This window comes from Saccopteryx bilineata, chromosome 1 (genome assembly GCF_036850765.1).
Source record: "Saccopteryx bilineata isolate mSacBil1 chromosome 1, mSacBil1_pri_phased_curated, whole genome shotgun sequence".
Lineage (NCBI taxonomy): Eukaryota > Metazoa > Chordata > Mammalia > Chiroptera > Emballonuridae > Saccopteryx > Saccopteryx bilineata.
The window spans coordinates 73,388,408-73,504,253 of record NC_089490.1 but is presented as its reverse complement, the minus strand read 5'-3'; the positions used below and the strand labels follow the sequence as shown (position 1 = coordinate 73,504,253).

Here is a 115,846-nt window from a genome sequence, read left to right as displayed (position 1 = left end):
AATATCTAAATTTGTTTTAAATGATTTTATAAGACATAGGACTCAATAAAATACTTAATATCACCTATTTTAGTTTTCTAAATATAAGAAAACTAAAAACCACAGTGGCTTGCATTATAATTCTGACAGTTAAAGGAAATTGTTAGACCCCTGTCCCATTCTCCCTACCTCATTTCTTGCTCCTCTAAGCAATTTTTAGTGATTTTTCTTCCACATTTCCAAGGAACAAGCTTATAGCATTTATTGAGCCCTTACTGTGTGACAAGTGTTTCCCAAGCTGTTTACATTATGAAGTTATTTCTCAGAACAATCATTTTATTGATTAGGAAACTCAGGAACAAATTTAAGAAACCTGATCACAGGTTAAGAAAGTGAAGAGCTTGGATCAGATTCCAATTCTTAAAACCTGAGCAGCTAGGTGCCAGGGCCCATGCTCTTCCATGCTTTATCAGACTGCCACCTCTGCTTACGTCCAGTTTCTTTTTTTTTTTCAGTTTCTAAAGATTATCTACTAACCTCCAACTATGGAAGGTGAAGATTTCACTTTCTCACCACACCCTATGCTCCCCTCTCCTCCAACCTGCTTCTACACTGGAATGTCTACTTCCTTCATCCTCCCAATTTAATTGTATAATTCTATTAAATTCCTATTCAGTATGTATTAAGTATATATAGATAATGTTGTATTTTGTTGTATATACTATAGTAACATTTCCCTTTAGAATATTTTTGTCTTTCTGGAAGTAGTAATTGCATTGGTTGTAATTTATTCAATTTACTTTGTATCTTTTATTAATAGCAGATTCATTTGTTATTACTCATTTTTTCCCCAGATCATTTGAGTCCTTAACTCTTTTTATGTATCCAAGGTATAGGGCCGTGATGGCGAACCTTTTTATAAAAACCGTCCACTTTTGCAGTGCTGGTCAACATGGTCCCTCCCTCCCACTAGTGGGTGGTCCAGCTTTCATGGTGGGCCAATCGTGGCGCTGTTTGGTTGCTCTGCTACCGCCCACAATGAAGGCTGGAACGCCCACTAGTGGGAGGGAGGGGCCAGGTTGACCAGCACTGCAAAAGTGGGCGGTTTTTATAAAAAGGTTCGCCATCATGGTATAGGGCATCTACTTTTCTTTGCGTATTTATGGCTTTGTTTTAATGGAGTCCATCCTCCAGTGGCTTGAGAAAAGGTACATTGAAGGTTCCATTTTCTTTTTTTCTTTTTTTTGTGACACAGAGAGGGACAGACAGGAAGGGAGAAGCATCAATTCTTCATTGTCGCTCCTTAGTTGTTCATTGATTGCTTACTCATATTTACCTTGACAGGGGCTACGACAGAGCTAGTGACCCCCTTGCTCAAGCCAGCAACCTTGGCCTCAAGCCAGCAACCTTTGGGCGCAAACTAGCGACCATAGGGTCATGTCTGATCCCACGCTCAAGGCAGTGACCCAATGGTCAAGCTGGTGAGCCCACACTCAAGCTGGATGAGCCCGTGCTCAAGCCTGTGACCTTAGGGTTTTGAACATGGGTCCTCTGCATCCCAGTCCAACATTCTATCCACTGGACCACCGCCTGGTCAGGTAGTTCCATTTTCTTTTAAGCAGCACCTTGTTCTTGTTTGACTGCAATATATTATCATCAAGAATATTAAGGTTTTAAGACCCTTTATTCTGTATTGTTTGGTCTACTCTTTCAAGTTTGAGTCTTGTCTTAATTGTCTCAGGACTCTTCATATTTGAGAGGCACAGAGAAAGCTAATTGCAAGGTCTCTGTACAGGTAGGACTTTTTAAGCAGTGGGCTTCATTGTTAGAACAACAAAACTTTTTTATTTGCCACCCCTTCAACCTTCATCATTGCATTCTGAAGCTTTTTAGTATATTTTGAGATGGTTCAATATTTTCCTAGAGAGGAAGCTTCTGGCTTTCTATCTGAGGGAGTGTGAACTGAGGGGGCTGTCAGTTCTTGGAGACTAGTGAAGTCAGGGGGCTAGGTATCATTGTTCAGTGTTCAGTTTCACCTTGTCATCCTGTTTTCAGTAAGGGATTCCTGCCTCTGGATAGTTTAGCTGGAATTTTCACCTGCCTTCTACACCCATTAATGTTAAGTGAATGCAAACAGAAACCCAAAATATCAAATGCCTATAAACAAGTACCATAGTGTACAGATTCACACAGTAATGATAACGTATTAAATATTTGACATGCATTATCAGGTATCCCCATGTGGATACACTTCAACCAGATTCTACCATTATAATACTTTATTAAAATTTCTCTTTTTCCTTTTCCCTTCTTACATTGCTCCTGGACAAACTTGTAGCACTGGAAAGTAGTATTAACAAAATTACAGTTTTCTAATAAACTGCTGCCCTTTTAGACACAAAAGTAATTGTTACTGGATGGTAGAGGAAGCATTCAATTTTCCACTTGTCCTTAATCATACAAATTTCTCACAGATTAGTTGCTGATCCTACCTCTTATTTCTATGGCATATACATGCTAAATAGCAAAAACATACATTTTCACAGAATCCTAGAGACCTGAGATTGTAAGGCAGGTTAGATCCTATAAATAAGTGGTCCCCAACCCCCGGGCTGCGGACTGGTACCGGTCTGCAGAGAAAGAATAAATAACTTATATTATTTCCGTTTTATTTATATTTAAGTCTGAACGATGTTTTATTTTTTTTAAATGACCAGATTCCCTCTGTTACATCCATCTAAGACTCACTCTTGACGCTTGTCTCGGCCACATGATAGATACATTTATCCGTCCCACCCTAAAGGCCGGTCCGTGAAAATATTTTCTGACATTAAACCAGTCTGTGGCCCAAAAAAGGTTGGGGACCACTGCTATAAATGAAGGAAACCTGAGGTGGATTAATGTAGAACTCGGAGGCTGTCCACTATTGACTGTAGATCTTTCCCATCCACATTTCTAACACTTTTGATTTACCTTTTCATTATCAGAGTAAAAGTGATATTCTCCCATGATTAAAATAAAATAGCCACTGTTAAATATGCTATATTATGTTTTGAGGTTTCTGATACCACAGACCTTAGTAATGGTTTGCTCTTGAGTCTTATTTTAAAAGGTATTGCAATTTCAGATGTATAATTTGTTTTTATTGCAGAAGAACTGAAATTTTTTTTAGAAGTTCGATCTAATAAATCATTCTTATTAGTTTATTAACCCTTAGTTTTTCAAAAAGATATAATTATATTTGGGTATAGGATACCAAACAGGATACATTATTTATCATAGTTTTTTCCTTTAAAAAATTACCAAGAATCCATAGGTATTGTAGAATGTGATGTGTCTTTAAGTGGGGATATATCAACCATATTGTTAAAGCCTATGTTATTATCTCCCCAAAGGAAACTATTATGAATTTTGTACTTTTCTCATAATTTGTACTATGTATATACATATGTATATACACATATGTATATATAATAAATGGCATTTTGCGTGTTTTCAAACTTGTACCATGTTTCTGGAATGTGCTTTTTCTCTCAATGCTGTGAGAGTCATCCATATTAATATATGTTGTTTTTTTCATTTTTATTCTCTCAGCTATGTCTAATCAGCTGTTAAACCCATCTACCATCTCTATTGGATTCTTAATTTCAGTTACTGTATTTTTAAATTCTAGAATTTCTATTTGCTATTTTTGTAGTTGCCATTCCTCTTATAAATCTTTCCACTTTATCATCTTAAGTTACTGAATATATAAACTAGTTATTTCAAAGTCTGTCTGCAAACTACAATATGTAGCTCTTTTGTGGTTCTGTTTCTATTATCTGTTTCTTTATTATTTTTTAGTCATGAGGCAACACATGAAACTTGTAAAAATTCAAATCTGAGTGAACATAGTTTTACTGAGCTACAGCCACGCCCCTGTTTATGTATAGTGTATGGCTGCTTTTGTGCTCTAGTGGAGTGGAGTAATTGCAACAGAGACCTTATGGCAACTTAAACTATTTACTATTGCCAACCACTACTGGAGCTAGACAATGGTATCCTTCTCCAGAGAAGTTTACTTCTGATAGTAGGCCTCTTGGGTATGAGGAAGATCACCTTAATCCATTCAGGGATTTATGTAGCTGATTCAAAGCTGGCCTTAACATTTTTAATGACAGTTGGTCAGTTTCTGGTTCATCTCTACTCCTATGCTAGAGCTTTTCAGGAGTCCCAACTGAACTAAAAACCTGGTGTATTTACCCCAAGTTTCAATTCCCTGATGGGTTCAGTACTTCAACAGTGACTCATTCTGTCTCTTCTGTACAGCTTTCCTTCTCCCTTTGTCTGTCTTTAAGCAGATTTTATTTATATATTTATATGAACTATTACTAGGGCAGAAATACTAAGGCAGCAAGGATTTGAAGAGGTTGTTTTAAGGTCAAGCCTGTTTATTAATTTGGTCTAACTCATAGCTTCTTGATGAACAGACGGTATACTAACACAAATAATCAAGCACTAGGATTAGGAAATACAAGTAACCTAGTCCTTTGGAATACTACTGAACTATACTAACCTATTTAAAAATTAACTCTTGGAACCCCAACCCTCTTATTTCCATGGCAAGCCACTTACAGTATCTCAATCCTCAGTAGCATTTTCAAGTAGTCAGGGGAAAGTGGTATTCTCTATTTACAGTTGAGAAAAAAAGTCAACAAATAATTGACTTAAACAAAATCCCCTTCCCATTAGCCAGTGTGTCAGGGCTAGATCTTTATTCTTTTGCTCATTCCACTGTGCTAGGCTGCTCGTACACAAGGAGAGAGCCAGCTTGTATTCCAGAATTCAGTCTCCTTGTTTCTTTGAGTATTTGTAGGTTGCCCATTCCTTCCATCCTCCAGGATAATGTTGAGCACTGAAAATACATCAAATAGTGCTATAAACATTTTCTCCTTTATAACAAGATTTATAGGAACTTTAGAAATCAGAACTTAGAGATTTAGAGATGCAGTGCTACTCACAATATTATTTAGACTTAAAGCCTCTTTAAAAGACTGTGGACCTTGACTGGGTTGCTCAGTGGATAAAAAACATCGTCCTGGCACACCAAGGTCACAGGTTTAATCCCCAATCAGGGCATATAAGAAGCAGTGAATGCACAACAAGACGGAACACTAAGTGGAACAAGTTCTACCCCCCCCCCACTCTCTCTATCAGTGGAGAAAAAATATTTTAAAATAAAATTTTAAAAGATTGTGTTACTTTTGAGTAGTATGAAAAGATAGAGGCTCTTACTCTTGCTATACTGCCAGTAGTAACAGTAACTTTAAGAAATTCTTCAGGCCTGACCAGCTGGTGGCGCAGTGTACAGAGCATTGACCTGGGCCGCTGAGGGCCCAGGTTCAAAACTCAGGTCGCCAGCTTGAGCACATGCTCATCCAGTTTGAGTGGAGGGTCACTGCTTGAACATGGGATCATAAACATGATTCCATGGTCATTGGCTTGAGCCCAAAGATCACTGGCTTGAAGACCAAGGTCACTTGGCTTTGAGCAAGGGGTCACTGGCTCAGCTGGAGCCCTCTGGTCAAGGCACATATGAGATTCTCATCTCTCTCCCTTCCTGTCTGTCCCTGTCACTAAAAAAAGAAAAAAAAAAAGTCAGTAAAACAATATCATGTAATTCACATGAAACATTGCAGTATACATTCCTGAATCCATTTTTACCATTCATCTATGTACCTGTTAAACCCCAGAGATATTGCTGTGTCCAGAGCCTTCTTGCTTCTCACTCCAGCTAAACAAGAAAATACTAGCTTGTCAGATTTGGATGGCTTTACTTCATTATACTTCTCTTTGAAGTTTTCTGGGTTCATCTGTAAAGCTTCAACTACTTCATCCACTGAAAGAAAATGTTAAGAACCTCAGTTAAGTTTTATCTACAATAAATTGGCTGAATATATATTTTTTGTAATGAATCATTTTAAGATACCTGTCACTTACATGGTATATTGACAGACCCGGGGATTTTTCCATGTTCAAGAATCTCCCATGTCTCTCTAACATCAATTAACATAATTTTTTTGGATTTCAAGAGGCTCTTTAGTTCCTTATAAGTGACATCTTTAAAAACAGCAGTACAAAAATTGTGGCAGTTTCCTTTTATTGAGTTCAAACCTGGAAAGAAATAATGTATCATTATTAATATCTACAAAGAGAAGGTTGAAGGAATTTCCCCCCTGGTTCCAGTCAGCTAACTATACTTGGATCTTTTGACTTTACTAAAGTGTATTCCATGTGTATATTTTGCATGCAGCCTGATGTAGCACTCCAGCCCGCTGGGAACTACCAGTGTCGCATAGAAGAAACCTACTCAAGACACAAACTTATGTCAAGAGGGAGAGGGGGAGGCCTGACAAGGAAGGCAAAGAAGACCTCCTGAATTTTCTTCTCCCTTAGCTTTTACTGATCAGAAGCAGAACAGAGGTAACAGGATTATAAGGGAGGGAGATCAGGTGATAAGGAAAGAATGACAATTGCCCATCTTGCTGACATGGAGAATTGGCTAATTTGGGTCAGTACATTCTTTTGCTAATTAACAAGCACAAGGAAGGGGCAATCTAGAACCTCTAGGCTAATTTCCTAAAGCCTGTTCACAAGCATTTTTTTGTGTCTGCACAAAGGTCATCACACAGTTTCTTGGTGTTTGCATCCAGGGCTTTTAACTAAAGTTCCCCAATCCAAGTCTTGGAGGGTTCAAGGTTAGATGAGTGATTCCCTATAGCCTGACAGAGAAGGAGGATGTAGCCTTGTCTTCCTGCCCTGCTTGCTTAATGGCTGGCCTTGTGCTAGTTCTATATTCTACTCTCTCCAAGCTGCTTAATTGGGGTGAATTTATAAATACACATGAAGCATTTGGCGACTGAACTGTGTGCAAGTAATATGTAAATCTTACCCTGATCTAAGTTACAATATTAAGAAAATTTCATGTCCCCTTACAAGTGAAGATAATAAGTCATATGTTAGATGTGTGGGCCTTACATCTGAAAGCACTTACAGTATTTAATGGTACTGTTTCTAGCTCTGTTAAATAATTGGTAACATAATATGTTAATGGGTAAATAATCCATAAAACAAAATAAGTCCACAGGCCCATACTGATATAAGAACATAATTGAAAAAATAAATAAGGAGAAGGGATTGTTTCAATTGATAACTATAGAAAGAATGAAAGAAACAAAATCATCACACCAGTAATAATTGTTACAGAAGAACCACTGACAGATGCTAGAGTTAGTGGATGAAAGTATGATGAGAAACGAGGTAGTATCTCTCCAGGAGATACTAATTACAAAGGGAGAAAGCTGAAAGATACCACTAACCAATCATTCAAAGATCACTTAGTAAGAAGACAATTTGACAACATGTACCCTGATGTGATGCACTGAGAGCACATGACTTCCTTATTATTGCCAAAAATGCATACCCTGAATCTAATCAGAAGAAAATCTCAAAACAATCTACAAAGTAATTAGTACTCTTAAAAGTGTCACAGTCATGAAAGACAAGGACTGTGGAATTGTCACAGAGTGAAGCAGATAAAGGAGCCATAACAACTTAATACAACATAGGATCCTGGATGGGATCTGGGTCTATTAAAGACATCAGTGAGAAAACTTGTGGAATTTAAATTAGGTCTGTGGATTAACCAGTTAATAGTAATATCTATGAATGTCCTGTTTTCAATAATTGTACCAGGTAAGATATTTACATTAGGGGAAGTTGATTAAGATTAAAGGGAACTCCATTTTACTTTTACAACTTTTCTGTAAGTCCAAAATTATATTTTAAAAAGTAAAAGCACAGCAGCCCTGGCCAGTTGGCTCAGTGGTAGAGCATCGGCCCAGCATGTGGATGTCCTTCTTGGGTTTGACTCCCAGTCAGGGCACACAGGAGAAGCACCCATTTGCTTCTCCACCCCTCCTCCTCTCCTTTCTCTCTCTCTTCCTCTCCTGCTGCCAAGGCGCTGTTGGAGCAAAGTTGGCCTGGGCGCTGAGGATGGTTCTATGGCCTCCTAGAATGGCTCCGGTTACAAAGGAACAAGGACCCCAGATGGGCAGAGCATCGTCTCCTAGTGGGCTTGCCGGGTGGATCCCGGTCGGATGCATGTGGGAATCTGTCTCTCTGCCTCTCCACTTCTCACTTCAGAAAAATACAAAAAAAAAAAAAGAAAAAAAAAGTGAAAGCACAAAAAGTTTTGATTAAAAGCACAAAAAAAGTTTAATATTCTTATATTTCACAAGAAAATGACCACTATAAAAAAGGTAAATAATGCTTCAAATGTTGTTTAAAGTATTAACTATAATGTAAAATTGTTTTAGTAGTGTAAACCTGACATAGGAAGTTTCAACGGTCTAAGTCCAGAAACAGACCCACCATATACCATCTATGCTAATTCAGTATCCAGTAGGAGTGATATTTCAGATTTATGGGGAAATTACACTGTGTCACTTAACGATGGGATATGCTCTAAGAAATGCATTATTAGGTGATTTTGTCCTTGTGTGAACATGATATACTGCACTTACACAAACTCTGATGGTAGAGCCTACCACACACCCAGGCTATACACTATATAGCCATTGCTCCTAGGTTACAAACCTATACAGCAGGTCATTGTACTGAATGCTGTTAGCAACTGTAACACAATGGTGAGTCTTTTGTGCATCTAAACATAGCCCTGGTGGGTAGCTCAGTTGGTTAGGGATTGGCCTAACACACACACAGAACAAACCAATAAGTGCATAAATCAGTGAAACAACAAATTGATGTTTCTCCTTTCCTCTTTCTCTAAAATTAATAAATAGAAAAGGTACAGTAAAAGTATGGTATAAAAGATAAAAAATGGTGCACCAGTAGGGCATTTACTGTGAATGGAGCTTTCAGGACTGGAAGTTGCTCCGAGTTAGTAAGGAGTAAGTGAATGTGAAGGCCTAGGACATAATTGTGCACTACTGTAGACCAAGTCTGTACACTTAGGACACACTGAACTTACTTAAAGTTTTTTCTGCCTGACCTGTGGTGGCACAGTGGATCAAGCATCGACCTGGAATGCTGAGGTTGCTGGTTCAAAACCCTGGGCTTGCCCGGTCAAGGCACATCAGGAGAGTTAATGCTCTTGCTCCTCCCTGCATCTTTCCCCTTTCTCTCTAACACATGGATAAGTAAAATGTTTAAAAAAATTTTTTTTTCTTCCTTAGTCAGATAGCTCAGTTGATTAAAGCGCCATTCCAGTGCGTAAAAATTACAGGTTTGGTCCCCAGTCAGGGCACATACAGGAACAGACCAGTGTTTCATTCTCCCTCCCCCTTCCTCTCTCTCTCCCTCTCTTTCTAAGATCAATCAATACATTTAAAATAAAAATAAAGCTATAAAACTTTTCTTTCTCCAATAATTAATTAACCTTAGCTTGTTTTAACCTTTTTACTTTATACACTTTTTAATTTTTTGAAACTTTTTGACTTTTGTAACAGTATTTACCTTAAAACAAACACACTGTACAGCTAGCTGTACAAAAATATTTTGTCTTTATTGTATAAGCTTAAGCTTTTATCTTTAAAAAAATTTTTAACTTTCTTTACTTTTTAAACTTTTTTTTGTTTAAAAATAAGATACACACACACATTAGCCTAGGCCTACACAGGGTCAGGGTCACTAATATCACTGTTGTCCACGTCCACATCTTGTCCCGCTAGGAGGGTCTTCAGGGGCAGTAACGCACATGGAGCTGTCATCCTGTGCTAACAACGCCTTCTTCTGGAACACCTGAAGGACCTGCCTGAGGCTCATTTTGAGGAGGTGTCACTCTTTTCAGAAATGTGTCCATGGTGGTTTGCTTGGTTTATTTTTTTCATCACACATATGCTTGTAAAGTAGATAATGCATTGGTGTTAGGCGTCCATGTTTTCAAACTTTTTAAGGAGCTTGCTGAGGTCAGCAAAAGCTGCTGCTAAATTCTTCACTTGTGGATTTTCTTATTTTTCTCCTGCGTTTCCTTTTCTCTTGCATCTTCTTCAGCTATATGCTCATGTTCCAGGTCCAACAACTCATCAGTCAATTTCTCAGGAACCACCTCCAGGGGCTTCTCAACGTCATCCTCACTGACACCCAGGTTAAAGCTGTTTGCCATCTCTAACACAGCCTTGTTGATTTTGCAACCTCCTTATCCTTGGCAAATCCTTTGAAGTCAGGGGCTAAACAACCCTAGGTAGTAGGAATTTTCCAACTTCATTCTGATCTTATGGACCATTGCATATACATATCTGCAGTTCATTGTTGACCAAAACAGAATTAGGTACCAAGGCATGTATCCAAAAGAACTGAAAACGGACTCAAATACATACTTATACACCAATGCTCATAGCAGCATTATTCACAACAGCCCAAAACAACCCAAGTGTTCATCAATAGAAACAATGGAATATTATTCAGCCATAAAACGAATGAAGTTTGGCCCTCCCTGGGTAGCTCAGCTGGTCAGAGCATGGTCCCGATATGCCAAGGTTGCAGTTAAATCCCTGGTCAGGGCACATACAAGAATCAACCAATGAATGTGTAAGTAAGTGGAACAACAGATCGATATTTCTCTCCCTCCCTTTCTAAAATCAATCAATAAATTCTTTTTAAAAAAGAAATGAAGTTCTGACACACTACAACATTGAAAACATGCTGAGTGAAATAAGCCAGACATAAAAGGGAAAATATTTTCTGATTCTACTTATATGACAAATCTAGAACAGGGAAATTCATAAAAACAGAAAATAGAAGTTACAAGGGTTGGAGGGAAGAGGGAAGGGGAGATACTGTTTAATGGGGACAAAGTTTCTGTTTGGGATGATGAAAATTTTTGAAAATAGACAGTGGTGAGGGTTGCACAACATTGTGAATATAAATAATGCCACTGACTTGTACTGTCACGAATGGTCAAAATGGTAAATTTTATATTATATTATATATTATATATATTTTACCACAATACATACATTTTATAATAAAAATTCAGGTTTCCCCATACTCTTAGGATTTTAAAAAGTTGGTTTGTTTTTGTCAAGATTAGATCTTAAAACATTGGAAATAAAACTGTTTCTTTCAACTAGCTATTTTGTGGATTCTTAGAATATAAAGAGCCAACAGGCTCAATTCATGCTTGTTAACTATTTCTTATCATTAGGAACTGGAAAAGTATGATAATTTAAAAAATTATGTTATACTCAAGATTGTGACTTAGCCATTGGGAAACAATCACAGCATGTAACCTGTGTAACTAAAGAAAAGATACAAATACTTACCGACTTACGACCTATGCAGCTTATGACCATTTGATTTTACGACCACAATCGCTAGCCACGACTGCTCCGCGTCTGGCAGTGCAGGCGTTGCCCAGCTGGGCGTACAACAGTGCAGACCAGCTTCCGGCAGCACTACCATCTCCGCGTGCACCATTTCAACTGTTATCCCAGACTCGGTACAGCAATTTGTGTTTTGTGTCTTGGATATTTTTCATCAAACCCCTCCCAAGATGTCTACCAAGAGGAAATTGTCTTTGCAAATATTAAACCAGTTGTACTGGTAATGCAGTGTTTTACTTAAACCTGACGAATATAAAAATAAAGAAACAAAATGGTGTAGAGATGATACAAATGGCATAAAATGAACAAAGAAAATTATGATATATAACAATAATGAAAGAAAATTATGATAAAATCTGACTTAAAGATTTTTATGACATCATTTCACAGTACTGTACATATAGCCTACTCAACTTACAACCAAATCGTGTTATGACAGGTCTGTCAGAACCAATCGTGGTCGTAAGTCGAGCACTAGCTGTAGTTATATTTTTCTTGTTCAACTGACATTTCACTTTCTCCAGCCTTACTGTTTGGGCGGGGATACTGAAAAGAACAGGACGTTGCAATCAGCCAAGACCTGATTTCCTTGCCTTTCCATGCTGAGCAAAAGCCTGAAGAGCAAGCATGCTCTCTTAGTGAGTCTCAGCTCCTCCAGGCCTCTCGGAATGAGCCACTACTCCAAATTAATTCTTTATTTAAAGCTATCGTGTGTGTGTGTGTGTGTGTGTGTGTGTACATACATAACATGGCAACATGGCCTCTACTTGTAAATCAACTTTATCTGGTGCTCAACCAAAAAAATTGAAGAAAAACTGAATGTTTGGGATTTACTCAGATATCATGTATGGTTCTCTTGAGGGATTTCAAGAGTAATATAACTATGCCTGATTTTTGCCTTTTTTGAGCCTAAGCTTTGCATAAACTCCAATTTTGCCGTTTCCACACTGGTAAATCTAACCTTGCCTGGGTACTCCCTGCAGCCTACATTACAGGACAGGCTACAATACGTTACAGTCCAAACTCCTTAGTACAGAATACAGTCCAAGTCTTGAACCCACTTTGCCGGCATAATTTATCAAACTTTATCTCCTCCTATTCCTCCTATGCCCCAATGACCCTCCCCTCTAGCTACATCAAACTGTCCTGATTTGGGTGACGGCCGCCCAGGGCACACCTCCAGATTACCTGTCTGGTGGTTTACACTTTCAGTCTTATGGGGCAGTATACTGCTGCATACTTTTAAAGGCTGATGCCTGAGGTTCTGGCATCCAGTCAGCGAGAGATCCACCCCCTTGAGACACTTACAGGTCTTGGCATGTCTTCAACATGGGGACCTATTGAAGACATCATAAGCTGCTTGGACAAGCAGAAAGATTGAGCGACAACCAAGAGCTAAAGCAGGACTGAATGACAAGGCTGAATGACAAGACCACTCCTTCAAGCTGAGAGGGGATTGTTTCATCTACTATATCCAGCAATTCCACTTCTGGGTATTTATCCAAAGAAAACAAAGACACTAATTTAAAGATATAGTCACCTGCATGCTCACTGCAGCATTACTTACAGTAGCCAAGATATGGGAACAGCCTAAGTGTCCATCAGTAGATAAATGGATAAAGACATTGTGGTATAGGGGGTTCTCGGGTTATGACACAGTTCCATTCCTACAATAGTGCTATAACCGAATTTTGGTGTAAGTTGAAACACACCTTAGCCTAAGTCACTTACCTATCCTAACATAGTTGTAAAATCATAATCTAGAACATAAAAACACAACTAAGCCACAGAAAAAGGAAAAGGACATATACTGAACTGTACACTGTACTGTAGTAACAGAAAAAAAATGATACAAAATGAGTGTTAAAAAAATTCCTTCCCTTTATTCCTGTGGTTGGCTTGCACACTGGAAGGGGAAGGGTGACCTATTGGGAGGAGGAAGCTGGAGAGGCAGGAGAACCTGCAGAAGGTGCTGGAGATACTGGGTCAGGTGAATCAGCATTGCCTAAGGAACATGCAGGAGATGCTGGAGAAGATTCTACCTGTACTACAGGTGTTTCATGTCGGGAAGCAGCTGATGTAGAGCATACAGGATCTGTTTCAGGCCTCTCTACCTTCTTAAAGAAGTGTTCCAGGCTAGTCTGGAAGGTTGATGACTTCTAACCAAACTAGTTCACCCATGTAGTCCATAAGTACAACACTAATGGTGTAAGCCAAAACACTCATGTCTCAATTTTTTAAAGTTTTTATGGGAGTGAGCGTTGTAAATTTGAAACGTCGTATATCGAGACAGGCATAACCCAAGGACCCTGTGCATGCGTGCATGTGTGTGCGTGTGTGTAGACAATAGAATATTACCCAGCCATTAAAAAGAATGAAATCTTGCCATTTAAGACATGATGGACATTGAGGGCATTATAAGTGAAATAAGGAAGAGAAATTCAAATACTATTATAATGTCTCATATGTGGAATCTTAATTTTTTTTTGTGACAGAGACAGTCAGAGAGAGGGACAGATAGGGACAAGCAGACAGGAAGGGAGAGAGATGAGAAGCATCAATTCTTTGTTGTGGCACCTTAGTTGTTCATTGATTGCTTTCTCATATGTGCCTTGACCTGGGGGCTACAGCAGAGTGAGTGACCCCTTGCTGGAGCCAGCGACCTTGGGCTCAAGCTGGTGAGCCTTGCTCAAACCCAATGAGCCCGTGCTCAAGGGGGTGACCTTGGGGTCTCAAACCTGGTCCTCCACATCCCAGTCCAACGCTCTATCCACTGCACCACCACCTGGTCAGGCTCTTAAAAAAATTTTATAAAAAAATAAATTCATACAGAGAACAGATTGTATCAGTGGTTGTCAGACATGGGTGGGGTGGGGGGGTGAAAGGGAGGAGAAATAAGTGTTTTTTTGTGTGTATGTGTGTTTTTAGTTTAAATAAATTGAATTAAATTTTTTAAAAATAAGGGAATTGTCATCATTAAAAAAGAGCAGAAAATAAAATCCTACCTCTGAGGCTTCAGTCCTAACATATGGTGTCTTCACTCTGCTGTGCACTATGAAATAGCCCCAGGTCAGTGAGTCAGGGATGAGGTGAGTGCATTGATCTAATGACCTGGTCCTCATAGGAGAGACCTCAATCATCCCCAGTGCTTTCCTAGCTCATTGTCCTTGTTCTTCCAATTTTGGTCATCTCTGAATTCAGGTGGATATGAGGGGTAGGATGTTACCTAAACTTTCTACATGTGCTTTAGCTAATTCTGGTCCTGTAGGCAATACGTCCAGACTTACTGGCTACGGAGTGAAATCAGTACCTCATGGAATAACTTTGAAAGCTCATATGCCAAGAAACCCGAGCTTTAAAAACTGAGAGAAAAACTCAGTACTTTCTCCTCATTCATTTCTGTAAAGAAGAGAGAAACATAGAAGCCTGTGAAGCAGTGTTTGAGCAAAGAGGGGCACTAGTGTGCACATGGTTTCAAGCCACCTGCCTAGCTATCTGAGCTGACAATTCTCAATCTTTTTTAAAACTCTAACATGTTTGTTTTGTTTTGTTTTAGCAAGCAAAACAGATGGACAGGCAGCAGGGACGGACAGACAGGGAGAGAGATAAGAAGCATCATCAGTGTGGCACCTTACTTGTTCATTGATTGCTTTCTCATATGTGCCTTGGGGGGGGGGCAGTTCAGGAGATGGGACTCCAGCCAAGCTAGTGGCCCCTTGCTCAAGCCAGTGACCTTGGGCTTCAAGCCAGTAACTATGGAGTCATGTCTGACCCCATGCTCAAGCTGGTGACCTCAGAGTTTCGAACCTGGGTCCTCAGCATCCCAGGCCAATGCTCCATCTGCTGCGCCACCGCCTGGTCAGGCTCTACTAATAATTTAATATTTTACTTTTAGTGTAAAAAAATATCATAAAACATACAGAAAAGTAGAGAGAATAGCATCATGAACACATATACCAATCATTTTATTTGACTGAAATTTTGACATGTCCCAAACTTTTTTTTTTTTTTTTTTGTCCCAAACTTTTAAGTTTTGTTTTTCTGGATCCTAAATTCCTGATCTATAAAATAAATGAGCTATATGGTTTCCAAGATGCTTCCCAAGTATAATTTCTATATATCTATGATCTTAAAATATTCTTTTGGCCCCCCAAAAATGTGATTACTAGAAAAACACCATTACATCAAAGCTTGTTATTACCCAGATATTAATATTTATCAAATATAATTAACTCCCTTGAAATATAACAACATACTAAACAAACATGTATTATAGCACAGGAAAAAAATTGTATATATATGCCCTACCTACATTTTTGTAGCAGTAAAAGCAGGGATTTTAGAGTCAGATAAACCAGCTTTAAATCCTGGCTCACACTTACAACCAGCTCTGTAACCCTGGACAGATTACTTAAACTCTCTGAGACTTAGTTTATTATTTGTAAAATGGGAATACTACTACTACTACTTATCCTTTTAGAGTTGTTGTGAGGTTTAACTAATCTACACAGTACAATCAGTAAATGTCTATTTTTACTTTTCCTTAGGCACGGTTTCTTGTGCAGGGAATATCTTTCTTCCTCATCTCTACTTGTACACTCTTATACTTCCTTAAGACCAAGTTAAATGCCACTTGTTACCACCATTTTGATCCACACATTCCACTTCCAGGTATCTAGTCTAGTAAAATACTTGTACGTATACATGAAAAGGCAGGTGCAGTAATAACTATTGAAGATCTTTTTATAATAGCAAAAAATTGGAAACCAAAATGTTCATCAATAGAGGACTGAATAAGTAAACTGTGTTAATCCACACTATGGAATATATGCCATGGTTAAAAGAGTTGTGATGTCAAGGAAGGTTCTGAATACCTAAGTGAGAAAAGATTACAGAAAAATATATACCGTAAATCACATTATAAAACAAGTTCCATGTATAAATGTGATCTATAACAGCTTTCTATTACATATATAGTATTTTATATGTACATTTATTTATGTATCCTCATAGAAAGGTGTTTACAAGGACTGGAAGCACACCACATCTGGGGAGGAGAGGGGAGCCGGGAGGTTGTCCAAAGGTGAGTCACACTGTGCTTTGTTTTACACTTGAACTCAGCCAAAAGGCTGAGGTGCATGCGATATTGTTTGTTTTAATATAATCACATATTGCTAGTAGAATTTGTTAAATGAAAGGTACCTTTCCTCTAACTTGCTCCAACTCAGGTATACTCAGTTGTTCTTGCCATTGCAGGCTCAGGGGACTGGGCTGTGTGTAGTGACTGTTTACTTGTGTCTATCTGCCCCCAAACTGGTAAAGAGAACTGCAAAGGCTGTACTCCCAGCAGGACTGGCTTTATTAGGTACCTGCCCAGTAAATGACTGAAAAAAGGTAAAAGCAAACAATAAAGAATTTGCATATAAAAAAAATCACGTTTTAAACTACAGAGGATGTACAGGCAGTTAAAATGGGAGTATCTGAGGGTGGGGAGTGGGATGGTGTGGGGTGGGGATGAGAGTGTTAAGCCGGGCCCCTGTACTCGCATCCACAAATAACAGTTGCTGCTAAAGGAGGAGCAGCACGTAATGCAAAGCAAAGGGACCGCAGGCTTGCTGAGTTCCACGTCTAACGCCCCCACTAACTACCTTTGCTCTATCTTCTCTTCCGCCATCTGTAAAATTAGGGGTGGTACGTGTATATCTCTAACATGCTGTTTTATCAAGCTATGAGCCCTGCTCTATAGTCACAGTGGAACTCGCAAGGCTGGACTCGTCAGTACTTCTCTCCCAGGCCCGCGTCCCTCGGTCGCGAATCGACCTTCATTGCTAAGCCGGGCACCAATACCTTTATAAATGCCTTCCCACGTGAGCTGCCGGGAGCAGCGTTTACTCCTCTCCCTGCCTTCCCCAGGGCAAGCCCCAGACCCCAGGACGCGGGATCTGCAGGAGCAAGACCTGTAGGGCGCTCGCTACCTTCCCAGGTGCCGAGAGTAATGGGTTTGAGTTTTAACGATAAATCTCAAGAAGCGAGCGCCCGCTTCCCTGGGGCCTGAGGTTAAGCGCTCTTCCTCTCCCCAGGGACTGCCGAGCTCACCCCACAGCACAGTCTCCGCCGACCCGAGGACCGCGCGGCGCGCATTCTCGAGGAGGAACCTCGACCCCTGCATCCCCGGCTCAAGCCCGCCGGACTGCTGACCACTTCCTCCTCCTGCTCCTCCTCCTCCACCGCCGCGTCGGGCTCTTGAGCGCCCTCCAGCCAGGCGCCGGCCGAACCGGGTAGTGCCACAAGGCGTAATTGCTAACTAAAGGGTAAAATAGTCCCCCGCTTTAATATTTAAAGTCGTTTGGAAAAAAACTAAAGGTTGGCTTGTCCCCCCCTTTTTTGATTAAGGAAAGACAAAGTTTAAAAGTATACAGTAGGGCCTGACCTGTGGTGGCGCAGTGGATAAAGCGTCGACCTGGAAATGCTAACGTCGCCGGTTTGAAACCCTGGGCTTGCCTGGTCAAGGCACATATGGGAGTTGATGCTTCTAGCTCCTCCCCCCTTCTCTCTGTCTCTCCTCTCTCTGTCTCTCCCTCTCCTCTCCAAAATAAAAAAAAATAAAAAAATAAAAAAGTATACAGTAGGAAATATACCAACGATAATATTTAAAGAGTTCATTCAAGTAAATACACCTCTCCAATTTGCTTTATAACAGGATTCTAATATATTGGATTAAAGCAAACCATATGGACATTTTTTCTCAGAATTGCTCTTAACTTTAATAGCTAGTTCAACTATGCCAACATTAGGATAATATCTCATGCTGTCATCTTTTCCCCACAACTTGATATTTGATTACATTTGATGATAAGTTTTTCAGAATTAGGTCCAACTATTTTTTTGAAACGTGTTAGTTTTTCCAGTTACTACTGTAATACATTTCCACAAGTTTACTGGCTTAAAACAATACAAATTTATTATGTACAGTACTGTAGGTCAAAAATCTCACTTGGTTAAAATTAAGATGCCATCAAGCCTCTGTTCTTTCTGAAGGCTTGTCTAGGGGAGAATTTCTTGACTTACGTTTCCCTAGAGGCTGACTGCATTCCTTGGCCAGTGGTCTCCTTACCCATCTCAAAGCCAGCAGTTTAGCATCTTCAAATCTCTAAGTTTCACCCGCTTCTGTTGTTCTCTTCTTTTCCTCTGATCCTCATACCTCCTTTTTATAAAGACCCTTTGTGATTACAATGGGACCACTGGGACAATCTGGGATAATCTCCCATCTCAAGATTCTTAATTTAGTCATATCTGCAAACTCCTTTTGCCATGCAAAGTAACATATTTACAGGTTTTGGGAATTAGGACACCAGAGGAGGGGGGCATTATTTAGCCTACCGCATAAAGTTTCTTGTTACCTTATTTTTAATTTACTCTCAGTTTGGTTTCCAAACACAATGAAAGCTATATTTAACTGTAAATTCATTCACAGTGAGAAATTTAAAAAAATTTTTATTGATTGATTTTCAGATAAAGAAGGGGGGGGGAAGAAGCAGGAAACATCAATTCATTGTAGTTGCTTCTCTTATGTCCCTTGACCAGGCAAGCCAGGGTTTCGAATGGGTGAATTCAGCATTCCAGGTCAATGTTTTATCCACTGCACCACCTCAGGTCAGGTCCACAGTGAGAAATTTAAAAATTAATTTCTAAATGGCATTATTAAAATATGTACCCAAGGGATAGTTTCATTAAGCATGTACTTTTAAATTGTTAAGTTTTCAATAATTTAATAGTTAATAAAATCTCTTCAGACTTCTATACCAATGACATTACTTAAAATTGTTTTTCCAAATCATTTGGAGTTTAACCATAATCTCTGTGTAATCTACAGTGTGTCCGTAAAGTCATGGTGCACTTTTGACCAGTCACAGGAAAGAAACAAAAGACGATAAAAATGTGAAATCTGCACCAAATAAAAGGAAAACCCTCCCAGTTTCTGTAGGATGATGTGGCAGCATATGCGCATGTGCCGATGATGATGTAACGCTGTGTATACAGCGGAGCAGCCCATGACCATGCCAGTTGAGATGTGGACGGTACAGAGGAAAGTTCATTGTGTTCTGTGGATTGCTAAATTCGAATCCGTGACCAAAGTGCAACGTGAATATCGTGAATATCGGCGCGTTTGTAACGAAGCGCCACCACATAGGAATAACATTGCTCGGTGGGATAAGCAGTTGAAGAAAACTGGCAGTTTGGTGGAGAAACCCCGTTCTGGTAGGCCACCGGTCAGTGACAAGTCTGTAGAGGCTATATGGGATAGCTACCTAAGGAGCCCTAAAAAATCTGTGCGTGAGCCCACATCGAACTGCACTGAATAGGTACGAAACTGGGAGAATTTTCCTTTTATTTGGTGCAGATTTCACATTTCTATCATCTTTTGTTGCTTTCCTGTGACTGGTCAAAAGTGTACCATGACTTTATGAACACACTGTATTTTGTAGATTAATTGTGAGTCAAGATGTCATTATAGGCCCTGGCCGGTTGGCTCAGCGGTAGAGCGTCGGCCTGGTGTGCGGGAGACCCGGGTTGGATTCCCGGCCAGGGCACACAGGAGAAGCGCCCATTTGCTTCTCCACCCCCCACCCCCTCCTTCCTCTCTGTCTCTCTCTTCCCCTCCCGCAGCCAAGGCTCCGTTGGAGCAAAGATGGCCCGGGCGCTGGGGTGGCTCCTTGGCCTCTGCCCCAGGCGCTAGAGTGGCTCTGGTCGCTGCAGAGCGACGCCCCGGAGGGGCAGAGCATCGCCCCCTGGTGGGCAGAGCGTCGCCCCTGGTGGGCGTGCCGGGTGGATCCCAGTCGGGCGCATGCGGGAGTCTGTCTGACTGTCTCTCCCCGTTTCCAGCTTCAGGAGAAAAAAAAAAAAAAAAAAAAAAAAAGATGTCATTATATATTTCAGGTTCATATACTCTCCATGGCATCCCCAAGCAGTTCTGAATATGCATCATAAGCCACAAGTTGCATGGATACAGATATTGAAACAATGTACATGGCCTAAATGAATTATATTTAATGATTTATGCTTTGGCAAGAACATGCAATTATTTGAGAAATATGTTTCTGTTAGTTGTTTTTTTGTTTTTTTTTTCCTGAAAAGTTCCTCTCACACCTAACATGGTGCCATACTTGGTTTATTTAAGAGTCATTAGAGCAAAAAGCTCTTGTCAAAAGAGATTGTGTCCCTGGCTGGGTAGCTCAGTCGGTTGGAGCATCATCCTGATATACCAAGGTTGGGAGTTTGACACCCAGTCAGGGCACATACAAAACTGAACCAATGAATGAATTAGTGGGTAGAACAACAAATTGATGTCTCTCTCTCTCAAATCAATCAATAAAAAATTTTTTAAAAGAGGTTGCAAGGCTTAAAGTGGGATGAAAAGGAAAGAAATTGTTTAACTTTCTAGGAGAGGTCTACCAATCTAAGTCGCTATAAACATTACATAATTTTCAAACTATTTTTTGTCAGAATTCAAGTAAAAGATACTTGGGAGGAAGGGGATTTTTTTAAAGTTAAGATTTTTTTTTCATTTTTTGGTCTACTTTAAGCCCCTAGATCAGTGGTTCTCAGTGTGTTCCAGGGTGCACTGGTGTGCCCTAGAAGATTTCCAGGTGCACCCTATGATATTCCAGAGAAATATGTGCCTGTTGGGGACCAAAAAACCAACAAGGATTTTGGAATTTAGATTTTTGGGGTATAGAGGTGTGGTGAATTGGCTGTAAGCCGACAGTCTGCCCAACACCCCACCTCACTTGCCTGATTAGGTTACAAAAAGCTGTTAATTTGTGGTGCTGGATTGTTTACATTACCCCCCATGTTCCCTGGAAAGACTGGAGGCAAGTTTCTTCTATCCTTTGTTTGGTGTAAAGTTAAGATGATATGTATGGTGGGGGTTTTCTGCACTCAACACAGTTAAGAGTAAAAAGAGAGGAATTCTTCAATGTATTGACAAGAAAATGACAGTTTGCTTTTCAACTATTGATATATGCCCAAACATTGAGGAAATCGCTAGGACACATCAGACTCATATTTCTCATAAACACAAGAATGAAAAAACAACACATTCGCACACTGGGACCTGCTGTATTTATTTACTAAATCTTACTAAGAATGTATCTATATATAAAAAGATAACTTTTTTGTTGTTTTCTTTGTTTTTAACCCCTCTTTCTTATGAGTTCTAAAAAGCATAACTCAAAAAATGTAACATAAAAATGTTTTTTAATATCAGAATAAATTTAATTTTGTCATATTTATGTTGTTTCATTACCATAAAAGCACACTTGGACTTTGTATTTTTACTTTAATATTTGACTTAATTGTTATAATATAGTTCTCAGAAATTTGCATATAGTGTGCCTACAATTATTTGTAGGATTTTAAATGCTCCCTGATTTCAAAAAGTTTGAGAACCACCATCCTAGATATTAGAAAACTCAAGTGAAGAATTAGGAAACATATTGCCTTTTATACAACTTTTTTCAGAAGAGTTTCTATCAAAAGTTAAAATGAACATCTGTTGACTCAGCATTTCTACTGCTAATAATCTATCTACTGAAAACATTTCCACAAGTAGGCAAAGATAAATGTACATTAATAGGGGACTCATTGGAGAAAAAGAAAGATATACTTATTTGCTGGAGTCCTGATAAAAGAATGAGGTTAATATGAAAATATGTCCAAGATATACAGTCAGGTAAAAAAAATAATCAAGTGTAGAATAGAACAGTGGTCCCCAACCTTTTTTGGGCCATGGACAATCTGGGATAACCTCCCATCTCAAGATTCTTAATTTAGTCACATCTGCAAACTCCTTTTGCCATGCAAAGTAACATATTTACAGGTTTTGGGAATTAGGACACCAGAGGAGGGGGGCATTATTTAGCCTACCACATAAAGTTTCTTGTTACCTTATTTTTAATTTACTTTCAGTTTGGTTTCCCCACCAAGTAATGTTATTCCTATGTGGAAAATATTGTCAGAAAATATTTTCACGAACCAGCCTTTAGGGTGGGACGGACAAATGTATCATGTGACCAAGACAAGCGTCAAGAGTGAGTCTTAGACGGATGTAACAGAGGGAATCTGGTCATTTTTTTAAAAATAAAACATCTTTCAGACTTAAATATAAATAAAACAGAAATAATGTAAGTTACTTATTCTTTCTTTGCGGACTGGGACCAAATGGCCCACGGACTGGTACTGGTCTGCAGCCCAGGGGTTGGGGACCACTGGAATAGAACATAGACTTTAATGTAATCTGTGTTCTCTTTTAATGAATGGTAATCATATAAAAATATGGTACAATGCATAGACAATTCCTGAAACTATACAGAAGAAACAGTGAACAGAGTAGAGGAAATGTTACTGCTGAGTAAAAAAAATGGAAGTATGGGCAGGAGAAAAAGATGAACTTTATACTAAACCATTATGTTAGTTTTATGCTAAAGAGTGTATCTTGAAAAATATACAATAAATATTTAAAAGCTATATATAGACAACCTATAGCTTAGCAAAGTATTTCACATATTTTCAGGCAGAACAATAATGGTAAAGTTAAAATATTTAACATTATTTGAAATACATACACAGCTAATCTTAAGCAAATTTATATTTGTTTTGTCATAATGTCTTTGCAATAACACTGAAAATATATTTACTGTGTATTATTTAAAAATTATTTTCTTTCTTTAAAAATTTTTTTTAAATTTTATTTATTTATTTTGTGACAGAGAGTCAGAGAGAGGGACAGACAGGAAGGGAGAGAGATGAGAAGCATCAATTCTTTGTTGCGGCATCTTAGTTGTCCATTGATTGCTTTTTCATATGTGCCTTGATGGGGGTGGGGGGGATAGGGGGGAGGCTACAGCAGACTGAGTGACCCTTTGCTCGAGCCAGCAACCTTGGGCTCAAGCTAATGAGCCTTGCTCAAACCAGATGAGCCTGCCCTTAAGCTGGTGACCTCGGGGTCTCGAACCTGGGTCCTCTGCATCCCCATCCCAGTCCAACGCTTTATCCACTGCGCTACCGCCCGGTCAGGCTAAAAATTATTTTCATTTTCTGAGAAACCCATCAAATAGTAAGTTTTACTTTCAGTTAAGTGAAAAGATAAATAACTTGAAGAACATCGGAAATAAAAAGTGTTAGAAAATTTTTCCTAACTCATTTCAAGTTTTGAAATGGAGATTGTAATCTCTGGAGACTTTGGTTATGCAAAGGGTACATCTTTTGGAAGCCAAGATAGCTTTGGAATTTTGTCATTTCCAAGAAAAATTTAAATATTTTATGATGGTTTGCATAATTCCTAAATTTCTTTTTATAAAGCCGAGAAGCTAAATTTCCATATTCTAATTCAGCCCTCCCCCTTAAGTGTAAATTGTATATCAATATATGATACTTTTTAAAAACTTTCTTTTACTGAAATGCAATTTAGTATACAAATTATTTAGATATGCTCAAGTTTGCATGTCCTTTTCTCCCTCCATATTCTGTTTCAAATCTGAATTAAAATAAATAAAAAATTTAAATATATGAAATAGTCTATTAGATCTCAAAATTACACCACAACGCAACCTATATTTATTTGGGGAATATTTTCTTTTCCCTAGTGAAAAAAATCCGCCTACTGCAAAACATGATTGTGTATCCTTGAACGGAGAACAATGACTGGCATATGTATTAGGTTATATTTGTGGAATGAGTGGTTTCTGTATACACAGTGTAAACATTTAGTAATCTCTTTAGCCAAATTCTCAATTAACATATAATCGCTCTTGGGATAAACCTCGTTAGCTATGATACTGCCATTGCGCAAAGCTCCTTAGCCAGCCAGGTTCTTAACATGGAAATAATTTTAACTATTTCATAAGACATCAATTAGAGTTTTTAAGGAAAAGTCAAACTTTTTGGTTTATCTCTGATATCTTTTTACCCGTAATCCAAGGATATATCCACAAGGCCAATTGTTCACCACTGCTGAACAATTTTGAAAGATTACAGTATTTGTAGAGCAATCCGTAACTAGCATTGATGTTTGCAATATCATTCTGATGACGGAGGGGGTCACAGGAAGGCCTAAACTCAGTGACAGTGTCCAGGTTCTTGTTACCTCACAGGAAAAAATTCAAGATCGAGACAGATTCAACAAAGCCGCAGATTTAAGGTGACAGTACACGCTGAAGAAGGAGGGGAGTGCGGACGAATTCAGAAAGTGATTCGCACCGGAGGTGTCTGGGTAAGGTTTTTATCAGAAGTGGACAAGGGGAGGGAACGGGGGTGGCTCGTGGTCTCCAGAGCTTGGGGCAGGGGGCGAGGTCGCCGCGCAACTCATCTCAGGTCCGACTCTCTGGGCGGTGGCTGTCTGGAGGACAGAGAGGCCTCCAATTGCGATCTAGGTCAACGTGGCTGCTAACTCTGGCTGAGACTGGTTTTCGTTTGTCTCAACTATTTCTCAACCCAAGAAAACTGAGTGGGGAGGGATTGTAAGGGGACAGGTGCCTAGCCACAAGTGACATCCCCAGACTCCTAACCTAGAAGGGGAGAGGAGAGGTAGAGCTCGAGGTCTCTGTTTCCTAAACTAACTTTCCTGCCTCAATTCTATCAAAATATTTTCAAACTGACTACTTTTACTAAGTATATGCAATTTGCAGACTCCTTTAACGAATAATTGAGGTCCCAAGGGGGATAGGTGTAGAGAGCAAGACATTTCCTGTCCAGTAAGAAAGTGAGAAAGATAAGACAATAATAATGAAAAAAACAAACAAACAAACCAAGGTGATGTATGGTGGGTGTCTGACGTGACTTTATTGTACAGAAGAGTGTGACGGAGGAAAGCAGGAGGCTGTCCCAGCAGGTGCCCAGCCACAAGTGAGACTTCCTCCCGACGCCAAGAAGACCCGAGCGCTCCAGGCTGCTATTCGGATCCCACCGCTATTATTTTAAGACTGGCGGGCGCCTACCAGGCTCTGCCCAAGTAGAAAACGAAGGCGAGAGCAGAGCCGACCAGCCTTGCCCACGCTCCACTCCGGGTGCTCGGCCCCGGGAGCCGCAGACCGCGGGTTCAGACTCGGGCGCGGCCCCGCGAGGCCCCGCCCCCGCCGCCCGCGGACAGCCGCGCAGGCGCAGTCTCTTCTCGTGGAGACGCGGAGGCTCGGCCCGCGGGGTGAGTTGGGTGCGGTCAGGGGGTCGCAGTGTCCAGATCTAGGATTCCGCGACCGCGGGCACGAGTGGCGTGGTGCGCCTGGGAGAGCGGGCCGCTTTGCCCTCCCGTCTTCCTGATCCTTGTCTAGGGCCGCGGTCAGGCGGCAGCCGGAGAGGCAGCCGGCCGAGTCCGGGCGGGGGAGCGGCCGCCGGGAGGGCCGAGTCCCCGCCTCGCCGTGACCGGGGCGCGCGGCTTCCCGGCACCCCCCGGCACCCCCGGCGTCTCCGGCGCGCTCGCCGAACAGCGCCCTCCCCTCGGGAAACGCGGTGTCTCTGTGGTGACGGGAGGAAGCGTGTGGAGCCGCGGGTTTCTGGCAGCCTCGTGGAGAAGGCCCGCCCGGGTCCGTCGCTCCTGGCTGGGGGCCCCGGCACTCCGCTTCCCTTCTCTGCGTCTCCGTCTCCTCCAGTGTGAAATGGGGAAAATAAGTCACCTGTCTCGTAGGATAGTTGTGAGGGTTAAGTGGGCTTAGTTTAGTTATCTTTGAAGTGCTTAGAACCGAGTGCGATGCTCAGTAAAACTATGTTAAGTGCTTTTCATCTTGTCGAGCCTGGTATCGAACCTCTGCCCTCCCGCCGCTGAAAATAATTGCCCGAGAGTAGGAAAAAATGATTCTTTTTTTTTTTTTTTAGACTATAGGCCTTTGTTTGCATAACCTGCTTAAAAACTATTAAACATTTCTAAGCAACTTAGTTGTACATCCTACATTAAAGAAAAGACAGATTTTAGAATAATGCTGAAGTTGAAAACTGAAAACTTTGGTTGGGAAACCATGTGAGAAAAATGACCAGGAAGTGCCCTGGCCAGAATGTTCCGTTGGTTAGATCCTCCTCCTGAATTGCAGAGGTTGCTGGTTCGATTACAAGTAGGGACACATACAGGAACAGATCTGTGTTCCTGTTTCTCTCTTTCTCTCTCTCTAAAATCAGTAAATTAAAAAAGAATGGCTAGAAGGTATTTGTGCTGAAAAAAGCATAGTGGGCCTGAGATAGTTATCTTTAGAAAAACCTTCTTGCAAGGTTAGCGCTTGTGTGACATCTGCGAACAGTATGGTTTATGCTGTACAACATGGTTTGTACTGAAGTTACTAGCTCCCACAAAGATCCTGGGCCTGTGATTGTAATGGGCTTCCCTGGGCAAAAGCCTTGCACAGGTGTACTGCTGGATTTGACATCTGGGAGGGAGAGGACATAAGGAAGCCTGCACAAGGATTCCTCTATGTAGCTTGTGTCTTTTTCCATTATGATCAGCCTGTACGTTCATACTGTATACCTTGCCATGATAAATGGTAGCTATGAGTACAACTAACTATATGCTGAGTTTTGTGAGTCCTAGTGAATCTCCAAATGTGAGGGTGGTCTTGGAACTCCCCAGACACAGTATTGATGATAGAAAGTATTTGAAGCTCTAATAATTGGACTCATCTCTTTTTAATTTAAAGGGATATTGTAAAAGAAACCTATACATATAAGTGATAGCTAAACAATGGGTTACTATCCACAGTGTTTCTATATATGAAAATATATTGTATTTGTCAGAAAAAAACCCACTGGAAATTGATTTGATATTGCCAAGTTAAGTTTGAGCCAGGGTTTTTGTAAAAGACCCAGATCTTTACAGATTGTAGGTCAAATACCTTTCTTTTCTTTTCTTTCTTTCTTTTCCCTTCCTTCCTTCCTCCCTCCCTGCCTCCCTCCCTTCCTTCTTTTCCTCCCTTCCCTTCCCTTCTGTTCCCTTCCTTTTCTTTTTCTCTTCTCTTTCCTTCCCTCCCTTCCTTCCTTCCTCTTTTTTATTCTGACAGCGTTATTTATGTGTTAATGCTCTTCTTCATGAAGAGTTTATCTGTACAATTGGAAAAAAAAATATGACCAGTTTCTTATGGGCCATTTTCCCTGGATACTTTTAGTTATGTCTATTTTCAGGACATTAAGTTGAAATAGTTGGAGGAGCCTGACCTGGGGTGGCGCAGTGGATAAAGCGTTGACCTGGAACGCTGAGGTCACCGGTTTGAAACCCTGCACTTGTCTGGTCAAGGCACATATGGGAGTTGATGCTTCCTGCTCCTCCCCCCTTCTCTCTCTCTGTCTCTCTCTCTCTCACTCTCTCTTCTATCTAAAATGAATAAATTAAATAAAAAAAAAACCAAAAAAATTCTGTGTTTAAAAAAAAAATAGTTGGAGGTGGCCCTGGTCAGTTGTCTCAGTGGATAGAGCATTGGCCTGGCATGCAGACGTCTTGGTTCAATCCCCAGTCAGGGCACACATGAGAAGTGACCATCTTCCCTCCCCACCCCTTCTTTCTCTCTCTTCCCCTCTCACGGCCAGTGGCTCAGTTGGTCCCACCCAGCGTTGACCCCAGACGGGTTGTGAGTTGAATCCTGGTTGTGGAGCATGCAGCAGACTATCTCCCCTTCTCTCACTTAAAAAAAAAAAAAGCTGGGGCCGTGGTGGAATAACTTGGTTGGTTATAGCACTGTCTTAATGCACAGAGATTGCTGGTTTGTTCCCCAGTCAGGACACATATAGGAACAGGTCAGTGTTTCTCTCTCTCCTCTCCCTCTTCCTCTCTTTCTCTCTCCCCCTCTCTCCCTCTCTTTCTCTCTCTCCCTTCCTCTTCCTCTCTCTAAAATCAATAAGTTTTTTTAAAAAGACAAAAAAGTGATTCCTGGCAGGAGGGCTCGGTTGGTTAGAGCATTGTCCCAAAGCACAGAGGTTGCTAGTTTGACCCCCAGTCAGAGCACCTATAGGAACAGATTGATGTTCCTCTCTCTCCATCCACCTCTCTCTCTCTCTCTCTCTCTCTCTCTCTTATCCTCTCTTTTAAATTAATAAAATAAACATTTGAAAAAAGACAGAAAAGGGAGAAAACATGCAATAGTTTCAAAAGATAGAAATTTATTTCTCTGTAGTCTAGCACTAGGTCATACAGCAAAGGTGGCATGGCCTAATGGTGCTTGGCACATGGCTTCCATCTCTGGTCCATTGTGGCTTTACCAACTCCTACTATTTCCTTGCTGGTGGGACAGCAGAAAGATCAAGGGGAGCACACGATGCAGAAGCAGTGACTTGTTCCATTGATCAAAACTTCTGCTTTTTCATTCACCTAGATAGCATATATCTAGGGAGTAGTTGGTAACAGTTAAATGTAAAGTGCCATTTGTGTATTGGCTTCATAAAGATACTTTTTGGTTCCAGCTGACTTCCCTTTTCTTCCTCTGCTGATTAAGTGGACTAGTTAAAATTGAAGTAATTTCAGTTTTAATATGCACTAAGTAAAATACATAAAATTTTAATTTTGAGGATTAAAATGTATTCTCCCCCCCCCCCCAACCTTTTCAGTAAATAACAGATGCGAGTGAAAGAGCCATCCAAAGTTTTCCCTGAGAAAACCAAAAGAAGCAAGAGGCCTGCCATACCTCATGATGAAGACTCTTCAGATGACATTGCTGGTAAATCGTGATACTCTGGCATCCTAAATATTGTGTTGCAGAAAAGAAATAACAATATATCTTAGTTTAAAATTTTACTTTTCAATTACAATTTACATTCAGTATTATTTTGTATCAGTTTTAGGTGTATAGCATTGTGGTTAAACATGCTTTTAATGAATAAATTCTTTCCTCTTTATTTTTATCGTGTTCTGGGTGAACTTTAAAATCAACTTGTCTAGTTCCAAAAGAATGCTGTTGGTATTGTTATTGAGATTTTGTTTAGTTTATAAAGTAATTAGGATTCGCTTATTTTTGTGGTCGTCCTGTTTCTCACGGGCTGTTAAAACCAAGTGGTCAAGCCTGACCTGTGGTGGCGCAGTGGATAAAGCGTCGACCTGGAATGAGGTCGCCGGTTCAAAACCCTGGGCTCGCCTGGTCAAGGCACATATGGGAGTTGATGCTTCCTGTTCTCTCTCTATCTCTCCCTCTCTCTCTCTCCTCTCTCTCTCTAATAAAAATGAATAAATAAATAAAAAAAAAATCTAAAAAAAAACCAAAAAAAAAAAAAAAACCAAGTGGTCAAGTCAGAAGGTTGGCAGACGCCACTGGTGAGCCGCTGGCTTCAGGCCTTGAGTTTTGGCCTTGGAGGATTTTCGTTACTTTCTTAACCAGTTTGCTCAGCTCTTTACGTAAAAAGATGATTTTAATATATTATTTCCACTTTTACATGTTTTTAATTTGGACAGTGTTTCAGGATAACTAAAGTACTGTATTGAAGGAAGTCTGAATTTTACCTTTAAATATTCTCTTCTGTGAATAGTTTTCTTCAGGGATTGATTATTCTCATTAACTCTCCTTTGCCTGTCTTCCATAATTAGTATTAGTATTTTTTCCTCAAACCCTTTAAAACTCCTGTCCCTTTTCATTTTGCTTCTGTCTTTGTTTTTATCAATATTTTTTACTGTGTTTCAGGGTCTGTGTCACCTATAGGCATTAGTTTTGCCTTCCTTTTTGTAATTTTATTTTGGTTTTCTTCCACTTCTTGCTGAACTCTGCCAGCCACTTCCTATTGTTTTGCCACCTCATGCTAGAGTGTTCGCTTCTGTTCTGTGATTTAGTTCATGGCAGAGATTGCGCAGCCATGGTTTTTCCATTGCCTTTCTTCCCTCATATTATCTGAGCATAGATTCTGCGTCTTTGATTATTCTTTGATTACTCATTCTTTGATGTAGGGTTGCTTTCCTTGGGCCAGTAAGGCTTAGGATGTTTCTGCTGGAAGGAGGGCCAAAACACCGTTGAGACCTAAGTGGAATTTTGAGTTTGAGTCATTTGGCCTTTACTTCTTTCCAACCAATGGGATTGCGCAGCACTGGATTTTTTCAGAATCCATAGTTTCTCTTCTTCCCAACTGCCACAGTGACAGGATTGTTCAGGGCAAATATGACCCCCCAGCGAATGAGAAATTTCCTTTTTGCTTCTTCTCAAAACAAAATTGGACATAGGGGAACCACCATTGTTGCAGCACAGAGATTTGGGTTTTGTTCTGTGTGTGAAGCATATGCCGTACGTCACTCTGTAATCCACAGCTGCAGTATTCTCTCTGCCTCTGTGTGCATTCCTGTTTCATCTCTGCTGCTTCGAGGGCAGGCCTTTCCACGGAATTTGTGACTTGGGTATTCAGCTCTATCCTGGTTTCTCTAAAAGTGATATTTGTTACTTGTTCTTTGTGCCCTTGGACAATTTCTGGGAGGGAAAAGGGGAGTGTCGATTTTTATGCCGTTATTTGCAAGCTGAAAGACCTTACAAAATGTTTTATTAATATTTAAAGTAGAAAACATGGAGATTTGGATTATTGTTTTTGATATGTTAATATGAAACAACGATAGACTTTAACACATTTTTATATTTTTTATTCAGGACTGTCTAGAGTATCTACTTGTCACATGAAATTTAGATAGTTATATGATTAAAAATATTTTAGAAAACTGAGGAACTTTGCTTATTAACACAGGGAATTTTTAAATATAGTTTTAAGTATATAGTTTTAAATATTATATATTTTAAGTATGTAAACACCAGTTAGCTCTTGTAGGAAAACTTAAAACTTTTAAATTTACTTATACTTATAAAAAGTATATAGGGTGAGACGTTTAAAAACTAATATTGTAGATTTCAATTGAAGGCCTGGAACCTATAAAAAATTGAGTAAATATTAAAGAACTTACTGGCTTTATTCAATAAGTCATGAGTTGGGTAGCGTCCCATCTAGCAGACAGAAAGGAGTTCCAAGGAGCCATACAAAATGAAAGCTTTTTATAGGCAGAAGGGAGCAGGACAAGCAAGTTATACTAGTAAAAAGCAGATTTGTTGTGGCAAGATCACCTTCCTTTAAGGCAGGGGTCCCCAAACTTTTTACACAGGGGGCCAGTTCACTGTCCCTCAGACCATTGGAGGGCCGGACTAAAAAAAAACAAACTATGAACAAATCACTATGCACACTGCACATATCTTATTTTAAAGTAAAAAAACAAAATGGGAACGAATACAATATTTAAAATAAAGAACAAGTAAATTTAAATCAACAAACTGACCAGTATTTCAATGGGAACTATGCTCCTCTCACTGACCACCAATGAAAGAGGTGCCCTTTCCGGAAGTGCGTGGGGGCCGGATAAATGGCCTCAGGGTGCCGCATGTGGCCCGCGGGCCATAGTTTGGGGACCCCTGCTTTAAGGATTGGCGAGGGTCCTAGCAGATTTCTTCACTAGTGCTGACCAGATAATTCTAGGTTGACTGGTTTAAGATTCCATTCCTGGTTTGAAATTCCTTCCCGGTATCCTTGGCCAGGTAGCTCAGTTGGTTAGAGTCATCCCTATACACTAAGGTGATGGGTTCAATCCCTGGTCAGAGTACATATAAGAATCAACCAATGAAAGCATAAATAAGTGGAACAATAAATTAATATTTCTCTCTCTCTCTCCCCTCCTCTCTTGCTCTAAAATTAATAAATAAAAATCAGAAAAAATTCTGAGGAGAAGCTGAAACTGTAATCAACTTAGATATTAAGTCTCAGTTTGGTGACATGGTGCTCTGCATAACTGACCCATTTTGGTTCTGTTGTCTTTTTTTAAATAAGTCTTTTAATCTTAATTAAGTTCATTAACAATTTAAGTTTTATAAATCTACGTTTAGAATTAGAGAATGGGTAAGTCGTGCTCTGGCCAAATCCCACCCCAAAGATGATATAGAAGGTATGTGAAATGATTTTTCCCTTAGAACAGCGGTTCTCAACCGGTGGGTCGCGACTCACCGGTTGAGAACTGCTGCTTTAGAATGTTAAAAAATATAAAACCTCAAGCAAAGCAATGAGATGTGGTCCATTTCTGGGTGTTAAACTTGTGAGGTCATTTATCACTCTTCCCCTGACCATTTCTTTCTTTAAATGTTTTCAAACATAGGACATCAGAATTACTTTTTTGTGTGTCTATTCTTATAACTTGCTCTTGGTGTAAAATTAGAAGTTTTTATCAGATTTATGCATTATTTTTGTTAAAATTTTATTATAAGTAACTTGTCAGGAATCACATTCTTAGTCTTCAAGATGAAATGAAAGTACTGTTTAGCTGGTCTCGAGTTACCATAGGTGAAAGGAATCTTTTGCATTTAGAAAGGGAAGTGGAGAAAGTTGAAATGTACATACTCCTTCTGTTTTCCTCTTCAGGTTACTAAGTCTCTTGTTATTTGATTTTGGCAGTTGTAGGTTTGGTGTTTGGGATATTTGATTTGAGATGAAGCAATTGAAGTGCTCAGGTATTCGGGAGAAATGGAAGTATCGTTATGCCCTTAGGTGGAGAATATGGTTATTTGAAGAATTAAAAACTTCTTTGCTCATTTTGGTAATTTGTCTTCACACAATGCACACAGTGGGAAACTGTTATAAAGGATATTTAAGGACTATTAAAAATCTTTTGTTATTTGGGAATATTCATTAGGAGAATTCTGGGGATTCTTATTCCTATAAATTGTATCTTTATTCCTCTCTCTCCTTTCTCCCAACAATGATGAAAATAATGTCATAGCAAAGCTAGTCTATGTGAAAAGATTTTATGTGTGTATCTTAATGGAAATAAAATATATTCAAAATGCTAGACACATTTTAGCTGCTCAATAAATTATCTCCTTTAATTATTTATTAAACTATTTTTGAAATATTTTAGATTCATAGGAAGGTACAGTGAAATATACAAGGAGATCCCACTCACCCTTTACCTAATGTCTCCTGGTTTAACATATTGTATTTCTATAGTATAATATCAAAACAAAGAACCTGACCTCAATGCATTTCATAGAGCTTATTTGTATTTCAATAGATATACAAGTATTCATGTATGTGTGTAGGCTCATGTGTTCATAGCTTTATGCAGTTTATTACATGTATAGCTTTCTATAACCACCACAATCAGGATACTTGGCTGTTAAATCACCACCTGAAGTATATACTCATCTATAACCACAACTCCTTCCCATCCACAGTCTTGGCAACCACTAATCTGTTCCCTAACTCTATAATTATATTATTTCACAGATGTTTTGTAAATGGAATCATTCCCTAAGTATGCCTTTTGAATTATTATTTTTTAAATCTCAATGCTTTTTAGTTATAGCTTTTTAATGTTAGTGACTTTACTTACTGATTGGGTTTAGCAACGAAAATGCTCACCTTTGTTTTATCTTATTCAGCAGGTTTCACTTGCCGACATGTAAGTCATGCTGTCAGTGTGAATCATGTGAAAACAGCGATAGCTGAGAATCTGTGGTCGGTTTGCTCAGAGTGTTTAAAAGAAAGAAGATTCTGTGATGGACAGCGAGGACTTCCTTCTGACATTTGGTTGTGCCTCAAATGTGGTTTTCAGGTGAGAAAAGTGTTTTTATTTTTTGTCTTAAATATTTTCCTTAATTTTTATTTTGAATTTGACTATTAGTAATGCTTGGAACTAAACATAAATTTAGCCCATGCTTTCATAGAAGTTTACAATGCTGAGCTTAGAAATATTTAAGATAAAGTAAAAGATATGTTTTGTTCAGAAAGTAATCATGTGTGGTTTATAAGAATTGAAAGGGAATCTAGCCTACTTGTAATAGTTCTCATCTTTAGACCTGCCTTTACCTATTTGTAGTTTATAAAATTTTTTGAGTTTGAGTATGATTTAAATTTTGGTTAATTTGAAACAAATGTATGTATCAATCATACAAATAGCATTCTGTTCATCTTTAGGGATGTGGTAAAAACTCAGAAAACCAGCATTCATTAAAGCACTTCAAGAGTTGGAGAACAGAGCTCCATTGTATTATAATTAGTCTGAGCACATGGACTATATGGTAAGTTAGATTTTATTAGTACTTGCATCCATGACAAAAATTCTCTCTTTTCTCAGCATTACAGGTAAAGTAAGTAAAGATGTTATACCAGCTTATGCTTTTTAGCTAGAATAACAACCTATGGAATAATTTAAGAACATTAATATTACTCATGAATACAAAATTTAAATAAGAAAATAGTCATCCCTCTACCTTTCTTTAACATTTTCTTTGTACAATAAAGGAAAATCCCTTCGAATTGAGTTTTCATAATGCACTTGCTGATAGAGAGTCCCATAGTTCCAGAGGAGGAAGGTACTTGAGGCCGTCAGGTGGTTTGGTGATTCTCTACAGGGAAAAGGGAACTTCTCAGGTGGTTCTACTATGTAACCTTGGTTGGGAATCAAGTCCAGTTCCCTTACTTTGTGTATAAGGACACTGGAAATCATTTCTTTTTGTGGTTACAAAACAAAAATTCAGGCACTAAAATAAGTCTTTTGATTGCCTGATCTCTACTCAGCATGCCACACTGCCTCTGTGGTATAAGTGGACGCTATTGAAAAGCTTTTTTTTGTATTTTACTTTTTAAAAAAAATTAAGTGAGAGGCGGGGAGGCAGAGAGACAGACTCCCACATGCGCTCCGACCAAGATCCACCTGGCAGGCCCCAACCTGGAGATGCTCTGCCCATCTGGGGCCACTGCTCCATTGCACAGCAACCAAGTTATTTTAGTGCTTGAGGCGAAGTCAGGGAACTATCCTCAGTGCCCTGGGCCAACTTCGCTTGAACCATTTGAGCCATAGCTGCAGGAAGGGAAGAGAGGGTGAGAAGGGGAAGAGGGAGGGTGGAAAAGCAGATGGTTGCTTCTCCTGTGTGCTCTGACTGGGAATCGAACCTGGGACTTCCACACGCTGGGCCAACTCTCTATCACTGAGCCAACCAGCCAGGGCCACAATAAAATTTTTCTAACTGGAATTTATAGACTCCTAGTGTTCCTTGAATGACTTTTCAGGAGTTTTCAAGTTTTCTTTCTTTCTTTCTTTCTTTCTTTCTTTCTTTCTTTCTTTCTTTCTTTCTTTCTTTCATTTATTTATTTTACAGAGACAGAGAGAGAGTCAGAGAGAGGGATAGACAGGGACAGACAGACAGGAATGGAAAGATGAGAAGCATCAATCATTAGTTTTTCATTGCGCGTTGCAACACCTTAGTTGTTCATTGATTGCTTTCTCATATGGGCCTTGACCGCGGGCCTTCAGCAGACCAAGTAACCCCTTGCTCGAGCCAGCGACCTTGGGCTCAAGCTGGCGAGCTTTTGCTCAAACCAGATGAGCCCGCGCTCAAGCTGGCGACCTCGTGGTCTCGAACCTGGGTCTTCCGCATCCCAGTCTGACGCTCTATCCACTGCGCCACCGTCTGGTCAGGCTCAAGTTTTCTTAAGCCAAAATATTTTAACTTTGTGTTTTTTTGGGGGGGGTTCTAACATTGATACTAGCATATATTTTCCTGTAAGGAGAGATCATCATCTTACAATTTAATTCAGCCACAGGGTGGGGTGATTGCTACATTTATGGGTTTTTTAAAATTGATTTTGAGAGATAGAAAGACGCAGGAAAGAGAGTGAGAAGCGTTAATTTGTAGTTGCTTCACTTTAGTTGTTCATTGATTGCTTCTCATATGTGCCTTGACTGGGGGGCTGAAGCTGAGCCAGTGACCCCTTGCTCAAGCCAGTGACCTTGGGATCATATTGATGATCCCATGCTCAAGCCAGCGACCCCTTGCTGAAGCTGGTGACCTTGGGGTTTCGAACCTGGGACCTCAGGGTTCCAGGTTGACATTCTATTCACTCTGCCACCACTGGTCAAGCAACTGCATTTGTGTTTTGTTGTTGTTGGCCCCAAGTAATAGTATTGGGAAAATAGAATGAGGAAAGGATAGAGGAAACTTAATACGTAGAGGATGTATTGGAGCCAGAGGAGTGGGGAATGATGCCTAGCATGGCAACTCAATAAACATTTCTCTCCAGTCTTAAAGGAAGCAATGGTCTCAAACTATGGGGTGCCTTAGAATTGCTGGGAGGGCTTGTTAAAATAGATTGCTGGGTCCCAGGTCTACACATTCTGATTTAGTAGTTTTGGATAGGGCCTGAGAATTTGCCTATCAAGTCCCCAGGTGTTGCCAATGCCCTGGTCTGGGCACCACAGTTTGAGGACTGCTGAAATAGAAAAAGCCGGTTGGAGAATTGAGTGGCACTTGGTAGAATAGTCTCATTTCAAGTCAGTCTGTGTTAGAACTTCTGTTGTAGCTCTTAGGATCATAATTATGGTCTGATAACTTCATGATTTAATTTTAGCAAAAAAAAATACCTAACATAATAAATTAGCATTGCTAGTTATAACTTACTTGATTTTGTAATTTTAAAAAATATTTAATTATATAACCTTGCTTTATTATAAGGGTAATGAATTTATTGTTTTGTGAGTGGATGCTCTAGATTTATAATTAAGATAATTTAAATCACATTTAGGATTATTGAAAGGGAATTATTTTCCTTTTAAAGGAAGAAATTCAAGTTTGTCACATGCATTTATAAGTATTTAAGGACTACTATTTTATTTTCCCATTTAATTCTTAAATGTTAAAAACTTCAATAATTTCAGTAGAAAACTGCACTAATTTGGATTAAAGAGAAGACCAGCCTGAACTAGGGAAAAACCATAAAAATCTAAAAAAGAAAGGAATATTGTAGATTTGATAATTTAATTATAGCCAACAAAGTGTTGCTAGATAATGGATTTAATACTACTTTAAAAGGTAATTATTAGCATGGTGGTTTCTTACCTCTGACTCCACATCAGATCACATAAGTGGAACTTGAAAAACCCATAGGTGCCTGTGGCCCCTATCAGGGCTTCTGTGTGTTTAAGTTTCATAGGTGCTTCTTATGTCAAACCAAGGGTAAGAGGCATTGATTTAACACAATGTATGAAGGACTGTTTTTAAATTTTTACAGTTTCTCATCTGTAAAAATAAAGTATTATACACTGTAAAGTTATTTATTTTTAAAATGATAATACTTGTCTGACCTGTGGTGGCGCAGTGGATAAAGCGTTGACCTGGAATGCTGAGGTCACCGGTTCAAAACCCTGGGCTTGCCTGGTCAAGGCATATATGGGAGTTGATGCTTCCTGCTCCTCCCCTCTTTCTCTCTCTCTCTCTCTCTCTCTCTCTTTCTAACTCTCCTCTCTAAAATGAATAAATAAATAAATAAAATTAAAATGATAATACTTTTTTGATGGTTGTGAGGAATTAAACCTGAAAATACATGTAAAGCACTTAGAACAGTGTCTGGATCATGGTACATGATTGATTAATATTTTTGTTGTTATTTCTAATGGAAACAAGTAGAATTAAGTTATTTTGAGTTGTCCTCTTTTCTCCAAATCCACTGCCATTACACCGTTTTTAATTTACTTTTTTTTTTTTTCATTTTTCTGAAGCTGGAAACGGGGAGAGACAGTCAGACAGACTCCCGCATGCGCCCGACCGGGATCCACCCGGCACGCCCACCAGGGGCGATGCTCTGCCCACCAGGGGGTTGATGCTCTGCCCCTCCTGGGCGTCGCCATGTTGCGACTAGAGCCACTCTAGCGCCTGAGGTAGAGGCCACAGAGCCATCCCCAGCGCCCGGGCCATCTTTGCTCCAATGGAGCCTTGGCTGCGGGAGGGGAAGAGAGAGACAGAGAGGAAAGCGCGGCGGAGGGGTGGAGAAGCAGATGGACGCTTCTCCTGTGTGCCCTGGCCAGGAATCGAACCCTGGTCCTCCGCACGCTAGGCCGACGCTCTACCGCTGAGCCAACCGGCCAGGGCCTACATTTTTTTTGTGCTCTTAAAGTTACAATATATTTTATAACAAGAGAACATTAAATTGCAATGTCAGTAAAATTTCTTGACATTTCAATATTTTGAAAATGAGCAATTATATCTTTACTCTTTTTGGCAATAGTTACATCCATAAATATTGAGCATCTATTATAATGTAAGCCTAGTAACTATAATTAAATTGTTTAAATTCCATCAAATCTATGGAAAAGGCCCTGGCCGGTTGGCTCAGTGGTAGAGTGTCAGCCTGGTGTGCAGAGGTCCTGGGTTCGGCCAGGGCACACAGGAGAAGCGCCCATCTGCTTCTCCACCCCTCCCCCTCTCCTTCCTCTCTGTCTTTCTCTTCCCCTCCCACAGCCAAGGCTCCATTGGAGCAAAGATGGCCTGGGCGCTGGGGATGGCTCCTTGGCCTTTGCCCCAGACGCTAGAGTGGCTCTGGTCGTGGCAGAGCGACACCCTGGAGGGGCAGAGCATCGCCCCCTGGTGGGCGTGCTGGGTGGATTCTGGTCAGGCGCATGCAGGAGTCTGTCTGACTGTCTCTCCCCGTTTCCAGCTTCAGAAAAAATACAAAAAAAAAAAAAAATCTATGGAAAAGATGTTTGGGACTCTTTTCTGTGACTCATTTCCTTTGTGGATTTATCTGTGCATCTTTTTCTGTGTGTAAGTAATAAAGTGGTCACGCAGTAAATATTTGACTGAATTTTAGTACTATTTAGAAAAAGAACCTAAACCTAATTTACAGCCCTTGATCATAGGACCACTAATAGTTATAAGTAAAAAGACTGTGGATATGTAAGTTAGTATTGGTATAACATATTACATTCATAAAATTTTCATTGCTTTCAAACCCATGTTTTTATTTGACTATTATGTCTCATGAAGATAAAGGAAGCAGGTAATGACAATATATAGAAGAAACTTTATTAATACTGTATGCATTAATGAGTAAACTTAGTGGAGGGTGGTTTTCTGACAAGGCACGTGTTATGAAAATCAGTCCCTACCTCTCTCTTCTCAAATAAGCCCTGTAATGCCGGTGGCAGGTGGCCGAGGCTAGGAAGGTCACATTGGATTCGGCCAGATGGTAAATAGAGAAAATGTGGAGCCAGAAAGGGTTGGGCCATTTCATTTAATCAAGTCTCACAATAGTAGACAAGCACACAGGCAGGGGAAAACCTCTTCTCCGGCACACAAACAGCAAGAATGACCCCTCACAGTGGCGGGCAGGCAACCTGCCATCCACAATCTCCCTCTCTCTTGAGCACAATCAGCCATAGCCTTATACAGGCCATACACACGTGGCACAGCCACGCACTCATGTACCAGTCAGGCAAAGTGCTTGCAGTGGGTAACCCCACGAGCAAGCCTAACACAGCTGCCCCACAAGCCCCAAACAAAATAAAACACCAGTCTCATCCAGTCTTCCCATCTCTGTAAGTGGAACTGCCATCATTTAACGTATACAAGCCAGAAGCATGGCAGTTATTTTCTTCCTCTTTTTATATTTATTTTTTAACCATTTAACAATAGTATACAAATATTATAATAATTTCCTCTGTACCCATCATCCAGCTTTAAACATTACTCACAGTGAGTCTTGTTTCATTTAAACTAGGACTTCTCAATCTCTAGGACTATGGTGGTTTGGGCTGATAATTCGTTTGTGGTAAGGGCACTGCCCTGTACATTTTAGGATGTTTAAAAGCATTCCTGGTCTCTCTACCCACTGGATGTGAGTAGCAGCTTCACAGTGTGACAACCAGAATGGTCTTAAAACATTGCCAAATTCCCTGGGGGGCTGGGGGCACAGTTTCTTGTGTTTGAGAGTCACCGACATACCCTCATCCACTTCTCCCTTCTCATGTCAGTTACTTTGACACTGCACTCTCCCTTATCTTTTAAATCTAATTCATTCATGTTTATACCTGAAAATATATAAAATAAATCTGTTCATTTTCCTCTAGAGCCACTGTTTCTACCCTGTCTTGCTTCTATTCCTGATGCCCTCCAATTTAACATTAGTCCGAGGAATATTTTTAAGCTTAAATTATATCCTATCACTGTCCTGCTTGAAAACACTTAGGATAAACTACCAAAACTTTAATGTGAATAATTACTAAGTCTCTATGTGAACTGTCCATTGCTTATTTCTCTAGACTTCCCTGGTGCCTCACCCTGTGTACTTCCTTTCCTTCCACAATTTAAAGACAAAAGTAGATAAATGCCAACTTTATTACCTGATGTGCAGAATTACTGAAAATACTTTCATAATGTTGGCTTACATTTTATGTTTTCAGGTGTTATGAATGTGATGAAAAGTTACCAAGCCACTGTAATAAGAAGGTTTTGGCTCAGACAGTTGATTTTCTCCAGAAACATGTTTCTAAAACGCAAACAAGTAAGTTAAGCAATTGCTAAAAAAATTTGTATTAAACTACATTATTTTATAATTCGTATGAAGAATTCATAAATTCACAAAGAGTACCTTAGTTTTTATGGTCACCTCCTAGCACCAGTGTCATGCATTCCTTGGTAGCTATCTTGTATTGTATTTATATAACCAGTAATGAGAAGCTGGTGAGGGTAGTGACCAGATCGTGGGCTTTTGAGTCAGGCAGTGCTGAGTCTGAATTTAGACATCACCTAAATTACTGTCTGTGTTGCTTTTACTCTTTAGTTTCCTTATTTAAATATTAGGATAATAATTCTATTGTGTGTAGTTGTTGTGAAGCTTTGAGATCTTTTCTAAAGATTTAGAAATAATATATGAAAAATACTGTGTATTGCCTGACACATATTTATGAAATGATATGTTATTTGTTATGTAATTATAGTGCATTTCTGACACTGACCACCTAGTGTTAGGCTCACCTTGCAGATGAAGGGCTCAGTGCCCTCACAAGATGCCCTCACCTCACAGCCATCCTCACGTTCAGAGAGTCTCAGGCCACCCACACTTCTGACGAACTGGCTACAAATTCAGGTGTTCCTACTGTCCTCATAGGTTCCATAATTTGCTACAATGACTCAGAGAACTCAGAAAAGTGCTAATCTTGCAATTATAGTTTTATTATAGGGGGAAAAAATACAAATTAGGACTAACCAAAGAAAGAGACATTTAGCCTGACCTGTGGTGGCGCAGTGGATAAAGTGTTGACCTGGCATGCTGTGGTCGCTGATTCGAAACCCTGGGCTTGCCTGTTTAAGGCACATGTGGGAGTTAATGCTTCCTGCTCCTCTCACCTCTCTCTCTTCTCTAAAATGAATAAAATCTTTTTTTTTTTAAAAGAAAGACATTTAGAGTGAATATGGGAAGGTCCCAAACATGCCGCTTCTGGGTTTTCTTCCTGTGGAGTCAGGTGGCATCACCTTCCTGGCTCACTGATGTGTAACAATGTAAGAATATTGTTAACCAGAGCTCACTGGAGCTTCATGTCCAGAGTTTATATCGAGGTTTCATTGCATAAGGATTGCCACATGATTTAAATCAGTCTCCAGTACCCAGCCCTCTAATCACACATTGGTCTTTCTGGCAGGACTGGCCCCCATTCTGAGGTGTTTCATTGGCGTAAACTGTCCAGGCACCTACATGAATAAAAAAGGCACTTGTTAACATGAACTATCAAGTATGGTTGGAGGGGCCCCATATGAATAAATAGGACACCTCAGTTACACTTGTGCATCCAAGGTTTTAGTGGATACTTCTCAGGAAACAGACAAAAGGACGCCAAGTCCTTTATTACACAGTAGTAATGTATTATACATCATATACTTTGTTATCTACCATGTAAGTAATATGTAACACATGTTAATATAAATTAAGAGTAATAGGGAAGCAGTTTCTTCATTCAAAAATATTAAGTGCTGTAATGCTGGTGGCCGAGGCCAGGCAGGTAGGTTCTCACTGGATTTGTGCAGACAGTAGAACTGCGGAGCAGGAAGCGTCGGGCTATACTGGTTTATTGGAGGCTCGCAAAGATGGGTGAGCAAATATGCAACAAAAGAAAAGAGCTAATAAAGGAAAATCTGCTTTTCACAGTAAGGGCAAGGGAGCAGGAAAAACCACACCTCACCTCACGGTGGCGGGAGAGTGGCTGGGGAATTGCTGCCCAGGGAAAGCGCCCACAACCTTACACAGACCACACACACGTGGCTTCCATGTGCTCCTGCACTCATCAGGCCAAGTGCTTGCAGCCGGAAAACACAGCTGTATTCCCCACTAGTGCCTACCACATGCTAGGTTTTATACTTTATTTGATATGCAGTGGCAAAACAAAAGCAGATTTATCTTGCCCTTTTGTGGTTTAGAGTATAGTGAGGAAGACAGAAAAATAAATGAGCACATGTATAATAACTTTTGATAAGTGCTACAAAGAAAGAAACAGATTGCAGTGATAAGTGGTCACAGTGATCAAGAAAGGCCAATCTGGTTGGAGTGTGTTTTGCTGGGAGAGAATAGAATGAGATGAAGTTAAGAGAGGGTGGGCAGGTCTTGAAGGATACTGTAAGGAATTCCCTGGTAAGAGGGGGTGGGCAGGTCTTGAAGGATATTGTAAGGAATTCCCTGGTAAGAGGGGGTGGGCAGGTCTTGAAGGATACTGTAAGGAATTCCCTGGTAAGAGGGGGTGGGCAGGTCTTGAAGGATACTGTAAGGAATTCCCTGGTAAAGAGTTTTTATTTTATTAGAAGTGTAATGGAAGATATTAAAGTATTTTAAGCAGGAGAATACCAGTTATTTCATCTTTTTATAACAAGTTTACTCTGATTGCTATATGGGGAATAGACTGTTGGAGGTTGAGAGTGAAAGTGAGAGGGTCATTGAGACCGTAAAGGAGGTTATGGTGGTAGGCGGGGGAACAGAGGCACTGGTGGAAGGTGGGTGCAGTAAGATGCGATGAGTGAGGGGGAGTGGGAGGGAACAAGTACAAGCCTCAGGAGTTTGATTAACTAGGTGAAGAGGAGTGAATGGAAATAGTAATTTTGAAATGCCTTTGGAACAGAACTGAACTGCTTAGTAATTGATGTCAGAAACTGAAAAATTATGTAGAAATATAGTTGTCAGCTGTATATTCTGCAGCTCAGTATATGTTATATTTGTTAGCTATTGCTCTGAGACAGTGATGGTTAAAAAATTGAAGGAGGAACTAGAGGAAGTAAACTCAGGTTCCTGGACAGTAGAAGAAATTATTAATTTTAACACCCAGTTATTTATTCAACAGACATTTATTGAAATCTTACTCTGTCCCAGGCATACTACCCATAGCTCCAATTACGTTCAAATCAAAAATCAGGATTAATATGGTGATGATAGACATTTAATACTCCACGAATAGAGATTTTGGTCTCCTGAAAACTGCACATTAAATTTGTTTTGTTGGCCAAAATAAGAGATATGATGCTAAAGCTTGCAAAAGTATCGTAGAAATTATTTTCTCTGTACTTTTCACCTCAGAGGCTCCTTGATATTAAGAACAAAGCCAGTCTGATTCCATTTAATTTGACAGATTTCCTGATTGTTTACTGTCACAAAGAATGTATGGTTGAGACTGTAGGATAATATGGTAGAAAGAACGTGGGATTTGATAAGGGAGTCCAGCATTCATATTGGATTCGTTGTCACTAGCTGTGTGACCTGGGGCGTGTTCAGTTTGTCTGAGCCTCATTTTCCTCAGCACTGCTTCCCTCTTTCCCATGGGACTTCAGGAAATAGAGATTGATAAAATTGTTCCTGCCCTAAAGAAGTTTAACATAAGTTGTGAGATAAAAGTAATGATAATATAAGCAAAATAGAATTTGTATTTTGAAAGATGTTTAAACAAAGTTCTTTAGATAGTCAAAGACAGATGTAATGTTCAATTCAAAGGAATTCACAAGGAATCTAGGATGAGTTGGCTTCCAAGCTGACCCTTGAAGGATGAACTTTGGATAGGTTGAGATGAGAGATGAAATCATTTCAGGTGGTGGGACCCATGTAAGCTTTAATGGTCTTGAGGGAAGGAACCATGGGTATCACCTGGAATAGTGGGAAACAGGTTCTTGAGGGAATTTGAGAGTGTAGAGCATTCAAAGCTAGAGAGAGACGTAGTTCTGAATTCAAGCTTTCCAGAGTTCTGGGGCAAAATGTGGCTATCTTTGTTTTCCAAACTACAGGATGTCTTAGGCAAGTTTGATTTAAAATAAGATCTGTTGGCATTCTAGAAGTAAGATTTTGGAATAGTAATTTGCCATATTCTTTCAAGTTTTCCAGAAGTTCTGGGGCAAAATGTGGCTATCTTTGTTTTCCAAACTATAGGATGTCTTAGGCAAGTTTGATTTAAAATAAGATCTCTCGGCATTCTAGAAGTAAGATTTTGGGATAGTAATTTGCCATATTCTTTCTTGCCTGAGACTTTAGTGTATTTTTATAAAATACATTAAAAACCAAATATGAAAGTTGCTTTTGAGGTCTGTAAGAATTCTGGATACAACTATGCAGCTATTTTATATTATAATTGTGAAGACCAAAAGTATAAAAAATGTCTGTATATGGTAATTAAAAAAATGAAACTGTATATATTGTATTTAGGTGGAAAAATAAGAATGAAAGATTCTTTTTATATTTTGCACTAAGTGAAAATAAGTACTGAGAGGAAAGCCTGTGCCTGTACCTTAGACATGTCTTTAAGCTGTGCAGTGCCTGTGCTAATGGCTAAGCTGTCTAGATCAGTTTCTCTACACAGCGAATCGAGGCTGGTGCCCCAGCCATCACTTAAAAACAACTAGCTCAGTGAACTGCAGCTTTTGGGTTAGTAGCCCATTAGATTGTCAAAAATTATTGAGGACTTCAAAGAGCTTTGGCTAGGTAGGTTATATAGCAATACTTATCATAATATAAATTAAAACTAAGAAAACTAAAATATCAACTCACTGAAAAATAGCAATCATTTCATGACATTTTAACACAAATAACATTTTTAAGAACTATTTTTTCAAAATAACTCAAACTTAGTATGTAGCATTGTTTTACATTTTTACAAATCTCTTTAATGTCTGGCTTAATAGAAAATGGTTGGATTCTCATGGCTACTTCTGCATTCAGTCTGCTGTGATATCACATGGCGTGCAGCCTCTGGAATACTGCTTTGTATAACGGGAATGAATGAGTGTGAAAGCAAATAACATCTTGGACATATAAAGTACTTTTGACCTTAAGGACCCTGAAAGAAGGATGGTGTCTTCAGGAGGGTGTTTTCAGATCCACTTCTGAACTGCTGACCTAGCACGTTTCTATTTTCTGCCTTCAAGCCTTACTTGCCTTAAGGCTCAGCTCAAATCCTGCTCCAAAGCCCCTGCCCAGTCCTTTTCTTATCTCCTTTCCTCTATGCAGCACACCATAGCATGTAATAACGCAGGGTTTGGTGGTAACTTTCTTATGTTTGTGTCTTATTTATAAAACTCTGTGTTCCTTGAGGATTGTACCCTGGTGTATATTCTTTTTGATTTCTATGGAGCTAAGCAGTAAACACTTGCTGAATTGAACCAAACTAGCATGTAACCAGTTTTTACTGGGGAAGTAGATAAGCTTTGCATTATCCCCCCAAAATTCGCCTGAATATAAATATCAAATTATTTATTCATTCAGTCTTTTAATACATTTACATTTCTAGCCAGATGTTGTGCTAGGTATTGGAGATAGTGAACGAGACAGATCTGTTTCTTATTTCATGCCATTATTGATCTTTTGGTCCAGTAGGGGATGTTGATAAATCACAATTACAGTTGCTTTGTTTAAATAGTGCTGTGATGGAGTAAGTACAGGGGACTGTGAGAACACTTTAGGCAATCTCTAACCTAGACGGGAGGAACCAGGAACATTAGCTTATAGGAAGACTTTTCTAAGGCAACAGCTGAAAGATATCCAGAAATCAGCTAAGCAAAGAGGCAAGAGGTTATGTGTTCCAGGCAGAGGATTAGCTTATTGATAGGGAGCTTGATGCATTTAGGGAATGTTCAGGGAATTTTATAGAGCTGCAAGGTTTTGTGATAGGGAATGGTGAGAGGTGAGCCTCAAGACGTAAGTAGGAACAGATATTAAAGGGTCTTGTTAAGTTTAGAGTTTATTTTGCAGGCACTGAGAAATCACTACTTTTTTTTTTTTTTAAAGAGAGATACATTAAGGGAGAAAGATGAGAAGTATCAACTTGTAGTTGCATCACTTTAGTTGTTCGTGGATTGCTTCTAATGGAGGTTGGGGCTCAAGCCAGTGACCTTGGGCTTCAAGCCAGTGACCATGGGATCATGTCTATGACCCTGTGCTCAAGCTGGTGAGCCTACGCTCGAGCCAGCTACCTTGGAGTTTCAAACTTGAGTCCTCAGCATCCCAGGTCAACTCTATCCACTGCGCCACTACTGGCTAGGCAGAGAAACCACTAATTTTAAGTGGAGATGGATGATTAGCTTTAGAAAGATCTCTTGACTATAGTGTGGAGATAACAATGCCATTCTATGTGTATACCTGCCCATTCATGTGGCAATATCAGTTTATTATATGATCAAATAAAGATTTCTAACGCTAATAGTTAACTAGGGGTTAATGAAAGTTTGAGAATAAACAGGTGAGGTAATTATTATTTAGTTCCAAGGTAGATGAGTTGTGGGGCAGCAAGTTTTTCCTTTGTAAAGATTTAACTTCTTTTCAGCTGTAGAAATGGGCAAATTACATTAATACTACATGACTGGTTTAGGTAATTGCATTAAGCAGTTGAGGGAGCCCAGTGCAGGTTCCCAGAAGGCTGCTTACAGCTGTGTAGATTTCACATCTGATGCTAGGATTTGCTTCAAAATAAAAAACAAAACTCCTTCACACCCTCCCCTTCAAACACATACCAGAAAACTAAAAACAACCAATAAATCCTCATATATAACATAAAATAAAAAAGAGCAAGAAAACTTTCTTGTGACACCCACTCAGAAATATACATTATTGAAAAGTGGGTTAATATTCTCTGAACAGTTCATTTGTCACTTTGATAGTCTTGTAAATGTCATGTAATCTACAATATTTATAGAATACAGGAATTCCTATTGAAGTAATATTGTTAAATATTGTTTTGCTGTTTGTGAACTAACAATTCCACATTTTTTTTCTAAAACAATAAATTTGGCCCATAATTTTTATACTGGTGGGATGCCATTTTTAAAGTGCTTAAAGAGAGAATAAAATATCCTGTTAAATTCATTAAGCTTATGTTATGCTTTTGGTGTAAAAAGACATGATTTATGTTGGTTCTTTTGGTTGTATTAGGGATAAATTTGCTGTATTTTTTTTCTGTATTTTTCTGAAGCCGGAAATGGGGAGAGACAGTCAGACAGACTCCCGCATGAGCCCGACCGGGATCCACCCGGCACACCCACCAGGGGCTACGCTCTGCCCCTCTGGGGCAGTCGCTCTGTTGCGACCAGAGCCACTCTAGCACCTGAGGCAGAGGCCAAGGAGCCATCCCCAGCTCCCGGGCCATCTTTGCTCCAATGGAGCCTCGCTGCAGGAGGGGAAGAGAGAGAGGAAGGAGAGGGGGAGGGGTGGAGAAGCAGATGGGCGCTTCTCCTGTGTGCCCTGGCCGGGAACCGAACCCGGGACTTCTGCACGCCAAGCTGACGCTCTACCACTGAGCCATCCGGCCAGGGCCTGTATTTTTTTTTTTAAAGAAGTAAATGGTATGTTTGGGATCTGAAACAGTGCATCTGAAGATAAATAATATTGTGCCCCTTTTCAGTAACAATTTGAGTGTAATATATACTTAGCCTTTCTTTGAAAAAGTGATACATTTTTGTTCTGCTTAAAAGTGACAGTCATACACCTAAGAAATATACATTTTCCAAAATAAGCACTAAAAATAGTTGTTTCCCTGTATAAAAGAGGTTAGGCATAAAAAGATGTTGGACATTTAAAAAACAATGTATTGTTACCTGTAGAGATTTAAATTGGGGTTCCTCATTCAAACCACAGAACACAGAAGATGATTTGAGTGACTGTTTTCTCAGTGCCACCAAAGATGAAACCTAACTAGTACCCCTCTGGATCCATAAGAAGTTAATTGTGTATATAGGTGCCTGGGGCATTAGGGCTTATTAATTCTTTTGAGGAATCTTTGAGAAGAGTTGTGTAAATTTTAATGAAGCTGTAAATTCACACACCAAAGCCATCTAGTATGTCCTGCTTTGATTAAGGTTAGTGGCTTTTCCTTTCATATCATCACTAGCATTTTCAGTACTGTCTTACATTATCACACTTATTAACCTTATCAACTAGTATTATACAGACAGTAGACCCAAATGTTTTAATGTGCTGCTGGGGTTTGAAGCTATTCTCAATTACTGATTTTGTCATCTCTCTGCAATGGGGACAATTGTCAGAGGAGATAATATTCTCAAATGTTCTCTTTAAATAAGCACAGTGCCGAGTTAAGTTTACTTTTCTAGGCCCATGGGAAACTGAGGGGCACCCGCATTCCCCTTTTGGTTTAACCAAAGTAACTGACAAATATTTACACCTTTAAAAAAGGACATTTCCTATTACTTGGCAACAGATCCACTATTAGTTGTTTTAAATTTTCTCCCATGATAAGAAAAGCTGCATGTCTGTGTACTTACTTTTTAATTTCTGTAGGTTAAATTTTTGGAGGATTTTGGGCCAATTTATAAACATGTCTTAAACTTTTATTACTGTTGTTAACCTACCCTCCAGAAAAATTATACTTTTTAAAAATATTTATTTCTCATTTGATAAAAAGAACATTTTTCATTAATGTACTTTTAAAAATCCTCTGGCTGTAAATTGTTTTTAAAATAGCCATAGTGGCTTGACCTGTGGTGGCGCAGTGGATAAAGCATCGATCTGGAGTGCTGAGGTCACCATTTCGAGACCCTGGGCTTGTCCAGTCAAGGCACATACAAGAAGCAACTATGAGTTGATGCTTCCCAATCCTCCCCCCTCCCTTTCTCTCTCTCTCTCCTCTCCCTAAAATCAATAAATAAAATCTTAAAAAAACACACGCCATAATGTACCTTTGCAAACCTCAGCATATACCAGATTTTTGTTTAATTATATGATTAGAATTCATTATGGGCATGCAGACCACTTCAGCTGCTTAAGAGCTTTTTATTAAATAGAAAAATATAAACTTAAAGATGTGGAGTGATGCAAAATCCTCCACACTTAATAAAAACGATTAGTATTTACTATTTTATATATATATTAATATTTATTATAAGTTATTAGTTGACAAGAATACCCATTTTTTCCATTTTAACTGTTTATAGTTTTTACAGGTTTGGGGGTAATAATGAAGCTCTTAATGTGACTGTTGCTAGGTCCATCAGTGGTGTATGCGCGCTTGGCTGGTGCTTCAACTAGTTTTCTGTCTTGCAAGATGATGAGTATGTACAAAACTATCAGGTTCCTCAATTAACCAGCAGCTCTCTGAGTACTCAGATTATAGGCTTAAAGGTAAACTACAGAGATATAAAGGAGCTTTAGAAATTGTATCCAGAATGCCTGAAGTTTTCACTCAATGTTCTTTACATTCTGGTGTCTGTGTTACTTGATTACATAAGTGTAATATCTGATGACTACTGTGTTGGTAATATAAAGGAGATAAGTAAGGTAAGATAGAGTAAGTCCCTTTTAATAAAATCTCCTAACCCTGAAATTCTTCCTAATTATAGCCATCTCATGGGTTCAGGTAAAACTTTAGAACAAAATAAATGATAATTAGAATTTTGTATCATTTTGTCTTTTTTGTTATTGCTGTTGCAGCTTTGTCCTTTTAATTATATTATATTTCAAAACATTTTGAAGTTGCCTGACTAGGCAATAGTGCAGTGGATAGAGTGTTGGCCTGGGATGCTAAGGACTCAGGTTCGAAACCCCAAGGTCACTGGCTTGAGTGCAGGTTCATCTAGCTTGAGTGCGGGGTTGCTGGCTTGAGCGTGGGATCAGAGACATGACCCCAGGGTTGCTGTCTTGAAGCCCAAGGTTGCTGGCTTGAGTAAGGGGTCACTCACTCTGCTGTAGCCCCCCCACCCCCCATCAAGGCACATATGAGAAAGCAATCAAAGAACAACTAAGGTGCCGCAATGAAGTATTGATGCTTCTTATCTCTCTCCTTTCCTATTTGTTTGTCCCTATCTGTCCCTGTCTCTGTCTCTCTCACTAAAAAACACACAAAAACAAAAAACAAAAAAAAAACCATTCTGAAGTTTAGTGTGCATTTAGTTCTTGTTTATTAAGAAAGAGTTCTTAAATGGAGTAAGATCTAAAAATTACTACCAGATAGAGAAAGCTTTGTTGTTTCTAAAAATAAAAGGGTCAGTAATCATTCTTTAATACAAGTAATAAATTGCATATTATTAAAACACATACCTGTTTGTATGTCAAATAATTGAGAGACTGATTTTCAGAAATCCTTGTTTTAATCTAGAATCTTAAACTTTCAGTTGACAGTTTCTTAATGAGCAAATGTACATTTATGCTTGGTTTCTAAAGTGTTACAAAGGTATTATGAACTTAAGGTTTAATATCTCTGTACTGTTCCCTTTGTATCAATTCCTTATATTGTAGTTATAAATCATAAGGAGTTGAGTATATATAGTTAGTGGTTCAGTGAACATTTGAGAAATCAATTGAATTTGAATTGTGATGTTTTATAAATGTGTTATTTGATAAAATGTAAAGCTTGCATTTTAAGTAAGAAATTTAAATAGCTCTTAGAAAATGTCATTTTATTTTCTTATTAAATTATCTGATCTATTTACTATTTAAGTTCAATAGCATAATTAATTTTGAATATGTTCTCACAGATTTACATGTAATAGTCAACAAATAGATTCTAGCCACTTGTGTGAAGTGGTTATTTAACCATGAAATAAGCTACATTTATTGCCATTGCCCTGTGGATATGTTCTTTCTGGCTCTATTGTCCATATTTGGTGGCTCTGCATGGAGAGCCAGGTGGTGCTAAAAAGCATCGCACAGTGAAGCGTGGATATATCTAGGTTCAACATTTGTCATCCCTTACTGCTGAAGGGAAGGGTAAAATCTGTTTTTCCATATGTTTATGCTTTTTTTTTTTTTTTGCCTACAGTTTGTCCAGATGGTCTTATGAACATTGTTTACTTTAGAATGCTATCCCAGATGTTTTGAAAATTGATGGGTAAATGTGCTACACAGATACATAAATCATTTGCATGTTATGGTTTAAAAATACTATTTGTTCTTATAACATTAAAATATAACTTATTTCTGGAAGTAATTTCCCAAGTGAATAGTAAATGTATATTATATATGTAAGGTATTTATATAGAGTTAATGTAATCTGTATAGTTTAGTTTCCCCAATCACTCTGTCTTATGTTAATAAGCTAAAAATTGTTATGGCAACACATATTAAGAATGTTAACTAAAGGAAATACTCTTGAAGAGTCATATTTGTTCAGGATTGCATATACTCAAATCTAAGAATCTTGCCCTACAATCTTTTTTTTTTTAAAGATTTTATTCATTTTAGAGAGGAGAGAGAGAGAGAGATAGAGAGAGAAGGGAAAGAGGGGGGAGGAGCAGGAAGCATCAACTCCCATATGTGCCTTGACCAGGCAAGCCCAGGGTTTTGAACCAGTGACCTCACTCAGCGTTTTAGGTTGATGCTTTATCCACTGCGCCACCACAGGTCAGGCTTGCCCTAATATCTTTTATGATTCTTCTCATTGTATACAAATCACAGAAGAGAAATTAGGTGGTAAAATAACAATGGATTAATTGAAAGATTACCATTATGACTGGGCAAATCCCTTAATTTGTTGTAAACTCAGTTTTGTAAGTGTAAAATAAGAGTAACAGCCTGTGCCAACGGATAGAGTAATGCATGAGTTTAATTACTCTTTCATCTTGAATATCTTACAAATCACCACAGAACCATCTAGTTGCAACAGCTATAGTGAGAGCCTGAAACCTTTCAGATAATAATGAAGAGATGGATTGCTCTCATTTGCAAACCCAGCCAGGATCACTATGGGGCTTCTACTTGTTTGTGTAGTGCTTTTTAAGCACTGACTGGCTTGTTTCATTTGCTGTTACATTCACTTGCAAGTTTGAATACTGGCCTTTTCTTGCTTCCTCTTTTCTCCATGCCTGGCCTCTGCACTTCAGTGACCTTCTCTATTAATTTGACTAGCCTTTGCCTCTAAGTTCTACTATAGGGTTTAATTGTTATCATTTATTGTAGGATTTGGAGGATAGTAAAGGAGATCTTGTTCTTCACTGTGTTAACTTGGAATTCTAGGGTTCAGAGTTAAAAACAACTCTTCAATATGTGACGTCCAATCACCACCAATAATGTTTAAAGAATAAGCAAAGAGAGCCCTGGCCAGGTGACTCAGGATAGAGCATTGTCCCAGCATGCTGAGGTCGTGGGTCCGATCCCTGGTCAGGGTACATATGAAAGGGAACCAATGAGTGCACAACTAAATGAAACTGATACTGGAAATACCAGCGTGTATGCTGCCTGTCACCAGTCAGCCAAATTAAGCAGAGACAGGGATTAAATTGTTATGGATGCTTTTTCAGAAGGTTTGGATCTGAGAAGATGGGCGTTATGTACCCAATGTAAAGCCAGAAGGCACGGGCAGGGCCACTATCACAGCAGCCGCCTGGCCCATGCAGGTTCGCATTGGATTCGGACAGTCGGTAAAGAAACCATGGAGCCAAAAACTGGTGGGCCATAGCCTTTAATCCTACCTTGCACCCGGCGGGCAAGTAAAAATACACACTGGGCTTCAAAACCCAGTCACACTCAGTGCTCACAAAGCCACTGACTTATCCGAGTTTCCTAGAATCAAAGGTTTCTAGCTCACCAGCCTTATTCTCCTCAGTTCCCCATCTCCTTCCTTATCCCAGATACAAACTCTACACAAACTGGCATCTCACCCAGCACTCCGCCATCTCGGCCGCTTCTCCTGGCCTCCTCCACGTGCCCCCCCCCCCCCCTCTGCTCTCTCTTCTAATGATAATCTCCCAGGAACCAAGAGCCCAAACTCCCGCTCTGCCCCCACTTCACACTGTAGCTTCACAACCTCCAATCCAATACACAAAGTAGGGAAGCCTCCAATACAAAGTCACCCCTCTGAGGCACGATTGGACTGCACCACCCCACATCAAAAAGGGTAGGAAAGGCTCAATCCCAAAACCAAGCCCCAGGCTACAAGGATCCTGCCTGCCCAGAGACACACATCAATATCACCTGGGCAACGCCATCCCTAACAAAGTGAGCACAATACATTCTATCTGCCCAACATACCCAAAGCTGTTTTTAACATCTTATCTCAAGCCAACTTTTTTATAAACGGAAGAAAAGGGGTAGATAAGGGGTTTTGGAATTCAAGGGAAAGTTAAACCAATGACAGTCTGTGGGTGTTCAGTCCCTGGAGTACAAAGGCTTTGCTTGCAGACCCCTGAGGCACAAAGGTGGATTGCTTGCAGGTCTGAAGTCTGGTAAGTCATTCAGGTATCCTAGTTCCTGGAACAAAGCTTTTACTTGCATTTATAATTAAGCCTATTGATTATAACTAAAGCTACTGTTATTCCAGCTAAAATTTTAACTCTTGAGTTCCCTTTATCAGAACAACTATGTGGAATGAGTTGATGCTTCTCTCTCTCTTTTTCTCCGTTCTTCCTCTTCCCTTTCCCCTCACTCCCCTATTTACCTTATCCCCCCTTACCCCATCTCTGAAATCAATGGAAAAAATAAATGAAAAAAAAACTAAGCAAACAGGAATAAAGGGAAGATCAGGTAATAGCTTTTATGAAAAAAGATTGCATCATAGGATAAAAGAAAAGACTTGAAAGAAAAGTATTTTCCATGCAATTAATTTACTTAATCATAGAAACATCTTAGAAACCACCAATTTATTTTTCTCAAGGAGATATTCCACATGTTGAAAAGAAAAGCCAAGAAATTATGAAAACCACAAATCCAATGTAAAAGGCAAAACTTATTAGCAGTTCAGAAAATTCAATTAGAAGTAGAGACAAACTTGAGGAATAAAACTGTAAAGCCAGCAGCCAAGGCCAGGACCACTATCACAGCAGCCTGGCCCATGCAGGTTCGCATTGGATTCGGACAGTCGGTAAAGAAACAGCGGAGCCAAGAACTGGTGGGCCATAGCCTTTAATCCTACCTTGCACCCGGCGGGCAAGTAAAAATACACACTGGGCTCCAAAACCCAGTCACATTCAGTGCTCACAAAGCCACTGACTTATCCGAGTTTCCTAGAATCAAAGGTTTCTAGCTCACCAGACTTATTCACCTCTGTTCCCCATCTCCTTCCTTATCCCAGATACAAACTCTGTACAAACTGGCATCTCACTCAGCACTCCACCATCTTGGCTGCTTCTCCTGGCCTCCTCCACGTGGCCTTTCTCTGCTCTCCTCTGCTCTCTCTTCTAATGATAATCTCAGGAACCAAGCACCAAGTCCTGTTCTGCCTCCATTTTATAGTGTAGAAATCCAAACCCTTAATCCAATATACATAATAGGGAAGTCTCTAATACAAAGTCACTTCTCTGAGGCATGATAGGATTGTACCACCCTACATCAAAAAGGGTGGGAAAGGCTTAATCCCAAAACCAAGCCCCAGGCTACAAGGATCCCCAACACACATTAATATCACCTGGGCGAGGGCCTCCTTGTGTCATCTTTAACAAAGTGAGCATAATACATTTTATCTGCCCAACAAAAACCTTAAAGTACAGGAAATGATTAAAGAGAAGAAAAAAACTAAGAGCAGATAAGCAAGGGACCTGAGGGATCGCTCATGAAGATGCAGATTTTGGCACAAATAATTTTTGATGGGCTCCTTGGGACTGTTTTTCACACATGTAGTGTTTACCATGCCAGGTACTTTACAAAATAGCTCATTTAATCCTTATGAAAAGTCTGTGAGAAAATGTGTTAATTATCTCACTTGATTGATGAGTCCCATCTTTAAATGCCTTTTTTTGGAGGGTTGGCCAAAAGTCAAATGTGCCAGCTCAAACTTTGTTTGAACCAGTAGGATGTGCATGACGTCAGTGTGCTAGTATCTAAAACTAAAGTTTCTCCTTATGGTGATTGTTTCTTGCTCCTGTCCTGAAAGTGTGGCCACATCCACCCCTGTTCATCTCCCTTAATGCTTTTTGTACAAAGAGGAAGGATGTCTTAGCTTATTTTCTGTTAAGAGCTCATCATGGAGGGCTATAAGTCTACTGTATTTACTGTTTAATCTTATAGGTTTTCATTTATATTAAATTTTTATTATGTACTTCCCAAGGTGATACCTGTGTGGTAGTAAGAGTAGCCATAAGATACATTTGCTGATCTCCATTAATCTGATTGGAGGGCCAAACAGCTAAACGTTCAAGTTAATTAGCACTGCAAGGCAACATTTCAGTATTAGATGAATAAAATATATGTGTAAAGAACTATAAAATCTGAGTGTTGAAAGGAAGTAAAAGAACATTTAGTTAAAACCAAAAGATTTGAGCCTGACTGGTGGTAGTACTGATCATTGACTTGGGACACTGAGGTCCCAGATTTGCAACCCCAAGGTCACCAGCTTGAGTGTGGGCTGATCTGGCTCACCAGTTTGAGCACAGGGTCACTGGCTGGAGCATGGGATCACTGGTTTGAGCTCAAAGGTCACTGTCTTGAGGCCAAGGTTGCTGGCTTGAGCAAGGGGTCACTGGCTTGGCTGGAGCCCCCCACCCCCGTCAGGGTACATATGAGAAGCAATCAAAGAACAACTAAAGTGCTGCATCTATGAGTTGGTGCTTCTCTTCTTTCTCTTTCTCTCACTCAAAAACAAAACAAAACAACCAAAAGACTTGAGAACTTGGGAATTTCCTGTCAAACTTTAAATAATAATGACTCAGAAAGTAATCTGTTAATAGATATAATTAATCATGTTCATAAATGTTAGGAATTATTCTTTATTTTTATATTGTTATTAAACATGATACTATAATTTGTAGACTTGCATTAATTATACAGTTTAGTAAGCCCAAAATATGCAGTATGTACTATATACTTAGATTTTTTTTTTTTTTTTCATTTTTCTGAAGCTGGAAACAGGGAGAGACAGTCAGACAGACTCCCGCATGCACCCGACTGGGATCCACCCGGCACGCCCACCAGGGGCAACGCTCTGCCCACCAGGGGGCGATGCTCTGCCCATCCTGGGCGTTGCCATGTTGCGACCAGAGCCACTCTAGCACCTGGGGCAGAGGCCACAGAGCCATCCCCAGCGCCTGGGCCATCTTTGCTCCAATGGAGCCTTGGCTGCGGGAGGGGAAGAGAGAGACAGAGAGGAAAGCGCGGTGGAGGGGTGGAGAAGCAAATGGGCGCTTCTCCTGTGTGCCCTGGCTGGGAATCGAACCCGGGTCCTCCGCACGCTAGGCCGACGCTCTACTGCTGAGCCAACTGGCCAGGGCTAGATATTTTACCTTTTATAATTCTGTTAATTTTTAAAAACTTTTTATTTGACAATTTCAAATGTAGAAAAGTTGCAAGAATAACACAAAAAATTGCCACTCTGTGATGATATTCTAATTTCATTTTTTGCTACTCAGGGTTCTCTTATAAAGAAGTTTTCTCTCTTTTATCCTCATTTGAAAATTTATTATCAATTCAGAATCACTTTCATTTTGTTCAGTGAATAATAATAATCTATTAGTTCCCTTCTTTATTTTTATGTTCAAATTTTCCCACATAGAAGTAGGAACCTATTAAAACTTGCACTTGTGTATTTTGACATATTCATCACCTTTTTTTTTTAGCACCTTCCTTATTTTCAGGCACAGCAATAATGTTAGTGACCATTTTGCTTCTGTGCTGTTCCAGATTAAGAATCGGCCTTTTCTTTAAGGAGTCTACATTCTTTTTAGTAGGGAATGGTATTTAGAAACCATGATATGGCCTGACCTGTGGTGGCGCAGTGGATAAAGCGTCGACCTGGAATGCTGAGGTTGCCGGTTCAAAACCCTGGCCTTGCCCGGTCAAGGCATGTATGGGAGTTGAAGCTTCCTGCTCCTCCCCCCTTCTCTCTCTCTCTCTCTCTCTCTCTCTCCTCTAAAATGAATGAATAAATAAAAATAATTTTTAAAAAAAGAAACCATGATATGGATAGTTTGCACTTGTTTTTTTACTTCTTTTTATTTAATTTTTTATATCATCTGGAATTTATTCTGCAATGTGGTATGAGGCACAGATATATATATTAAAATGAATTAAAATTAATTGCTTTAGCACTAAGATGACAAAATTCAAGACATTTATTTGTGTTTGTGTTTCTGCCGTTCAGGAATACTGATTTAGGGGAAACATTTAATTTCAAATAATGTATTTGAATTATGTCAAATGATATATATTTAATTGTACATTTCATATCAGTTATATTTTCTCAAACTTAGGTTCATTTTCTAGAATCATAAAACTTTGTGAAGAAAAATGTGAAACAGGTGAAAAAAAGAAGGGAAGAAAAGGCAGCAGTGTAACATCTGTTAAAGGAATTACCAATTTAGGAAATACTTGCTTTTTTAATGCAGTTATGCAGGTAAGAGCCATCAGAAAGCTTTGTGAAACAAAAGATAATTTTAATTTATATTTGTTTGCAAACCTGTAGAAAGACTAAATGTTTATCTAGAAATTTGTTGGGTTTTTGTTTTGTTTTAGGCCTTATTTAGCTATTTCGTGCACATACTTAAACTTTCTTTTTCCATAATGCTTCTTAAGTGTTTTCTCTGTGTTTTACAATGACTCTGTGAATAATAGTGACATTTATTGTTACTCTGTCAGTAATAGTGACATTTATTAAATGTAAAATGTATTCAATTAAATCTTTTACTTAAAAATTTTTTGCTTTCCTAGATGAAACTTTGAGAGAGTAATTTATTCCATAAAATCAGAGGCACAGTATACCTGAGTCAGAAGACTTTACTTTTGTTTTCTTTTAGAACTTGGCACAGTCTTACATTCTGATGGAAATAATGAATGAGATCAAAGAAAGTGGTATAAAACTTAAGATTTTTCCTCCATCAGACTCTCAGCTGGTAAGAACTGTAATTATCTGGATAATCACTATTTTGAGATGAGCCACTGATGTTGCTGAAACCTATCTTTCCTGTTTCTCAGAACTATCAACTGAGATGGAGGTCAGAGAATTTGAAAAATAATTCAGAAGTATTTGTGAAAATCAGTTTTAAAACTTCTAAAATCGTAACTAAGATATATTTCAAACACATAGGTCAAACAAAACAAAAATACTGCGATAACTGTCAAACATACCAGAATTAATAAAAGGAGTTTGCCTTTTGTTGAACAAAATGTCTAGGACTGTTTTGTGGTTATTGGTGTCATTTGCTTAAATATAGCATTTTTGTTATATAAAGACATATTTAGCCTGACCAGGCAGTGGTGCAGTGCATAGAGCGTCGGACTGGGATGCGCAGGACCCAGGTTCGAAACCCTAAGGTTGCCGGCTTGAGCACAGGCTCACCAGCTTGAGTGCCAGGTTGCTGGCTGAGCATGGGGTCATAAACATGACCCCATGGTCATTGGCTTGAACCCAAAGGTCGCTGGCTTGAGCATGGGGTCACTGGCTCAGCTGGAGCTCCCCAGTGAAGGCACATATGAGAAAGCAATCAATGAACAACTACGGTGCCGCAACAAAGAGTTTATGCTTCTCATCTCTCTCTGTCTGTCTGTCCCTATATGTCCCTTTCTCTTACTCTTTCTCTGTCTTTGACAAGAAAAAAAAGATGATTTTCCCCCCCAAATCAAGAAGCAGGAGGCAGCAGGCAGACAGACTCTCCCATGCGCCTGACTGGGATCCACCCGGCATGCCCACCAGGGAGCAATGCTCTGCCCATCTGGGCTGTTGCTCTGCTGCATCCAGAGCCATTCTAGCGCCTGAGGTGGAAGCTATGGAGCCATCCTCAGCGCCTGGGCCAACTTTGCTCCGATGGAGCCTTGGCTGTGGGAAGGGAAGAGAGAGAGAGAGAGAGAAAGGAGAGGAGGAAGGGTGGAGAAGCAGATGAGCTCTTCTCCTGTGTGCCCTGGCTGGGAATCGAACTCGGGACTTCCACACCCTGGGCCCATGCTCTACTGCTGAGCCAACCGGCCAGGGCAAGACATTTAATTTTACTAGCATCTAACAGTATTTTTGAAGCCTAATGTGATGGTAGATTTTTAAGCTAATGGCGAGGAAAATAAGATTCAGAAGTTGGCCTGGTACCCACAGTTAGGCCATGGTATTCAAACAATCTCATGGAATACCAACCCAGACTGCTTTGACTCTCCACTGAATTATGCAACTAGAGCCAAAAATCCAATATAGGTTCTTTCAAATACCCTCTTGTTGAGACAGCCCACGTTTCCCCTTGGTTTGTGCTCTCCTGCAGTGCAACAAGTAATTAGCCCGTCTTGTTCAACTGCAGGGGTATTCCTGGTGGTCTTTGGCTAGAGGGAATTGGCACTACTAATAATGATTTTAGTTAGAAATTGATGTGTGTGTGTTTTAGAGGAAGGAAGAATATAAGTATAGTTCATGTTCTGGCTTTCAAAAACACTTAAGAAAGAATAATTCTATAAACTTTTAGCACAATGTAATAATCTTAGATTTTTATTCCAAGAAGGCCATTTTGAAAGAAGGCTTTTTGTTGAAAAGTCAGACTCCAAAGTCATTACCTGTTCAGCCCCTTAAAATATTTTGAGTAGATCCCAATGCCCTCTTCTAAAGTGAGGACTAACTACTTCACTAGGTGGAAGTTAAAGCGTAGTCATTTGAAAAGATTTTCTCTGAAATGTGAATGTTAAGTTTGACTACTTCACCTGTGGAGTTGTGTCTCAACATTACTATATGGCAGTTATATTAGAATTTATCTCTTTAGGTTTCTGTCATTCTCAAAGGGAAATTTTCAGTCTTAGGTCTTGCATTTAAGACATAGTGTTGACCTGAGTTGTGAGACTATCTGTGTAGATCACTACTCTTTCAAACATCAATTTTACTTTGCCTGACCAGGCGGTGGCGCAGTGGATAGAGCGTCGCTCATCTGGTTTGAGCAAAAAGCTCACCAGCTTGGACCCAAGGTTGCTGGCTCCAGCAAGGGGTTACTTGGTCTGCTGAAGGCCTGCGATCAAGGCACATATGAGAAAGCAATCAATGAACAACTAAGGTGTTGCAATGTGCAATGAAAAACTAATGATGGATGCTTCTCATCTCTCTCTCTTCCTGTCTGACTGTCCCTGTCTATCTCTCTCTCTGAAAAAAACAAAAAACAAAAAACACATCAATTTTACTTTGTCCTTTTTAATCTGTATGCCTTTTTTTTCTTTTTTTAACCTCATTGTGCTGGCTTAAACCACAAGTAATAATTTGAAAAGAATTGATAAGAGTAGACACCATTGCCTTAATCCCTAAATTAGAGCAGAAACATTTAGTTTTTCAGTATTGTTAAGAATGAAGTTAAGTTAACTGTAGGTTTTTCATAGGTGTTCTTTGTAAGGTTGAGAACATTACCTTGTATTCCTGGTTTTCTGAGAGTTTTATCATCAATGGATGTTGAGTTTTGTCAAATGCTTTTCCTGTATCTGTTGAGGTTATATAGTTTTTCTTCTCTATTCTCTGTGAATGTGGCAAATTACATTGATTTTCAAATCTATCTGGTATTCAAACCCCACTTAATTATGATGTACTATCATACTTACAGGTTGATGGATTCAATTTGTTAATATTTATGTGCATCTCAGCACTGTGCTTACTTTTAAAAACTACTAGTAAATAATTTGATCAAACTAAAGTATTCATACAGACTAGTGTACATCATAATTGTACAGATGATAGATTTTCACAAAGTGAACACACTGAACTGAAACTAACCAACATTTTGCCTAAGAAACAGGACCTGCCCTGTCCAGAGAGCTTGGTTGATTAGAGCATCATCCAAAGCACAGAGATTGCTGTTCAGTCCTCGGTCAGGGCACATACTGGAACAGATTGATGTTCCTGTGTGCTTTTAAAAACAAAGTTTATTTTTTTTATTTTTAACAAGAGAGACAGACAGAGGGAGGGACAGACAAGCAAGAAGGGGGATGAGAAACAATTCTTTGTTGCAGCACCTTAGTTGTTCATTGACTGCTTTCTCATATGTGCCTTGATGGGAGGGGGGGTTCCAGCAGAGCGAGTGACACCTTGCTCAAGCCAGTGACCCTGCGCTCAAGCTGTCAAGCCCATGCTCAACCCAGATGAACCCGTGCTCAAGCTGGCCACCTTGGAGTTTTGAACCTGAGTCTTTTGCATCCCAGTCCAACACTCTATCCACTGTGCCACCACCTGGTCAGGTTAAAAATGAAGGTTATTAACTCACTTAATTCTGAAGATGTTTTTATTTTGTCTAAAAATGCTTCATTTAGGGATGGAAGATACTACACCTTAGTGTTTGGGCTTTGAAATTGCCTTATATTTTACTTTTGAGTAATCGATTTCAATTACTTAACATGGCAGAAAGCATTTTTGATACTCAGAAGCTATGGGGAATTATAACCTGTCCTTTCTGTGGTTTCAGCCAGATGATGGATTTTTAAGGAGAGTTGGTATGAAACACATATGTAACATGCATATCATGAATACATGAATGAGACAAGATAAGATACTGTAATGTTTGAGGATTACATTTGGGATCTGCTTTTTATTCATTCTGCATAAGGAGAGGGGATTACTGGTGAAAATAATGTTTTAGAAAACAAAACTGGGTGGGGAAAGAAGATGTGGCACATATACACCATGGTATACTACTCAGCCATAAGAAATGATGACATCGGATCATTTACAACAAAATGGTGGGATCTTGGTAACATCATACGGAGTGAAATAAGTAAATCAGAAAAAAACAAGAACTGCAGGATTCCATACATTGGTGGAACACAAAAACGAGACTAAGAGACATGGACAAGAGTGTGGTGGTTACGGGGTGTGGGGGGAGGGGAGGGGGGAGGGGGGAGGGGGAGGGGCACAAAGGAAACTAGATAGAAGGTGACGGAGGACAATCTGACTTTGGGTGATGGATATGCAACATAATTGAATCACAAGATAACCTGGACATGTTTTCTTCGAAAATATGTACCCTGATTTATTGATGTCACCCCATTAAAATTAATAAAAATTTATTTATTAAAAAAATGTGTAAAGCAACATTAAAAAAAAAAGCTTGGTGGGAAAAAAAATCTAGATAAAGTATGTTGATCCCTCACACAATTTAAGCTCTTTTGTCAAGCTTTTTATCTCTCCCTTTAAAGGAGAGAGATGGCATACCAATCTGGTAACATAATTTCCCATTCCTTATTTAATGGTAAAATATTTGAGGAAAAGAAAGGTATGGAGTTTTGTTAATAAATGTAATTTATGACTATTTTTGAAGATGTAAAAATATCAAGTAGATTAATAATTTTACTTTTAAGAGCATATTAAGGGACAGGTACTACCAACTAAAGATTAGTGATTTCATTTTTTTTTAAAATTTTTTATTAATTTTAATTTACTGTGTTAACATGAATTCAAGTGTCCCACTCAATATAACTCTCATCTCCACCCCTTTGTCCCTCATTACTCCCCCTTTGTCCCCCTTCCCCTCACTCCCTCCCCCCTTCCTTTTGGGATTTGCTGTCCTGTTATCTGTATCTATGTGTTATGTGATATAAATTCACTAATCCCTTCACCTTCTCTGATCTCATCCCCTCATCCCCCTTCCCTCTGACAGCTGTCCCTCTGCTCCCTGTGACCCCGCCTCTGCCTCTATTCCGTACCTCAGTTCACCTTGTTCATTAGATTCCACATATAAGTGAGATCATATGGATTTCATTCTTAAGCTAGTGGTTTTATTAAGTAAAGGACAGATGATATGAGAATACCTATGTTCTTTAAAATAAGGCATTTAATTCCATTTTTATATATTTTATATATGAGGGAATATTTCTTAATACATTTGAGTTAATTTACTGTCCTCATTTAAACAAAATATAACTTTTATTTTAAAATAATATGGCCTGACCAGGTGGTGCAGTGGATAGAGCATCAGACTGAAACACTGAGGACCATGGTTCAAAACCCCAAGGTTGCCAGCTTGAGTGTTGGCTCATTTGACTTGAGCGAGGGCTCACCAACTTGAGCCGTGGGGTCTCCAGCTTGAGCATGGGATCATAGACATGACCCGAAGGTCACTGGCTTGAACAGGGAGGGGGTCACTGGCTCGGCTGGAGCCAGTGGTCAAGGCACGTATGAGAAATCAATTAATGAACAGCTAAAGTGCTGCAACTAAGAGTTGATGCTTCTTATCTCTCTCTCTCCCTCTCTCTCTCTCTCTCTCTCTCTTTCTCTCTCTCTCTCGTGTGCACGCTAAAAATGAATAAATAAAATAAATAAAGAAATAAAATAATATGTATTTCTGACATAGAGTTGATCATGTTTTTAAAGGACCCATTAATGGTGGAACTTTCAAGCCCTGGACCATTGACCTCAGCCTTGATCCTGTTTCTTCACAGCATGAAGGAAACTGATAAAGGATCACTTTCTCCTAAAGCTCTTTTCAATCAACTTTGTCAAAAGTGAGTGCACCTACATTCTTAATATAAATAATTATGAGTTACAAAATACTGTTGTTTGTACTTAATATGAGTAGTTTCACTCTCACTGTAACATTATTATTATTGCCTAGGCTACCAAGAGAAAGAATTAACATTGTTTAATTGCAGCTCTATGGTTTATGGCAATTATATCTCATAACACTACTTTGAAGAAGTGATTATCCTCATTTTATATATAAGGAAACTAGACTCATAGAAGTTGAGTGATTTACCTTGTTAAATATAATAGTAACAAAGCCAGGATTCAAATAGAGGTCTGTCCTTACTCAGAAGCCCATAATGTAATATGACAAAGTGTGACTATTATAAAATTATAAAATCTAAAAGGTGCTATAATTATCTAAACTAGTTTCTTTATTATAAAAGATAAGCTTTGAGGCAAATAGAGTTTAAGTGAATTTCTCAAGATATTACAGAATCTTTAAACACAGAATCTTTGAGTACCTGGAAATAAACACGTACCATAAAGGTCCTGACTTAACTTTAATGTATTTATTTATTTCTTCATCTAGAAAATTGAGAGCTTACTTTGTTGTCAGCACTTGCTGACAGATACACAATGGATAATATATTAAAAATCGACTTGCCTGACCTGTGGTGGCGCAGTGGATAATGCGTTGACCTGGAAATGCTGAGGTCGCCGGTTCGAAACCCTGGGCTTGCCTGGTCAAGGCACATATGGGAGTTGATGCTTCCAGCTCCTCCCCCCTTCTCTCTCTCTGTCTCTCTCTCTCTCCCTCTCTCTCTCCTCTCTAAAAATGAATAAAGAAAAAGAAAAAAAGAAAAAAAAAGAAAAGCTTAGTTAAAAAAAAAATGGACTTGTCATGGAGTTGATAAACTAGTCCAGTCCAGTTAATTAAAATATATGAAAACAAAATTCTTATAATAAAAATAAATGCAAGTTTATATTTAATCTAAATCTTTAAATTTTAATTTTAAATCAAGCTCGTTATTTGTGCCATGGTACTGTACTGTGTTTTGTTATATTTTATTTCTTAGTATTGTACCGATGTTAGTTTCTTAAAAAAATTATTGTGGAAGGAATACAATGTGAGCTCTATCCTCTTAAAAAAATTTGAAGTGTATAATATTGTTGACTATAGGCACAATGTTATACAGTGGATCTGTAGAGCGTATTCATCTTGCTTGACTGAAACTTTTGCCCATTGGTCAGCAACTCCTCATTTTCGCCTCACTCCAGCCCCTCACAACCACCATTTCACTTTTCAACTCTATGAATTTGACTAGGTTAGATTCCTCATATAAATGGAATCATGAGGTTTTTGTCTTTCTGTGACTCATTTATTTTACTTCTCATAATGTGCCATTGCATTAAATGTAATCCAAAATACACAAAAAGGGGGGGGGACACAAATAGGGGTTGACAGACAGGAAGGGAGAGAGATGAGAAGCATCAACTTGTAGTTGCAGCACCTTAGTTGTTCATTTATTGTTTTCTCATATGTGCCTTGACCGGGGGACTCAGCTAAAGCCAGCAACCTTGGGCTTCAAGCCAGCGACCTTTGGGCTCAAGCCAGAGACTGTGTGGTCATATCTATGATCCCATGCTAAAGCCGGTAACCCCATGTTCAAGCTGGTGAGCCCATGTTTAAGCCAGTGACCTCGGGGTTTTCCAGGCCAGTGTTCTATCCACTGCACCACCACCTGGTCAGGCAAGATTCATAATTTTTAAAAAATTATTAAAGTAATAGGTGTTCATAGATAAAAGTTCAAAGTTGTATTTTGGTTTTTATTTTTTTATTTTTTATTTATTTTTTTATTTTTTATAGAAATCAATCTTTTTTTTTTTAATTTTTATTTATTTATTCATTTTAGAGAGGAGGGGGGAGATAGATAGAGAGAGAGATTGAGAGAGAGAGAGAGAAGGGGGAGGAGCAGGAAGCATCAACTCCCATATGTGCCTTGACCAGGCAAGCCCAGGGTTTTGAACCGGCAACCTCAGTGTTTCCAGGTTGACGCTTTATCCACTGCGCCACCACAGGTCAGGCTGTTTTTATTTTTTTTAAGTGATTAAGCATCTATAAACATAAAAATTATCTGCAATTTGCTTGTTTTGCTTAATATAGTTTGTAGATTTTTCCATATAATACATGTGGATATAACATTTGTTCTTTTTTTTTTTTTTTCATTTTTCTGAAGCTGGAAACAGAGAGAGACAGTCAGACAGACTCCCGCATGCGCCCGACCGGGATCTACCCAGCACGCCCACCAGGGGTGACGCTCTGCCCACCGGGGGGCGATGCTCTGCCCATCCTGGGTGTCGCCATGTTGCGACCAGAGCCACTCTAGCGCCTGAGGCAGAGGCCAAGGAGCCCTCCCCAGTGCCCGGGCGATCTTTGCTCCAATGGAGCCTTGGCTGCGGGAGGGGAAGAGAGAGACAGAGAGGAAAGCGTGGCGGAGGGGTGGAGAAGCAAATGGGCGCTTCTCCCGTGTGCCCTGGCTGGGAATCGAACCCGGGTCCTCCGCACGCTAGGCCGTGGATATAACATTTGATTTTACACAAGTATATATAGGGTGAAGCAAAAGTAGGTTTATGGTTGTGTGTGAAATAGTTTATTTTTGTATTATGATTTATTAATTATTGTGGTATTTTCCATAGAATAATGGTAATCCTACTTTGTCCCACCCTGTATGTGTGAGTCTGTGTATGCATCTTACTGTACTTGTGAGGGTTCATCTGTAGGACAAACATTATTTGTAAACATTTTAAAATTGCATTTTCTTTTGTTTTATTCTGTTTACTTTAAAAAGAATCATATGTTAAAAAGTGATTTTTAGGCCCTGCCCGTTGGCTCAGTGGTAGAGCGTCAGCCTGGTGTGTGTATATAAATACACCCAAATAAAATGGATTTCTCAAAAAGAAGCATGATATTGAAGGATCCAATCCTGGAATTAAGCAGAAGTTAAGTGTAAATAAAATAGGACTTGAAGGTTGATGGCAGAATTTAATTTTCCATCTTAACACTGAACAATACGATTGAATTAGAAACCCATTCATGGAAGCTTCAAGTGATTTTGGTTTAACATTAACAGAAGAAGAAGAACAGGCAGCTGTATCCACTGATCGTGGATTGATGATTAAACATAAGGAATTGTCTCTTGAAGTCTTTTGGATTTCTATAAAAGAAGAATATATGGCAATATCTAAAAAAGCTCTGGACATTTTACTATAATTTTCAACATCCTATTTATGTGAATTAGTATTTTCTACCCTCAACACCATTAAGAGTAAAAAGAGAATTCTTCAATGTATTGACGAGGAAATGAGAGTTTGTCTTTCAAATATATGCCCAAACATTGAAGAAATTGCTAGGACACATCAGGCTCATGTTTCTCATAAACACAAGAATGAAAAAACTTAACACATCCGTGCTGGGACCTGCCAAATTTACTAAATCTTACTAAGAACGTATCTATCTATCTATCTATCTATCTATCTATCTATCTATCTATCTATCTATATATATATATATATCTATATATAGAGAGAGAGAGAGATAACTTTTTTGTTTTTTTTTATTTTTAACCCTCTTTTTTACAAGTTCTGAAAAGCATAACTAAAAAAATGTAACATAATAATGTTTTTCAGTTTTTTTTGTTTTGTTTTTTTTTGGCAGAGACAGAGAGAGTCAGAGAGAGGGACAGATAGGGACAGACAGGAAGGGAGAGAGATGAGAAATATCAATTCTTTGTTGCAGTTCCTTAGTTCATTGATTGATTTCTCATATGTGCCTTGACCCAGGGGCTATAGCAGACCGAGTGACCCCTTGCTCGAGCCAGCGACCCTGGGTTCAAGCCAGTGACCTTTGGCTTCAAGCCATCAACCTTTGGGCTCAAGCCAGCATCTATGGGGTCATGTCTAAAATTCACACTCAGCCGGCAATTCGGTGCTCAAGCTGGTGAGCCTGTGCTCAAGCCGGCAACCTCAGAGTTTCAAACCTGGGTCCTCCCTGCCCCAGGTCAATACTTTATCCACTGTGCCACCGCCTGGTCAGGCAAAAATTTGTTTTCTTGACAATTTATTCCTATTTTATGAGTTTATATACATTTTTTCTCTTACAATTTGAGGTTTTTACAAGTTCCCTCTTCTTTTCTACAGAAACACTTTTACTAAAGTACATTTCCTATGACTGTATAGTGTTTCCCTTATTTTGAACAGGGTGAATCTTTTCATACGTTTTATATATTTTCTTATTTTGTCCTTTAAGCTTGGAGGTCTCTTTTGGCATTGGTCACGCAGATAGGCTTCATTAAAGATTCTGTAAGTCATCATATGATTTGTTCCCCCATCTTAGGGAAAGAAAGAATGAAACAAATACCCAGGCTTATTAAATTTTCTTCAGTGGTTGGAAGGCAGTCAGTGCTTTGTGCCTGGATGAGACGGAGCTACAGGCAGAGACCTGGTGGAGACAACTTCTCCTTTGTTCAGGACCGGTTTCCTGCCTGTGTGTCTGCTTTGAAAGATGTAACTCTCTTCTGCCTGTCAGCAGGCTGCTGAGGCTCTCCAGAGAATTCCTCTGCTTCCTCCTACAGCCTTCTTCCACCTCACTGATCTTTCTTGACACAGCACAAGTGTAGTGTTGTGCAGTTTACGTCTTTCCTGGATTGTAGCTGTGGAGGCCTAGATATGGTTGGAACCTGTGTTTGCCTTGGTTTCTGTCCTTATTTCTGCTCTATGAGGTGGACACTCTCCACTACATGCAGAAGGCGAAGCCCATCGGGTAGTAAATGAAAGTGTTCTCAGCATCATGCTGCTGTTAGCAAGACTGAGCAGTAGTAACTGAAACGGTTTCTGTAACAGGCTAGATTCACTACTAGTGCAGATCCCTTTTTAGCACCAGAGCCTCGCATTAGTGCGTTGCTAGGACGCACATTCATCATGAAATAATGAGGAATAGTGCTTAAAGTACTGAACTCAAGAATCAGAAGACCCGGATTTATGTTAGTGGCACCCAGCTTGTTCTTCAGTTTTCTCAAATGTAAAATGAAGTTCATGTTAATTATGAATTCCTTAACATCACTGTTGTGTATATCAAATGAGGCATGCTGTGCACTACACCATAATGAGACCATTGTGAACTTGTCTTGTAGTACATAAGATATTCTTAGTATTTTGTGTTATTTTGACCAAAATTTATCTTTAGCTTAGATCAGAGCACTTTCTAAATTTAGAAGTTGTTTGCGTTTTAGGCAAAAGTTCATTTAGTATTGGAGTTTATTGCTGAGAATATTACTTTTTAAAGTTACTGAAATCAGCTAAACATTTGTTGTGTTTGATGTCCCTATGAATAGCTCCTGACTTTAAATTAATACATAGAAATCTAACTGTCAAATCTTCAAAGTAAATACATTCATGAAGACATCAGTTTATAGTTCTTTATTTTAATGTAAATTATTATTTGCTTTTCTTTTGGTTACTTGAGGTAGGACAATAATGGATAACACTGGCTTGGATTTGAATACTGTTTTTTGCTTGGTGTGTGCCTTTGCAAATTATTTAAATAATCCCTCTGAGCGCTCATCTTTAAACTAGAGAAAATATACATTCCAAGCTTGTGGATTGTGTGACTTTTACATATGTAAAGCTTAACATACGTGGTTGGCATGTAGTAATCGCTTGATAAGTGATAGCCATATTGTTCTCAGCACAGTGAAGATTGATCTCATCCTAATGAAACAGTAATCACATTTTGTGTTTTGACTTAATAAAAAAAGAAGTAAATTGAATCTTTGACTGTATGTCATTTAAAGTGCTTTTAAACTTTTAAACTTTTAAAGTGTCATTAAAATTAGTAATATATTGTTGATGAAATGTTCATTATTTTTTTCTTTCCTGTTTTGTTTTTAAATTGCAGGGCCCCTCGATTTAAAAGTTTCCAACAACAGGACAGCCAGGAGCTTTTGCATTATCTGCTGGATGCAGTGAGGACAGAAGAAACAAAGGTCAAGTTCTCTATGTTTACCACATACCCTTTTTAAGAAGGGGGCACAAAACGGAAAGAATTATTTCTACTGTAATTTTAATGTGCCATTGAGAAGTAACTTGATATTTTTCTAACCTATTTATTCTCTCTCTTTATTTTAGTGAAAGGGAGGTAGAGACAGACCCCCATGCGCCCCGACCAGGATCCACCAGGGGGCAGTGTTCTCTGCCCATTTGGGCCCTTGCTCCATTTGCAGTCAGAGCCATTTTTTAGCCCCTGAGGCAGAGGACATGGAGCCATCCTCAGTATCTAGGGCCAACTTGCTCTAACCGAGCCTTGGCTGCAGGAGTGGAGGAGGGAGTGAGAGAGACAGAGAGAAGTGAGAAGGGGAGGGGTGGAGAGGCAGATAGGCACTTCTCCTATGTGCCCTGACCAGGTATTGAGCTCAGGACATTTACATGCCAGGCCAATGCTCTACCTCTGAGCCAGGCTCACAACTGAGTTATTTTTAGTGTCTGAGGCAGAGGTCTGATTTTTTATCATCTGATGGCTCTGTAGAGCCATGGCTGCAGGAGGGGAAGAGAGAAAGAAGTAAGAGGGGAGGGGTGGAGAATCAGATGAGTTCCTCTCCTATGTGCTCTGACTGGGGATTGAACTCAGGACATCCATACACCAGGCTGGTGCTCTACCTCTGAGCCAGCCGGCCAGGGCTCTCTCCTTTTTTTTGACTCTTCTATAAGATTATTTTCTTTTACTCTCACAACTCCTATTATTCTTTATTAGTTAATACCCTTTGGCTATAAATAACAGAAATCAATTGGCTCTGGCTGGTTGGCTCAGTGGTAGAGCGTCAGCTCAGTGTGTGGATGTGCGGGGTTCGATTCCTGGTCAGGTACACAGGAGAAGTGACCGCAACCATCTGTTTCTCCACCCTTCCCCCTCTCCCCCCTCACTTTTTTTTTTTCTCTCTCTCTCTCTCTTCCTCACCTGCTGCCATGGCTCAATTGGTTTGAGCACATTGCCCTGGGTGCTGAGGATGGCTCCATAGAGCCTCCACCTCAGATGCTAAAAATAGCTCAGTTGCGAGCATGGCCCCAGATGGGTAGAGCATTGCCCCCAAATGGGGTTTGCTGGTGGATCCTGGTCAGTACACATGCAGGAGTCTATCTCTCTATCTCTCCTCCTCTTACTTGGAAAAGAAGAAGAAAAACCCCAGAAATCAACTCAGACTAGCATAAATAAAGAAAAGGGATTTAAGAATCCAGGTGAAGGGGGATGTCACTGGGATTGCAGGGACAGGAAGGTTCTCAGGAATCTAGAAAGTATTCTTACTTTCCTCGTTTTTCTGGCTCTGTGGGTTTTCTTTATTTGTCTCTGTGCAGACTGAGTAGTTTCTCTGCTTCTCTTTCTGAATGGTAGCACATGACCACCAGAGTTTGCATGTTGCAGTTCTATATACAGTTCTGTTTCTACAGCAGTGACGTAACCCAAATTTGGTGTAAGTCGAAACACACCCTAGCCAGCTCACTTACCTATCCTAACACAGTTGTAAAATTATAATCTAGAATATAAAAACACAGCTAAGCCACAGAAGAAAGTACTGCGTATTCTTCCCCCTTGCACAACAAAACTATTTCGCCCATGTAGTCCGTAAATACAACTCTAATGCATAAGCCAGAACACTCCCATCTCAATTGAACTCTATGGAAGTAAGTATTGTAACCTTGAAACGTCGTATGTTGAGACTATTGTAACCCAAGGACCCCTGTATATAAAAATGAAACCGGCTGTTTGTGATGCCAATTCTAAATTCCTGAGAGAGAGAAACTTCATTATCCCATGTTGGATTGGGGTACGTTTAGGGATTAGGCACTTGGGACTACAGGACTGGGGTCCCACATCCTGAGTCAGGGATGGTTTCTCAGGAAAGAAGGAATGGTTCATGGACTGGATAGATTCCCTAAACAGTGTTGATTGTAATCCTATTCCTTAATCCAGGGGTCCCCATACTTTTTTACACAGAAGGTCAGTTCACTGTCCCTCAGACCATTGGAGGGCCGCCACATACAGTGCTCCTCTCACTGACCACCACTGAAAGAGGTGCCCCTTCCAGAAGTGCGCCTGGAGCCGATAAATGGCCTCAGGGGGCCGCATGCGGCCTGGGGATTCCTGCCTTAATTGATTGCGTGTTTGTTGACTTTAATATTAAATTAGTTAAATTCAACTTTTTGGTTGGGGTCCTATACAAATAGGAGACAAATTTTTTTTTTAGAGACAATTCAAGATAGAGATACTAGCCTGACCAGACAGTGGTGCAGTGGAGAAGAGTGTCAGCCTGGGATGTTGAGGACCCAGGTTTGAAACCCTGAGGTCACCGTCTGGAGCGTGGGCTCATCCGGCTTGAGTGCAGGTTCACTAACTAGACCACTGGGTTGTTGGCTGAACATAGTATCATAGACATGACCCCATAGTCGCTGGCTTGAGTCCAAGGTCGCTGGCTTTAGTAAGAGGTCACTTGGTCTGCTGAAGCTCCCCAGTCAAGGCACATATGAGAAAGCAATCAATGAACAACTAAGATGCTGCAATGAAGAATTGATGGTTCTCATCACTCTGATGGTTCCAGTCTGTCTGTCCCTCTGTCCTTCTCTCTCTCTTTGTCTCTCTCTCTCTCTCTCACACACACACACACACACACAAAAGTTAAATACACAGCACATATCCTCCATCCCTCCCTTCTTACTCATAGCAGACATTGCTAATTATTCATAACTTTTCTACTGAGTGTGGACTTAATTTGCATCATTCTCAACATAGTACTGTGGGCAGCTCCCGTCCATCGTAATTGTCGTAATAGGTGAAATCCTATTTTTCCCTCAAGAAGAATACACTTTTTAATCTGTGTATTAGTATGTAGCAGACTAACCACGTGAGAATAAGTGCTCATGTGCTTGTGGTAGGTGGTACTATGTTACTAGGCAGGATGGACTCTCCTCTATTTTTTAATCCTACTTTGACAGAATTGTAACATTATAGTGTTTTTTTTTTAGCTCTACTGACTGACCAGTTTTCAGTGAAGAGAGGGTTATTAGCATTCTAATATTTTTTTTCAAAATTATCTTAAAAAATTAGTCACTCCCACCTGACCTGTGGTGGCGCAGTAGTTAAAGCCTCAACCTGGAATGCTGAGGTCGCTGGTTCCAAACCCCAGGCTTGCCTGGTCAAAGCACATGCAAGAAACAATTACAAGCTGATGCTTCCAGCTCCTCCCTCCTTTCTTTCTTTCCTCATTCTAAAATTAATAAATAAAATCTTAAAAAATAATTAGTCACTCCCTCATGTTACCAAACAGTGTGCAGTCATCTCTTGGCATCTGCAGGGAACTGGTTTCAGAACCTGTCGCAGCGACAATGAACTACGGTACTTGGAGACCAGATGACCTGCACTGAGGAGCTGAGGGGTGGGCAGCAGCCCAGGTCAGCAGACTGAAGGACTGGAGCTCGTCCCCAGCCTCACTCAGATATTCATTAGCCAGTACAATAACTCAAGGAAGCAGACTGCAGAAGTTTACAGGGGTGAAGTAAAGGAAAAGGAACATACTGACTCCTAATCTCTGTTCTGAGAGCCTAAACATTTCTTGTTGCTGAATCTTATCCTGCGGTTCTGCTGTTTCCAGCACGCACTGTTTCCAGTACAGGGTCAGAGAGGCCCCTGGACTCTCATCCGTCAGGGCTTATCACCCTAGGGTGCCTCACTGTCTCTAATTGTAATCCTAACTCTGCATATTTTCATAGCATATTCCTACATATCCCCCTTGTTTGTTTTTAGTAAAAATTAACAGAGGGTAAGATGGTTAGGTGGTTGCAGTGGAAGGTGAAGGACAAGCATAGAGAGAAACAGGTTTTCAGGGGTTATAGGGGTGCCTGTATTTTACAAAACTCTTCAGCACGCCTGGCTAGATGTTTTGAAGTGTCCCAGGTGATGTCAGGTGCTCCCTGAGCACGTGGGAGAGAGTTAGGTCCCCCTTCTTTTCAGGTTCACTTCTGAGGGTAGATTCACCATCAGCTTCTGGATCTCTGGAACCAGGTTGCTTCCTAGGGGCTGATGCCAATTCATGATGAGGCTTCACATTTCTCGCTGGTATCCAAAGAGGACCTGTTGATGAGAAAATTGCAACATACTCTTTCCCCCAGGTTAGCAATTTGACTGGGCTCTGTCACTTAGGGCCAGCTAATCCATCCCGGTGCAGTATGAGAGGCTGAGGCTGTTGCTCAGCTGGTATAAAATGCCTCTCAGCTGTAGTAGGTCCAGAGGAAGAAATGTTAAAAAAATTAAGAGTATAATTGTTCTTGTGGGGTGAGTCTCTCCTGACTTCCCCTTTTTTGTTTGTGTAATTGGGACTTAAGGCCATTGGCTCTTTCTATAATACCTGCAAGTTTGAGTGAATTCCTCAAGCTCCTGAGGCCCCCTAAGAATTTTCCTTTTAGGACAATCCTTTTTCTAAAGTCCTTCCTCTCCTTTTCTCACCTTTGTCTACTTTCTCAGTTCCTTCTCTCAGAGTGCTCAGTGGTGAGAACAGTTTTTACAAGCCCTTTCCAATCCCAAGGGGCCATTTCATATCCTGTTTCAATTGCTTCAACCATCCCCTGGTAAAAGTGTTTTTCCAATCTGCTAAGTTTGAACTTCCCTCCTTTGGATACCAAGGGCATTGTCAGACCATGAGCAAGAGGGCAGTTAAATTCCAGTCCAACAGCCTGCAGCTAGGAGGAGTCCCTGTAGCTATAACCTGTGACTGCTGCTCAGGGAAAGGGAATTCCTCCTGATGAAGGAGAGATGAAGGGAAAGGGAAATCCCCTGGCCTGATCCCTGAAAATGACCTCACTGCAAGCATTCAAGGGCTTTTCCCCTGCTGCTGTGTCCCTTACCAAACGGGATGAGTGGATGTCCTTTTCCTTTGCCAGGCTTTGGGAGGTCATTTCATCTGGTTCTTCAGCTGGGAACCACTTGTTGTGGCGACAGTAACAGTGGTTAAAGTGTTGACCTGGAACGCTGAGGTCCCGTTGAAACCTGCGCTTTGCCAGTCAAGGCACATACAAGAAGCAACTACTACATGTTGATGCTTCCCACTCCTCCCTCCTACCCTTTCTCTCTCTCTCTCTAAAATCAATAAAACCTTTTTTAAAAAGAAAAAGTATTAAATCTAATAACTCTGGTGTATTGGTACCTTTGTGAAGGTGTCCGTAGAAGGTAGCAAGGTCGAGAGAAATGCTTTGTCTTTGTATTATGAATAGTAAATGTATTTTGCTGCTTCTGAGCCTGCAGATGATACAGGAGTTACTTTAAGATTAATTTGGATCATCAACTGCTAGAATAATTTTTCCCCCTATGATTTCCAGAAGTATTTTTACTATATGGTAGTCATGTTATTATAAATAGAATTTAAAATTACCTTTTTACACTGTTTTTCTCTGTTATTAAAAATAAAATAAAATCTATCCCTATAATTTTTTTTCACTTCTATTACCTGATTGCATTCTTTATTCCAAATTAAATTCTTGTTTTTAATCATGGTGCATTGGGAATCACAGTATCTTAAAAAGTCAGGCAGTATAGGAAACATTGGTTTTGAAAGCTCTTATCTTTCTTCCACTTTGAGGGTATTAGATGGTGTGGCAAAATTAAAATGTCATGACAGTGGATCCATTCAGTCTCGTAAGCAAGGACAGTCAGGCGGGTCAGTTACAGTGCGAACCCAGGCAGGAGCTGCATTGTTTGGCCTGGGAGCCCCGCAGCTGTTAATTGTGCTGCTGTTGGAGTTTGTCACTGCCCTGTGTTTTTTGATTAAAGAAAGGCTGCAGCACTATGTCTGCCACCAGACTCTTTTAGCAATGATTAAAAACTACCGACCTCCTTTTGTATTGTTTCGTTAAAGTCTTTTTCTTATTACTAACATGCTTTTACTATATAGAGCACTCAAGGGATTATTTGTACAAAAAAGTATAAACTTTTTGTGTGCATATAAAACCAAATTGACTATAAGAACTTCCTTTATAAGCAGTCTTTTCAACTTACAAATATATGTGCTTCACTTTTTTTCCTTTTAATTTGAGCTACCACCAATTAATGGTGTTATGTTTTATTATCTTCTCAAAGACATATCACTTTAATACATTATTAGATAGGATTATTTTAAAGGCACAATATCTTAGCTAACTTAAACTATGAGTTTTTTTGCATTTATATTTTTGCAAGTAATGTAAGATGGAGACTTGAGATAGTTGAACTTTGATAGTTCTTGATTAATGTGCTGCAGTTGTTAGCAGTTCCCTGACCAGTCTGTCTTTTTCTTTTTAACCTAAAGGGTTCAAAGCACAACTCTTAACAATGAAAGGTTGGATGGACCTAAACCCATTTATTTTATTCAACTTGATGAATTACCTATTAACTCTTTAACAGTATGGAGCAGAGAATATAAATTTTTGGCTAGGATACAATTAAAAAAACACAACAAAGGTCTAATAGTTTAAAATTTAATAATTAAATCAGATTTATTTTTACTTTTTTTGTTTTCACTCTTTAAGAGTGCAGTATCATAGCTTACATTTTAAAATATAGTAAAGATTCATTAAATCCTACTGAAAGCCATGTCTAATTTAATAAAATGTTCAAAATCGTTTATACTGTATATACTCCTTTCTGCACTTTGTCTTTTTTCACTTGAGATATTGTAACAGTCTTTTCATCTCAGAAGACAGGAAGCTTCCTTTTTTTTTAGTTTAACATATATAATCAATTCCTTATTGATTTTATATCCCTTATATAGATATCTTAAATATTGTTTCCAGTGTTTTTGCTTTTATGGACAATGGTATGAAAATAGTGTATATAATGTTGCATGTGTGTAAGTATATCTGTATAAGTACAAAAATGAGATTGCTGGATCAAATGATATATATATGTTATATTTGTAATTTAATAGATATTACCAAATTGTCTTCATAGGTATACAGTTTTCATTTCTGCCAGCAACATATATAAGGAATCTGTTTCCCCATAGCCTCACCAACAGACTGTTTTGTCAAATTTTTAAGTTTTTGCTAATCTTCTAGGTAGAAAATGGTATCTCAAGGTAATTTTAGTGTACATTTTTCTCTTAAATGAGGCTCAGCATCTTTTCATCTGTTTTTATCTTTTTGCCCATTTTCTACTGGGTTTTATGTCTTTGCTGATTTCTAAAGCTTTTTGTGTACCAGGAGAGAATATGTTTCCAGGTTTGTCATTTGTATTTTGATTTTATTTATTATGTAGAAGCAGTTTTTAAATAAAGTTTGAAAATTTTTTGTTTTTGAATTTGTTTTTATGGCTTCTAAATACTGAGTCATAGTAGTCAAAAAGGCATTTCCACTCCAAGGTTATAAAAGAATTTCCCATATTTTTTCTAGTACTTGTATTATTAATTTTTACATTTAACTCTTGATCAGTTGAAGTAGATCGCATTTTCTTTTTTTTGTACCTTACCATGATCTGAATTGTGTAGTATGCTTTTCACCCTGAATTATATCACTTATACTAATTTTCATATGTATTTGGGTTTATTTCTCAACTTTCTATTCATTCTATTTACCTATCTGATTGCTAGGTAAATTTGGTGGGATGGGGATTGAAATGTATATAATGTTTGGAGCTATCCAAGAACATAGTGTATCTTTCTATTTGATCAAGTTTTCTTTTGTGTTTTTCAGTAGTGTTTTAAAGTTTTCTTCATTTAGATCTTACGCGTTTAAGTTTTTTGGGTTTTTTTGTTACAGAGACAGAAAGAGGGACAGATAGGGACAGACAGGCAGGAAAGGAGAGAGACGAGAAGCATCAATTCTTTGTTGTGGCTCCTTAGTTGTTCATTGATTGTTTTCTCATATGTGCCTTGATCCAGGGGCTACAGCAGACTAAGTGACCCCTTTCTCAAGCCAGTGACCTTGCGCTCAAGCTGGTGAGCCTTGCTCAAACCAGACAAACCTGAGCTCAAGCTGGTGACCTCAGGGTTTTAAACCTGGGTCCTCTGCATCCCAGTTCAACACTCTATCCACTGTGCCACTGCCTAGTTAGGCTTACACATTTAAGTTTATTCCTGGGTATTTTATCAAAAGTTGCTATTTATTTATTTATTTTTTGAGAGCGAGGACAGACAGACAGTAAGGAAGGGAAATGAGAAGTATCAGCTTTTCATTGCGGCACCTTAGTTGTTCATTGATTGCTTTCTCATATGTGCTTTGACCGGGATTGGGGGTGGCAGGCTCTAGCCAAGCCAATGACCTTGGGTTTCAAGCCAGTGACCTTTAGGCTCAAGCCAGCGACCGTGGGGTCATATCTATGACCCTATGCTCTAGCTGACGATTCTGCGCTCAAGCTGGTGAGCCTGTGCTCAAACCAGATGAGCATGCGCTCAAGCTGGCAATCTTGGGGTTTCAAACCTTGGTCCTCAGAGTCCCAGGCCGACACTCTATCTACTGTGCCACCACCTGGTCAGGCAAAAAGCTGCTATTGTCAATGGAATATTTTCTTCTTTATCTTCTAGCTGGTTTTTGTTTATATGTGATGGCTAATGACTATATTATATTTTATCTTATAGTTTTTATTCCTCATTTATTTTCCTATCAATTGCAATGACTGGAAATTTAATATATTTATAACTAGTAGCAGGGAATAGGGAATATCAAGGTTTTGAATTTTTCTCCTACACTTATTAATATGAAGGCTTATATTACTGTAGTGATATGCATTACTAGAATAAAAGCCTCTTGGTCAAGCTGTACTGTAGGTTTAGTGGCATTCTTTCTATGAAATTGTTAGGACCTGGTGCTTTTTGTAAGGAGTGCTATTTAACAACGCTCGCTCTCTCCACACCCTCCCCAATGAAAGAATTTCTGTCTCTTCTGGGATTGATTTCCTGGAAAATTATTATTTTATCTGTATTTTCAAATATAATTACAGGAGAGTTGAGCAAAGTGGACTCTCATGATTACTTCAGATGTCTCTTAATTCTATTGGTAGTTTCCCTTTCTTAGGTGGGATGTTATGCTTTTCATTCTTACTTTGATTAAGATTAGCTAGTGGGTTTATTTGTCCCCCAATCATAGAATCAGCTTTCTTCTTATTCTCTTCTTCTACTTTTTGTTCAGTGTTGATATCCTTATTCTGAACTTATAAGTAAGCAGCTTATTTGTCTTTTTTCCAATTGTTTTAAATATTTAAGACTGAATTTTCTTCTGAACAGTGGAAACTATGACAGATTCTGATATACAGTGTTTTTATTAGTCCCTGGGAAGTTAGAAATTGGATTTAGTTTCTCTTTGACATAATAATTTTTGTAAAAAATTATGTATCGTTTTTACATCAGGAAGTCCAGATCAAACAGTGGTTTCACATATGAAAATCTATAATTAAGACTTTAAAAAATATTGTGAATTAGAGGAGATTAAATTAATCCACATAATTAGTGTGAAAGATGATTTATTAGATAAGTTTTTATTTTTGGAATTTATAATTTTAATTTATTTTAAAACTTCTTTTCTTTCCTAAAACTTACACAAGAAATGTGAAAACAGACCTTGTCTTTTACTAAGACCTGCTAAAGACTTTAATAATGATTATTATTGACAACTAAATTCAAATAAAACAATAAGAAAAATTGGGGATATTTTGCTGTGACATTAATTGATATTCTGGACTTTAGTCATATATTTATATAAATTCTTTATGTGGAAGTCATAGTGACCAGTTTACAAGCTCCTTTTATATTAAGGTTTTTTCTTTCTAGACAAGAAATGTCTATGGTCTATTTGTGACTTTTTGTCCTGATTAAGGAATACATCATTTTAGAGACAGAGGGGAAAGAGCGAGAGCAGAACAAATCAAGAGAGAAGGGGAGAGAAGGAGAAGTTACTCTAAATCTGTAGGAACAGTGAGACTAGGCTGCTTGCTTTTTGTAGTCTGAGAAACATCTTTAAACCCAAGAAAGAACCTAAACAGAGGAAATTTGGCTCTAATTCCAAATTCTCCCCCAAATAAGGAAATGGTTCATTAATGGAATTTTAGGACTGAAAGAAAGGATGTGTTTAATTTTTAATAAATTTAGTCATTTTATTTTACAGACTAGGGAACTAAGGTCCAGTGTACCTTACTGTTTGAATATCCTTTTGTTATTAGAGGGTGGGGCTGGAGTTCCCTATTAAACCAGATTTTATTTTAAAGGAACACAAAATACTGCTTTGAAAGAATAGATTCTTAATAAATTTTTTAACTTTCTTTTATAGAGAATACAAGCTAGCATTCTAAAAGCATTTAACAACCCAACAACTAAAACTGCTGATGATGAAACCAGAAAAAAAGTCAAAGGTATGTTGACCCTCCTCACTGTTAAAATTTCTTATAGAAGAAAGTATTAAGTTTCTTTTCAGGGGAAAAAGAACTGAGCATGATGTGAATGAATGAATGTTCTAAAATAGTTGCCTTAAAATGAAGGTGTACATATTCCAGTGGCTGCAAGACAGACTAGTGGGTCATAGAAAGAAAATGTTAGAACTTACCTAAGTGAATTTTTAAAAAATTAAACTAGTATCAGGTATACAGATTGACACGGTTGCTTTTGTATAAGGTATCCTAAGGCGACTTGAAAGGTTGTTGAAAGAAGCATCCTTACTTGTAAATTCACTTTTACCATATTGTATCATTTTGCAGTTGAGGTGTGCTTGGGTGAGTGGATTTATGGATATTACCTAGTTGTAACTAGACAAAATGCTTAAGTATTCAAAAGATTCCTGCAAGGAAACCATTTATTAAAAAAGAGTACTAATAGGTTAAGCATACATATCTACTTTCCCCCTAGTGTTAATTCTTTCTTCAGGTAAAAGTGAGGCAAAAACAATTATCTAATCAAAGATGATCACTTATAAGTATTTAAGTGTGTGTTTATATTCTATGTTATTAGTGATTTACCATGTCCTAAATGTATATTCCACCTTGAGATATTAACTAAAGTTACCATTTTTTAGAAGACACTTAAAAATATTTGTATATTATTTATTCTTTTTTAACTTCTGTTTTGTAGTATTATATGTACATACTACATGTCCATAACTTATAAACAAATATATGTCGTGATTATATATGCCAAAACTTTATATGCAGTTAAATGTTCAAGACTTTTAAATAGATTTTTAAGCATGTTCTTTTGTTTTGGGATAGCGCCATCTACTGCATGTTTAGAATAACTGCTCAGTTTTTCTTTCATCTCCAGTTTTGTTATCTTTTCTATTGTTAATTCCTTGTACAGTTTTTCTTAATGATAAATCTTAGTTTACCACAATATATTAATATTTATAGTTAATAAATATTTATTAGTATATTCATATATATCTGCTCTGTCATTCAGTGCTTTAAATACCGTTTTTAAAAGGTAGAAAATACAGTGTTTTAGAAGATAGAAACCCAAAACAGATAGAAGTTTGAAACAGGAGTGAATAGCTAAGGTAATATATTTCTCCCCAGTGTTTACTCTGGGGAGTATCAAGCTTCTATTAAAGTGGCTATGAAGCCTGACCTGTGGTGGCGCAGTGGATAAAGTGTCGACCTGGAAATGCTGAGGTCGCCGGTTCGAAACCCTGGGCTTGCCTGGTCAAGGCACATATGGGAGTTGATGCTTCCAGCTCCTCCCCCCTTCTCTCTCTCCTCTCTCTCCCTCTCTGTCTCTCTCTCTCTTTCTCCTCTCTAAAAATGAATAAATAAATAAAAAATAAAAATAAAGTAGCTATGAAGCCCCATGTACCCATGACCCTACTTACTACATTCAGTTTATGAGGTATTATGTTTCATCTATTTTCTCTCAACTTCAGGTTATTTTGAAGAAAATCATAGGCATAACTTCCCCTGATATATACGTATTTTTCCAACAGCATGGTTTTGATATTTTTAATGTAACTGAGCAGTTATGTATATAACTGAGCTATTAATTCCTATGTTAATTCTTTACATGTACCGTGTTTATTTGTCTTTTACTATTCTGTCACATCCATAGTTATGATTCTGGCATCTATAGTCCTGGAAGCATCATCTCCTTTCCCGTCCCTCTACCTCTAGGTGAGGTATAGCGGCTTTAACAGATTGAATGGGAACAGTTGAGATGTAATTTGAATCATGGCTATTGCTCTACTTATTTTGCCTCATAAGAGCAGTTTGTTATTTCTTAGAGATTACTGTAGTTGATAGTCACATTTTCTCTGCAGACTTGTAAAGGAAAAAGACATTATAGTGCCATAAAGTAAAATGCATTTTAAATGTGGTACTGGACATCTACCTTAGATTTCTTTTGAATCAACAGAAAAAAACTATGTTTCATTTTTAGGTTAATGGTTGATATGTTTTTGCATTAAAAAATATTGTTTTTACAGCATATGGAAGAGAAGGTGTGAAAATGAACTTCATAGATCAGATCTTTATTGGTGAATTAACTAGCACAGTCATGTGTGAAGAATGTGCAAATGTAGGTACTTTGTAATTCACTTCAACATGGAATAGATTAAATTATATTGTTTTGATTATTTCGTTTTATATATAATCACCAGCAATCACTTATTTTTATTTGTGACAGATGACTACATAACAGTTTTTGAAAATCTTAAAATATATCCTTCACTCCTAGAAAGTAAACATAATTTATAATTTTTAAAAATAAATGTGTTGGCCTGACCTGTGGTGGCGCAGTGGATAAAGCGTCGACCTGGAACGCTGAGGTTGCCGGTTTAAAACCCTGGGCTTGCCCGGTCAAGGCACATATGGGAGTTGATGCTTCCTGCTCCTCCCCCCTTCTCTCTTTCTCTCTCTCTCTCTCTCTCTCTCCTCTAAAATAAATAAATTTTAAAAAAATTTAAAAAAATTGTGGTATTTTATTTTTTCTGCCAAGAAACCTTAGCTTATTTTAGTATGCTTGAATGTGTTAGCTACTTGTTTGGATTGAAATAAAAAAAAGTTCTGTGAAAAGAATAACTGTTATATAACTACAGGGTGATGAAAAAGTAGGTTTATAGTTGTTCATACAGAAAATAATACAATTAATAAGTAATAATAAAAGAATAAACTTGTATATTCTCAACTATAAACCTACTTTTGCTTCTCCCTGTATGCATTGCCCTAAAATGTACTTCTTATATAAATAACTTATTGTAGTAACATAACCTAGGGTGATCAAACACATTTGATTTAAAGTTTACTTTTATATGACTTGTGAGAGGAAGGGAGATAGAGACAGACCCATATTTACCCTGATCGGAATCCACCCGGCAACCCCCGTCTGGGGCCAGTGCTTGAATCAACCGAGCTATCCTCAGCGCCTGAGGCCAACACTCTGACCAACTGAGCTATCCTCAGCACCCAGAACCGATGCTCTAAACAATTGAGCCACTGGCTACAGGAGGAGAAGAGGGAGAGGAAGAGAAGCAGATGGTCACTCTCATATGTGCCCTAACCAAGGATCAAACATGGGATATCCACTTGTGGGGCTGATGTTTTATCCACTAAGCCAGCTGGCCAGGGCTTTTTTTTTTTAAGTAGACTGAACTCACTTTGGAATATAGTGTTGTTTTATCTCATGAAATGACATCTGTCCTTTAACAAGAATTTAAAGACATACATTTTATAGGCTTTCAATTGCTTGATAAGGAATAGTTCTGAAAGTGTATGTCTTAGAGTGTGATGGGTTTACGCTTTTGTCAGATTTTATTGTAAAAGAGCCTTTATATGCATTACCCTGTCCCACACTATAGAGTACCTTTCTATCCTCTCTAGTCTGATACAATCAGAATTACATGTTCTATGTCTTTCTAACCTGTCATATTGAAGCGCAGACTGTGTCAATGAGATATTACTTAATTTTCTAGTATATTCAACATAGAAGTTGATTTCTCTCTCACAATCTATAGAGTATCTTTTAAAACAGAATATTCTAAAGAATCTACAAAACGTACTCAAACTCTGGCTATTTTCACGGCCTTTCCACATTTTATTTATATTTTAGCACTAATTTCTCCAAAACTATTAATGTCTTTAGTTAATCATTATTATTACACATTGTTTACTTCTAAGTTACTTTAAATATTACTGATCTTGTGATATTGACTACATTATAAAATTTAACAGGGTTACATTTATTAAAGTTTTGGAATATCTAGTTTTGATTAACAGTATGTGCCATTGCACCCAATTAAATTGCTGTTTGTTCCAGAAACATCTTTGTAACTTAAAATTTTAAGTTGCCTGGAAAGTCTGATTTCTTTAAGCCTGTGTAAAACTACATTGTCTATATTAGAATTCTACCTGAAATTCTCAATATGTTTTCTTTTTAAGATCTCCACAGTGAAAGATCCTTTTATTGATATTTCACTTCCTATAATAGAAGAAAGGGTAAGTAGAAAAAAACTTAAGTCTTTTGTAAAGAGCTTTTATTTACTCAGGTATTTAGACATTTCTTGAATATATTATAAGATATCTGAGAGTCATTTTTTCATATTCAATAGTTGAGTATTTACAGTTTAATATATGAGTTGGTGTATACATGCATAAAGTATGATACAGTTCTTATTCTCAAGAAATTTAAATCCTTATGTTTTATATTTTGAGAATTAAGGTTAAGGAAATTATATTTCAAATGAGTTGGAAAATTTAAAAAGTAGATTATATGCAGAATTTATTTCCTAAAGAAGTTTTGTGTTCTGTACATGGTTTCTATGTTAGTTTCAAAGCCTGTACTTCTGGGAAGAATTAGTAAATATAGAAGTTATAGGAGACAGATAATTGTCAGTACAGTGGCATCTAAAGATAAAGTAAGATTATGTGTATTTGTAGGACATCTGCTTTTTAAAACTTATCTTGAAAATTTTCAAAAATATACAGAAGTAGAGCAAATAGTATAATAAACTTTCATGTACCTATTTCTCAGTGTTGTATTTACTAGCCCATGGCCAATCTTGTTTTATCTGTATTTCACATTCTCCCCGCCCCACCCCAGATGGTTTTGGAATAAATCCCAAATATATCATATACTTCAGTGTATATCTCTAAAAGATAAGTATTCTTTTAAAGTACATAGCCACAATACTTAAAAATATCATATGTAAAAATATTAATAACTTTGTAACAGCATCAGTATTCACTCTATTTAAATTTCTGCCATTGTCTCATAAATATTTGTTTTTTGTTTTTGCTTTTTAAAGTGTATTTGAATTCAGGATCTGAGAAAGCGCTATAGAATGCAGTTGATTGTTAGGTGTATAGATTCCCCCCTTTTTTCCTTTGCAGTTTATTCGTTGAAGAAATCAGTTTTTTAAAAAGCAGTTTCTCACATTTCCACTTCAATACTAATCATTTGCCTCTATCTCTTCTAGTTTCTCTCCAAGGCAATCAGATATAGAGGCCTACTTGAGTTTAGGTTTGATTATTTAATTTTTGGCAAGAAAACTTGTAAGTGGTGGCGCATACTTCCATTAAGGAAGTGCCCATGATGTTTGATGTCTCTTTCTGTAATGTCCCAGTCATTAATGACTTGTCTATCCCATTATTTCACTGGGGATATACCAGGTTGTTGAATTATCCCATATGAATTTAAAGAAATAAATCTGAATTTTCACTTTATTAATATTTTTACCTGCTGTTATTTGTACTTACTTGGAAAATTGACATATTACCAGATTTAACTTACCCTGTAGAAGGCTTTTTAAGTGGCAAGACTATAGAGATTATACAAAGGTTTACACTTGAAAAGCCTCCCTCGCAGCACTGTTCCAAAATGTCCTGTCCTCTTCTCTGAAAATAGGTAACAACTGTCATTGGTTTCTTATGTAAAGATTTATTTTTAAATTAGAACTATTTGTTAGTATATCTTCTACTGGTTGTAGTTTATGTAGATTTAGGAAATATATTTTAGAGGCAATAGGAATAGTATTTATTTAATAATTATGGGATGTTTAAATAAGACTTACTAGCATTTGTTTTCAGTAAAGTCACAAGATTCTTTTCTCTTAAAAACACTGTCAACTTACAGAATCAACTAATTCATGGCAGAAAGCGTACAAGGAAATTGTCATCTGGAGAACAGAAAGCGGATGTCATACACCAGAAAAATAGGAACATTAAAGTGAATGGGGATTCTCCAGTGTTTGCAAGCTGCGTGAATACTGAATCAACTCTGACTGATGGCAGTGAGAAAGAAGCCAGCCATTCTGAAAATAGTGTTGATGCTGACAGTGAGGCTTCAGAATCTGAAAGTGCTTCTAAGCAAACTGTGTTGCTGAGATCCAATAGTGGATGCTGTGTGCACACAAATGGACATCATCCACCAGCAAGTGAACCACTCGCCAAGGAGACTGACAGTGGTGATGAGGGGGTGGCTGCAGCTATTTCTGAACTGCACTTAAGCAGCACTGTAACTGGAGATAGAGATGTTGATGGAGAAAATCAGCCACTAAATCTTCTAAATTTTTATTTTTCAGAGGAGAAGCATACATCTCACAGTCCCCAAAATGCTTTTCAGACCCTTTCTCAGAGCTATATAACTACTTCTAAAGAATGTTCAATTCAGTCCTGTCTCTACCAGTTTACATCAGTGGAGTTATTAATGGGGAATAACAAACTTCTATGTGAGAATTGTACTGAAAAGATACAGAAGTACCAAAGGGAAACCAGTTCTGCAGGTAAATATTTAGCTTTTTTTTGTATTCATGGATTATCTTATAGTTCGTGAATAGTAGGCATTAGGTCCCAAAAACAGGAACCCAAGAACCTTCTTTCTATACTTGAGCTGCTTGGAGGTGGGGTTTGTCTTTTTCACGTTTGTACATTTGGACCTCAGCACCAGAGACAGTGACCAGGCAGAATAAATGTTTGATTGAGTTTTGTTGAAGTAAACCAAAGAACAGGAAGTATCCATCTCTGCCCTGAAGATTCAGATCCACATAATCTTATTTCAGGGGACTAACTCTCTGAAACATTTTCAGAAGAAATTTCCCTAAAACTTAAAATTTTATCACTAGTGAGATTAATGATGAGATTAATGTGCTTAATAAATTGCATTAATCTGCTATAAAATGATAAGATATAAATTTGAAGGTTTTGAATAATTGTATATTAGAAATGTAGCAATATAATAACTGTATTTGCTTGACTAGAAAAAAATGGAAAAAAGGGGACTTGTCAAGTGAGAAATTTTCAGTTCACCTCTAGCCTTGATTAAATGGAGAGAATACTCAGATTCCTAGTGACTAGTTTTTTCAACATGTAGATTTTATTATTACTCAGGGATGGTGATGTCAGCAGATCAGGTACGGTTGCCACTGGAGATAGTTTGTTACAGTTCCTAGCAGAGGAGCACCTGGGGAAGCACCAGGTTGATCAGGAGGCAGAGGCAGCCAGGGGCAAACCAGGGCGAGAGACTGCATTGTAGTTTCCAAGGGAAGGAAGGGGCAAGGCGGTACACAGGTCTAGACTGACTAGTTCTGAGTAATTTCAGTGGGCTCTGGGATATCCCGGCTGTCTCTAATTGTCTGGTACCTGGTTGTGATGGGATTGGGGCAAATGGATAATGGCCTAGAGCGTATAAGACCCCAGTAAGGAGGTAATTGGGGTATGGGTTTTGGATCTGTTGGCTTGCATATGAAAGGTATACTTAAATTGTTCACTGGCTCTGGGAGAGGCCCTCCTTCTAGACAAGGCCCCAGTTATCAAAGTATCAGAACAAAGACATACTTAGTACACTGGTAATTAAGGAAATGTCTAGGTGGGTAAAGGAAGAAAAATACTAATTTATATTAATCCAAGTTAAATATGCAATTGGTTATATTTAAATCCTGTCACAGGTTCTTTCTAACACCCTCTTATTGAAATGCCCCATTGTTCTCATGATACGAACTCTCCTTCACTGCAATTAATATTGAGCCACTTTTATTAACCACAGGTGTGTTTCTGGTGGTCGTTGCCTGGGCATTGTCCTAAGTCACCACTAGTCCATCTTCTTTCCAGGTTCCAAAGTTGTGTTGCAAGTGTCACCTCACCTATTCTTTGTTCATATAAGTATGTGCCTTAAAAAAAAATCACTTTAGTAGTTTTGAAAAGAGTAGAGACACCCTGTAACCAGAAGTCTAATTTCTTTTTTATTTCCTTTTTAAAAAAATCTGGTTTACTAAATTTGCACATAATGGAATTTGCATATAGTATATAATTTGCAGACAATAAATTCATCCTTTTTAAGTGTATAGCTTAATGAATTTTGATAACATATATAAGATATAAAACATTTCCATTGCCCCAAAATGTTTACTTGTGCCCCTTTCCAGTTGATCCCCTCCCTCATTCCCTAGTCCCTGCAATGACTAATCTGATTTTTTTCTGTATAGTTTGCCTTTTCCAGGATATCATATAAATGAAATCAGATGATATATAGCCTTTTGTCTCTGATGACTTCTTTGTCACTTAGCATTATACTTTGAGAGTCATCTATACTGTTACATATATCAATAGGTCATTCTAATTTCTTTTTTAATATTTTAAAAAATGTGATATAGTGCTTCTATATAAATGTTTACTATATCATATGGTAGATGATGTATAAAATGGAATCTTACTAATAAATTTATTATATTTTATGCAGAAAAGAAAGCCGAAGGAATTTATACTAATGCCAGGAAACAGTTGCTCATTTCTGCCGTTCCAGTTATTCTAATACTCCATCTTAAAAGATTCCATCAGGTAAAAGTCCCTTTAGTAGCACTATACAAATTTTCATCAGATGGATGTTTTGTAGAGCCCTAAGTTTTGTCAAATGCTGTCAAAGATTAGGCACTAATTTACAATTCATATAAAATTTACTGCTTTTTTCACTAATAGTTTATAAAACTTTTCTAGTTAAAATTCACAATATATGAATATTTAGGTGGTAGGAAACCAAGTGTAATGTATGTGTTTGTGTCAGTGGAAAATAAAAACTCTTAAGAAACCTTCAAAAAAGGAGAACCCTTAGAAGAAGGGAAACAGCAAAGTGCACATCGCTTTCTGGTCTCCTGATCCCAGAGAGAGGGCTGTGAGGGCTGGGCCTGCTTGGCTGAGCCTGAGTGCAGAAGGGATTGAGGCAGGCTCCATGTAGGACTCCACAGTGGAAGGGAACTTAAATATTTTTAATGTATCAGGTTTTTCTCCAGTATTTCACATTTTTAATTCAATGCCTTATCTCACTTTTTTTTTTGCATTTGATAAAATAATTTTAACATTTCTCTGGAAGAGTGTATAAGTGAAAATACAAATCATGGCCCTGGCTGGTAGGCTCAGTGGTAGAGTGTCGGCCTGGCGTGTGGAAGTGCCAGGTTCTATTCCCGGCCAGGACACACAGGAGAAGCACCCATCTGCTTATTCACCCTTTGCTCTCTTTTTTCTCTCCGTCTCTCTCTTCCCCTCCCACAGCCAAGGCTCCATTGGAGCAAAGTTGGCCCAGGTGCTGAGGATGGCTCCATGGCCTCCACCTCAGGCTCTAGAATGGCTCTGGTTGCAAGGGAGCAATGCCCCAGATGGGCAGAGCATTGGCCCCTAGTGGACTTGCCAGGTGGATCCCAGTCAGGCGCATGTGGAAGTCTGTCCCTTTGTCTTCCCACTTCTTACTTCAGAAAAAAAATCATTTTTTTGCAAAAGTTAGAATGAATTTTTAAAAATACCTGTTTTAAGCCTGACCAGGTAGTGGCTCAGTGGATAGAGCATTGGCCTGGGATGCTGAGGACCAGATTTGAAACCCAAGGTCACCAGCTTGAGCACAGGCTCATCAGTTTGAGCACAGGGTTGCCAGCTTAAGCATGTGATCATACACATGACCCCATGGTCACTGGCTTGAGCCCTAGGTTGCTTGTTTTAGCAAGGGCTCATGGGCTCAGCTTGAGCCCCCTGGTCAAGGCACATATGAAAGCAATTAATGAACAACTAAGGTGTCGCAATGAAGAATTGATGCTTCTTATCTCTCTCCCTTCCTGTCTGTCTCTCTCTCTCCCTCTCACTAAAAAAAAAATAATAAAATACTTGTTTAAAAATAAAGCTGTAATAAATAAAACAGTGTGGTCAGAATTGTCAGATAAAACATGAGTTTAATATAAAGCTCCTTTGTTATGATAATGAAATAATATGAAATCAGTTCAGAAGAGGGCTATATCATTCATTAAATAATTCAGTAAAGGATTTAGGAAAGAAAATTAGCTTTTGGAGGAAATAAAAGCTTATAGCTAAACCCTACCATATATCAATACTATTTATAGATAAATTGCTTTAATTGTATGAAACAAATTATCAAAAGACTAGAAGAAAACTTAAATGAATATCAACCTGATCTCTGCATGGAAGATTTTCTAAGTATAAAACCCATAAAAGAAATCTTTTTTTTTTTTTTTTTTTTCCTGAAGCTGGAAATGGGAAGAGACAGTCAGACAGACTCCCGCATGTGCCCGACTGGGATCCACCGGGCACGCCCACCAGGGGGCGACGCTTTGCCCACCAGGGGGCGATGCTCTGCCCCTCCGGGGCATCGCTCTGTTGCGACCAGAGCCACTCTAGCGCCTGGGGCAGAGGCCAAGGAGCCATCTCCAGCGCCCGGGACATCTTTGCTCCAATGGAGCCTCGCTGCGGGAGGGGAAGAGAGAGACAGAGAGGAAGGAGAGGAGGAGGGGTGGAGAAGCAGATGGGCGCTTCTCCTGTGTGCCCTGGCCAGGAATTGAACCCGGGACTTCTGCACGCCAGGCCGACGCTCTACCACTGAGCCAACCGGCCAGGGCTCATAAAAGAAATCTTGAGGGAAAAGATTGGAAGCTTTGATTATATATATCTGCAGCATTTTAGGTGGGCCACAGATGGGCAGGATGAGATTTTTCTCTACACTTTTCATCCCTATCCAAAGAAGGATTAGGTTAATTCTTGACTTTCTATAGCCAAGATTATAGAAACTTAATGGAAGTGAAATGGCTGCTGAGAGCAGATGTATCGTGTCTCGCTACATCAGAATGCCTGTGGAAGGTGTATGTCTGCAGTAACTGTGTGAACAAGATAGGGTCATGCCACGCCTGACCTGTGATGGTGCAGTGGATAAAGCATCAACCTGGAATGCTGAGGTTGCTGGTTCAAAACCCCAGACTTGCCTGATCAAGGCACATATGGGGAGCAACTACTGGGAGTTGTTGACTCCCACTTCTCTCCCCACTTTCTCCCTCTCTCTTTCACCTCTCTCTAAGAATCGATAAATAAAACATTAAAAAAAACAGGGTCATGCCAGACCTGAGGAGCTAATTGCATGTTGTACAAGTTGTTTTATATTTGGTCATTGTATTTCTATTTAGGAAAAATGTACAGAAAGAATTCATGCCTTTACTGGGAAATATTTACAAACATCTCGGTCCCTTTCTGTTCTCAAGCTAAATGTAATGTGAGCAGGCTATATTCTCATTCCTAGGGACTGAGAATTATCGGGAGCAGACTCTAAGCAAAGTCTCTGCTTCTAGTATTTTATTGTTTTGAAAGCCAATGTCTCTGTAGTAACATTAGACCTGTATATGAAATATTCATGACACTGAAAGGCAAATCTCAAACAGGATATTACCATCATAAATATGTAAATAATTCTTAAAGATCTATAAGGAAAATATTGTCTGACCTGTGGTGGCACAGTAGATAAAGTGTTGACCTGGAACGCTGAGGTCACCAGTTCAAAATCCTGGACCTGCCTGGTCAAGGCACTTATGGGAGTTGATGCTTCCTGCTCCTTCCCTCCTTCTCTCTCTCTCTCTCTCTGTCTAAAATGAATAAATTTTTAAAAATCTAAAAAAAAATAAATATGAAGACCCTAATAGAAAAATGGTTAAGAACATGTCTTGACAGTTCAGAGAAGTAAAAATTCCAGGAAAGTGTGAAGAAATAGGTCCATCTTTCCAGCAAACAAATGCAAAATAAAATGACAGTGAGATTCTTTTTTTAACCTTTGCAAATTGGCAGAGATCTGATTGTGTTGATGAGGAAGTGAGGTACAGGCTCTCTCATGCCAGCAGCGGGCCTGTAAGTGGTAACACCTAGAAAGTAATTTAATAATATATTTCAAGAACATTAAGTAATGTTTTGAATCAAACATAATTTTTGAACAAAAGTATTGCTTTTGACTAAGTAATTCCACTTCTAAGACCTGTTACAAGGTAATAGAAATAGACAGAAAAGTGTGTATCTCAGTCATTATATAGCTCATGCCAGCTGTGAGGCCTGCTGCAGGCATCATATTTACATTTTAATGACATGGAGAAAATACTTCTGATGTTCAGTTAAAAGAAAAAATTTTTAAAAGGCAGGAGACTGCATATGCCCAAATGTAAGGCAAGATATTTTCCAAAAATTATCCCTTTGAAAAAGAGAGTCAAGATAGTTACTAGAGTTATTGGGGTGATTGATTTATAAGATATATAAATATTGAATCACTATGTTGTATACCTCAAACTAATACAATATTGTAAATCCAATATAAGTAAAAAAAAAAAGTTTACAAAAGAAAGAGATTCGTCTTATACTAAAGCCCTTTACAGAGTCTCTCCTGTTATTGGGGTAGTTTCTCCACAGAAAGTCCTGTCCTGGGAGGATACATTAGCCTGAAGGGGGCTCGGGCAGTGCTGGTATTGAATGCTTATTGAGGTCATCTGATGAGAAAAACAAGGCAAATTGAATACAGATTAAATACTTACTGCTGGTGTGTGACCTCACGTCAGATAACATGTTAAACCTTTTAAACATCACTTGAAGAAACAAATCAATAAGTGGGTATATTTTGGTAAAAAACATAAATAAATAAGCTTTCTTACCTTTAAAGGAGAGTAAGAAGGCCCTGGCTGGTTTGCTCAGTGAACAGAGCGTTGGCCCTGCTTGAGGAAGTTCTTGGTTCAATCCTGAATCAAGACACACAGGAGAAGCGACCATCTGCTTCTCTTCTCTCTCTCCCCCTTCTCACTCTATCCCTCTCTCACAGCCAATGGTCCAATTGGTCAGAGGATAGCTTATTGATTCCAGCATCAATCCCAGACTGGGGTTGTTGGGTGGGTCCCGGTCAGGGCACAAGCGGGAGTCTGTCTCTCTATCTCCCCTCCTCTTACAAAAAAGAAAGAAAGAAAGAAAAAGGAAAGTAAAAAATAAACAACAGATTCACAGTAAAATTATGTCCTTGAAGTAAGTCATGAAAGCCTTGCATGAAAGGTTGCATCTGTTAGTCTTTGTCTACCTGAATAATTCAGATCTTCTGATTACAATAAAGTTTCTGTTTGTGACTTTCCTATCCAGTACCATTGGCATTCAGTCTGTCAGCTAGTTTTTAACTATCATTAAATAATGCAAAGTGTAAATTTTTCAAGTTCTGCCTTTGGAAATTAAAAATTGAAAAAGACATATAGAGCTTATTTAAGAACATGAGGTTTGTTTTGATTTATACAGTATATAACATTTACTCTTATTGATTGAGTATTCAAATTTAGGCTTTTTGTTTTAATGAATGAATATCACTGAATTTTATTTTTTTTGTGACAGAGAGAGACAGGGGTAGATAGGGACAGACAGACAGAACGGGAAAGAGATAAGAAGCATCAATTTTTTGTTGTGGCACCTTAGTTGATCATTGATTGCTTTCTCATATGTGCCTTGACCAAGGGCAGTGATGGGCAATCTTTTGAGCTTGGTGTGTCAAAATTCACCAAAAAACCAAGCATAACTCGGGTGGTGTGTCACTTCGAGAAAAAAATCATAATTTTGTGATATTTATAGTTTAACAAAAATGTATAATTGTAATATATAACTGTATTTAATAAACCAAAAACTAATTATTTAACTTACCTGCTTAGTGACTTCTTTGTTCATCTGTCAGTCAGTTTCTTTTGTTGGTCTTGATATTATTTAACTTGTGTGGGGTGCTGTGAACTAAGATAAGTGAGGGGGAGAGGAAATTCTTTAACCTGCATATTAGTGACTTTTTTGTTGCTGAATTTCATTGGCTAAATCTTCAATTGAAGGTTGGTATTTTGTACACTTCAAGCCCAAGCAAGCGCTACTAACTTCATCTGTTAATCTCTTTCTTTTGTTGGTTTTGATATTAGTTAACGCTGAGAATAAGGTCTCACAAAAGTAAGTAGAGGGAAAAATTGTGAGTAAAGCCATTGCTATATTTTTCAGGGTGCTAAAAGTGTCTGGTAATCAGTTCTAGGCACTCCAAATTTCCTGTTTCGCAGTGGCACTCCTCTTGATTCTCCAAGCGGCACCTTTCCAGATTCTCAAGCTTTGACCTCAAGTTGACAAATACCTGAGCCCAGATGTTGTCTTGAAATTCTGCAAGTTGTATCTTATGTAAATTAAGATGGCTGCCACTATTTCTGATGGCGGGAAATGGCACCCATAGCACAGGCCCTCACCTCTCCCAGCCTCCCCCTCACTTATCTCAGTAATGAGGGTCAATTAGAAATCCACGACACCCCAGAACAGTAGATTGGATGATGGTTGCTGGTAATGGCGATCACAGGGCCCCCAGAGATGCGTCCCCCACAACATTCTGCTGCTCCCTGCTCCGCCGGCCAGAAATGAGGTCAAAGATCCCCTAACTGCCTAACCAGAAGTCCCAGAACTAGACACTCTGTGCCAGAGTTCTGTTGTTTTGGCCTACGCCTACAGACCTCTGGCACAGAGTATGCACACTACAGCAAATGTTTTATCCTCGGCTATTGGACCTGGCCGTGCAGGAGCCAAGGATGAAACGTGTTTCTCAGCATGCGGCCCCATGCGTATCATCCTGGTATGCGGCCACATGTGGCTGCGTGTCATCAAGAATGGCTACGCATGTCAGTGCTGACACACGTGTCATAGGTTCGCCATCACGGACCAAGGGGCTACAGCAGACTGAGTTACCCCTTGCTCAAGCCAGCGACCTTGGGCTCAAGCTGGTGAGCCTTGCTCAAACCAGATGAGCCCGTGCTCAAGCCGGCAACCTCGGGGTTTTGAACCTGGGTCCTCCACATCCCAGTCCGACACTCTATCCACTGAGCCACTACCTGGTCAGGCTGAATTATCACTGATTTTTAGAACTGAAAAGGATCTAATCAACCCATTTCTACCCATTTTCTGCCTTGATCTAAGTGAGGTTGCCTAGAATCAAGTTAGGTGTTAACCAGTCATTGAATCAGACCTAGGACACCAGACTCCTAGTAAATTTTTATGATAGCATATGTCTCAGTAGCTTAGCTTTTATCACATCGAATTTATTTTTCTCTAAGTATTGAAAAGCCACAGTGAAAATAATTATTTCCATATTATTTGTGGTAAAAATGCACATAAATGATCTTTGCAGTGACAGTTTATGAAACCTAATTGAAAACTTAGTCATATATCAATTTTGGACTATTCATTAATGATATTTATATATCTATGAAAAAACTAACATCCAGGATTCCACTTTTAGTTTTAATTAATAAACATAATGACTTAGATTGAGTTTGCTGCATTACAAATTTTTTTTTTTTGTCTTTCTAGACTGGATTGAGTCTTCGCAAAGTAAACAGACATGTAGATTTTCCACTTATGCTTGATTTAGCACCATTCTGTTCTGCTACTTGTAAGGTATATTATGTTATTAAAATACTTATTTGATTTGCAAATAATATGCTTAAGTATCCTATGATTGTTATACCATGCTTTATTTTCTTTTTTTATTTATTTATGATTCAATATATTTCTCTAGTGTGTGTATATTGTTGGCCACTAAAAGCCACTTCAAGTTGGCTTGGGATCTCTTTTTTTTAAATTCATGATCACTTTAAAAAAATTTTATTTAGACAATTTTAATTGTACCGGGGTGACATTGATCGATTAGAGTACATAGATTCAGAGAAAACATCTCCAGATCATTTTGACATCTGATTATGTTGCATACCCATCACCCAAAGTCAAATTGTCCTTTGTCACCTTTTATTTGGTTTTCTTTATGCCTCTCTCCTCTCTTCCTCTCCTTCTCCTCCCTTCCCCTCCCATTGGTAACCACTGCACTCTTGTCCATGTCCATGAGTCTCAATTTTGTGTCCCACCTATGTATGGAATCATACAGTTCTTAGGTTATTCTAATTTACTTATTTTACTCAGTATGTTATCAAGGGCCATCCATGTTGTTGTAAATGATCTGATGTCATCATTTCTTATGGCTGAGTAATATTCCATAGTATATATGTACTACATCTTCTTTATCCAATCATCTATTAAAGGGCTTTTTGGCTGTTTCCTTTCCATGTCTTGGCCACTGTGAACAATGCTACAGTGACCATGGGGCTGCATGTGTCTTTATGTACCAGTGTTTTTCAGTTTTGGGGGCATATGGTAGTTCTACTCTTAATTTTTTGAGGAACCATCATACTTTTTTCTATAATGGTTGTACTACTTTACATTCCCACCAACAGTGAATGAGGGTTCCTTTTTCTCCACAGCCTCTCCAACACTTGTTGTTACCTGTCTTGTTGAAAATAGCTAATATAACAAGTATGAGGTGGTATCTCATTCTAGATTTGATTTGCATTTCTCTAATAGCTAATGAAGATGAGCATCTCTTCATATATCTGTTGGCCATTTGTATTTCTTCCTGGGAGAAGTGTCTGTTTATGTTCTCTTCCCTTTTTTTATTGGATTGTTTGCTTGTTTGTTGTTGAGTTTTGTGAGTTCTTTGTATATTTTAGATATTAGGCCCTTATCTGTGCTGTTATTTGAAAATATCGCCCGTTTAGTTGGCTCTCTGTTTGTTTTGTTGTCAGTTTCTTTTGCTGTGCAGAAGCTTCTTAGTCTGATGTAGTCCCATTCATTTATCTTTGCCTTCACTTCTTTTGCCTTTAGAGTCAAATTCATAAAATGTTCTTTATGGCTAAGGTCCATGAGTTTAGTACCTATGTTTTCTTCTATGTAATTTATTGTTTCAGGTCTTATATTTATGTCTTTGATCTATTTTGAATTAATTTTGGTACAAGGGGACAAACTGTAGTCAAGTTTCATTCTTTCACATGCGGCTCTCCAGTTTTCCCAGCACCATTTATTGAAGAGGCTTTCTTTTCTCCATTGTGTGTTTTTGGTTCCTATATCAAAGATGATTTGACCATTTATATGTGGTTTTATTTCTGGGCTCACTATTCTGTTCCATTGGTCTGAGTGTCTATTTTTCTGTTAATACCATGCTGTTTTGATTATCGTGGCTCTATAATATAATTTGAAGTCAGGTATTGTAATGCCCCCAGCTTCGTTATTTTTCCGTAAGATTACTTTGGCTATTCGGGGTTTTTTGTAGTTCCATATAAACCTGATGATTTTTTCTTCCATTTCTTTAAAAAATGACATTGGAATTTCAATGGGAATTGCATTAAATTTGTATATTGCTTTGGGTAATATGGTCATTTTGACTATATTTATTTCTATCCAAGAACAAGGAATATTTTTTCATTTCATTGTATCTTTTTCAATTTCCCTTAACAATGCTTTGTAGTTTTCATTATATAGGTCCTTTACATTCTTTATTATATTTATTCCTGGATATTTTTGTTGTTGTTGCAACCGTAAAAGGGATTATTTTTATGAGTTTGTTTTCTGATGTTGTATTGTTGGCATATAGGAAGGCAATAGACTTCTGTATATTAATTTTGTATCCTGTGATTTTATTGTATTTATTTATTGTTACTAATAGTCTTTTTGTGGAATCTTTGGGGTTTTCGATGTACAGGATTATATCATCTACAAAAAGTGAAACCTTTACTTCTTCTTTCCAAATACGAATGCCTTTTATTTCTTTCTCTTGTCTGATTGCTCTGGCTAGAACTTCCAGCACTACGTTGAATAAGAGTGGAGAGAGTGGGCAGCCTTGTCTTGTTCCTGATTTTAGAGGAAAAGTCTTCAATTTTTTGCCATTTAATATCTACGATGTTAGCTGATGGTTTGTCATAAATGGCCTTTATTATATTGAGATTTTTTTTCTATCCCCATTTTATTGAGTGTTTTAAACATAAAATGATTTTATTTATTTATTTATTATTATTTTTTTTTTGTATTTTTCTGAAGCTGGAAACGGGGAGAGACAGTCAGACAGACTCCCGCATGCGCCTGACCGGGATCCACCCGGCACACCCACCAGGGGCAATGCTCTGCCCACCATGGGGCGATGCTCTGCCCCTCCGGGGCATTGCTCTGCCGCAACCAGAGCCACTCTAGTGCCTAGGGCAGAGGCCAAGGAGCCATCCCCAGCGCCCGGGCCATCTTTGCTCCAATGGAGCCTCGGCTGCGGGAGGGGAAGAGAGAGAGAAAGGAAGGAGAGGGGTAGGGGTGGAGAAGCAGATGGGCGCTTCTCCTGTGTGCCCTGGCCGGGAATCAAACCCAGGACTCCCTCACGCCAGGCCAACGCTCTACCACTGAGCCAACCAGCCAGGGCCGTAAAATGATTTTATGAATGCCTTTTCTACATCTATTGATAGGATCATATGGTTTTTGTTCTTTGTTTTGTTGATATGGTGTATTACTGTTAACCGTTTTACGTATGTTGTATCATCCTTGTCATTCTGTAATGAATCCCAGTTGATCATGATGAATTATTTTTTTAATTTGTTATTGTATTTAATTTGCTAGTATTTTGTTTAGGATTTTAGCATTTGCATTCATTAGAGATATTGGTCGGTAGTTTTCTTTTTTTGTGTTGTCCTTGCCAGATTTTGGTATGAGGGTTATGTTGGCCTCATAACGTGTTTGGCAGTATTGCTTCTTCAATTTTGGGGGAGACTGAGTAGAATAGGAACTAAGTCTTCTTTGAATGTTTGATAGAATTCACTAGTATAGCTGTCTGGCTCTGGACTTTTATATTTTGGAAGGTTTTTGATAGTTGTTTCTATTTTGTCCCTACGTATGGGTCTGTTTAGGCTATCTACTTCTTCATGACTCAGTCTAGGAAGATTGTATTGTTCTAGGAATTTATCCATTTCTTCTAGATTGTTAAATTTGATGGCATATAGTTCTTCATAGTTTTCTATGATAATTCTTTATATTTTTATGTCTGTGGTGATTTCTCCTCTCTCATTTTGGATTTTGTTTATGTGAGTTCTTTCTCTTTTTTCCTTAGTGAGTCTTGCCAGGGGTTTGTCAATTTTGTTGATCTTTTCAAAGAACCAGCTCCTTGTTTTATTGATTTTTTTTTCTATAGTTTCTCTGTTCTCTATTTCATTTATTTCTGCTCTGATTCTTATTATTTCCATTCTTCTGCTGGTTTTGAGTTGCCTTTGTTCTTTCTTTTTCTAGTTTCTTAAGATGTGATGTTAAGTTGTTTTCTTGTGCTCGTTTGTTCATATAAGCTTGTAGTGATATGGACTTCCCTCTTATTACTGCTTTTGCTGCATCCCAGAGATTCTGATATGTTGTATTGTCATTTTCATTTGTCTGTATTTATCTTTTGATCTCTGCATTTACTTCTTCTTTGACCCACTCATTTTTTAGAATTATGTTAATTTCCACATTTTTGTAGGTTTGTTTACTTTTTTTTTGCAGTTGAATTTTAGTTTCAAAGCTTTATGATCAGAGAATATGCTTGGTATAATTTCAATCTTTCTGAATGTTTTGATGTTAGTTTTGTGGCCCTACATATGGTCAATTCTTGAGAATATTCCATGTACACTGGAGAAAAATGTATACTCTGGTGTTTTGAGATGACATGTCCTGTACATGTCTATCATATCCAATTGTTTTAGTGTTTCATTTAACGCCCAAATTTTTTACTGATTTTCTGTTTGGATGAATGATCTAGAGCCGTCAGCATTGTATTGAGGTCTCCAAGTATGATTGTATTTTTAGACCAGTTAGTAGATGTCTTATATACTTTGGTGCTCCTTGGTTTGGTGCATATATACATATATATATACACACACACACACACACACACACACACACACACATATATGTATATTAAGAAGTGTTATGTCTTCGTGATTCAATGTTTCCTTTATCATTATGAAATGACCTTTTTTTTTTTTTTCTACAGAAACAGAGTCAGAGAGAGGGATAGATAGGGACAGACAGACAAATGGAGAGAGATGAGAAGAATCAATCATTAGTTTTTAGTTGTGCATTGTAATACCTTAGTTCACTGATTGCTTTCTTATATGTGCCTTAACCTTGGGCCTTCAGCAGATCGAGCAACCCCTTGCTCGAGCCAGCGACCTTGGTTCCAAGCTGGTGAGCTCTGCTTGAACCAGATGAGCCCGCGCTCAAGCTGGCAACCTCGGGGTCTTGAACCTGGGTCCTCGGCATCCCAATCCGATGCTCTATCCACTGCACCATTGCCTGGTCAGGCTGAAATGACCATCTTTGTCTCTGCTTACCTTTGCTGTCTTGTAGTCAGCATTGAAGATATGAGTATGGCTACACCTGCTTTTCTTTGGATGTTATTTGCTTGGAAAATCGTTTTCCAACCTTTCACTTTGAATTTGTTTTTATCCTTGTAGCTTAGATGTGTTTCTTGAAGGGGTGTACAGTTGGATTTTCTTTTTTGATCCATTCTGCTACTCTGTGTCTTTTTATTGGTGAGTTCAATCCAATCCATTTACATTTAATGTAATTATTGACACGAGGATTTTTTACAGGGACAGAGAGAGAGTCAGAGAGAGGGATAGATAGGGACAGACAGACAGAAACAGAGAGAGATGAGAAGCATCAATTATCAGTTTTTTTTTGTTGCGACACCTTAGCTGTTCATTGATTGCTTTCTCATATGTGCCTTGACCGCGGACCTCCAGCAGACTGAGCAACCCCTTGCTTGAGCCAGCGACCTTGGGTCCAAGCTGGTGAGCTTTTTGCTCAAGCCAGATGAGCCCACGCTCAAGCTGGTGACCTTGGGGTCTCGAACCGGGGTCTTTCCACATCCCAGTCCGATGCTCTATCCACTGCGCCACCACCCGGTCAGGCATATATTGCTTTCTTATAGCTCTATATCTTGTTTGCTGCTTCTCTTTTGTTTTTCTATCATTTATTTTTGTTTGGTTGTATTCCATACTTCTTTTCTCTGTTAATTCTTTTCTTAAGCCATGTGTTTCTATAGTGGTTTTTTCAGTGGTGGTTACCATTAGGTAATAAAAAGGATATATATCATACTCATTGTAGTCCATTAACTCATGAGTGTTTCTGCACTCCATCCTTCTTTGCTACTGCTAATCATTGTCCTCTCCCCTTTTTTGTTTTTGTTTTCACAGATTAATCTTGTTTTTATTGTGATTTTGTTGGAGCTTTTACTTGTAATTTTGTTTTGTTCTTTCTATCTGGTCAGATAACCCCCTTTAGTATTTCCAAAGTGGGGGTTTTCTGGTGTTAAATTCCCTCATCTTTTCTATATCTGTGAATGTTTTTATTTCCCCTTTGTATTTGAAGGATAGCTTTGATGAATATAGTATTCTTGGCTGGAATTTTCTCTCTTTCAGTACTTTAAATATTGGGTTCCACTCTCTTCTGGCTTGTAGTTTCTGCTGAGAAATCTGATGATAGCCTAATGGGCCTTCTTTTATATTATGTATTCTTTTTTTCCCCTGGCTGCCTTGAGGATTTCTTCTTTGTCATTGGTTTGTGATAATTTCATTACGGTGTGTCTTGGAGTAAGTCTGTTTGAATTAAGGTAACTCGGTGTTCTGTTTGCTTCTTGGATTCAAGGCCCTAATTCTTTCCACAAGCTTGGGAAGTTCTCATCTATTATTTGTTTGAATATGTTCTCCATTCCATTTTCTCTCTCTTCTCCTTCTGACATACCCATTATTCTTATGATGCTCTTTCTGATGGAGTCAGACAATTCCTGTAGAGCTTTCTCATTTTTTTTTTAAATTTATGAGTCTCTCTTCTCTTCTCTCTGTAGTGTCTCTAGTTGCCTGTCTTCCATGTCACTAATTTTCTTCTCTATCTGGCCTGTTCTATTAGTTAAGCTTGTTACTTTGTTTTTCAGTTCATGTATTGAGTTTTTCATTTCTGTTTGATTCCTTTTTATAGTTTCAGTTTCCTTGGTGAAGTATTCTTTTTGTTCATTGAATTGTTTTTTGAGCTCTCTAAATTGCCTTTCAGTGCTTTCTTGTAATTCTCTGAGTATTTTTAGGACTTCAATTTTAAATTCTCTGTCATTTAACTCCAAGGTTTTCAAGCAATTGAAAATTTTTTCTAGAGATTTTTCATCATCTATCTGAGCTACATCTCTGTCTTTTGTATCCATGATATTTGATTTCTTTTTCTTTACTGGCATTTGAGGGTGGTATTATTAATAACACTAATAAGAGATAATTAAAAAAAAGTTGAAAAGATACAGTGAAAAAATGAAAATTATATTATGATAAGTGGAAGAAAAACTAAAGAGAATAGGGAGCCAGAACTAAGGGAAAATGACAAAGAGATAAAAAGGAAGTCAAAAATATGTATAGTGTCACAAAGATAAATATGAATTCAAAATAAAATAATTTGTTGATAAATGATTGAGAGAAAAAAGAAAAAAAGATGAAAATAAAAAGAGTTAAGGTTTTTGAAATGTAATCCTCATAAAAATAAAGAAGAATAAGAAATGTAACAGATATGGATAATGAAAGTCAAAAGGAAAAAAGAATGAATAAATTGGAAAGATGATGAAATGACCAAAGTGGGGAAAAAAAAGAAGTTATAAAAAATGTAATTTTTTCCTGGTTTTGAGAGGTAGCTTGCTTTTTTTTTTTTTTTTTTTAATTGGCAGCTGGCGCTGTACTACAGGGTTTGCTTTATCAGAGATTTGCTCTTGTGTTGCTATGGCAGTGACATGGGCCAGGCCTCAGTCCCGTTGGTAGGTGGGTCCTGTTAGTTCTTTGAGGCTCCGACAATGGGAGACTCAGTTAGCTTTCCAGGTGCCTCTCCCACGTCTCTCCCTCCTGTGCTAGCAGCCTGGGGACTTAGCTGTGAGGTTGCCTCAGGCACTGCTTGCAGAGTAAGAGGCTCTAAGAGCAGCCAGGTCCTTCCTCCAGCACCGCTCAATGCATAGTTCTGTGCCAAGCAGAGCCACCAGTGGGAGAAGTCAGGTCTGGGAGCCGATTGTAGATCAGGTGCCTTTCTAAGGGCCCCGGGGCATGTCTAGTATGCCTCAGCGCTCCAGGAGTCTAATCTCCCCACAGGCCTTTGTGCCCTGTTTGGTAGCCCACAGCAAGCCATGTGCCTGCTCAGCCCCCATGACCTCTGCAGTGCACACAGAGGTCTGCTCCTGCCCACTTAGGCGTACAACGTCTGTTATCTCAGTCAGAGCCAGGAATGCAGGAATGTACTTTGAAACCTGTATCAGCTCGTGGAGGCACCTTGCCTGGACAGGTCCAGGCCTAGGGATCCCGGCCCTTGCGTAATTCCCATGCTGTTGGTTAGGGAACTGGGACCACACAGAAACGCTGGTACAGCCCATGCAGAATTCCACTGCTGACAATCTCAGGCCTAGCCCTTCTGCCCAGAAGCACGTGTGCCCATGCCAGAGGCTCCAGGTGGAGCCACTTGCACACCGCCCGCCACGGCAGACCCTGAAGCACACAAAGCCGCTCTAGTGCCAGCTTCTGCGGGCAACCTGCATAGGCAACCTCCATCGGAGCCTGCCACTTATGCTGGCCCCATGTCCGTGATCTCAGGCTGAGGCGGCGCGCTGTCTCCTCTGCTTGATCATCCACCCTATCCCAGCTTCTTCCTTCTGCCCCAGATCCTCCGTTTCTCTGGGTTCCAGACGAAAGCGGCCCTTCCTCAGATCAGTGAGGAAAGGGGAATACTCCATTCTCCGTCTTATTTCCTTCAGAGTGGATTATATCATATATTCAGCCACCTTTTTGCCCAATCATACCTTTGTCTGGTGTGTGTATATTTCAGATGCTCCTGAGATTTTTTTCTCTGTTTTTGTTGGTGAAATTTCAAGGGACATATCGGGAGCACCCTTCACAGCACCATTTCTCTACCGTCACTCCAGCTTTGGAGTTTTGATGTGACCCTAGTGTTTCCTTTTTGAATCACTGTACTACCAACTGGATATATTCTTCACTTTAATTTGGATTTTAGAGACTGTTTTCTAAATTTAAATTTTTCAAATTTTGTTAAATGATTACTAAATATTTACACAGTTCCAAAGTCAAATATATCAAATGTACAAAGCAAAGTAAATTCAAACAAGTGTAGCTTTTCTCCATGTATGTCCATCATTATTGTTCCCTCCCTTTATAGATAACCATTGTTAAAAAGTTATGGTATTCTTCTACTATAAGCTGATAGGTATGTATATATGCTCTCTCCTCTTAAATAATCATAGCTTACAATATATATCCTTTTTATCTACCTTATCCTTACCATTATATTATATTATATCCTGGAGTTTATTTCAAAGCAGCATTTAGAGATACTCTGCATTCCATTTTTCAAGCATATAATACTCGTATGGATGCATCATAGTTCATTCAACCGGTTCCTAATTTATGTACATTTGGGCCTATTCTGATTTTTGATAATACAAATATTTGTGCAACTAGTAGTTTGGTGCATGTCTTTTTACATTTTGTTTATGTACCAGTATAATAGAATCCTAGAAATAGGATTGATAAATCCAAGTGTAACACATGTGTAATTTAGCTTGATACCATTAATTATTCCATCAGAGGAGTTGTACCCCTTTGCATTCCCACATGTAGTAGTGTGTGTGAATACTTTTCCCCACAGCCCATCCACCAGGGGATGTTGTCAATCATTTGCATTTTGCCAGTCTAGTATGTGTGGAAAAGTTTCTCAGTGTATTTTTATATGCTATGTTTTCATGTGCTTATGTTAAGTAGGACATACATTTGACTTAATTTTCCTTAGAGTAATATTTCACTAAATATTACTTTTTAAATTTTTGTCTAAAGAATGTAAGTGTGGGAAAGAAGGTTCTCTATGATCTGTATGGCATAGTGGAACATAGTGGCTCAATGAGAGGAGGTCACTACACCGCATATGTAAAAGTGAGAACACCCTCCAGGAAATTATTGGAACATATCACTGGAAAGAGAAGTGTGCCTGGTATGTTATACTAAGTTTATTTTATTCTTAAAAACAAATGAATTCTTTGTTTTTTTGGAAGAGCTAAGTTATTTCATGGATAACTCAAGTGGATTCAGTTTGTTAATGTTAAGTGAGAAATAAATATGAGTACTAGATAATCTTTAAAAATCTTAAATATCATAAGACAGTATGTACCCTTCTAGACGATATGAAGTGACACAAAGTGTTGAGTCATCATATTGCAGTGGAGTGGCATTTTATTTAACAATACCAAAAGTTTTTGAAGACATACCCGGTCCTCAGAATAGAATTGGAGTTGAGAGTTTGCTAACTTTATGGGTCAGCAAACTAACTTTGTTTTTTCTTTTTCCTCTTTTAGAGAAAATGATTTTCCTCAAATAATAAATATTTTAAAGGCTACCTAATATTTCACTAGATTTTTAAAGTAAAATAATAGTAATATTAATGCTTTAAAAGAGTTAGTTCATTTTGCAAGAAACAGATTTATGCAATAAGATCTAGTATTAGATAAACATAGTTTGTGATGAAAATGTTGTTGCATATAATGTAGAGTAAGGATATACTTATTTTAAAATTATACTTCTTGTTTTGTTAGGTTTGAATGAACCTGATAGTGAATCGGCAGGCCAGTGGGTCCATGTTAGTGACACTTACGTGCAGGTGGTTCCGGAATCAAGAGTACTCAGTGCACAAGCATACCTTCTTTTTTATGAAAGAATATTTTAATTATTTGTTCATTATTAAGGGTAATGGTTATATAGATCACTTTTATTTAAATGCTGCAATGATAACCATAATATGCAATGTGCCTTTGTAGTCTATTCTGTAGGAATAGCATGCCCCTCAAATGCTCCTGAACATTTTTACCATTTTGGTAAATCCTTTTAAAGTAAATTAAATTTAGTCAATGATTTCAAATTTATATTTTTAAAATTAATGTAAACATGTTTTAAAGAAATGTTTGTGCTGGAACAAAACTACAATTTACAGTAGGAGAGGAAACTCCTTTATGATGTGGCTTATTATTACAAGCATTCAGAAATGATGCCGGCTAAATCAGATCCATCCTTAAAACAGCGTTACCCAAATCTAAGTCACATACCCCCTTTCTGATATAAATGGATCACCTGTGCCATTATTTACTTATAATTTTAAACTTCATTTTTTAGGCTTACTTTTTTTAACCATATCTGTTTTGAGCATATTCCACATTTTATGTGCTAGTTGTATTTTTTCTAATAAACCCCCAAATAAATATATAATCATTAAAGAAAAATTGTTCATTCATATAGCACTTTAGTTACAATCATCTCAGGACTATCCAGGGGTATATGTATGCTGCTCTGTGGGAAATGTTGCTATCATATATATCAATACTTAAACAACTGGCTTAGTGATCTTGTCATATTTTGTATGATTCAGCCATATAAAAAGGTATCACTGTAATGTCAGTAATATGATTTACAAATAATATATTATCTTATTTCTTTGAGTTCTTGAGAACTAGAAAAATATTAAAATATTTCATCACCATATTATTTGTAACCTACTCATGTTGGAGTTAAGAATGAGCTGCAAGTGATTAGCCATGGCCATACTATACGATATAATTATAGATAATTGTAACATGAAGAATTGATAAATAGAAGTTCACCCATATCAGATCATAGGATAACTTTGAAATATAAATTGCCAAGTTAAATTTGTAAATGATAGGAAATTAAATTTTTACTATATTTAACAAGAAAATATTTTTTTTAGTTTTATAGATCAGTAAATATTAATCATAGTATTAGAGTTTTGCAGTCACTTTATAGTCAACAAGCATCATTAAGTTCAAGTGAGTTTGACTTTTTTTTAATGGGTCATGAAGTTGGAATTTCTTTCTTTTTAAATAAATAGCAAATATATGATAGTTTTTCTCCTAGAATTTAAATTATTAAGTTGTTCAAACTTGTCATGAAAATATTGCTATTACTTGAGCTTAAATTTAAAAAAAATAACTGCTATTTTGGTATCACTGTATTGAATCAAAACACATAATTGCATAGTTCAATCATGCTAATCATGCTAATCATTAGTGACAGTGGATAAAACTACAGGCATGTACTGGATAAGTGCCTAGTCTCAGTTCATTCTCCCATTGGGAAGGAAGGATAAAAATAGTGGCTGCAGATAACTGTGGAACTATTTAATCAAGACTGGTTCTATTTATTTATTTATTTATTTATTTATTTTACTTACTTACTTACTTACTTACTTGAGATGCAGGGAGGCACACAGGCTCCTGCATGTACCTCTACCTGGATTCACCTGGCAAGGGCCCTACTGGGTAATGTTCTGCCCATTTGGGCCTGCTGTTCCACTGCTAGGCTACCAAGCTATTTTAGTGCCTGAGGTGAGGCCATGGAACCATCCTCAGTGCTTGGGACCAACTTGCTCAAACCATTTGAGCCACTGCTGCAGGAGGAGAAAAGAGATAAGGGGAGAGGGAGGGTGGAGAAGCAGATGGCCACTTCTCCTGTGTGCCCTGACAAGCAATCGAACCTGAGACTTCCACACGCGGGGCCAATTGCTCTACTGCTAAGCTGACTGGCCAGGGCCAGGATTGATTCTTTTTAACATGTAAGTATATATATAGCATAATCAATGTTACCAGTGCTGCCTTTTGATATGGATGAATGGAATTGTGATTATTGTTAAAGATGGTAATAATATACAAAATGCAGGAGCTAAAATGTCATGGCACAAATTCTATTTTTAAGCTGATGCAATTTCAATAGTAGTATTTTTCTTGATTTTTAACAGTGAAATTGTGAAGAAATATATCTCTATAGTATATGTTAATTTGCAAACTCAGGTTTTTGGTCCTATGAAAGTAGTTTAAACAGTGTTTAGATTAATATTTCTGTTTGTTGTCCATTAATATGGAAGATTTCAAAACCAGATCAGTGAATTTTTTTGAAAAATTCTAGTTAAATCTGTTTATTCAAGTCAGCCATCTTGGTAATGACGATTACCCTCCACTCCAAATGTAAATATTGTCACCTCATTTTTCTCCTAGAAAAGATACTACATATTAAGAGGCATGAACTTTTCATTGGATGGTTACCTGCTTCTTATATCATTGATAGAAGAAAGAGAGAGAGAGAGAAGGAGGGAGAGAGGGAGGAAGAGAGAAAGAAAGAAGGAAGGGAAACAAGAACACTTTTTTCTGTTGCCTTTTGGCTTACTTACCCCTTATGCAGCTGCAGCCAGGGAGGGTGAGTAATTGGTAACGGTCAGAATCAAGGAACGTGCCCAGTTCCTCTTTTTGTTAATAGGATGCCAGAAAAGGCATCAGGGCTGTACTTAGCAAATAGGAAATATTTTAAGCTTTATTTTGAGTACCAGTGAAAACTGATTTCTCATTGACACTGTAGCTTCAGAACATTACCTTGTTCCCAAAGCACTGCAGTTTTTATGCTTAACTTCGCATTTATTCATTATGTGTATATTTACTGATCACCTACTATGAGTCAGGCACTATACTGACACTATTTTAACATGTTTTAAAATGGAGAGGCCTAGGCTCTGGTGGGATCACTCAGAGCATTGTCCCAATACACCAAGGTTGTAGGTTTGATCCCTGGTCGGGGCACCTACAAGAATCAACCAGTGAAGGCATAAGTAAGTGGAACAACAAATTGATGTTTCTGTCTCTCTCTTCCTTTCTCTAAAATCAATCAATAAATAAAAATTAAAATGAAGAGGCCTATAAAAGTTTTAGACATTATCCCATAAGTACCGTACAGATACAATATTTTTCTTTACATTTCCATTATGTTAAATGAGCTGCCCTGGCCGGTTGGCTCAGCGGTGGAGCGTCGGCCTGGCGTGCGGGAGACCTGGGTTCGATTCCCGGCCAGGGCACATAGGAGAAGCGCCCATTTGCTTCTCCATCCCCCCCTCCTCTCTGTCTCTCTCTTCCCCTCCCGCAGCCAAGGCTCCATTGGAGCCAAGATGTCCCGGGCGCTGGGGATGGCTCCTTGGCCTCTGCCCCAGGCGCTAGAGTGGCTCTGGTCACGGCAGAGTGACGCCCCCTGGTGGGCAGAGCATCGCCCCTGGTGGGCGTGCCGGGTGGATCCCAGTGGGGCGCATGCGGGAGTCTGTCTCTCCCCGTTTCCAGCTTAAGAAAAATACAAAAATAAATAAATAAATAAGCTAATGCTAAAATCTCTAATTTTTTTGTGGCCTAGAATTTATTAATGTTTTTGCAGGTTGGTAATGGAATAAGGTTTATTTTAAAATTGAAGCATTTTCTAATGATAGCTTTTATAAATAAAGTATATTAAGTTATACATAGGTCTGCATTTATATTTTTGTTTTTATTTTGAATATTTCTTTTTTTTATAAATAAATTTTTATTAATTTTAATGGGGTGACATCAATAAATCAGGGTACATATATTTAAAGAAAACATGTCCAGGTTATCTTGTCATTCAATTATGTTGCATACCCATCACCCAAAGTCAGATTGTCCTCTGTCACCTTCTATCTAGTTTTCTTTGTGCTCCTCCCCCCCTCCCCCTCTCCCTCTTTCCCTCCCCCCCCCCCCAACCACCACACTCTTATCCATGTCTCTTAGTCTCGTTTTTATGTCCCACCAATGTATGGAATCATGCAGTTCTTGTTTTTTTCTGATTTACTTATTTCACTCCATATAATGTTACCAAGATCCCACCATTTTGTTGTAAATGATCCGATGTCATCATTTCTTATGGCTGAGTAGTATTCCACAGTGTATATGTGCCACATCTTCTTTATCCAGTCATCTATTGAAGGGCTTTTTGGTTGTTTCCATGTCTTGGCCACTGTGAACAATGCTGCAATGAACATGGAGCTACATATTCTTTGAATATTTCTTAAGCATATTTGCAGGGGCACAAAATTATGAAGCTACTATAATAACAGTTGTTTCCAGATGACCTCAAGAAACAGTACAAATAAGTAAGAATGTTTACAGATCCTCAAAACACTGACCATAGTGTTTGGCCAAATGAATTTAAAAAGTAAAATGGGAAGTTTTACTAGCTTTATTTAGAAACTGGTTTAGAAGGTATGTCTAATCCTATTTTCCCCTAGTTTTTCCCTTGTTGAAAATGATAAAATTTAATTATGTGCCAATTATATGAATATTTTTTACATAATCAATTATATGTCTATATTTACAATTTTATCTAAATTTGTTTTTAAAGCTGATGAGAAGACTACCTTTTTTGGTGGGCACGGAGTATGGAAGTTGGTGTCAGTTCTAAGAATAGTTAGTTCATACCAGCTTCTTATTTTAAATGTGCCAACAGTGCTGTTTTGCAATATAATATTAAACAACTCTTAGCTCACATGTAATTTTATTCAATGATTTTATACAGTAGCTCAATAAAATTTCCTGAAGATTAAGCTGTGAAATGTATCATTCATCTAATTTTTGTAGTATAAAATAACATTCTGCCTACTTTTGTTAAATTCATATTCATAATTTATCTGCAATGTTACCTGATAAACCTAAACCAAATATGTTATGTGCAATAAAATTGGGCATTTATATATTATATATAGTGCATAAAGACTATTTTTAGATATTTAAGATGTTTTGGTTGATATAAAACTCAATTCAAATCTGTTTAAAAAATAGATAACTATATTTTTAATTTTGAGTGACACTGGGTAATATATCATTCCTATTGTTTTTTTACTTTTTCTGTAGTTTTTTTTAGAAAATAGATGTGTAACTTATTGAGCATTTTTATGTTCCTGTATGAACATGCATAATAAATATTAAATTCTTATTTACGTGATGTTTTGAGATTGTTCCTGGAGTTTTTTACAGTGCACGTTACTAACAAAATATTTTATCTAGCAACATTGTACTTACTTAGCTATATTCAAAATAGTCTTCATATTTTAGAAATTCATTGTTTCAGAATAAAGTATGGGCCACTTTTTACTCAGATTGCAGTATCTATCAAGGGTGAATCTTTATCTTATCAGATGTTTCTCCAAACATCTGATGTTTGAGTTATTTAGGAAGGATAAGTCATGCTTGACCAGGTGGTGGTGTAGCGGATAGAGGGCGGACCTGGGACGCAGGAGGACCCAGGTTCGAAACTCCAAGGTTGCTGTCTTGAGCCCAAGGTCACTGCCTTAAGCAAGGGGTTACTGGCTCAGCTGGAGCCTCCTCCCACCCCTGGTCAAGGCATGTATGAAAAAAGCATTCAATGAACAACTAAAGTGCCACAACTAAGAGTTGATACTTCTCATCTTGCTCTCTCTTTCTCCTCCCTCCCTGCTTCTCTCACTGGCTCTTGCACACTTAAAAGAAAAAAAAGAGGAAGAAGGATAATTCATTATGTAATAGGTAATATTTTGTCTGTTTGTGTTTAACCTTTTTTGAGTCAAGTAGCCCAGTGATTTCCAATCTTTTTACATTTGTGGACTGTTGACCTAGCCAGCCAGAAACAGAAACATGCAGTGAATAAAGTTTTATTTTACCATGCATAACAGTACAACATGGTACAAGCTGGTGCTTGATTTCCAAACTCCACATATATAATGCATTGAATGCTACATAAGTTTTTCAAATGCTTTTTGTTTATTGTGTTTGTTTGTAAATGCTCTGTACAGTGAAAACAATTGTTCAAATGAGCCTACAAGTTCAAAAGACGTCTAAAACAACCTCAACAGTATTTTCATCAATGATACAGGCTGATAAGTGGCAATCACCCTAAGCATAAGTGAATTTCACTAAGATCATTAGGTCTATAATCTTTATACAACATCAAGGTAGTTAACTTTTATGGACAGGCACTTGAAAAACACTGATGTAGCTCTTTGAGATTATGGTGAAAGTTATAGCCTATCTTTCAATTGTTTAATAATTTAATAAGTATTTATTGAATACCTGCTGTGTGGTATGCACTTTGAATACAGCACTCATCACAGAAAATAGAAATCTCTCCAAGATGTAAGGAGATAGACATTTTAAGAAATGAAAAGTAAGGAAAAGATAAATCAAATGGCAAGTGACATGGAGAAAAATCAAGCAACATTACCCACAGAGCCACAGAAGAATTAAGGTCCTGCTAGTCCCCAAGGGAAGTAATGGGTGTTGCAGGAAGAGGAAGGTTTTAATTTAGGGCCCTCTCCTGCTAATGGCAGTATAGAAGATGGGAAGGAAAATTCTCAGAAAAATATATGTACCAGATATTTATAATTTCAGAGGTTCATGAATCCCCTCAAGACCATTTTCATACATTTTTTCTTTTTTAGTGAGAGGGAGGGAGACAGGAAACAGCAACTCATAGTTGTGACACTTTAATTGTTCATTGATTGCTTTCTTTTACGTACCTTGACCTGGGGGGCTTCAGCTGAGCCAGTGTCCCCTTGCTCAAGCCAGCAACCTTGGGATTATGCCAATGTGTTTAGTTTGCACTCAAGCTGGCGACTTCAGGAATTTGAACCTGGGTCCTCAGTGTCCCAGGTCCACACTGTATTCATTGTGACACCACCTAGTCAGGCCATTTTCATACATTTTTAAAATTGCACTCAAGCAGAATGTATTCCCATTTGTATATAGATAGGCTTGTTATGACACACTAGCAAATAAACATGCCCCAGTGGCTTAACACAACAAAAATTTCTTTCTCACCCAGAGTGAACCAAGAGTCTTGGTTATCTGTAAAGGCAACTATTTCCCAACTGGTAACTCAGTAATCCAGGCTGATTGTCTTATGGCTCCATCATTTCAACACCAGGCCTCCCCACTATGGCATGGAAAGTAGGCATTAAAATGTCTTGCACCAGCAATTAAGTTCTTCATCTTGGATGGGTCATTCAACCCACTAGCCAGAAGTAGTCACATCTGCCTGCCTAATTACAAGTAGGGATGGGTAGGATAGGTAGGAAAGAGTAGGTTTCCCATGGGATGGGTGAGTGCACCAGTGGTCTCAGCCAACCCAACCTCTAGTCACAATACTCAGCACACTCTTCTTTCTACACATGGTATACAGCCCCAGTACCATCCAGGCATTTATTTTCCAAGACCGGACTCTGTAGAAGTGCTTTGTCAAGTCTGGGTGTTGCTCCTACCTGGCTGCAGACCCAGGAACCAAAAGGATATGTTCTATTTTCCACACACTGCACAGTGGTGGGATGGTGGGATCATAATCACAATATATTTTCACTCAGAAGCAGAAGGATAGAAAGATTGTCAGGGTCTCTTACCCTGACACTGGGCATGGGGAATGTTTGTGGTTAGACCTTTTTTTCTGTTCATTAAGAATTCTCTTCCCTGTTCTCTGTGACTGCAGACTCCGCTTTCTGAAAGTGTCTATTTTTATTATCCTCCTTGGCTACATCTGAATTACTGTTACTCCACCCCTCCCACTTCTCTCTCTCTCTCTCTCTCTTCCCCTCCCTCAGCCATGGCTTGATTGGTTCAAGCAAAGTTGGCCTTGGGCGCTGAGGGTGGCTCCATGGCCTCTGCCTCAGGTGCTAAATGGCTCTGTTCTGAGCAAGAGAGAAATGACTCCAGCTGGGCAAAGCATTGCCCTCTAGTGGGCTTGCTGGGTGGATCCTGGTCAGAGCACAAGCGGGAGTCTGTCTCTCTGCTGTCCCTCCTCTCACTAAAATAAAAATAAATAATAATAAAAGAAATACATATATGTGCCTGATGTCTCCTTCAGATCATAACATTATAGAAAAATCCTAGATGATAGTGATGAGGAGAGGTTAATGGGACAATACAACTAATTTCCTGTTCCGGCAGACAGTGATTGCTGAGTCTTGTGAAATTGGTACAAGGAACAAAATTTAGCAATGGGTTTCCAAAATGATTGGCCCACATTGTGGTCATTGTTCAAAATATTAATCATTCAATAAAAAAACATTTGTGTGTGCTATGCAGTTTGCTGGCCAGTTGGAAAGCAGATAAGAAAAAACTATCAGAAAATTGCTTCAACTTGACCAGGGTAAACAGCTTGCAAGATGATGATAGGAAGTAGGAAAATAACATGAAAGTTTCACTAGAAAAATCGGATTTTACAAAGAATGTTTCTCTGATTAGAATGTTTCTCAGAAAAATAAACTTGAAAATCAAAGCCTATGCAGAGAACTTGGAAAATGAAGAAAATCACAGAGCAAAACCAGATTAAAAAAGTGATTTTAAAAATCATATTGTTAGGCTTAAATTGGTTCTTTTAATTCCACACCCCCTTTAAAACTCAAATTCCCCTCACCCAAATTCTCACCCAGGCTCAAAACAGAACATTCTCATCCCCCACTATGCAGTTGGGAGTTAATTTGCTTGCTATTCTCTTTCCTAATGGCTTCCTGGCCTTCACTTTGAAAGGTGGCAAAAAGTTTACCTTTGTAGGAATGCAGGGAAAGCTTGCATTGAGGAGGGACCTGACCATCAGAGGAGTTTAAATCACAAGAGTTGTTAGTGAGAACCTAGCCACAGATTCAGAGACACCAGGTCCCAGGCTATCCTGGGAGATTTCTGACCTCTTAGCTGTCTTCAAAATTTACCAAGGACACCAGGAAGAAAAAGAACTTGTGTTTCTGCAGCAGAATTCCCCTCCTCCTGCTCATCAAGTCAGTGACCAAGGCCATAAAGCCTGATATGCTAACCTGAGCATGTCCAGGTGAGGGCAACCCATGCCAGCAAGTGCCCACAATAACCTTTTATCTAATGCTCCCTCCGCAGTTGGGTGCTGATAAGCGTTGCTGGTCCCAGTCCACTTGCACCCAGGTGCTTTTAAAATAAAACTTCCTTTTGTAACACTAGCCTTGTGTTTTCGGTTCGTCCAAGGTTTCTGCCTTTCACATATTAGACTGGTGTGTGTGTGTGTGTGTGTGTGTGTGTGTTGTTAATTAGAAAAGGGTCAAAGAAATGGAAGTTCCATTTGCCTCCAGTAGTAGCTTCGTGCACTCACAGTTTGCCAGGTGTAATTAGTGAACTTTTCTTCCAAGATGAAGTTTTGGAGGGCCACTTGGATTTGACCATATCTTTAGCAATTTGAGAATTTTCTTCTAAATCTGATCCAGAATGATCTGGCTAATTTCTTTTGCACAATTCCCAACGAACAATTTAGGTACTTGGTGCACTTTTATTCAGGCACATACAAGTTTCATGTTACTTCCCTAGCAAGACATTTTTCAAGATTTAGTTGATAAGTAAATATTGTGTCTTTGGAAGACTTCTGTTTTCCTTGTAATTCGTAGATCCTAGCCTGGAAATCGGTATTTTTTAATACTTGAACACTGTTTCATGTTATCAAGCATTCATTCCACTCTAAAAATTGCATCGCATAAATCCTTCCCGAGGCCATCTTGTAATTGAGAGACGGAAACTGAATTGCCCCACCACCTTTCCTTAAACGTCGGGGGGGGGGGGGGCAGGATATACCGAGACTTGTTGGGTGAGGTTCAGCTGAGCAAATGTCCCTGGAAGCGGGCGCGATGTTTTGATCACCTCAAAAAAAAAAGAGATTGACCGCTGAGGGGTCCGCTAAGGTCTCCACCATCCTTACCCTCTAGACTGGCCGCTTTGCTAACGCCCGATTTCCCTGAGGCGGAGCCCTTAGCGGCGCTCTGTAAGACCCAAGCCGGGAGTACTCCAAACACTCGCAGCATACTCCGCCCGGCTCGAAAGGCCGCGCCTGGCGCACCGAACCACCTGCCAGAGTTATTTAGTTTGAGCATTTGAGCCTCCGTAGTCTGAAACTAGCGTCGCACACTCAGCCCCCTTTTCTG

At 38.6% G+C, this 115,846-nt stretch overlaps 1 protein-coding gene across 5 annotated transcripts; it reads left to right on the top strand.

The window, feature by feature from the left end:
- Positions 1 to 24,518: 24,518 nt before the first annotated feature.
- On the top strand, positions 24,519 to 106,328 carry USP45 (ubiquitin specific peptidase 45). Of its 5 annotated transcripts, none has more exons than XM_066254430.1 (17): positions 24,519 to 24,633; positions 28,935 to 29,044; positions 33,767 to 33,939; positions 34,302 to 34,405; positions 40,561 to 40,661; positions 57,740 to 57,882; positions 58,283 to 58,378; positions 63,796 to 63,926; positions 69,842 to 69,929; positions 80,218 to 80,299; positions 82,351 to 82,442; positions 84,302 to 84,358; positions 85,995 to 86,643; positions 88,596 to 88,693; positions 95,510 to 95,596; positions 104,896 to 105,049; positions 105,648 to 106,328. In XM_066254430.1, the coding sequence occupies exons 2-17, from the start codon at positions 28,945 to 28,947 to the stop codon at positions 105,776 to 105,778; spliced, it is 2,286 nt and encodes a 761-aa protein (XP_066110527.1). In that variant the 5' UTR covers positions 24,519 to 24,633; positions 28,935 to 28,944; the 3' UTR covers positions 105,779 to 106,328. The 5 variants fall into 5 exon arrangements, with proteins under 5 accessions (XP_066110527.1, XP_066110528.1, XP_066110523.1 ...); XM_066254431.1 differs by lacking the exon at positions 24,519 to 24,633 and adding an exon at positions 25,517 to 25,560 and having other exon boundaries at positions 33,770 to 33,939; XM_066254426.1 differs by lacking the exon at positions 24,519 to 24,633 and adding an exon at positions 25,517 to 25,560.
- Positions 106,329 to 115,846: the final 9,518 nt, after the last annotated feature.

Coding starts and splice junctions, on each gene's coding strand:
- USP45 (XM_066254430.1), top strand. CDS start 28,945: ATGCGAGTGAAAGAGCCATCCAAAGTTTTCCCTGAGAAAACCAAAAGA. Junction 57,883..58,282: donor TTTTTAATGCAGTTATGCAG/GTAAGAGCCATC, acceptor GTTTTCTTTTAG/AACTTGGCACAGTCTTACAT. Junction 82,443..84,301: donor TGTGTGAAGAATGTGCAAAT/GTAGGTACTTTG, acceptor TTTCTTTTTAAG/ATCTCCACAGTGAAAGATCC.